The following is a 144,179-nucleotide window of genomic DNA, read 5'->3' as shown; positions in this document are numbered from 1 at the left end:
GAGGTTAACTATCGTCATAAGTCAAATTAATGCCCATTCCATAAGGGGTTTCTTGACTCGTAAAATGCTAATTAGTTTCCCAACAGGACTTGCAAGATGCATTTCAAAACAGCAGAAGAGGATAGAGTCATCTGTTTCAAAATGACTGATGTAAGAAGCAGTTTTCTACATTGTATAATTCCTACTGTGGCACTTTTTAAAGCACAATTTGAGATGCTTTTACTTCCAAGTTTCTGAATAAATGTAATTCCAAACAGATACAAGAAACAAAACAGTACAGTGAACTCAAATCTATTGATTCAAAGTCGACACAAGGCTGGCCCAGGTCCTAGATTGACTCACTGAAGCACTGAACTCAGAACAGCACATTCACTTCCCACCTTCCTTCTCGAAAGTCTTCTATTTGTCTTCTGAAACTCTCCTCCCACAGACTGATTTACCCTTTTTACTCATTGTGAAAAAACTTTAAAGAACAAATACAAAGGAACCAGACATAGTTTGTAACAAAACATACAGAATATTTGTGGTTGCCACCATTTGCAAACCAACACCAAGTCTGGCCTAGGCAAGAACCGCATTACTGGATCTGGGTCACACCACCCAGCATGATCGCTGGGTGGTGCATCAAATCGGTGATTAGTGGACGTCTATGCCGAGGTATGAAGATACTTAACCATCACCCAAATTCTGCCATTCTGCCATTCTTCATTCCCCTGCGTATGAGTGGCCTCCCTAGATCTCAGGCCGGTGCGCCAAAGTCCCTTCTAAACTGTGGCTCTCCTCCAGTGGCTGGTGACATATTAGAAAGATGGAGCCAATCCCAGAACACAATCTCTGAACTCTGCCTCCTGCCCAGTTGCAGGTGACAGAGTTCAGAGATTGGCACAGCTTGGTGATTGGTCTATTACACAGCCAGAAGAAAAGAAAAAGGACTTCTCTGACATTCTGGCAACGTAAAACAGCTGCTTATGCTATTTAAACTGAAAGCATGTGCTCCGAGGAACTACTTGCGTCAAACACAAACATCTAAACGTTCCTCAGAGAGCCACCAGTGCCTAGCAATAAGATTAGTTTTCCCTTTAAAGTAGCCTCAGTTGATCACGTACACATGGAGCAAAGCAAAGGTGGTCATGAGCATGTGCTTGTGATGGATCACATGTTCTGATCTAAATTAAATCTGGGAAGACTGCTGCAGAGAAGATCTTTGCGCACACACACACACATCCCATACTTGTTCACACTATTTTCAGAAAAGATGTGTCCTAATCAGGGCTGGAATTTGAAAACAGTCTCTTTAATAACTTATACACTGATAATTTCACACACCACCCACAATGCAACTGTGTGTAGAGAGTGTGCAATACATGCTTACAATTGCACTAGGCATGGTACAAACTAAATGAGACCCTGTTGGTACATGAAGCCTGAGCAACAGGAGACACATCAGCTGTTTGGATACAATGGCAGACAATGACCACTGAGCTTCTGCTAAAATGAACAAAATATGAAAAGACTTAAGCAATACAACCCTTCATCCATAACCTAGCATTACCCAGCCTTTAGTCAGGCCCATCAAAGAACAATAAAACACCTGTCACTAGCTTAAACACCATCCGCAGAGCAGAAAGAAGAGGCCCGAGAGGAACCTATCTCTCTGAGGTCAACTCGGACAACAACACCAAAGGAATTGTTTTCCTACTCTATGATGGTGTAGATGCTAAAAGAGTCCCCTGCTAAACCTGATAAATGGCTGACCTGAAGTAAACTGTTGTTATAAAGAGGGATTACTGAATGGGCCTGACGTGTCAGCTTCTAGTGTCAGGGCACCCCTGGCCTTCACCTACGAGATGTCACTCAAAGACTTGCATAAAAAGAGAAAAAGAAACATAAAACAACTACAAAGAGACCAAAACAATCACAAAAACACACAAAATGACTACAAATTAACACAAAACAACTACAAAGAGACACGTAAAGGCAACAATATTAATTTGCCAATTTCATCTTTGCCTGACAAAGAAACCTTTGTATATATCCCATCTTGCGACACGTGACCTGCAGATGGAGTTCTCAAAGATAGACTTCTTATCTGGCCTTGTTTAAATAAGTGGGGGAACAAAGAAAATGCCAGAGTAAGCTATGCAATCAGGCCTTCTTCACCAGTTACACAGACAAAAATATTCAATAATTTGATTATTGAGGTTGTGCAGGCAGGGGACCAAGTTCAACAGTTTGAGAAAAAGCAAACAAATCTAGGTTTTGATTCAGTTAAGATATACAGGTAACAACTTTGTATGACCGCAGACAGATTTCACTTAATATAATATATTGACACAGGGGTTTGGTCCAAGCTCTCATATCACACATGCAGCATCAATACAGACGAGCCTGGTGCTCTGAAACTTTGATTAATGATATCTTGAAAAGCAAGTATGTGGAACCTGCATGAAAGCTGAGAGGCACATTGTTCCTCCCCATGAAAAGATTATGTTTCTTCAACAAAAATCTGCAGATTTGTTTGACATAGAAACACCATGATGGAAAGTAATTGTGTTGTGGTTGGGGTGATGGATGGGTGTTTACATCTGCCTTAAACTCTGCTGACTTTGGGTCAATATCCAGCACTTCCAGGAAGAATTTTACTGAAAGAAGTTTTCATTTTGAGGAAAAGTTGGTTTTATTTAACCAAAATAAACGCTAATGTTGCTAAACCTCAAACTTATATTGTATTGCTTTAACCTTACCCTAACCTTAAGTTGTTTTAACTGGTTGCATTATTTCAACTGTATGTTAAGATAAAGTGACACATTCAATGTAATGTCCACAGCTCATAAACTGTGTTCCAGTTTCTGCTCATACCATGAAATATAATGGCATTATGTTGAACACACTTCACTGTATCAAACGTCAACATTGTTGTCGTAGTAGTAAAATGTTAACCAGCTATTCAAATGAAGAGGGAGAATACAAGCCAGTCACTTTCCTCTCACTACATAAGCCGTTAACACTGTGCTGAATATTGATTATTTTCCCATTTTAAAGAAGTGTCCTTTTTTTCCAACAACTCAAACAAGCTGAACAAAATGTTTGGATTCATCTGGCTGTCTTTATTTCTTGGCACTTGACCAAACCACGTTTCTGGACACGCTTTTACCCGCTGGACAAAACCGTTACACTGAAGGAAAATGATCAACGGCAGCAGTACTAAACTTATGCCTTGCCATGTCTCCAGAAAATGAGTTTGTTGAGTCATTGCACATGCTACTTATTTCTTTACCAAACACTGCAATAGAGGTACAAGTGCAGTAGCTGTATCACTTCTACAATGCTGCCCGGGGGCGTTTGACCCTTTTGACCCTTCATACAGTCAAACAGTAAAAGTTGAATAGGCGCCTCTCTATCTGTTTGCACGAATGTGTGAGTGTCTTGTTAAAATCCCGTAGCATGCTGTACTGATTTGGAGGCCTGATTTGCTGTCGTTTGCATCGTTTGAGCCTTAGTTTCCTGGAGAAAGTCCCAGGGGGAAGTTTGATCAGCTTCCCTGAACCCTATAAATAAACACTAAGAGTTGAAGTATAAAAACAACGTCCATTTTTAGAAGTCAGTGGGCACACACAGCGCTCACGCATGTAAGAGCTGTATCTGTAAAGAGGCGAGGGTTATTATGAGATAGATTCATCACACACATGTGTGCAGATAGGCAGACAGAAGGCAGGCAGACATTCAGGTAGACATTCACAGGAGGAGATAAATGCACTTACTGTCTAGAAGTGAGAGAATATTTACTGAATGAACGACTTAATCACCATCATTATCACATTTAAACTATTAGACGTGCCACTGAAATCACTGGCTTTGTTTTCACCGGCCTTACTACAACTAATTTAACACAGCCTTTTGGTAAATAGATTACTGTCTTTTTACATGGGTTTTTGTTGAGAAAAGCCAGCGACTCTACTTTTAAAACTAGAGTCTACTCCATAATTGTTTTGAGGGAAATTCATCTTGAATGCACAGTGAAGACACTGCCAAGATAAGACCCTATTCCAGTAACAAATCAAACATATCAGATCTTTTTCTCCTCCTTGACAACAAACAGTGTGGCAATGCTGTCTAATACTACCAACACACACAGACACCACTACATTTATCCTGGTAAGGAATGTAGAAATCTTTTAATGAAATTCTGATCTCGCTGAGATTACGAGCCCCTCGTAAAGTAACCTTTCAGGGTTTAAGGCACTATTTGGAGCGACCGGTTGCGCAAACGGCTTTATCTCACTCTCGATGACACGCTAGATTCGATAGGAAGCCGTAAGCCGCAAATTGTCGTGTGCAAGTAATTGGCAATATTAAATAATATGAGTCAGATGGGTGTTGAGAAAACCACCTCGAGAGTCCTCGCCGTTTCTCACGACTCCACCTTACAGCTTTGGATGTCACGCTGTTTTTATAGTATACCTCAGCCAGACCTGTGGTCGCACTTAAATATTAAAAATCCTTCCTGTTCTCCATGATTGACTTAAGCTTAAATTCCTCCTGTGTGTGTGTCTGAACTACACCTACAAGTTTGGAAATAACCTCTGCATAAGAACAAGTAAAAACTAAAGTTGAACACACATCCTATTGTGCTCAATTGTTTTATCCACTAATTTATCAATACTGGGATGTTGAGCAAATACAACCAAACTAAAGTAATGAGTATATCATTGTTTTCTATTACACGCTTGTCTACAAATACATGTATGTCTATTTATCATGTGTTTATTGAAGAGGCTCACTTTATTGCTCAATAACTACTGACTTAAGGAGTTTTGTAAGAAGATTAGTCACACAATCATATATCATATAGTATATATATATATAATTAGTGCATGTATCAATAGCACTGTAACCTGCTATACTTAGGTGGTAAAGGAAACATACAAGTATTTACATGTTTAAATGTTTTATAGGCCTGTAAACCTCTGTATGCATGACGGTGGACATGGTCTCACTTTTAGGATATTGCTAACCGCTGATGTTTACTTAGTATTTTGTAATCTAGTATACACTCCAGACAAAGCAGGCTGCCAGAGACACAGACAGATTTGGTGCTAATCATCTTGTCAGTTGTTGGATAAAGTGATTAAAGGAACACACTGTGTCTTTCTGCCCTGTCAGATTGTCTTGTGTGAGCATGTGCTGATCATCTTCAGGGCCCGTTACTAAAGCAACATAATATATACTTGAAGCACACATTTTGACAAAATATACATCATTAAATTTTGTCAAGTCTAATTTCTATTTAGCACATGGAATATCTATTTATGATAATGGTTCTTTTGGTTATTGGATTCTGCCAATTTGTCATTTTGGTCATTTTTTAAGTCTGTTAAACGCAGCCCACGCACAGTTTGATGGAATTAACAGAAAATAAGACGATAGAAAACCTTGAATGGTCCTTTCATGTCACTGTGGACAAGTTTGTCTTTTTGAGAATTCCCCTCGCTCCCTCGAACATGTTGTGAAAGTGGTTTGGTTGCAGTTTAGAAGCTTCCCGGTCTCCTACATTAGGGCCTTGGCAGCACGGCCTATTTGTCTCATGCTGAGTCTTTGGAGGGTGACCCAATGACTGATTTCAACATCAACGTCTGACACACAAACACAAACACATGCTAAACCACTTATCACATTCTAACTGCAAGGTGACCTCAGCTTACCTTTGAGTTTACATCTCGATTCTGCCTCGTCTTGTAAATAGCAGCAGTGGAAGAGTAATTGAGTACAATTTGTAGTTCCACCCTGTAAAAATACTCCATTAAGGTACTGACAGTTTTCCCTTCATACTTTTACTTAACCCTTGTGTGGTGTTCATATTTTAGTTATTAAGCCAGTGTCCGTGGGTCTGGTGGACCCGCTGCGTTTTAGTATAATCAATATATGAGTGATGCTCCTGGCCACATATTCTCCCATCCCTGTGTACTGTACTCACATGAGTACCACATGCCTGCCTTTCTTTGGCACATAGGATACACAAACTTGGAAGAGTTGACAGGCCTGTACTTTGTAGTCAGCAGTTGGGGTGGGAGCTCAGACTGTTTTTTCCGTATTGTTCCCACCTTGTTCAGCTTCCTCTTGATGAGCTCCTGTCTCAGCTTTTGTGGGGTAAACAAATTGTTGCATGTGATGTTGTGTCTGAGTCCCTGAGTCATGACCAGGAAAACTTCCTTGAGGGCCTTCCTGTGTAGACGTGTACGCTCCAAACATTTGAGGAAGTGGCATCACAGGCAGCCCAGATCTTTATGCAAGAAGAGCATTCAAAAGTTAAGACAATGTCTGTTTGATTATTATTAATGTATCACTGTGAAAGCAGCATTGCATATACTGTTGGGTAGTCTTATCCATAACATGGCCATCTTTTTTTCTAGGCCTCTATGTAAAATATGAATATGAATTTCAAAGGAGCAGATAACTAGAAGAAAGAACAGCACAGTCCTCTTTCCACCACCACTGGTGAATATTGTCTCTCTCTGTGTGTGTGTGTGTGTGTGTGTGTGTGTGTGTGTGTGTGTGTGTGTGTGTGTGTGTGTGTGTGTGTGTGTGTGTGTGGAGAATGTGAGAAAAAGTACACTACTGTATTGGATAAATGGCAGAGAAAATCAAGAACCAATTTTTCCTTTTAAGAGATTTTCTCCCAAAATTACAAGACTTTAAAATGACAAAACACTACACACACACACACACACACACACACACACACACACACACACACACACACACACACACACACACACACACACGCCTCTCGCTGTTAGTGACTTCGGCTGCTCTGCGATTTCTCAGAATAAGAAAAATACAACTTTAATATGAGGCTGCTAGACGTCCTTGAACTCAAACAGAGATCCTTATTTTTACGGCTTTTTCTTCACGGCATAAATCACTGACACAGAAAATGTAATTTGTGGTGGATGACTTATGGAATGACAACAGAAGGCTGCAGTGACTTTTGAAGGCTGAGGTTGGAGCCACTATTGTTGCTTTAGGCACAGCTAGTCTTGCATGTGCGTGTGTTAAAGTGTGTGTGGGTGTGTCTCAAACATGGATTTCATATTCTCTTTCCAGATTCAGAGCTACACACAGCAGCTATAATCATGCATTTCATGTATTCAGCATAATCAACACAAACAATGTTTACCTCTGTATCGACAGCTTCAGTTTTATTGTTGGAAAATGAACTACAGTATATGTACCGTGGCGGAGCATGCAGCAGTTTGTATTACCGTTTGCATCATGATGTGTGGGCTAGGATCATGGTGTGTGGCTTCAAACTGGGATGTGCGGTTTTAAGGTCTGCCTGAAATATGGGTCCACGACCGTGAAAGTTTCCGAAAAAGACCTACGATGCCCTTTGGTCTCACATTCATCCTGTCAATCTGACCAAAGGGTGAATTGTTCAACTGTGACAAGAGGAAGGGTGGAGAGGCACATTGTTGAGGTTGTATTGTTGTCGCATATTCATTCCTATTGAAATTTGTTAAAACGCTATTGAAGCAGTTACTGTCATGTTACTAACCCGACTGGTTTGAAAAAGTATAGGGACCAAATAAAGATGTTAACTCAGGGAAATTAAATCTGCTCGAGAGGACTGCAGGTTTGTTTTGTCACATAAAATAAAAAAAGTATTCACATAAACCAGGCTTTTCATTTTGATGATGTAATATGCTGCGGATCATTTGATTGGCACTTGACTGCGCTTGTCATTGTCTGTTTAAAATATTTTTTTTGATGCAAAATTTGAGTGCTGTAGTGTATTGCCAAAATAAAGAAGAAAGACTGCTTGATAGAAAAAGTGTTTCAGCGTACACATGCGTTGGTCCATGACCATGTTTTAAATGCTGCTTAAAAGGCATTTCACCGTGGAATTGAAGAAATATTAGTATTTGTCATAAACATTGGTGTAAATACTTAAAAAGTGTGTGTGTAAAGGGTTAATTTAAAATATAAATAACATTGGCAAGATCAACGAGAAGCCTGTGTGTATGTGACTGACAGATGTACATCCATCTGGACATATGTACAAGCCTATACATAATGGACTCAATGTCATTTTGAGAATAGTCACAACGCTTTATGAAAAAGGGGATTATGGAATCTCCTCATCAAATACATTTCTCTACAAGAGAGGGAATCTGTTTCCTTTTTGACTCACGGGTCAAAAAGGAACCACTTATTGTGTTTTCTTTTGGTTTGCAGGATTATCCTCGTTATGTTTGGGGCTCAGGGAATTTGGTTCTGCTCTGTGTCCGAGATTTGTTGCCTTCAAAATCATTTTTTAGGATCAGATAGCATTGATCTTCTTTTACTTCTGCCGCTGTTCCAAATACTATTTTTTTTCTTTGCCTAATATATCTTACTTTAAGTTTTTCCTTATATTCTGGTTGAGATGGGGAAACGTTCTCTTGAGTGCCGAGAGAAGAAATGGAATGAATCAACATTAAGTTGTCCCATGTGTAAAGTAAAATAAATCCAGCCTCATATGCAGACAATAATACATGTGTACATGAACACAGCTTTGCAAAAAAAAATGGTGGAATCCAAATGTATAAACTCTAGTTCAGGGAACTTGAAAGGGTACTTGAAATATGTTTTTCCCCAAAGAAAATGGCAGCACACAGCACTGGAGATGATTCACATGTATGAGGTCTACCATCTAAAATGTTTCCAAAAATGATTTAAATCTTAAATGTTTAAACATAGCTCGCTTTGAAGGAGAGTATGCACTTTAAGAACTTGACATAACCAATTAAAGGTAAGACAGTCTGCAGACATCATGAGATGAGCATCCATTAACTCAAGAGTTTTTCCCCTGTCTCTTTCCTTCTGTGTTTCCATGTTTCCATTCTGCACTTTATGTTTTCTATTGCTGCTCGACTTGAAATTTCCTGAGCCTAATAACAAAAAATTAAGGATTATGTGAAGCTGGCACAGCAAACTGCTGCAGTTTAACACTGAAATAGTGCCATGGAAAGTACAAGTGTCAGTGTGTGCATATAAAATCCCACTCTAATGGAAAATAAATGTTAGCTTTTTAGTTGAAGTGTTTGTCATTTAATCATGACCAAAACCTTCCTCTACCGCAAGGAACATTTTTTAATTTGATAAACACTTGCACATGAAAAGCAGGTAGACATTTCTAGTCAGTGACTGTTAATTTGCCAACTGAAAAGAAAACTCTGGCATATTGGATCCCTGTTCTTTCCTATTAAAGTTGCTCAGTGGAGCATGAGGCAAAACAAGTTCAACTTCTGAATGTAGAACCCTGTTTCGTTGATTTTCCGCATCCATCGGCCCAAAGAGCAAAGCACGCTAGCGTTTTCTTTAACTCCGCCTCCCGGCCCTCGGGTCAGCCTCATTCACATGTAAAGAGGGAGGGACCTAATGATTAAAAATAATGGCTATTCAAGTGTTCCTACGAGGGAGTGGCTTTACCTAAAAAAAATCCCGGTCTACGTCTATGAGGAAAAGTATGTTTGGGCCACATCAGGAGGTGACCTCGGCTACATACATAAGGCCACATTCTTTTAGCAGTGTGTACGACGCCTACTCAACTCATATGTGTGTCCAGAGGCGTCGCCTTACAAGACTTTTTCTCACTCTATAGCTAGCTAACTGCCTGTGCTCGGCATAAGTAAGTCAATTAAATCTTTTAAAACACACACTGGACACAACGACAACATTAGGCCTTTGCATACAGAAAGGATGTAAGTGTTAATATGCATATGGATCCCCATTGCTCACTCGAGACGCGTTCTAATACCAGGTGTGAACTGACGTACTGACAACTGTTCACTTGTGATCACCCGAGACGCATGTTGATGGCAGGTCTGAGCAGCGCCAGTGCTGCAGCTGCGGGTGTCGTCTTCAGTTCATTTCCCCTGGCTCAGGGTCGTAATGGTGAATCAACTTTTCTCCAGAGATTTGATGGGCTTGGTAGGTTAATCACAGACAGCTTGAGCCATTATCGTGACGTGCTCATCTCATCTGTGCTCTTTGATGTCCTCTTTCCCATCATCCTGCTGGCTCAGATTTCAGATTCCTCCTCCTGGACTAAGTTGTGCTCATCTTTGCCTTCAATGTTGTCAAACTGTGTGACTGCAGCGTCTTTCCAGAGCCCGCTGGCCCCGCCCACCGGCACCCTGAAGCCACCGGGAATCACGTGTAGAGCGTCTCCCTGTGCACACTGCATCTTCAGTGCAGGACTACGTACAAAAAGTGATGATTGAATTGTAAATTTGAGAAAAGCTCAGCTTTCCGTCCGTCTGTGCATATTTCAGCCTTTGCGCGTTTCCCACCGCACCTAAATAGAGGTGACATCTCTGACTACATTTCCATTAATTCTCGCTCTTTCTCTCTCCATCTTTCTGTCCTTCTTCTCCCTCCACCCAAACAGCGATGACAGCCAGTCACTTACAGATAAAAGCTTGCTCATATTCTGTGTCCCCGGGGCATTTGGTGGAACATATGATACGGCACATAGCAGGAAGGGAGGAGTAAGGCAGGAAAATGAAAAGCGGATTGGGATGGATGATTGATTTTATGGAACATTGCAGCCGTTGAATAAATGTTCAATTCATGCTGTCGGCTCTGGGTTTGTGATTATGCTGCTGTCTGTTCTGGACACTTTGCTCCTTTGGGATACCTTCTGTTCCTCTTAAAATAATCATTACAAGCAGCAGATTCCAGGTCACCAGCTTTGCCTTATTTGGGCAACATTTTTAGTGGAAATAAAGGGTAGAATCAGTAGCTGCTTCTGTAATGTGTTTTATTATGACTAATCAAACGAGTGTTTCTTAATGACTTAATGAAAACTATAAATACGTCTGCACAGGATAAAAAGTCCAACAGCTTTAGTTTTCAATAGATTTTTATATCCTCAAAAGGCGTGTGCTGTTTGACGCAGGGACATCTTGAGCTCACCACAACATGTGGAAATGTGTTTTTGCATATAAATCTTTGTCACACGCTGTGCTGAAAGTTCTCACCACCTGAAGAAAACAGGTCCAGTTTGAAAAGCTGAGCTGACTCTCTTTGAAAATGTCTTATTATTGATCTTTGAGCTTACATTTACATGATATCTTTCATATTGTTTCACACTGGACTTCTCTTTGTTCACTGGATGTCTTGGCTTTTGATAAGTATAAAGCTTTCTATGCAAATATACTCATTCACCCAAACTTACATTTTTAAAGCATCTAAAAACTTAATTTCAAAAGTATCTCTCTATAATACTAAACATGACTAAATCTAAGTTGAAGTTTGAAAAAAATACACCCTTAACTGTTGTTATTTACAAAAATGTAGCTCATATGCTTCATGTGTGTTGTGATTAAACACAATTTGATTGACAGTAGCAGCAGAAGCACACAACTCACCTGCTGTCAACATATATTGTTAAACTCTGATAGGTGCATGGAAAAACGGCACATATTCTTTTTCAACTTTGTCCACATGCAACCAGTGAGAAGAGCACAAACAAAAGCTGAAAATGCAGCGTTCTCTGATGTGAAATAGTCCAAACTGCTCTAGCTTTGGCAGAAAATAGGTTTTCTGAGCCACGTTTTACATATTTTCATCTCATACACTACCGTATTTTTTCTGTCATCCATTTCCAAGAAGAATTGTTTATCATCTTCATGTGTTTAGACTCTGACTGACATCCTCCCCGTGACGACATACACACATTACAGTTACAGAAGACTGTTGAGCTTCTCTGGAAGCTGACAAATTAGATCCACAGGAGCTACAACAACTTTCTTCCATTCATTCTTTCTTTCTCTATTGTTTATCTCATCTCCCCGCTTTCTTCCTGTAGCACTTATTTTCATTCCTCTTTCCAGTTGGTCTCTCCTTCTCTTCTTGTTCTGATGGGCTAAATCTGTCACCGTCCCGGTAGAGAAATAAACAGAGCGCCAAAGTAAAAGCAGGAGGACAGAGAGCGACTGTGTCCTCGTCTCACCGGTTCTGATGAGAGGAGCAGACAGTGGGCTGGCAACGCTACAGTGAGGTTTTCTGGGAGAAAGGGACCGTGAGGACGAAAACATTACGTCGTCAAAGCAGACTAGAGAGGTCACTTAGATGCTCGGGGACAAATACAACCGACAACAGGAGCGTTTGAAGGATGAAACCAGGAAACCAGTGATAGAAGTTATGCATCTGACACACTTTGAACTCAAAATATAAATTGTCCTCACTTTTTGAGTAGAGGAATATACACTTTAATGCTACGACTGCTTTTGTTTATGTTTTGTCTAAGCGTAACCTATTCAATTCATTTGACCTTTTTCCTTTTTTTTTTCAACAAGCAGAGTTGGTTTCATACAGTTTAACTCTGATTGGTAAAATGTTACCAAGGAACACCTTCCCAAATAAATTACAGTAAAAAAAAACAACACAAAATATGGCCAAAAAAAGGAGAAAAACAAACTGGGTTGTAAATATGTGCTATGTGATGATATAAAATAAGCACTACCTTCACCCATCACTGCCTGCCATTATGAATCATACTTTACTGTATTCAGGAACATATTTCCTCACCACACGCTTTGGAGCTTTTACTCGCGCAGGATTGTCTCCAACATCACTTTTTCACTTACAAGTAACTTTACACTTTGCGTCACTGCACTGACTAGACGTTACACCTCGTTTAGCGGTGTGTTATTCCAGCATCTGCAGAGTTATTTGCAGCTCTCACACATTCAGTGCAGTTCGTCCTGCATTTTTAGAAAGTAAAAACAACAGAATAACGTACAGAGTATAGGCTAGTGGTGCATGGGTCACTCCAGGGAGTACTCGTATCGCTAAATGACGGCTAGCAAAATCAGCCCACAATTGGCAAGTCAACTACGTGGGAATCATTGCAGAAAAATCCATAAAACTTGAATATTTGGACATGTCAAAACAGATATATGAAATACATATTTAGATATTTATAAATATGTTTTATTCAGTTTGGCTTGCTCCTGCAGCTGTCTGTGATGATCCTTTTTCTTGTTATGTATTGTACTTCAGTTCTGCTTTACCAAATCTTCTTTGTCCTTCTTCTCTGTCATCTGTTTGAAGATAGTAGTTCTTTAAAGGGAACAGATGTTCAGAGTAGGCAAAGTTGCAGCTCTGCAACACAAATAAATCTCTGACTTTTTCCAGTATTCAGAGAATAAAGTCATGTACAAAACCCCTTCAAATGTAAAGGGCAGGGTTCACCGACCTCTTTCATGTGTTGACTTACAGTAGATTTATGAACTCTGGCCACTGGAACCAATAAAGTCCTGCAGTGCGACAACTGAACCTGGTTCTGGTCATTAATGGCAGGATCAAAGCCCATCCTTGCACAAATTCATGGTCTTCATTTAGAACGAGGATCATCGCTTCGTGGCAGAAATCCCTGGAAATATTCAGCTCAAATACATCATTTTTTGGCGGGGGTTTGAGGGTTTCTGCAAGTCGTAGCTTGTTAATCTGGGTAGCCACAGTAGCTTGGAGCTCTATTGACATTTATCATGGGCGCGTGTCTGGATGCTGAGCAGACTGCCACTAGTCGGTGGGTGTGAGTCACCAAAATGGACCAGTGGTTGATGATGTTCTGGGTCAGAAATGATCCATGGCAAGACAGGAGTAGGGAAGTCTAGCAGGTGAAATAACAAGCTCTGGTGACTCACACACTTCACATGAGTGTGGATATTGTGATGGTGCGACATCCGTCCGATGGCATGTTGGGAGTGTGTTTGTTGGATCGTGTAGGTCGTGAGAGAAAGGGTCAGAATTTTGAGGGGCAAAATATTTTGCATTGATGAGAAAACAAGTGTGCAAATGTTACAGTTGACCACACACACACACACACACACACACACACACACACACACACACACACACACACACACACACACACTTACGCACACACACGGACACACAGTGACCCATTCATCGGGGTCTGCGGAGTCTGGAAACTCCCCTGTCACAGCCAAACACACAGAGAGACACACATTCAGTGTATTCTGAAAGACTGTGAGAAACACATAACCAGTTGGCCTGCTGGATCCATCTGTCACATTTCATACACTTAAAGAAATTTGCAACTTCAATAAATCTGTTGGATTTTTTCTTGTCTAACATGCAAAGCTTCATGTAATATTATGGTTCTTTTTTTCACGCCATCTAAATCACTGAGGCCTGGGATTGCTTTGGCTAATTGTCATGTTGTATGTTTTTGTATTTTTTGGCTGAATTTGATTTATTCGTGGGCGTGGTATGCTTTTGCAAAAACTATGTAAGGAAAAGTTTAGAGCTATTTAAAAAAGGCCTAATTCATAAACCAGAGTAGGACGATGTAAATCATCACGGTGTTGTTTTAGTTTTTTTTTTAATCATAAATTACTCCTGAAACACAGTGCTCAGAGGTGTTTGCTTGACCACACCTGAGTAAATGTTCATTTGTATGAGTGGAGGACTCATATTGCTAAAAACTGGAGTTGGCCTTAAGATATCCTGCTGCACTTTCAGTGTTGGGAAGTTGGACGGAAAACAGTAATGGCAGTGAGAACCTCCAGCCTCTGTGCATATTTCTATTTATAATAATAATGATAATAGCTAGGATTTATATAGCGCCTTTCATGAAACCCAAGGACGCTTAACAAAGACATAAATAAACATAACAAATGCAACATTATATATTTAGCCCTCATTAAGAAATAGTTTTTGACTTCTGACCATCTGTCTGTTCTGCTGTCCAAAGCAGTAAGAAAAATAAATAATCATTATCATTATCATCACCTTACACGGGAAATCAAGCTCTCAGATATTAGTTTTTCTCCCTTGTTTTCTTTCTTTCATTACAACCTCAAAGCAATTTTCTGACTAGAGGTGCTGTCCTACTCATGAAGGTTTTTTTGGGCCACGCACACACCTTTATATTACTGTATTACCGTCCATTACATTGAGGCCAGTCCTAGAGCAGTATGAACTTATATTTCCTCCAAAGTTCCCGAAACTTGAGAAGAAAAAAAAATATGTTGCTCTTTCAATTGACCCGATAAATCTGGGACCGGTAGTATGATTAGAGCTTTGATTTTTGGACGTCTAATTTGGCGGCTCCTTGATGTGATGATAGAAGAGGAGAGTCAGATGAGGAGAGGAGCGAAGAGGAGAGGAGGACTGGAAGTAAAGAGGACAAACTTGGAACACTGTGTGACCACAGAAAGGCCATAGATGGTTTTAATATGCCCCTCTAAAAAGAAGGGGAAAGCCAGAAAAACAAAAGGGGGTTTCGGCAGCGCCTCTTTCGCAAGCGTGCTGGCCAGCTGCTCAGGCCGGGCGCAGGGTGAGTGGGGTGTGTCACACGCATGGAGGCTGCAAGAATGTGCTTTCCTCCTCCCCATCCCACTTTCTCTTTTTTAGCTGTAAGGTGGCGGCAATACTGTGGACTGCCTAATGTGCCCAATTTGTCACACAGCTACTCTGGTCAACTTCCTACTACGACATTTTCTAAAAGAACAGGCATGAGTTTGACAAGTTAACTACCGTGACAGATCATGAAGCCACATCAACCATCTTTACTTCCGAGAATACACACACACTGAGGGAAATTAAGAAAATATTTCGGTCTTTCTTTTGCTATTTCAATGTTATTGCGCTGCCCGGAGGAATAAAGCTAATTACTAAAACAGAAACTTGGAAAGAAATTACCCAATGGCAGGAATCAGGGACATCTGAACCACATTTTTAGGAGGGAGAGGGATCTACTGCAAAGCACACTGCACAGCTAGACACATATACTGTACACACTCATGCATTTATAGAAACACACACGACGATCATAACATTTGCAGACAACCTAAAGGGAACAGGCATGGCACTCGGATGACACGAACACGGGAACTTATAGACACATGTGTGCACATGCAACCACCGGTATTGCATGTTCCAGGATGTGTGTGTGTCCTACATTTACCAGAAACTGTATTAACAATAAGAAATAGAACAAGATGATTATATGATTATTACTGTCTTGGCCCGAGTGGGAGTTCAAATCGATGAGAGGGCAGCTGCGGTAAGAAAGGAAAATGACAGGAAAGACTTGGGGAGGAGTTCTGGACATCCTTGAAGGGCTTTTACATTTTTCTTTAAATTTCAAGGATTTTCTGATCTTTAAAAACAGGAAAGACGGGCCTGACCCTTAACGAGACATGAAGACCATGCATCTTACGGTATTTACTGGTAATGTCCCCACAATAAAACCAAAATAAACTCAGGGGAGTACTTTAATACTGTGTATTCTTGGAGACCTTAGTTCAAAACCAGACCACAACTTCCAGCACACACAATAAACGCCTTTATCTTTCTTCCATTTTTTTCTGGAGAGCTGTCTACCAAAACAAGTGTTTTGCATCATAGGTGTGAAGGGACATTCTTGACATATCTTTCGTCAGGGAACAATCTCACACACTATTGCTCAACTCTTACACTTCTTTACCTCATTCCAACGTTTGCTCTCGCAGTCATTTCAGAAATTCCAATCATCAAACTGAATCCTGCAGAACAAACCGTCTGATAGATGACTTAAGATTGTCATTGACCAATTGAACCAACGTCCAAACGCAGACCAGGTTTCCAGATGTTCATTGATAAACTATGGACCCGATTTGGCCAATCCACTCATGCTGGACCACAATACTCAGCCATCTGAATGGGAGCATGACAGAGTGGCCTTCTCCCCAAACCTCACCGCTGCTTTGAACCTCTAGAAGGTTTAGAGAGAGACTTAGGAGCTCAGCTCATAATATGGTTATTGGTTAGCCACCAGCAACCACACTCTGCTCTCTGATGTTGCCTTCAGAGGCCCAATGCAGCTGGCTGATGGTTGAGGCTTGGCTGAGCAAAGCTCTTTGTAGTGTGGCAGGTTGCAAAGCAGGGAATGTCCCTTTCCTTGATTCCTGCCCCCCTGAAGTTCATTTCTTATCAAGAAATGGAAACAATTGAAACCTCAGACAAAGGTACTGTAACTCATTGATTTGCACTGCGTCTCAGGACAAGCGTGTTCTGCAATGTGAACTGCAGTTAACGCTCTGTTGGAGTGGGTGATGGGTTAAAGATTAATCACAACATCCATGATTTCACTATCATTGGCAATGGGTTCAGTTTGACGACAGTAATGGGGTCAACAGCGGGGTTGCCACACATAATAAATCCGAAGATAAGTCTTTTTTTTCCTCCATGTTCATGTTTTCAACTGTCTAAGGAAGCTGAATGTAACACTCTGAATTGCCTGTAAGTGATAATGTATTTCTCTTTTAATGCAGTGTTAGACTGGGGTTCTGGCCAGGGTGTTTTCCTGCCTTTCCCAAAACTATTGTGGGAAGGCTCCAGCAGTAATAAGTGAGTTTGTCCAAAATGGATTCAATTGATCTAGAGGCAAGCCTGGGATTCGGGGCGGGCCAGACTGGGCTGTGCCCTCTCATTTGAACTCCTTGGCAACTGATGCACCCTCAAATGTTAAAATGTTACAAACAATTATGTTTTAGAATTGAATATTTGTGTTTGACGGTTGAGATTTTAATTAAGTTGAGAGAAGGAGTTACGATAGAAATGTAATAGAGCTGTCTAGACTGCCATTTTTTACCAGTAAACCTAGATTACTTGATAGTCGTCGCCAACAACAAAAACAGGATATCAGAAAAACTATCCTCCCCAACTGGCACACAAGCATCATCGCTCTCTGTGCCACTATCGGCCTGTGAGCCCTCCTCCCTTAAACCTCCACCACCACCACCAGAGATGTTGGATTTTCTGGAAGGCCCGAGTCCAGAACTGAAATTCAAGCTAAGTTGCTGAGGAACTTTAACTGTCTATGAAACAGTCTCAATTTAATACTGATGACAATTTGTATCAGACACAGGTAAACAAGAAAATCACAGAGAAGACCAGAGTGCCACAAGGTCTACATCAAATCATTGTGTTGATTAGAGAGCTTCGCAGGTGCTGGTATAGGTGGGCGTCTGAACTTTTTCCTGCCAGGTCATCTGATTCTTCCTGCCTCTAGCTTTTATGTTGATCTAAGATAACCGTGTCTGTTTTAATCGGGAGAGACAAGTCAGATGAAGAAAAGATTATGCAATGATGAGTTGATGACGCTGATGAATCTGCGAAGCCTGAACGGAGATGGGGAGGCGGAGCGGCGCGTAACAGCAGCATGAAGGTACTGAAGGTAGAGAGACAATCACATATCATATACAGTGTATTCACATATAGCAGCAGAATGATAGGCTAACGATGTAATTGTGTCGTTGTGCTATTGGATAGAAGAGACCAGCTGATCAGACCATCTGATATCATGATTGACAGCCCTGGACAATGACAGCAAGGACATTATGAATGGGCATGCATGAGGAGTGATTGGCAGATGTATGAGAAATAAACACCAAGTAATAATCTTCCTGACTTAATCTAACTTTAGCATATTTGATGCATACACTGGACACTGGTATGAATCCCATATGATTTGGAAAGAAATAAAACCATGACATTTCCCAAAATGCCAAACAATTTCTTCAAATGGGATTGGTACACTTGAAATGCGCTGAAGATGTTTGGTGAAATCCAACATGAGTAGAAGAAAACTAAAAAGAACTGAATCAAGTTGAGCCCAGCTCAGTGGGTCTTGCTGCCAATCTGATTAGTTCGCACACGAAGGCATCTGGGAAATACTGCAGGAACAGGGATTGGTTAACATCCCAATGTGAAAATGCTCAGCCGCAGAAACCCATGATTCACACAATAAAAATGTGGTGTCTACGTCCAGTCATGCGCCAAGGATGTCCTGCTGGTAAGGTTCATCGACAGAATAGATAGTGCACTTTCACATCAGGGAGTTTGTTTTCGGGAATCATGCCATATGGTTCGCTTGTGCTTTCACGCCCTGAAAGAACCATGCCCTTACACACACACACACACACACACACACACACACACACGCACGTGCACACATACACACACACACACACACACACACAATACAGGCTGGTATTACTATGATGATTTTGGTTTCAGTAGGAAGACGTACCACTCCCTCTCACTTCATAACCTTCAGTAAATATTTCACGAGTGACTCGTGTGTTTGTCACAGCAGCCATGGTCTTGTTAAAGCTCGGCGAGACATAAATATACTTATTGGAGAGTTCACACGGTGATGTTGGCTACAGGGAAGTGAGAGTTGTCCCATTGGTTTTTATTATTGTTTGGGTAAGTCACATTTTGCAGGACACCAGTCGACCAGATCTCTCCTTACGACGAGTGATTTAGACTAAGAATAATTCAATATGTATGTTTTTTGCGGCTTAAGCCAGAGCTGTCTGATGTATCTTTTTTTTATCTTGTATTTTAACTCATTGAGCCAGACAGAACCTGTACTGGGTCCAACTCTGTGGCATAATACCAAAAAGTCCCAATGGAAGATGACCTATTTATGAAAGTTATATGCCTGTTTTGAAAACATTGTCTTCAGCTTTCAAAATCGGAGAAAAGACTGTATGATGTCCAAACCATGTCGTATTATTCCTTATTAATTGTGAACAGTAAATATAAGAGCATGTTGGGTTCAAAGGAGCCAAATATTTCACCAGAGCACATTTTCAGAAATGTGCTTGGTCAGCGCTCCTCTTTGTCTGATACGCAGCAAAGCACCCTTTGGTATGAGACGCGCCAGGGTTTCAACTAATTTGACTATAAACCCGCCTGCATCTTTATTAGATGGTCAGAGCGACCGATGTGGTATAAAGTACGAAAACGTCCGCGTAGGGCAGAGAGGAGTGGAGGTTGGATCGGTCAAACAAACACAGGACTTTCATCCTGGAGTCTACCAGTCCACGTCAAAGGTCACTTATTTTACCATAGTTTTGTGACGTAACTTACATAAACAGTAACAAACCTATTTCAACCCAAATCACAAACTTTTCCAAGTACCGTAAAAGTTGGGTTACAAGCCGCTACTACCTTCGGCCAATGTCCCCGTTAGCTCCTTCGCTGTAGCCAGCTAGCGCTCCTGCTAGTGCTCCGCTAGCTCCCCAACAACCACCGAAGGTAGCGGGACCAGCCCCGGCTTGACACCCGACTCAGGCAGAGGGGACGCGGCCAGTAGCAGCAGCAGCGGCCAGTAGCAACAGTAGCAGCAGTAGCAGCAGCGGGGAGCTAGCGCTGCTGCTAGCTTGCTACAGCAGGGACACCCACCGGAGGTAGGAGCGGCTTGTAACCCGACTTTTACGGTAGTTTTTTTTGCGTAAGTAAACCAGAAAACAAAGTAAGCGTTGTGAGTTTGTTTTGAAAAGAGACTGAAACTGACACATCCTAAACCGTCGGGCCACCGACCAAGTATTTGACGAGAAATAATTCCTCAGTTGAAATGCTGCTCTACAATAATGCTGCACCATTTTGGACCAGATGTGAGCTGTAGAGGAATGATGTGGGACAGCATCCCTCATCGACATAAATCTGAGTGAAAACAGCACCCTTGTCTGCTGGAATTAGCACCTTTTCTAGGAAAATACACTCGTCCATGTTTACGACAGATACCAGGGGAAATAGTGAGTGTTTTTCAAAGCCGAACCCTAAAAATATGTCGGTGATTATGACAAACATGACAGAAACTGTGCAATAGTGTGAAAAGAACTCCAGTGAGTCAGATTGAGGGTTCTAACGAGCAGGATTGTGTGAGGGAAAGGGGGCTGGGTAGGTGGTTGCTGGTTGGGCTTGACCTGGTATGTCAGAGGATCAGTTGAAGGTGTGCCCACATGAGAAGTATTGTAGCTCTGCCCAAGCAGGTTATTGCATGAGACTATGGTGTGATCACTCTCTGTTCAAGCACATTCTGTACACTGAATCATTGAGCCGAAATTTCCTAAAAGCCAGATATTACTCAAACATAAGTAAGACGGCAGACTGGATGTTCTAAAGGGAAGCTCTATATTGTGGGTTAACTAAAGTACAAACTGCAGCAGAATCCACCTTTTATAAGTATTAGAGACTGACTAAATCGGCAATTTTGGTTTTGAGGATAACATTGATATTTAAGGGTTGAAAATATGATTGCGATTTTTTATAAATAGAATTTTACAGGATTTTTTTATTACAAAATTGTGACAAAGAAAAGTACTAAGATGAACATTGTATAAGTGACTCCTGTCAGTGCTCTTTGATGGACACAATCTACTTACTTACAGCATTGTTTGGAGAATATGTATTTATGTTACATGAGCTCATTGTATATATCCTCAAAGTGCATGCATATGACAACAATATTTGAGTTTGTATCAATCAACTTCTCAAGTCCCCGGTCTCAAGCACAGATTGCATGAGAAAAGAAAGCCAAAACAAGTCAAGTCAAAACATTTAATAATTTGTAAGCTTGTCCCTTTTGATCAAATTCAGATATTCACTGCCTCTCCAAACGCTGCCAATATGAATTAAGAACAATATTTCATTCAGCCCTCTATTTAACCTTTGCTCAATATACACATTATTTCTCACCATTGAAATGCTTCACAATTCACATACAACTGTCGGTTCTTGCCGGAGGCTCAGGCGTCTAGGTCCAGAGCAGCTTGACACTTATTCTTCAGGGAAGCGAGACGCTTGTTAATTTAGCTTTCCCACCCAGATTTCTATCCTTGTACTGAGATTGGATCTTTAAGCGCTACAGTCACAAACCACCCTGTTAGCTATGCCAAACACCTAGCCCAACCTCAGTTTAACCAAACTCACAGAGCTCTGGAGAACATGCTGAGAAAAACAAAGCACAAGACTTTTGAAATCCTCAGCAGCCGTGAATTGACTGAGAGTCTTAGAAATCCTGCAATAGGAAACAACACTTCAGTAAGTCTCTTGTTGGGGTACAAACCAATGTCCTGTGGTGTAGTTTTATTGGTTTGTAGTATAACACACACAGCAGCCATTATGTGATCCAGGCCACACAGTGTTGCCAGCTTTTACAGTAGAAAGCCTTTGCTTCATCACCTATTAGCCTACACAAGCTAACTCTAGCACCATTATTGTAAGTTACGAGCTAACATGCCAGCCATTGCCAACTTTGGGCTTTATGGACCCACACTGAACTGCCTATTATTAAGGCTATAAGGCATTTTAAGCATTGTTTTGAGGCCGCATCAGCACCAGCAAGCAACTATTTTCATTTTAATAATTGTGTGCTATGTTTGTCTATTCAAACATGCCTGTCTTGCGACACTATGTTCTGCCAGGTATGTCTTTCGTGAGAAGGAAACATCTGTGGCTAAAAGGAGAAAGAGAGAAGAGACATTACAGGTGAGCCAAAGTGAAGTCCTATATAGCTTAGTTGAGATATTTCAGTTTGGACCAAAGACAGACTGACATGACATCACAAAAGCCCCACAGCTAGCATGACTAAAACATATTTGTCAACACAAAACAATACAAATGTATCTCAATTAAGCAAAGATTTTGGCTCATTTATTCTCGCCTGTCGTCCTTATAAAGACAGTGTTTTCAATATATTATCCTTTTAAAATCAGACATTTTCCATGCTGGCCTAACAAACACACTTTGCGACCAGAAAAGAATGAATAGCCACCTACTGTGTTTATTCCCTTGTAATTCTAGTTTACATGCGATGCATTGCAGCTAATAAGGTGATTCTAACTGCAAGAACCTTTGCCAACCATTACAGCAGCAGACCTCACCTCACTGTTTATTTACCCCTGACACATAAGTGCTCTCCACCACTCTACCACCCGTTGCTTAGCATTACCATTAGAGGCACTGGCTGGCTCACACACCAATTCATGACCAGTCTCTTCTCCTGGCTGGCCCAGTCGGCCTTCCCAGCACCGAGCAACTGTGTGATTCCACTGGGAAACATTGATTTATGTTTCCCATTGCCTTTGAATGTGGAAATAAATAGTTTCCGACCAGACGGGGATCGCTAAGCTGTTTTTAGAGGCATCACCAGAGCGTTGCTGATTATGGCTTCTAAGGCTGCATTTACACACAACACATCGGATTGTTAACTGTTCATAGCAAAGGATGTCTGAGTATGATGAATCCTTATAGAAGCTCACTTACTTGTTTCTTCATCGGTCCTGTTTTGACATCACTTCTGTGAACAAAGAGGAAAAAACAAACATAGTTTCAGTATAAATCCCCCCCTTAAAAACTCTAAGGCTAAGCTCAAACAGTAAATTGATGACAAATACCAGCATGAATTTCTATAACTAGCTCATATTACACTTACACATAATGTACACTATGTTTTTTCCCAGCACCATTCGTATTCTGAGTGCGGTTCCGGGAGATGACAGGATTGATGGTAAAATAATAATATTACGCAGATTTACCGCAATGGGAATGCATTGAATAACCTCAAGTTGTGCCTGGACTCCATTAAATGACATGTCCAACCTACTGTACGTTTAGAAAGGATATGTTGCGACCAGAGAGGCTAATTAAGGGAAATACCCCAAATAGCTGTCTGTAATTCAAGGCCTTCATATTAATCCACAGCCAGAGAGAGCAAAGAACAGCTGTTAGATTGGTGAAGATGCTATGTGAAAAATATTGCAAAAATATCCTTCATAGTCTTCCAAATGTATTTTTTTACAGGTGATATGCACGTTACAATATAGAGTTGATCTTAGATGTTTTCAAAAGACAATTGTGCCTATAACTACCAAAACTTGTTCTCTTCTTAATGTGGAGACACATGCAAGACATTTGTTAATAATTAGAGATAATCCAAACATACACGCCCTTTGAACACATGTAGTTAAAAACATAAAATCTGGATAAACTAAAGTGTCTGCGAACAAAATTTTTGTGACTGGAACAATTCGGAGCATGTTTTTTATTTAGTTTTTAACTTGTTAGTCTTTTGACAAAAAAGGTTGTATTTAAGTCACATTTTGGAAATGTTATTATGTCAGCTTAGTCTAGCTTCAGTCAACAAAACCTGAAGACATTTGACCTTTTCTGAATTCATTATTTCATGTGCTTTTATATTTTTTTATTTGTACAAAATATTCAATGTTTTTTTCTTTATTTTGCATGAAACAATGAGTTTTTTTTCACAGCAGATGTTTTGATGTGTCATAGCAGAAAAGCACAGGTGTTACTAATAACATTGAAGATGGCTTTGTTCTCGTCAAGTGTCCCAGTAAGCCATGTGACAGTGAGCCAAGCATGCACAAGGACCTTGACCCTGAAGAAGCCAAATGGAATTCAGCCATCATTAAATGCATTTTTCACACCTTCGTTGATCCTGTGACATGCCAAATTGTCTTCAGTGAAAAAGGCATCCACAATGTGCACAGGAAGGTTGAATAATTCTCCTGATGATGAGAAATTGAAATGAGATACAGTGCTGAAAAACAGCGCTTTCATTCAATTTCAGACATGCATTTCAGATTATTTCTCGCGCGTCTGGACATCTGGAAATAAACAAAGCTGAAAATGTTGCATTGACTAAATAAATCATTATGGCTATTACTGCTGTCCCATTGCTCCCTGTCCCAGTTCAAAACACAATTTAGCAAACTTTAGCTGTGTGCATCTGAAAGTAATGACTAAAGGTCATGTCCTGTCAAACTTTATTTTTGTAGCATATTGAAAAACAACCATATTAACCAAAGTGCTGATCAGGCACAAAGTACAAATGAGACCAAATAAAACCACATGATCAAAAGAGAACATAAAAGTAGCAAAATATGCAAAATTGCAGCAGAACAGAAGATAAAGTCAAGCTCAAATCAATCAAATGCCAACAAGAAGAGGCGGTTCTTCAGCAGGAATTTCAATAATTGTTGAAGTCTGAGGAATTTGAATTTGGAAAGGTAAGCTAGGTCTCGCATGAGGACGCCCTGGAGCATCTGATTGGTCGACCGCAGTGCTCTAACAGGAGTAGAGATACAAGAGTTCTGCTATATAAGGTGGCGCTAGCCCATTGAAAGCTTGAAGGGAGCTGGAACATGTTACAGCAAACAACTATTTGCCCTGTGAAGATATAGTGGAGTAATGTTTACCAGAGCATGAAGTCACTCTCCCTCGTTGTGTGTTGTAATTTGAGCTTCTCTCTGCTTTGTTGACACAGCCTAGCATGCTTTTAGAGCATTTTAGTGCACTTTAGCGTGCCCTACTGGTTAGCTCATGGCCTACGTTGCACTGCTCTCCTGTGGCGGTTACAGCTGACAACGTCTTCCCAACCAACAGCGTCGTTACGAAAGCGTAGCGTCCACCCTCTGGTTCTCCCTCAGGTAAACACTGCTAGCTATGTCAGCACCTTTGCTGTAGTTTGCACTATTAGCGCTGTTAGTACTCTTAGCTTTGAGCCACAGGCGCGCCATCGACATGTTGAGAGCCGTTGAGAGGCAATCAAAATACTCCCAATGTCGGATCTTGCACCTTTAAAAACAAGCAATAAATTCTTTAAATCAATCCTGAAACAGACAGGAAGTCAGTGGAGGGAGGCCATACTGGTGTTATGTGATCCTGTTTTCTTTTCCCAGTGAGAAGACCAGCAGCTGCATTTCGTACTAACTGCAGACGACGACAGTATCGGCGTCAGAGGTCGAGGCACTGACTCTGAGTATGACACCATATTAATGACACCGCCCACAACCTGCTCCAAGATCTCAAACGAAAAGGAATGTGAGGAATCTAACTTCATGCAATGAGAGCTGAGAGATATGAGACATGTGTCTTCTCCACCATGAATAAAAACAATACAGACATTTATTTAGGCTATCTTGATTAAATCTGAGGTAGTCTGCTTCTAGCTTCATTTAGTCGGACTGATGAGAGCGATTACAGGGATGTACACTGCCACAAGCCACGTGCATTTTTGATGCAAACAATGGGAATCTTATGGATTTAACAAGATGCACGATATAAAGAAAACGGGGGGTGGAGTGTTTCTCATGTTGGTCTCACTTGACCTGGACATACATTGAACCATACTCAAAGGCACAAGGTAGAAACAGTCAACCTCTTTTTGTTTAGTCCCCTGTTGTGTTCATGAAGGTCGGTGTAAGAAGTTCCATCCAAGAGATCCATTTGAAAACACGTAGAGTTCACATCTGCTGTTTAAAGCTGTTTAAAATTAAACCAATTAGCAACGGCAATCAAAGTAAATAACAGCAATCAGACAAACAACTGGCAACAAAGCAATTGAGACAATCGCGTTGCGTCCCCTTTCTGTCTCTGTGTGCACACGCAGTGGTGATAATATTCCCGGTAGGCAGCTGTTTTGGTGATGCTTCCCATCCCACCTCTTTCTTCAAGCGTAATAGGTCATTCGTCATTTTTTTGTACGAGGGTGTAAATGTTCCTTCCCTGCACACATGCTTTCCAGTCCTGCTCTTCTTTTCACAGAACAATATGGTATTCCCTCTTTCTCTTTATGTGGTCGTGATGACGTTTCCAAGAAAGTTGAGCGTCCCAGGAGTTTGGCCGCAGCGTGACCGTCAGCAGACCGCTGCTGTGGTCATAGAGGGAGACCTTGCTGAAAAGAACGCCTCCCATGGATGGATGGGGTGCAGCCTAACTAAATGCTCCTCCTGACAACCTCTGTTAAACAAACATAGCACACTGTGGTGAAGCTCCAAAGGAACACATTCATTTATATTTATTTATTCCCCAATCTCTTTTTCCATATTTGTCAATTCGGAGTTGAGATCTATATATCAGATTAACTTTTCTTATATTTCTTTTCATCCTTTGCTGTCTCTATGTTTTCCCCTCTTTCCCTCTTCTCTCATTTTTGTGGCATTTCCCCATTAGTGCACCTATCAATTTCTTTCTCCTGAAGGATTGAACGGTTTCCTCTGTGCCTTTTCCAGTCAGTCAGACCCCAGCTCAGACAAATATAGTTTTCAACGCCCTTTTACTGGTAATGAACCCATCAGTGGATTCAGCTCACACTCATTGCAGGCTGGCAATTTAACATGTCAATAAATATGAATGAAAGCATCTGTCTGTGCATTACCATCAAGCAGTGTACTCCATTCACACCGTAATGGATCGCCATCAAATAAGCCTGAGCATAAGTGTGCCTCATCAGAAAAGCAAACAAGTGTAATTGGTTGTAAATGAGGTAAAGAGTGACTGGAAGTCCTGCGCTGGCCCATGGGCCTCCTAAATATATATATATTGGGAAGTATAAGCAAATGAAATCAAGACGGGAACCATTATTTAAGGATTTTGTTTAACAACCTGGGTCTTGTTTTTCTAATGGCTGTGATAATGTTTTACTCATCATCTTAATTGCTGAAATTGAGGAAAGGTGACGACATCGCCGGAGAAAAGTACGAACAGCACGAGCAGTCAGAAAGCTGTCGACTTCACATATTCATAACATGTCAGGTTTGACATACATAATAAGCACATCTTTGAGCAGATGTTTTTTATGTTTAGGTTTAACATCTGTTGTTTAGTTTACAGCATATAAGTGCAGTCATGTATTTTGAATCAGCTGATTCCTATGAGGTCAGCAGGATAACTTGAAAGTCATTACATTTTCCACAGGTTTTTTTTACAAGGTGTGTTGACTCACTTAATGCACTGTTGTGCTTCTGTTGGAATCCCTGTTCCAACATCTGACAGCTCATTGTTCCATTAAACGTTTAATGTTGTTTGCTCAGAAAAGTCTGACTGCCTTATCAAGAGAAGTTTTTGAGTGCTGCGCTTGAAATTGCTCACATTTGTGTTTCTATAAAGCAAATTAAATACTTTGTTTGGCAGATGAAAACCCCAAAACAGTTTCCGAATATGCTGTGAGGGTCCAATGAGAGAGGGTGTCGTATGCTGGCAAATTGAGGATATTCATGTTATAATCATAATCAGTGATTATTGTAATATTAAGCCTCATTTTGCTCTTAACATGGCACACTGTTAATATGCTGTATACATGTAATGTTTATTTAGGCTTTGAAAGGGATGTTAGTATGCTGTAATGTAATTCATTGAGGAATGACCAAATATGGGCTTTCTTCATTCAGTGACCTAGACCTGCATGTCAATTTATTATTTGGCAAGAATTAAAGTGGGCAAGACAACAACAATAAGGATAAATTAAAAGTTAAAACATCAGTATGAACAATTACAGACAAAATGTTGCCTGTTCCCACTCCACACACACGATTACCTCAACACATTTACCTTCTCTGGTGACTGTCTGTATCACCCCTTACCCTCTGACTGCATGCAAAGCACACACGCCCACCCACACACTCCCCGACACACACTCGCCTGCAGACAGGCAGGCAATTCCTTTGAGCAGAGCTACAGTAAGTGCCCAGTGCTGGGAATGCCTCGTGGCCTGGATGCCAGTGGCATCCTGGTGAGAGAGCCGGAAAACATGGTGCTGTTTCAGAGGCTGCTGGCCTGTTTGTCATCTTTTCCAAGGTAACCATATCCTGCAGGAGATTATCCCAGTGGAAAATACTCACAGGTAATGACGGAAAAAGACAACAAAGGAAACATGTACGACGACTCAAGCGGAGACCCCATTGTCAAGTTCTGATTATGTCACTTTTGAATAAGCCTACTTCATAGCAGCAAACAGCTGTTTGCTATTGACAGTATAATATAATATATAAAATAGTGGAGTGATGTCTACCTGGGCAGAGGATGAAGTAACACTCCCTCTGTTTGTTGTTGACATGGCCTGCCACACATGCCAAGAGCGTCTTAAACCAGCTGATCGTTACGTTTGTGGCAACGATGTCAGCAAATAAATGAGAAGAATAAAGATAAATGAATGATTGTTATCAACTCTGCAATCCAGGATAGTTAGTACTGTAGGCAGCCTCCACTAAAGGCCTTTAATCTACTCTGGTGATTCTCCTTACAGACAGATACTGGTGTCATTTTAGTTTTAGCTAGTCTGCACAAAGTGATGATGACAAATGTATTGGTAAAAACACTTTGTGTAACAACTACAATATAGTGTGTTTTAAGCCACTGATTACAAGTGTATATACTGCTTATAAATGCTAATTTGGGGGACTCAAAGTAATATGTTACTACCGTAAACTGTATAGAGGTGACATCACCCAATGGTTTGTGGACTGACGTTTTGAAAACAAGATAAGATAATCCTTTATTAGTCCTGCAGTAGGGAAATTGACAAATTTCGAGTTCAAATTTCAGTTATTTTTATATTTTTATAACATATTTGGAATGCGGAGGAGTGACGTAGAAACACCATGTACGGCTCTGGTACCAGCAGTGACCTGCCAGTCACAGTAAGCCCGACCTAAAGCATACTTCATGGTCTATAATCTACAAAAAAAACATCATGCTGTATTGAAGAAGACGTGAAACTAGTGATTTATTAACCATATACTCAAGTTCACAATGTTAATTACTAAGGTTATAAATCTAAGATTATAAAGTAGGCTCAGCAGAACCAGAGGTTGCAGCCTGGTTACTGCTTTCAGCAGCGTGTAACCTTGTTAAAATGGGTGCTATATATATATATATATATATATATATATATATATATATATATATATATATATATATATATATATACTTAAAAGTAGTGAAAGTACTTACAGTTTACCATAGCACAAAGGGCTCCAAAAGGTATCTGATGATCTGGTTCGGCCTTGGGGAGTTTCAAATATTCCTTAATGAAAGAAATATTCCAAAAATATGTCTCGGATTAGAGGCCTGCAGCCAAAATCTACTTCCTCTTTCTTCATGGTTAGAGTTTTATTTTTACTCTGGTTATTTTATGGAGGTGTAACTGAGGTCGCCAGGGAATGAACACGGTAAGTACAGTAGTTGCACAGAAAGGCCAGCTTTACTTTGGGTCCATGCCACTGTAGATTGTGGCCGGTGAGTAAGAACTTCTTTGCCACACGCTAGTTTTGGACAGTAAACATCAGTCACAAACACACACATTCAGTTCTCCTCTCATGAAACGAATTAGACAAACAGGGAAGCCGGCTGCTGCCTCTTGTCTGTTGACTTTCCCTGACCGTTACTTTTCCCCTGATGGCGGCAAACTAATTCAAGCTGAAAATACGTCCTTGTAATTCAACTGTTTGTTTATCTGGCAGTGTCCCCCAGTAGAGAATTCTCTGTTAAACTTAAACAATGAATGCATTCTAATACTTCATCTTCTGTGAGCTGCAATGACGCATATTGCACCTGACTTTATGGACCTCATAAATATCACCGCTTTAAGCTTGAATCTAAATTCCTATTCGTGCATAGTTCACGGTCTAGTTCACAGCAACGTTTATAATGGCCAGGAGATTCAATATCACATTTCCCATTCAAAACAATACATGTGTTGTTTCAGCAACATCAATCTCAATCTCTTTTAATTACTCAATCTCTTTCTCTCTGTCTTTGACCTGATAAGCCGTGATTCTGAAACACTGTTGGCACACATTTTTCATATATTGCATTGCCAGAAATCCCTTATTAGCTTGTCAACCGGTGTCAAGAAAGTGAAATATATCTTATTTTGTGCGTTACAGTGCATGCCAGGGAATGCCAAGGTCAACTGGAAACAGGAGAAACACTGAACTGAAGTCCATTCATTTGAATGCAGCATTTAGTGGGAAGCCACTGCTAAAGAGGAGCTGTTTCTTTTTTTTTAACATGAGGAAAACAGTAAACACTAGTAAACAGTTTTAGTTGCCTCCTCATGTTTTCTCTATTGTGTGGGAGTTTTCCTGGTAGCAGTGATATGAGTGTGTTTCCCCGATTGATATAAATAGTCACAACGTTTCTGGTCACAAAGACAGATGTATTCTTCTCAAGTTGTAAATTTGCAAATCAAGCGATGCTTTCTATTTAACATTAAACATTAGCATTGGTTACTTTATTATTCAATTTAAGGTGATGTTTCCAATAAATAAATGGCCTTTCAATTGGTTTTAGGGGCTTATATATAAGTATAAGTATAAGTGTCATACTCTAGAGTCATACATGATTTGGATGTAGTAAATGTTTATGTCCTGCTCAGCTTTCCAGTTTATTTTATGTCTGTTAAACTTACAAGGTGATGATGAATGCATATATATTAAGGGGCAAAGGGGCTTAATGACACTTCCGGAGATCGTTCCTCTTACAATGATAATGGTAACATGCAAAGCAGGTACAGTATAATGTTTACAACAATGCTAACATTAGAAAATTAGCACTAAACACAAAGCAATAGATACAGCTGAGGCTGATAGCTGAAGGCCAATTTACTGTGACCGTTTTGCAGGTAATTAGTCATAAAATCAAAGTATTGAACAAATGAAATGTGTGCTGTATTGACGATGCACGGTACATTTTTTAAAGCATTGCCAAAAGGGACGTCTGAATGTAGCAAATATGCAATCCCTTTATAAGATGTTGAGATATTTCAGTATAGACCAAAGTGGTCGACCGACTGATATTGCTATAGCTGCTAGCATGGCTAAAAATGGTCAAAAGGAATGCTAGTTTCAAACCCCAAAGACTCTGTGTCTGCAAATACAACACAATACAGAAGATATATATATATATATATATATATATATATATATATATATATATATATATATATATATATATATATATATATATATATATACATTTTTTAAGGAATTCTCCTCTCTAAGAACTCAGCAGCCAACTCTACCTCAACATCTATCGGTACATGTGTTTCTCTATCCATATACGACATGCCCAAGTCATGTGCTGAGGCCTCACCTGGGTTAGTGCTTGGTGGACATAGAGACCTACATGATACTCCGAGTGCTCTGAGAATGACACCTCTCCATCAGACAGGCATGCAGACATCTCCCGAGAATAAGCCCTGTTGCATGCGTCACTCTCAACCCCACAGTTCATAAGCCCAGTCGAGTTTCCCCTAAATCCTTTTCAGAAACCTCACCAGAGAAAACAAGGCGACCACATCAGCTGCCGTGGAAATCCAGGGATCCCTGTGCTGTTATTTCTTCTCTCAAGGTCACATGTGACTCGATGCTTTGATTGGCAACACTTCCAACACTGGGCACAAGGTCTGCTGAAACCCTCTTCCTTTTTTCAGGCCCGTCTCTCTGTCTCTCCGCTTCCCATTCACACTCTCTCAATGTGGATCTCATGGGCCTCCATCAGATACACCACCACTTCATTTTCACTCTCCTTTCGTCTCCACTTCATCCTAATCTGCCTCTCGCCTCCGTGCGACCACAGTTTCTACGGGTATCTTTGCCACACTTTGATAATTTAAGTATCCGGTTGAGGCTTTTTCATCAGTTAGCAAAATAAAGACTTGTCCACTGTGATTTCCATCTGAGGGGCCCAGGCAGTGAGAGATATAAAATATCCTGAAACAAGAACTCTGAGGTGGACCGCAGGAAGGCGGAGAGGAGAATGAGAGAAGGTCAAGAACCTTTACCAGGCAACATGCTTCTTCTCTGTCTGTACAGCAACACACAATAAAGTGGTGTGGCTTGAGTTTCTTGAAAACCTTTTGCACAAAGGTCACCTTAGCCCGCTGACTTACAACAAGAACTAAACTGACCTTCATTCAAAAGAAATAGAAGAAACGAAAAATGCATTATTTTTAGTCGGATGACATCTGTTGCATTTCTACTGTCATGGAAACATACTTCCACCTTTAGAAACTTTCCTTTGTTAGCTTAGTATAATTGTAATATTATTTTATTACGCAGTTTTGTTTTTGTTGTAGTAGGTGTGTGTGAGTGAGTGTGTGCGTATAGAATTACAGATACAATGGTAATCGTCTATTTCAATCATTTCTTGGGATATTTTATGCATGAGATAGCACCAGCAGATGATGACGGACAAGACAGGAGAAATGATCCCACAACAACAGAGCGAGGATTCCACCTCCAGGGCGCACAGACAAACACTATTATGTAACTTTACGTTAATCAAACAATGCATATGATTAGTGATCAGTCAGTGATGTCGACCACGACACCAAAAATATTGTAATGTTTTTAGAATATCTCCAGAACGTCTTAGCCACTCACGTTAAATGACGTCCACCCTGTCACCATTGTAGCTTTCCAACGAGAGCTCCAGTGCGATACCGTCCCTTTCAGAAGAGCATTGAAAAAGAGAGTTTACTAAACTAATAACCCAACAATTAATGTCTTCTGAGGTTATTTCTCTTTTTTATCCGTGTTAAATGTAGTTGTTGTTGTCTTTATCCGTTACTTGGAACCTGCTGAGAGCAAGATGTATCTCTTATTTAGATTCATCTCTAAATGGTGGGTTACCACTTGTACTTGAGTTGATATCTATCATAATACAACCAACCTTAAGCAGTTTTTATAATTGTAATAACTGCTATTGTCCTGCTGTTAATTCCAGGTTATTTGTGGGCCTGTCAAGTGGATGCTTGGATCTTCTTCTATCTTTTTCTCTCTCAGGTAAACTCAACACAACAACAGTTATCAGTTCCCTTTTCCACTCATTTGTTTATGGAAATGAGTGGGACTCCAATGCATGAGATACGCGGTAACACACACACACACACGCACACAAACATACAACACACACACACACGCACACACACACAAATTGTGGCTACCACGCGTTACCATGGATCTGAACAACAATAGACTATGAGCTCTGATATCTGCCTGCTGTATGCAAACCAGATTGCAAAAGTTCGACATAGAGCTAATCTCAACATCTTTGCAGTTGATCAGTTGTATGCTTGATAGACAGATAGAGACATTACTCATGCCTCAGGGCATCAATACATACATCTACACACACGCTATGGCTGAAGAGACAACACGTATCCTTCAATACATTTTGACTAGCTATTCAAAGTAAATCAAAATGTAGTATCATGTTGACAGTATTAGCTTTCTTTGTATTTAAATGTGTGTGTGTGTGGTTCACCTCGTAACTCCCACGTTTTCCCTGCTCGTACGCTGCACACCTCACCGCCAACTCACACGTCACGAGGGCTCGTCGTGAGTGTGTGTTAACGCGTAGCTGTTACACGTGTGTGTGTGTGTGTGTTAGAGAGGGTGGACTTCCAGCTTCCGTTTCACCATTGTTGCGGTGTATCCCAACCTCGATGCCGAAAGATGTGTGTATTTTTCAGTTTTCGCATTTATGTGTGTGTGTGTGTGTGTGAAGTCATCCTGTGGTGAGCTGTGACCTCACCACTAAGAATTCCCTCACATGCCTCGCAGACTCGTAGGTGGATGAGCGTGTGTTTTCTCTGATTACGTTGAGACCTTGTGCTTCTACGTCAGGGGGCATTTGACATTGCATGTGACATTTTGTGAGGCCTCAGAATGGGAGGAAGACAGAGAGCGGCTCGAAGAATGGAAAAGCAGATTGGTTTTTAGGACCTTTGACATTAGAGGAGTAAGTATCAGCATCAGATGATGGAAGCACAGTGTGGGAGTGCCCTTTTGTTCCTATGTGAGTTGTCCAGTACACATCATCATTTTAACCTCAGTGTGGGAGTTTTCTCTCCGGTCGAAAAGTTGTATCGTATATTTACTCCAAAAAAAAACTATATTTAAGATATTGAACAGACCTGAAATGTTACTGGCAAATGTCACTGGATTGGCCCTTTGAACTTCAGAATGTATAAATGAGTGTGTGTGTGTGTGTGTGTGTGTGTGTGTGTGTGTGTGTGTGTGTGTGTGTGTGTGTGTGTGTGTGTGTGTGTGTGTGTGTGTGTGTGTGCGTGTGTTATTTCGTAGTCTCAGACTGCAAAAATGTGTGTCGCTTTGGAACACTGGTATCTGAGAAACAATGGCACTTATTAACTTTTCCAGCCGATAAAGGTTGCTCTGTTGTCTTCAGGTGACCTGTAGTATTGCACTTCAACCATGCGATTTACTTTCTTATTGTATTTCAATGTTTATGACCCAGGAAAACTAGGTCATATCCTTAAATAAATCGTGATAACAGGTGTTGTATTATACAGCATGCACAGTATATATTTATACACATTATATAACTGTGAAGCTACAAGTGGATCTTTAGGTAAGTTTAATGTTTTTGTGTTTTAATTACAAGAACCTTTCTTCTCTCTCTTCACTGAAAGCAGTTCAAACGAATTGTGTATTATTTCTAAATCTGAAGAACAAATATAAGTTTTCCAAAACAGTATATTTAGCAGAGGTGTCAAAAGTATTCACATTCATTACTCAAGTAGAAGTATAGATACTAGGGTTTAAAAATACTTCTGTAAAAGTTGAAGTATCAACTCAAGCTTTTTACTTAAGTAAAAGTATAAAAGTACTGGTTTAAAAACTACTTAAAAGTATAAAAGTAAAAGTAATGTAAGGGGAATGTCTTTTTCCATTAAGGACAAACTCTTAAGCCGCGTCTCAGGGGCCTATAGTGCACTACCCCACCTCCCCCAAAACAATCATTTTTATAAAGGCCATAATGACTATAATGTTTTAAAATGTTATGCTGAAAAATGTGGGATGCACTAGGCTACCTGTTTCAGCTGCATATATGCCCATTTAAAATGATCACATTTTATTACAATGCAAATACATTAAAGTACCATATGTGTACTACTGAGCATTAACATGCGTTTCATAAGTATTGTAATAGTGCAAAATAGGCGGCGACTCCGACACAAACACTTAAAGCTGTGGTTCTCAAACTTTTTCTGTAAATAACATAATTGTGTGACTCATCTGTGCTTTTATAAATAACAGAATAAAGAAAATTTAAATCACTTTCAAGTAAATCAGATTGCCTCATCAGACAATGTTTTGTGTAAGTTCTATCTGTGCAAAAAATTACTCATATTTAGTTACTACTAAATAGCTCATTGTGGAAAACAATAAGCTTTTAATTTTTTTTTTTGCCAAACAAAACAGAATGAGCGCAGATATGTGAGCCATCAGGTTGTATCAGTATTAGTGGCTGCAGTGAGCTGCTTTCCTCGACACATATGTTATAAACGGGGTTGTAGATTTGATACGGCCTCTCTCAATTCATGCTCAATATTGAGCTTAGATCTGTTTTTTTATTTTGAGAAACGCAACAGCAAGAAAAGACGAGCTCACGGAGCTCACGGCGTCGCGTCAAATCGCGCATGCGCAAGCGTAACCTGTTAACGGCGTACCGTAACCATTTACCCGAAAGTACAGGCATTTGTCCATGTATTTATTAATGACTTAGTTTTATATTCGTGTACTTTGTACTTTTGTAATATGTGAAGCCAGCAGCTCATTGTTGGTAGAAGACACGAGCACCGTGGCTCGTTTCACCTGGAGCAGGAGAGCTGCTCCCGGTTCAGAGAGCTGCTCCCGGTTCAGAGAGCTGCTCCGGGTTCAGAGAGCCGCTCCGGGTTCAGAGAGCCGCTCCGGGTTCAGAGAGCCGCTCCCGGTTCAGAGAGCCGCTCCGGGTTCAGAGAGCCGCTCCGGGTTCAGAGAGCCGCTCCGGTGCGAGGAGAACTCCGGTTGCTCCTCACAGGAGAGCTGCTGTTGCATCTTCACCCCGGGAGCGTTTAAAACGCAGATATAGCGGTCTACCTTTCACGCGACATATTTTTCGACGCTCTCTGTCCGCTGGTGTGTGTGCTCAGTGCTCACCTGTGTGCGCGCGCACGTGTCTGTGGACAACGGGGCTGAGAGGTTTTTTTTGTGTGTGTTTTTGAACGATGACGAGCCGAGTGAAAACAAACCAAAATGAAATAGTAACGAGGCTATTGGGGAAATACTCCAGTAAAGTATAGATACCCAAAATGTCTACTTAAGTAAGGTAACGAAGTATTTGTACTTCGTTACTTGACACCTCTGATATTTAGCCATGCACACATTATATTAAACATAATGTATTAGGTATACAATGCTGCGTTCAAATGGCACAATACAGCCGAATACAGTCAATTATGTCATCAGATTTGGTTTAGTACTTAATACAAATATTCACAGGAAGACAGTGTTCAGTATCAAATCCTCTCATGAAAGTGAATTTCACGACACAGTCCATGTTCAGCAGGTGAGAGACTGAGAGGTTGTTGGTTTGACCCTCGAGCAGACAGGATAAGGGGCAGCGTTCAGGGGTGAATGTGTGTAACTGTGAGTGTGATCAGGGTGTTCCTGCAAACAAATAAACTAAATAAAACACTGGGACTCTGAGTGAAACTTCCCTGTATAAATAAAGGATTAAGAACACTGGAATTAGTTGTGGGACATGACATACAGTAGATTTCTTTGTGAAATACTGCACAAACAAATATATAATTTTGAGTCTACACCTTATAGAATATGATCCAACATTTTGCAGCACAATCCTATTTGACTAAATAAACTCAGTGTAGCAGTTTTAAGAAAGACAGTATTTAGATCTTTGATTCTTGTGGCTCAAGTTTCTTGAACAGCCATTCTCAGCCTCACTGAGATAACATGTCCAAGTTCCACCAGTGGATGTTCAAACAAGCATAATCCGTCTCCCTAAATGGGTTTGGCTGGTCCAAATAAACAGCTGTCAATCCCCGTATGTACATGCTGTCAAACCAGAAGTCAGAGCATTCATCCTGGGAAATGTTACTAAATTCACACTGATTACAACTACATTAACGTCTCACTGTAGAATATGATTTAAAATGCATATGGAAACAGTTGCTTTGGAGTTTTACCTCATTGCTGTATTATTTTACACATAATTTTTCAGTAGTCGGGGGAAAAAGTAAAGCACATGAGTTATTGGTTTTCTTTCTCTCGAAATAAGAAATACTAGCATCCCCACCAATGAAAAGCACTTTTGTCTTTTTATACTGAGCTCATGCTTGTGTTTTATTGCCATCCCTGGGCATAATGTTTCATATTTTTGCTCCTGTGCCAAATGTGTTCGGGATTGTTTTTAGGGAATATATGTATTTTTTTGTTTTGTTAAATCGACTCATCTGATTCTGAATTCACGAATGAATCCACTGCGCATTTCAGACCCAGCTCCGTCGCCTCCATTGATTTCTCCGCGTAATCGTAACGCAGCTCGTGAGGATGAAACATTTTATTTTTAGAAGCGACGGGAGAGAGAGAGAAAGAGAGAGAGAGAGAGAGAACGAGAAACACAAAGGCAGACAGGGAGAGAGAGAGAGAGAGAGAGAGAAAGAGAGAGAGAGAGAGAGAGAGAGAGAGAGAGAGAGAGAGAGAGAGAGGGCTGTACACTGGATAACGAGGTGGGTGGGCACATACTCTCCCACCCTCTCTCTCTCTCTCTCTCTCTCTCTCTCTCTCTCTCTCTCTCTCTCTCTCTCTCTGGAGCCTACTGTATAAGTACAGATCTGTGATGGAGACCCCATCACACCGCATTTCACTTTCACGCAGTGAAGATGAGCGCTCGGATAGCGAAATCCAACCCGGCCATGAAACTGATAGTGGTGAGTAGACCAGACTTTCTGCAGCTCTTTTTCTTCCGGGACGCTCCTTACGGAGGGAATTGCTCTGTTTTTTTGTTTTTTTTGCGAGACATGGATTATTATTGCGCTCCACGCGGGCTCAGATACATGTAAATCAGTTGGGTATGAGCACTTTATTACCCCAATATAGTCGCTGATCACGTGTCATGTGATGTCCCCTCCTCGCAGCATGCGTTCGTGGAGGTAATGTGATGATGGTCAACTTATCACTGGGGGCCAACAACTCATCACTTCAGTGACGGATGGTGTCCCCTGAGATCAGTCACTTTTTATATTTGAGATTTGACATTTGGGTGTCAGCTGATCATGATCGGTCTTGTTTACTGTATCACTGCTTTTGAGATCTAGCCATGTGAGAGTTATTATAGTATTCATGCCATCTTATGCAGTACCTGTTTTGCTTGTAGTCAGCATATGTGTGTGATGCGTTGCTGTTGATTCAGTAAAGCAAACATATTCATGATGTACAGGTAACACCTGGCAATACAATGCAGCCCCATGTAGCCACCCTGCAGTATTAGCTTGTAGGTAATATTCAGTTTTCTTGAGTGCATGCATAAGTTGTCGATACTACTTTTTGGTTACTTCTGAGGCTGTCATTGGTTGGTTTTATCGTGGCCAATATCATATTGTAAGCTGTTTGTGTAATGTGTTCAGCTCCAGCAGCAGTAGACATTGCATATGTCTGTATATGAGATATTTTAAAGATGAATAGACGTAAATTATTCCAGTTCTGAAAATAATATTGAACTGTGTTCAAACTGGGGGTTGTTTGCTTTTGATGATTAAAGGAGCTCATATTTCCCACATCTTTTTATTCCCTGCTGTGAGTACTCCCAGCTCACAAATAGACGAGACAAACTTGACTTTAGCTCTTATTTCATTGCTTTTTCTATGGCACGTTTGAAATGAATGAAAAGTAACCCTATCATACTTGTGTTGCCCGCAGATGGTGTTTACTGTGTTTTACATTACACTCATTTGTTCTACGATGCTTTCAGGGGGTTTTAAATGTCGGTCTGCAGGGTAGGAGCAGTTATTTTCTCTTCTGCGTTTTGCATTTGGTGCTGTGTCGGGGCTTTGCAGGTTTTGCATATGTGCAGATACGTATCTGGGCAGAAACAGGTTGTGGACTGTGACTACAAAACACTGGACCCACTATCTCTCCTCGCAATCTGCATGTGTCTGTTTGTGTTTGTCTTTGTGTGCGTGAGAAAGAGGGAGAGATGTGGTGACGCGTAAGCACAGTCGATCATTTTGTTTGTAAGAGGTGCCGCTTCTTTGTGTGTAAATAAGGCAGTGAAGTATAAATGAATGTGTGTGTGTGTGTGTGTCGCCTACTTTCTGCTACTATTTCATGTGAGATCATCCAGTATTGCTCTCTAACACATGCACATTCTGCGCTCCTCAATTTACCCCAAAACAGGCACTTATTTTCTTCTCACAATTCCTGACGTGGGGTTGTTGTGTTTATCCATTGTTCAGTTATTCATGCAGTCAGTCATTTGGCCAGCCATGCGAGCATCTATCCAACTAATGAGTCAGATAGTCCAACTGCCAGTCTCAACTGTCAGCATCCAGCCAATTAATCAATCTGCACCCCTCTGGATCCCCTGTCCTCCCTTGAGCTAGCCACTCACTTAGCTTGCAACTAATTCTATGTTAAAGGGACACTCTGCAATTGTGGGTTCAAAATATAGTTTTGGCTGAGAAGCCCAGCAGTAAATGCGCCTCCTTCACCTGTTCCCCTCTGACTCATGTGGCTGCATTCTTTCTGTCTGCTGGAAACACACACTTTGTGTTTGGGTCTTTGCCCGGAATGATGTCAGTGGAACAGACCTGGAAATTGGATACGATGCTGTATGTTATGTTGTCGGCCTTTTTGTTTTTGTGGAGACACATGTTGCAAACAATGCAACTGAGGACACCTGCCTGTCCTTCCAGCCAATCAGATGGCGAGCTAGCCTGCATGTCAACCATCCATCCGTCCTTGTAATCCAGCCACTAATCCCTATTATCTCCCTCGATGATGATCTATCATCTGTGCTCTCTTTATCGCTCCGCCTCCTCTCTTTCAAATCTCTGTTGGGACCGTTGGCACTCGCTGCAACAACTTCCCTAAACCTAGCTGCAGGTTCACACGCAGACGGGAGAAGCTGCAGAGAGGTCACTTGGCCAAACAGACTCAAACACTGGAAAGGGTGAGGAAGTGAGCGTGACAGGGGGGTGGGGGGGACATACAGAGGGTGTGTAAACATACAGGATCAACACGTTTTAAACAATCAAGCACAAACGTTTATTCAGAAAGCAACGATTACCTCTGGAAGTTGCTTCTGCACACCTAACTTCCCCTTTTCCATCAACAGTAGTACTGATAGCAGAAGTAAGTGTGTGTGGTGTGTGTGTGTGTGTGTGTGTGTGTGTGTGTGTGTGTGTGGGACTAAGTGCATATCAGATACAAAGAGCAGAAAGAGAGATACACCTGTTTGTGTCACGGTCACACACTGGAATCCATTTTTTTTAAATTTTTCTACATCTGGATGAGTAATATTAAAAACAACGAGACTGATCTGATGCAAATTTCTGTAGTTAAAGTTTGTCAGATATGTTTGAACATGAGGAGAGTTTGATTTATTTTAAATAATATACTCCATTCCAAGTAAAAAGTCATTGTTTAAAAGCTTACTTAGTAAAAGGACAGAAAATATGAATACAAATAAAGTACTTGTTAGGCTGCAAAATTACAATATATTAGTACATATGGAAATATAAGGTTGTTTATACTGATACGTTAATGGATAAGTATCATTTTATCTTTGTAGCTTGTTGAGTTGGAGCTTTTTACACAGTAGTTGTAGGAGGTTTAGTCCAGGGACTCCCCCTCCTAGAGGTCACAATATACATTCATGAGTTCATGAGTTCATGAAATTATAAATGTATCTTCTTCCACACAAATTTCAATTAATTTGTTGGACTTTCATTTAAATGAAACCATGCAAGTTAGAAGTTAGGTAGAAGTTAAAAGTGAAAATATCTCTTTGGTGGAACTAACCACTCATAGACATCTGAAGTGTGACCAGGAGCTCCAACCAGACAAACTTAAATTTGTTTGTAAAAATTCACGAGCCCAAAATGTTGCGAATCACTGATTTAATCTTTTAATTATAAAATATTCATATGTAAAGTAACTGGTAAATATAACATGTATTGTAGTATAAAGTACAACATTTTATTCAAAGTATAATATAAAGGAGCAGAAACTATTAATCTTTCTGCCTTCAGCGATGTGATTGACATGTAATTAACGGTAATTTTCATTATTGATTAAACTGCAGATTATTTTCTCAATTAATCAATCAATAGTTGGGGTCATTAAAAGTAAATATATATATATATATATATATATATATATATATATATATATTAAATGCCCTTCACAACCAGCAAATATCATATCTGAGAACAGCAGACTGACTTAATTAATTAGCCAAACAATATTAAAGTTTGGGCAAAATTGCACATGTCACATTTTTATCACAATATTTAAAGCAGCAGATGAAAAACCTTTTTGCTGGAGATGCTGGGCTGAGTAAGTGAACGAGGATCGAGTCCATATTCACAGGACCAAACACACGCGCGCACACACACACACACACACACACACACACACACACACACACACACACACACACACTCACACACACACTCATCCCAGAGCTGGAATCCCCCCTCAGACCACCTGCGTTCTACAGTTAACTGAAGCCATGTGCCTGGTGGATAAGCTGGTGTAGTGTGGTTTGGTCCCTTTGTGCCATGGCTCTTCTCCTCCTGCCATGAATTTAAAACTGACCTCTGGCTACTCAAACTCTGAGTCTCCCCTCGCTTTGCATCTCAGTGGGCTCCATTCATTGTAACCCGAAGCCGGAACCCTATCCGATAGTTAAATACTGCGGCAAATTTGTTCTGGAAGCCTTTGAATATTTCCACTAACAACAAAAGGGAGGACATGTTCTCTGTTTCAAAATGTAATTGGGATTCACTACATTTGGTTAAAAAAAAAAAGGGGTCTTCTTTTATTTTTTTATACCTATCAAAACAAATAAAAATGAATCTCCCTCTAACATATTTTTATTGGACATAATCAATCTGTCTGTCTTTGGTTTGCACAGCATTTACTGTATCTTCAGTGTAATGCCTCTGATGAAGAGTATTTTTGCTCCAATTAATAGTTTAAATAAATAGTTGTTTACCCATGTGTGTAATATTAATAAGCCGTTCACTGCCCAGTATCTAGATGTTGCTCTCTTTATAAGCTCATATGGAAAGCATGTGTCCTCATTTTAAAGGCTATTTCTGTCAGGTGTCTGCACTCTAGTTATGTTGCTACAGCCCATCTGTCATGCGGCGCAGTTAAGCTTGTTTCCCCAGAGCACTCTGTCATCATCACACTTACGTCTATAGCTATAATTTAGACAACAGACAGGTCATAGAGAAACACAAATCATCAGAAGTCTTATGAACCCTGTACAGCCAAAAAAAATAACATTATTTTAGCAACTATGTCAGAGGTATTACATGTGAGCCCATAGTGATAGACCAACACACTGTGAATGACTGTAACTTCACTCACATATCCCACCACATCACACTGGATTTGTCTTGCATAGCCTGTTATTTCCTCCTTGAGAAGGGCCTGTATGTATAGCCCCACTTTGTACTGACTGGAATACACTTGTGCCGTTGTTTGTTTCATTCCAGAGGTTAACATCTGCCTAAAAAGCACATGTTCTCTGTTAAAGAATTGGTAAAGATCATCGTTGCGCTGTATAAACATAAGGTTTTCTCTCAACTCACTTCAAATGGGATTTACTGGCATAGATTACATAAGCAAACTGCATCAGATGAAGCCTGATCTAACCAGTAAATATATAGAGTTTTTTTTTATCTCAACCATTAAGATCAAGAGAAAGGCAACTTGGCAAGCAGCTTCAAACACAGCTCTCATCAGTGACAATCATTTGCATAGCAGCTGCCCTGCCTTGCTCAAGGGCATCTTTCATAGGCAGAGCAATAGCATCACCTTTATACCTTCATCCATCCGCTGGTTGTGCTCCACGTAGGATGTGACTCTCGCTGAGCTTCGCTCTGATGATGTGAACGGTATAATTATGGCTGTCAGTGGCCCCTGACTGCTGTGTAATTTGGGTTTCCAGCCGTCCTCCGTGATGTCATCAGATGGCCGCTTCTAAGGCGACAAGGAGGTGAAAAGTTCAATATCTGGTTTAGCTCCTGATAGACTGATTCACACACACCGCATGACATCTTCCCAACCAGTTCATTCTTAAACAATTGACAGATTTATTTTCCGCAGTAGCAGAAAGCTACTGCATACTGGCTGGTTTTGGAAAAGTGTGGTTCTCTGCCTTAAGCGTGTCATTACTAGAACACAGAATCATTTAAACTTAAGACGTTAAACATTGCCCAGGTGCTTTGCTTTCTTGAATGGGTTTGAATTGGAGAGGAAAGGTATTACGGTGGACATATGATGGACAATGTGTGAGGGTGCATTGACCTACTATGTGTTTTTTAATTGTTTCAAAGGGCTTGTATCCCATCATGAAGACGTGATATCATAAAGCAACATCTCTGAGTATGCATGCGCTGTCATTTTATTTCCACTGTTGAACATTACTCTTACAGTTTATTGCAGTCGGGGTCTAGCGAACCTCCTGTGCTGTATGAGGGGAAGGAAAAACAATACAAACCTGAGCACTTCCACATGTGCTCAGGCTCATCGGCTCTCATGACTGAAGATTGACCGAAGTCAAGTCCTGCCAGTAAACGCATCCCGACTCGAACCTAAGATTAAAGCGGCAAGTGTAACCGTACCTAGATTTGCTAAAAACCCAGGTGACCCTCTGTCAATCCCTCGGAGTCCTCCACCCTGCTGATGTTTCTGAATTGATTGGATGCGGTCTCACGGCTTAATAGTGTGTATGTTCACTTCTTAATTTGAACGGCCAGACTATGATTATGGGTTAGATTCCCACCGGGGCCACCCATGCTACAAACAAACAGATGCAGCCATGGTACTGCTCAGCGAGTCGCTGCGGATGAAAGCCTTCCACCCAACGTTGTGCTCAGAGGTCAGGCTGCCAGGCTGTTTGAAGTTTAGCTTTCTATTATGGTGTCTAAAACCCATTCATCTATTTTTACTATCTTTTTCAATGACCTCAATTGGAAACACAAATAGACGGACTTGCAATTTTGTTTATTTTTTTTGTGTAATGCATCATTTCAGGTTGATAACTCTTTCAAAATGAGAAATGGTAAAAACAGATATATTTGCACATATACATGTAGGTCAAAACCGTATATTTAGCAACACATGACGCATGTCTGTGCTGCACACGGCCTCTTCTACACACACACACACACACACACACATGAACACATGGAGATTTCTGATGAAAAGATTTCTCTAGCCAAATATTTTGTAATATAATAGTGAATGAGAGATGCACATGTGCACACAAACACAAACACAAACAAACACACACACACACACATAGTATATTGCGTTTTGTGGTTGCATGTTTGAAGGTAAATGGGATGAATGCACACACGCAGGATGGAGATCAATGGTGTGTGGCGAGTAAACTGTATAAAAGAGTGGGTTAGTGTTTTGTACTCTGGTGGTGAAATGGGAAAGCCCAGTAACCTCCAACAGTTCTTTTTATGAACAGCAGCCAGGAGAGGACACCGCAGAGCACATAGACCAACACTGAGGAAGACAATAATTGAACAAGAACACCAAAAAAATGCACACACACACACACACACACATATTCCCCTCCACTCTTGCATGCACATGCGTGAAGGTTTTGTCGTTGTTTGTTGTCTGAATTCATACATTTTTGAAGCGGCACACACAAACATGATGGGAAGCAGAAAACCCCAATGAAAGCAAACACACACGCACACACACACAATGCAAGTATGGCCTATTGTCAGTTTGTCCAAGCACTGAGGATGTATCCCGGCCAACGGGAAAGTCCACAGAGCCAATAGCTGAGGGACTTCAGTGTGGAAGGGACCAGATGTGTGACATCTGGTCTGCATGTGGCTTCGACCAGCTGCATGGCTGCATGTCAAACATGCTTAGCAACTGATATCTTGGATTTTAGGCCAAAGCTTTTTAGTTCCTGCTTAAGCGATGATATATGGGCTTGTTTTTGAGGCCTCGCTAACAGCCACCCGCCTTACAGTGTGTCCATATGGCTGGATTAGGGAGGAATATGTATGGGTGTGGTGTCGTCTTGCTCCAGGGCGGTATTACACTGCTGTAGATCAGCGTTGAACCACGTCAGATACTTTTCAGCTCGAACGCAACCCATCTTAAAGAGCTGCTGACAGGGGTAGGAGACTGCTGGTGAGGTCAGAGAACACAGGGCTGTACGAGTATCGCAACGTAGAGTTGATCCAGGACGGAAACATCTGTATTAACTTGAAAGCTTTGGAAAATCGTTAAAGGATTTTGAGAAACAATAACAAAAGTGCAACAAAAAATGAATGTGAAATTATGCTCACGCCATTTATTCCCGTGATTTGAGGGCAGCACAAAAGAGACAATATTGCCGTCTGCGAAAAACACAAAGCTAGTGTTGTTTAACATGTTGCTCTCGTGCTCCTGTGCAGTAACCCGTATCCATGGAACTAAAGCTGGAAGTTCTAAGTCCCTGAACGGCTCTCCATAAAGCAGAGGAAATCACTTTAGGACTGCGTGTCCACCAGGGGCTTCGACTTTACAGCTCCGACCTTTCTTTCAACTCCATCTTTACTGGAAGCTCGAGGTTGGCAAGTGCTCCAAAACGCACAAATATTTGAAACTTTCGCCAAAGAGGAGCCGTGTGCGCGAGATGGGTTTCATTGGAGACGTTGTCACTGCTGTTGACTCTAAACTTCGACTAAACCGTTTGTCTTTCTCCTGCAGCTCTTCACGGCCTCTCTTTCCTGGGCCTTCCAGCAGCAGGCCGTACCGCCAAAGTACCAGTGCCGCGACCCTGTGACATCTGACCTCCTGCTGTGTGACCAGTGCCCTCCCGGCACGGCCGTGAAACGACACTGCACCGCTGACTCGCCCACAGAGTGCCAGGCCTGTCCTGAGAGGCATTTTGCTGAGAACTGGCACTGGGGGGACACGTGCCAATACTGCACCTCGGTGAGTACGAAGCCAAAAAGGTTTCTTTTGAGTTTACCTCTGAATACCCAAGTTGCCTTTTTCTTGCTGCGTGCATTTTTCTCTTATTTGTGCATTGAGCATTCTTTGTAAATGTGTGCTCATACTTACAGGAAGTAAATTAAACCAAATTTGAACCCAAATCACATTCAGGAAATCCACTAAAGTTGAATATTGCTTACATGTTTTTATCTCCTCCTCTGGTGATGCTTGACTACATGGTTTGTTTGCATTTTGGCAAAGCATCTGTGATTCTTTGAAACCAGTGTTTAGTGGTAGTTAGTAAAGATGAAAGTTTGAATGAGCTCATTGTGGGAGAGGGATCTTAGATGTCTTCCTCTTCGCCATCCTCAATAAATTACGTAATATGTATTGTTACCATGTCTCCCTTGAGATGTTTTGATATCCCTGTTCTAGTATTTAATTTCTATCATGTTTCCAAGAGACTGCATGTGAAGCAGAAGCATAACACTGTTCAAATACTATATGTAAATCATCATTCATGTGAATGTTGCTCTGTACATGCAGCAGCCCTGTTTCAATGTGTGTGTGTGTGTGTGTGTGTGTGTGTGTGTGTGTGTGTGTGTGTGTGTGTGTGTGTGTGTGTGTGTGTGTGGCCCTGGTTTGTTGTGTGCAGGTGTGCAAAGAGAGACAGCTTGTGAAGCAGCAGTGCAACAGCACGAATGACAGGCTGTGTGAGTGTGCGCCAGGCTTCCACCTAGTGGTGGAGTTTTGCATCACACACAGTACCTGTCCACCTGGCTACGGAGTGACAGCTTTAGGTAAGACTACCATTACCATTATCAATATTATTATTTAGTTCTGCTGGCAGATTGCCTTTGTTTTACAGAAGATTACTTCATCTGTAGGTTTCCTGTCGGAGATCACTGATTAAAAGTAGGTATTTAAAAATAAAACCAGAGAAAATTGGGGCTGAGCTCAATAAATAAAAGTCATATTGTCTCAATGGGATCACTTACCTGAAGAGTGTGTGTGTGTATTCATGCGATGTGCATGTGTGTGAGTGGGTGTTTGTTACTATGTGTGCACACTGCTATACACTGCAGAAGGTCTGTTTTTCCAGTACCGCTGTGTATTCTATATTTCCACTGTCTTCCACTGTCACACTTTATGTCAGATCAGTTCAACTCCAGATATTTTTTCCCGAGCATGCCAGGAAGGAACCCTCATGCTGCCAAAGCAGAGGCACACATCAGTTACAGATCAACATTTTCACATTAAGATGTCCTCTCCCTTATATCAGTGGAAGCTCTTCGCTCTGTCTCTTCGTCTTCTTCTGATTCTGTGAATCAGAATCCGTTCCAGATGCAGACGTCTCTGAACAGAGCCATCTTTTTTCTTTGTATACTGACTTTCGCACACAGACACATTGTGTATGTGTCTGTGTGCGAAAGTCAGTTTGGTTTGAATCTGCACAGATTTGAACAGAACTGTGTCATCTCCAGTGGTCTTGTTTTTAATCTGATCTGTCTGTGAGCTCCTCCATATTCCTGATTATTTCTAACAGACAAGTGGTTGTTCTAATGCAGTGTGAATGGTGGTTGTGTGTGATCATGAAACACACATGTATGCACGTCTTTCTTGCACTTTCACACCTGGCCTGGTCTGAGTTGGGGCAGTGTTGCCTGAAAGTTGCAGCACTGATAAATGTCTGTCCTTTAAAATGACAATGTAACAAGCGGTTCCACACTATTAATTCAATAAATTATGATGGTTGGATTGATTTAGGAAAATCATTAACTCTGAGGTAAACTCTGTAATGAATGGACCATGGAAATATATAGTTCTGAATATTTCTGAAGGAAACAGTCATCCTCAAGTTATTAAAGTGTGGGATAGGACCACTACCTATTTTACATGAACTATATTGCTGGCAAATACAGCATTTTGAAACATAACTCTGTATGAATGAGGTTTATCTGTGAGTTTAGTTTGAATTGAATCAATAGGGTTTTATCTGGCCAATTTATATTTGTTTTTATGGGATCTTTAATTACATATTAGTCATGTGCCATTGATATTTTTGAGTTCTCTTCTTTAGGGTGCAGGGTCTTAATCATACATTGTGGGTTCCCTGAGAGACAATACTAAATTGTTCAACAAATCAATCCTAATAGATACATCTTTTGGGAAAGCATTGCTCATCTTTAAAAGTCTGGTTCCTGTCTGCAGGAGTATCAGACAGCTGTTTTCATATAATAGGTGTTTGGTCAGTTAAGGAATGCCAATGGAACGACTATCCGCCCAATCATCTCTGAGTGTTCGGCAATATAAAAATAGCAATGTCAATATTTCCTGCAAAGTGCGTAATCACTTGTTCCTCTTCATGCATGATTATGCATATTTTACCGCGTAATTAAAGAGGAAATGGAGCGACAGTTTTTAAATGAAATAGCATAACCTTTCCCCTGTGGTCCTGAAGCTCTACTTCCTCTTCAAATATACAGCAGCGTGTTCAGCACAGACTTGAATACATTGTCTACCATGAAGATGTCTTTGTTTGGGCGATTTACGTATCTCTCATGGATTAAAACTCTTGCAAGAATGGAAAAGCAATTTGCGGGAATATCTATTTTGTTGTATGCTCAGACTGCTGCTGTTTGAGTCAAATCTCTGCACATAGCCAACTGTATGAAATGCATACCTCTCTTAAGAGAGAAGTGTTACTATAAATGAGCTACCCCTGTTTCTCCAGAGACAAAGATTGGCTCTAAAACTAACAGAAACTATTTGGCTAATGTTTGGTCGTATGTTGCATGTTAGTCTGGAATCACTGGCTCTCTGCTTTCAACATCAACATCCCTTTAGAGCAGGGGTCTCAAACTCGCGGCCCGCGGGCCAATTGCGGCCCGCGAGCCGATATTTTGTGGCCCCCTACTTGACATCAAAGTTTAGTGTTAGTGCGGCCCGCGCGTTTTTCTGAGGTCCGCGCGCGCTGCCCCGTAAGATAACTTTTACTGGACGTTTCTATTAATAACTCCGAAAAAACGGAGTAGAAAAAAGATTCAGATGCTGCTGGATGCGCCAAAGTCTGGAGGTTCCGCCCCACTCCTCTGTGTGATCATACGTGCCTCTCATAGGAGCACACAGCCAAAGGCGTCTGTGTCGAGCTCCACCTTTCACCTGATTTGTTGATTCAGGTGTCAGTCGACATTTTGTGTGAAACTACCCAATGAACACTCAGGAAATCCCTAAGGACCTACCCACCCACATACGCTGCAAAGATACACTGGTTTGTATTCAGACAGACAACACACTACCACCTGAGAAAAAAAAACTTGCAGTGTACTAAAAGATCAACACTGTCCAGAGAGACGGCAGCTCTGCTCCGCTCAGCTGTTCAGTTTTACTTTGTGTACGCTAGACACACGACCATGCGCTGGTTAAGAGTACACAGTACACACATACACACATACACACATACAGAGTACATAGTACACACATACCTACAGATTACATATGTTGTTCTTGTTCTGAAAACTGAAAAAACGAAACTGAAACATGCATATTGTGTAAACATTGTAAATAGTTTGTTTTTCTATAGAACATATTTTGACTCAAATATATAGTAAATATTTTGTTTGAAAACAAAAACTGTTGTAATATTAATGTTTCATGTGCACACAGCCCATGAAGCTTGATCTGTAGTATGAAGTCATTTCTCAGTCCCGAGTCTGTTGCAAATGGATCTTATTGACTTGCAGTGCAACAGAGATCTAAAAGCTAAATTCAGAGGCACAAGCTAAACCAGACATGATGGACCATTTCTGAGAGAATTGCCTCCATCCTTCCCTGAGCTGACAAAAGTGATCAGTCGGGTCATGTACCTTTTTGGAAGCACACATGTGAGAAACCTTTCTCCACTATGAACTTTAATAAATGCAAGTACAGGTCCAGGCTTAGTGATGCCCATCTTGGAGCTGTACTCAGGGTTTCACTGTGACCTGGATCAGGGTTTCACTGTGACCTGGATCAGGGTTTCTATACTGTGACCTGGTTTAGGGTCAATGTGACCTGGATCAGTGTCTAGAAGCGCTGCCAGGTGTCTGGCAAGAAATAGAATAAAGTACAAATGTATTCAGGTTTTGCATTTGTTGGTTCGGTGCAGTTTCAATAAGTTATTTAAAAAAATTAAATATATTTGCACTGTTAAAAACTATTATAAAAATGTATAGAAACTGCTGGTTGCCTTTTTTTAATGACGAAAATATGTTATGAATGTAAAAAAAAAAAAGCGCTTTCTGTGTGGCCCTCCGGTGAGATCACAATACCAACGGTGGCCCCAAGCCAAATTGAGTTTGAGACCCCTGCTTTAGAGGCTAATGCTGTTCCTCACGGTACAGCACCAAACGCAGTCTTGGCTAATCATCAAGCCAGATGCAGTCAAGGATGTCATTATCACGGTGGATATCTGACCTGATAATCCTCGCAGATTCTCTCCTTGGTGCGTCAGCAGCGATTGTGGGCAACTTAAAGAGAGGTTGATGCTGAATATTAACATTCCAGGGAACAGAATCTGATATTTCTACTGGAGCCGCAGTACAAACTGGCACCGTGCTCCTCATGACTTCATCTTAAACCTGAGAGCAGAATTCAACCGCTAAATAGATGAAACAAAATCTTCCAATGGATTCTGGTTATGTAGGTAAGACGACTTTTTCTGTGAATTCCTCTGGCATGGATGCACGATCCGACCTGAGAGACTAATGATGCTCTGCAGACATGAGAGAGCATTTCAGGGGATTCCCCTCTGAAGCTGAAGGACAGACTAACATGTATTACGTAGTTGTGGTTTTAAACCACAGGATGTTAGAGACCTGATGGCTCAGTCCTCTTTTTATGACTCCTTTCCTTTCCCCTTGATATCTTGATTCGTCTGTTTCGAGTTGGTCCATTCTTAAGTATTTCTAGCTGGTTTCTTTATGTTTTGGGGAATTGATTTTAATTGTGTGGACTAGAAAAAAAACGAGATACAAGAAAAAACGATGAATGAATGAAACAAAAAAAGATTGCAACTGAGGATTACTTTCATTATAACTTAATTTGGCAATTATTTTCTTGATGATATATTGTTGATATTTCCAAGATGATAAAAACAAAAGAAAGACAGACTAAAAAAAGAAGGCGATACAATCATAAAGCTAAGAGTAGCCTCAGAAGTGTGTGTATACCAATCCATTTTAGAATAATATTGTATTTTTCCAGAACTTATTATTAAGTTTACTATATCAGAATACAAAGAAAAGCGACAAAATATCACAATGAGAGGCTGAAAAAAGTAAGAGATTCTTAACCTATGGATTCTATACTATTTAGTTAATGAATCTATGTAGACAGTAGAGCTACACTAGCACCTCTATCACGATACATCTCATGATAGTAAAGTGCAAAACATGCTGTTTCTGCATCAACGGAGGAAATTCTGAGAAAAATGATGCATACGTATGAAACCAAATTACAGCTAGACGTGCACATTCTCATGCTGTACATGCTTTGTCACCAGTGCTGCAGAAAACATGAGCACTTTTCTGTATGCATATCACATGAGCGGTTTTATGTTTTTAAACTGCCACGGAAGAGGGAAACTAATCAAAGGTCAAATCTAATCAAAGCACAGCTCGTCCTCCTCCCACAGTTTTTCACTTCTAGGCACTGGCGATAAAAACACAATGAGGATGTGATTACAACACTAGCTTTCACTACATAGACATCATCATATTGTCACGCGCGCTGCCGTCATGTACCAGAAGTTCTTGTGGTTTACTGTAATGTCTTCATGGTATGGTGACAAGTTGTTGAAATATCGTCAAATGTCATCGTAAATGGGTGAAACATATTTAAAATGTGATCTTTAGCTGAGTGAGAAAAAGATAGATCGATACTTAATTAATCCCGCAAGGAGGACATTTTATGTCCTATTACAATATTAAATATAAAAATGCACAATATACACAGAACATAGAATAGACTACTATTAAATGAATAAAACAATGTCACCACACAACAGTGTAACGGTGTTATGGTTGAGTGATTGATTTGGCCAAAGGGGATTTATTGTAAAGTGTTATTGAATGAATGAATGTATACTTTATTAATCCTCAAGGGGAAATTTAGTGTCGAGTAGCAGCCATTTATACAGAAAATAAGATAAGATATAAAAACAACAGGGATGAAAGATATATAAGATATTTAAATAAAAATTGCTGGATGAAAGAAAAAAGAACAGAGCATTAATTTAGGAATTGATTATTATTAAAGTGGGGAGGAATGATCTCCTTGAATTATGGGGGGGATATTTTTAAGTGATGAAATGATATATAGGCATCTTTCTCTGATACTATTAGTTAAAAACACTACATGCATTATGAAGTCATAGTCAGATGTTTCGACACGTATGTCAGTCAATCTGAAAAATCAGGCGGCTTTTTTGCGGGTACAAATTTCCCATTCAAAAACGAGACATAGAAACTAAGAAGGCGCCGTAGTGAGTAAGCGGTGTGAGTCATTCCCGTAGTCGCACAGTCATCTGTCCTCCTGACGCCTTGTCACATGCCGTTGCGGTCATGGTTCTTGGAATCACATCCTCTTGATGTCTTTGATCAGCTATGGTATGTGCAGCAAGTCATGTTCACACACTTGCGATGTGTAAAGTGAAGCTGATGAGAAAAATCTGTAAGGCCGGTTGATTTCTCATGAAATATGACACTTGAACTGTATAATTTCTGTCACCGCCATGTCTTTGTTCATAAAATAAACATGTGATCCTGTGTGCATCTCCTCCAGGTACACCGGTGAGTGACACCGCGTGCGAACGTTGTCCCGCTGGTCATTTCTCCAGCAGCGACTCTGCCACCGAGGCGTGTCAGCGCCAAAAGAATTGCTCAGATGTGGGCTTGAAGACATTGAGATGGGGCACATCCTCTTCAAACAGCCTCTGTGGCACTCGGGACAAGACGGCAACCCTGGAGTGCTCTCAGCATCACACGTTGTGCCACACTGGTAAGACACACACTCAGCTGCCTGTAGCAATCCCTACAGGAAGGTTTGAGGACTAAGACAGGGTGCAATCAGGGTAGAGACAGTGTATACACTGTGCACACACACACACACACACACACACACACGCAGAATTATGTTTTTTAGCAAACCTCAATTGTCAACAATTTAAAATCAGCCAGAGCTGAATTATTTCAGACATGTGGTCTCTTTTATTCCAGAAATTGGGGGATTTCCTCGGTCAGGTTCTTTGTCCAGATTCCATTCTTTTCTAAATTCTTTCGTGTCTGAAAAAAAAAAACAACACAAGAGAGAAAAACCAAAGCGAAGGGTTGAATGGGATGTTTATGCCACTGCTGTCATATGAGCCATGATGGATCAATTACTCCGTTCACTGTCACATCCTCAAACTACAACAACAGAGGAAGCTTATAGCCCAGCACAGAGAGACTGAAGTTGAGGCTGGTAAGTCTTTGTTACTCAGACTTAAACGATGACAGACGCGCACAATTAATTTGAAGAAACCACAGTCACTGAAGAACACACACATGCAGATGCACAGACCCTGGCACGCTCGTGCATTGAGTACAACACACTGAGGAGGAAACACACCAAGCTGTTGCCCCTCAGGGAGGGTGATGCTCTCCTCAAACATTCATTCACAAATTGTCTTCCTGCGGAGTACACAACCACAGATTGTCTGTAGCAGATCCTAGAACAGTTTAGCAGGGGTTTGGGTTTTTTTTATAACAAAGAAATGGGAAATTGAATACATTTGGGTTGCTACGTGATTTGGAAAAACCACCAGTACGTCTTTGTCAATATAGAGAAAGCCACACTTAACTTCTCCAGACATCAGAGAAACAAGTCTAATATCCTCTTCACATTAAACCCAACCATACTAAACCTACTTTGGTTTTATTAAACTTTTGATTTGTATTTCCTGGTGTCCTTCATGTTCTGCATGGCAGACAGAAAACACATCCACACTTGAATACATAAATGCTGCACAACTGTATGAAAATGTGCAGACAAGTTTCACATCGTCAGCTTCGTCTGTTCTTCGTAATATGAAAACCCTGCTCTTTGCAAAAGAAATGTATTCGCCTCATGAGAAAGGCCCAGAAATGCACAGGTAGGCATGTAGTGGCAAAACGTGTAGGTGTTAGGTGTTTGTGACTCAGCATTAAAGCGCATTAAGGTGTCGGCGCAGCTCACCTCTACTCGCTTCAGTTCAGCATGCAGCTCCGGTTGCTTTGGTGCAGAGCAACACAGATGGGCTCAGTTTGTCGGGCTGATCAGTGGTGGTTCAATGTGTCAACAGAAAGAGGTCACATTTCAAGCCAGCAGTCTGAACACACACACACATAAACAAGTATAAACAAATCCAGATGTGTAAAAGGCCCATGGGTCCAAACTAGTTAATCATATTCTATTCTAAACATCACCGGTGTACCACGATTGAAACCTCTGTGACGAATACATTTTGATTGACTTGGTCACTGCTATGAATGTTTTTTATTGTGTTTGTTTATCTATTAATAAAAATGTGTCCCACCTTCCCTGTCTGTCTTTCTCTTACAATGTATTACAGATGTGACCCTGTGCGAGGAGGCGGTCTTCCAGTCTCTCTCCTCCCTGCGACTGTCCTCGGTGCCCCTGGAGCGCCTGTTGGAGAGTCTTCCCGGGCAGAGGGTGGACCGCAAGAGCCTGGAGAAGCTGAAGAAGACCTGCTCCCCCCAGCAGCAGGTCCTCCATCTGCTGCGACTGTGGAGGGAGCAGAACAAAGACCAGGACAAGATGTACGCCATCATACAAGGTACAGAAAAAAAGGCCTTTTTTTTGTTTGTTTTTGCCACTATATTCGTTAAAGTCCTGGATTTGTGTATTAATGGCCGCACCCTGTCCCTTCAGGTATGAACCACTGTGAGAGGAAAGTTTCCCGCTGCAACGGCCTAAAGAATCTGACCCTGGATGACCTCCTGAAGGTCACCAACAGCCTGCCGGGCATCAAAGTGCAGCAGGAGGAGGTGCGGGCCGTGGCCTCTACTTGCCTGCCCAGGCAGTACATCCTGCAGCTTCTTCACCTCTGGAAGACAGCGAACTACGAGCTGGATGTAGCCAAAGGTCTGTCTCACAGTCTGAGGGTGCTGCGCAGCCAGGGGGCGCCACGCTATCTGCTGAAAGGCCTGAAGAAGATCAGTCGCATCATAGGAACCACCTCCGCGCACAAGATGTATGAGAAGATGTTTGTTAGTATGCTTCACGATGAGTCGTGTTTTAAGGCTCATAAGCCATTAAATGAATAGAAATATGCGGCGTCCATAGCATGAACTTAAACTAATGTATCGTCAGATAAAGAACACACAAACACACACGTAGTGAGCAGGTATGTGAAAAAGTAACAAACATGGGTTACACGATAATGTCAAGGTATCATCAAATGATATCAAGCTATGCATATAGTGCCTAACTGTAACACAAGGGCAAGACAGGAGTGTAGATTATTCTTTGCCTCTCAGATTTTCTGCTAAAATATGGAAGTTTTGTCCTTATTATATGAGGTAGCATGGGATGCTAATAACTTCACCCTCAGTCTACAGTATCTTTCTGCAGTGATTAAACTAATAAGCCTTAAAAGAAAGAAAGAAAAACTAGCACACATCTCACCTGTGTACTCCAGGTAGGCCGACACTAAAACAAACAAAAGAAAGGTTGCCTGGGAACTTTTTGACCGGAGTCTGTGAAAAATGAAAAATTATTTAAGATGTAAATAGCACACTATTTTATGGAAGATAGGCTGGCAGATGTTGTGTTTTTATTATTGTTGCTTTCTCGCTGATTGAGAGGAAGAATTTGGTTTCATAATGAAATAGATGTATTTTCTACAGTTTTCCTTTGTTTGTTGGTTTGTTCTGGACTTCTGGCAAGTAAAGCTCATCTGAATTATTTTTTTTAGTTGTCAGCTTTTTGAATGTACAAAGGAGTGCAATTGTTTTCTATTTAAAAAAAAATCATTTTACTTTCTGAATATGTAAAGGCTTGTTTTTTATTACTTTATCAGAAATACTGGATTCCAAATGCTGCAAGTTGATGAAGTGATATTTGTTTTATATTTTGTTGTATCACTTTCATATTATTAAATGTATGATCTGTGTTGTATATATGCCTGACTGTTCCTCTCTAAGCTTGTGTAACTTGTGGACACTAATGTCAATTGATCTGATTAAAATCAGTTTGTAAAAATGTGTTGTTTCTTCATAGATAAGCGACTGGATTTGAACTTTTAACTGGTTTCTCAATTGAATTTGATACCTCTATAGGACCTACATAAGTTAATGAAAGTTAATGAAACCATCAACGAGAAGAATCGCTATTTCTATAAAGTTATTCTTAATGCTCGTCATCTAGAACTCCTCTGGCCAGGAGAAAAGCTGTGCCTTGTTGCAACAAAAAAAAGAGGAAACACTACCACTTTTGTCCAAAGGGGCCGCCAAAATCAACACCAAATGAAAGCGCGTTTAAGTGTTTAAAAATGTTCCATCCACATGGCTCATGTCCAGTATAATTGTATCAAGTGGATGAGGAATGAAAGAGCTCAAAAGCCAAGTTTATGTCATGGATATGGATAGAAGTGCTGGCAAACGTTGCAGTCCTGATTTACTCTGAATCCTCCTTGGATCATCAACATTGTCTTCTGGCTCTGAAACATCTTCTTCCACAGCACATATTTTCCCACAAGAGTGTCAGCCTGGAGTGTTTCGATGGGAATTTGACCTGAGTTCGACTCACCACACATGCTACACTCATCAGTACACTCTTCCCGTGTCGGAGTGGCTTTTCTCCGGCTTCCTCTCAGCCCAGAGACATGCAGGTTAGGTTAATTGAGGATTGATTCTAGATAAATACACATTTCAAGTAGCTTTTCATTCATAAAAGCTTGATGAAATGACTGTATGTATTAGTGATAAGATATGATAGGGTAACCTTTTAATTGTTTTTACCTTAAAATCATACCAAAATCATAACATAGCATTTGTGGAAATGTCTTTTCTCATCTAATATCCTGAACTTCAAGTATTTATTTTACATTTTGTGAGATTTCAATGAGATGGATCTTCTAAGAAAACACATGACCTTACACCATGGAGAAGATTTCAAGTCTCACAGGACAGTAACTATAAGGGGAAGACATGTGTTGTAATCACATAGATGACTATTAGAAGCGTCGGCCAGCAGGAAATTTGGCTGTCAAATTTGATGACCTCTGAATAAATTCCAGTGTATGAGAAGCCGGTTATGTAGAACGTTGAGATCAGTTTCTCCGAACAGACAAGAGAGAACCAGAAACAGCCTGTGTTGGATTTCAGGTCAACTTAAAACCTTACGTTTAATACTTCCTACATAATTAATCTGCTTCGTTTAGCTAGCGTGTTCAAAATTCTAAAAAGGTCACACTACGTGGAAGTAGTGTGACCTTTTTACATCACAATTTTACAAATCAATATCCGCAAAAAACCCACAAACGCCCACGTTCAAACGCCCACGTTCCTTATGAACACTATATAAATGACACTTATTCTTCTTTAAAATCCTCTTCAACAGAAGTGGTGACATGCACATCATCAGCATGGTGAGTATTCTGTTTAACGCAACAAGTTTAAGATGATTATTAACTACAAAGACAGAGATATGGTTATGCTTTAGATTATGTTTCATGAAAATAACACTATTCTTTCAGGTTATATGTAAATTCTCAAACTATAAGTTGTCATTGGATAAATACCTTTCTATCTGTCCTGATCTAAATGAGTGACCAGAGAAATGTTTGTGGCTTTTTATTTTTTATTTGATTGGTAATTGTTTTCTTAATGTAATGGATACTGGAGTGAAATGTTATCACTCTAATCAGGTAGTTGTAGCTGATGTCATAGTGTATATTTTTCTTATGAATTATGCCAGCAACTTCAATCTCATATCACATCTGATTGAAAACCATCTGGCAGACTTATTGCATGTTATAAAGACTTGTCTGGCAAATACTGCTGCTGTCAAATGTTGTTTTGTGCACACATCTATAGACATTTTTCCAATTTGTTTTGTCCTTATTTACCATACATTGCTATAATGCATACACAGAAGATGGAGAAAAAAAACTAATTGAAATGTATCAATGCACAATCGAAATATATGTATCAGATTACAACTGATGAGGCTATAAGGAACTCATCTGATGTGATCTAATGTGTAAGATAATACTATAACTTCATGCTGTGCCTCCAATATCACTGCGATAATCCTGTTTTTTTATCATTGTGTTTTTAATGTGTCCTTCTAGGAAAAATGAATTGGAGTGATAGTAGTGATAGGCCCAATAAAAGGCAGTAACAGTTGTATTCCAACACAGACTATTCATGTCCCTCTCCTCAGCTCCTCTTACCGTTGCTGCTCCTGCTCTCTGGTGTGGAATCCACTCCCACCTTTACGCACCAGGACTCTCTCACCGGGGAGGCCCTCATCTGTGACAAGTGTCCACCCGGAACGTACATGACTATGTACTGCAGCGCCAGCACGCGCACCGTGTGCGCGCCGTGCAAAAGCCACCACTTCACCAAGTTGTGGAACTACCTGCCCAAGTGCCTATACTGCAGCAACTTGTGCATGGAGAACCAGGACGTGGAGACGGAGTGCACAGCGACCAGCGACCGCGTCTGTCGGTGCAAAGACGGCTTCTACATGAGCGGCGACTCCTGCGTGAGACACTCAGCGTGCGGGCCCGGAAACGGCGTTCAAACCATAGGTATGGTATAGGGAAAAGATTTGTCATCGATTTGTGAAGGTTTAGAAATAACGAAAAAAACTGTAATTCAATAACGATGCATCAGTCAATCAATGTTGTACAGGAGTAGTTCAAGTATATAAACTCTGCTGAAATGCATTTTAAAACATTGTAATGACACTAAATGCATTGTCGTTTTCTTTAGGTACGTCACAAACGAACACTGTCTGTGAAACTTGTTCCGATGGCTACTTCTCTACCTCATCGTCTGCGCTAGAATCGTGCGTAAAACACCAGGAATGCGCAAGCGGACAGATTGCGCTTCTCCCCGGCTCATTCAAACAGGATGCAATGTGTGGCTCCTGCGAGGATCTTTCAAATAGCAGTGGGTACTTGCATTCTGTACAGTTATAATAACGTAAATAACAGCATATTTTTTGGTAACTTATATGTGGTATAACTTTCTTTTACAGGTGAGACTCTCAGAACTTTCTTCTCAGGATTCTTCAGTATGCACAGGATACGTGTCATAAAAATGAAGAGATTTGTTGCCAGGTGAGTCTATAGCTTCCCTCTGTAAACCCTCGTTTTACCTCTGCACAGCTAATCCCTTCACCTCTGAGTTCCCTGAATACAAAGACGCTGATAAGCCATTTCCCTCCAACAGGTACATTCATAAACCAGAGGATGGGGCTCTCCCCAGAAAGAGGGGTCCACTATTGGATCAGATCACAGTGTGGCTGGCCCAGGCTCCCGAGGAGCAGCTGAAAACACTGCCAAAGATGCTGAAGGCTTCACAGCTCTGCTACTTGACAGACAAACTAGAGACCATGTTCGATGAGATTAAGCAGCAGAGCCCAAACTGTACCTTGCCCCTCTTAGGTGTTTAGATTACAGAGTCCATGCATGGTGCATATGGCGTTACCAATATACCTCTCTCTCTTATTGACATTTGTGTGCATTCGATAACATATTTTTTATTTGCATGTTAATTGGGAGTCCATGCATTGCCTATACTGTATGGTTGCCTCACAGTTTCACCTATTAATCCCTCATATGTCAGTGTTGCTATCTGACAGGTGGTGACACATGAGAGAAACATTGGACAGCTTTACAGACAATGATGATGACCAATTTTCCTTGAGCTGTTTTACTTAAATTACCAAAAATAGGCAACAGTATGGATACTAAATGAAGGCTGCCATGAACAAGATGTTGAAAAATATTGTGTAATATAAGTGTTGTTTGTGTATTATAAACTCAGGTCAGACAAGGTCATATGGAGTAAAAAGTAATTACACATCGGAAACTTGAGACAAACTCTTCAAGTAAAATATGTTCAATATCAAATGTTACATTGTAGTTAGTACATCATAGGAACTTGTACTGACATAGCTATAACTGAAAGAAATGTTGTCATAAAAATGTAGGAAGTTCTGTAAAATTGCGCAATATCAAACTGTACACGTTTACATGTCACTCTCAGCAGCTAAATAAAGTATAACGGTATCATGCAATCGGTGTGTCTGTAATTTAGCCAATTTACCACAAGGTGTCACCATCTGCCATATCTTTGATCATAAATACTGACATTTTTACTAACCGTATGCAATGCAGTGAAGTTAGACATTTAAGTATGTGTTCATTCATTTATATACCCATTTACTTTTCCATAACTCACAATGCAGACATTTTGAAATTTGGCTTGTGTGGACTATTGGGCTATTTTCTCATTAAGAGCATTTTTGAAATAGTGGAAAAGATATTAAAATGCTCTAAAATGTGTGTTTACTTTGAATTTGTGGTTGTTAGTTATGGTAAATAGGCTAAAGTCATGATTACACTTGTGTAAACTGTATACTCAGTGGTAGCAGTTATTTAAAACAAAACGACATTCACAACTGAACAGTTGATGTCATTATTATTTTAATATCAAAAGAGCTTTTTTTTTGCGGACAATTACATATAAAACATTCCCAAAATAGTCCCACCGCTTTAGAGTGTATTTAAACTCGTATTCGTGATGTCATCGTGACGTTATTATAGGCTAGTTATAGGAGGTCTGTATTTATCTTCAATTATATGTCTATATTAAGACTTATCCATTGGGAGTAGCCTTTGTAATGCTCATTCATGCACAGCGGCATCCTTTGCTGCAGCACATGGGACACGGACCACCATCAGCGCCGTCAAGGACCGCCAGAGGTCCCTGGTTCCCAGCTTGGGAACCTCTATCTATTGTAGCCTGCTCATTAATACCGGGCTGACACCACCACCGCCACCACCCTCCTCCTCCCCGTGCCACGCCACGCCGCCCCGGCATCGCATCGGCTCCCTGACTGTCGCATCACCGAACGGGGAGGGGCCCCGGTTTCCACCATTGGCTGGCAGGCCACTGTACCACCGACAAGCCTTCCGGTCGGGCCACGGCGGCGAGGGCGTGCGTGTGAGCGGTGGTCTTTTTCATCTCGCCGACGCGCACTAACCGTCTGCCTTTCGCCATGATTTTGAGGAGACTTTAGCGGGCGTTTTTTTTCCTGACTCTTTCTTCGGCGTACAACCTGCACACAAACAAACAAACACACGCGGATACACATTAACCGGACACCGCGAGAGGAGCACGGGAGCATGTAACCGGGAGAAAGGCAGCGGCGGCGGCGGCGGCGGCGGCACCACCTGACACCTCTCTCTCTCTCTCTCTCTCCCTCTCGCTCCCGGTGTTTTCTCATTTTCTGGGGCTTTTTCGGTGTGCTGGCTGAAGTCGTTTCGTCGTTTTGGATATTATCTTCAGCAAAATGAGCGAAGAAGTGTCAGAGGTCCCCAAAGAGCTCCTGGGTAAGAACGGATCATTTGTAGCCATGTGTCCTCCAGGCTGGAACAATTACTGCTACTGCCTCGGTCGTGCTCCTGGCTCACAGTGTGCACGTGCTCTTTCGTGACTTTTGCAGTGTCCTTATTGAACTGATACAATAACATAAATATGCCATTCATACAATACCACATACATATTGGTGGCTGAGCGAGAGAGAGAGCGTGGTAATGCTATTATCTCCCACAGTGTTAATGGTATCCTACCTCTTTCCCCACTGGGCCAGTTTGGTTGTGCAATTCTTATTGTGATGATTATTATATATTTCTTTTTAAAAACAGTGTAAATACATACTCTTCCCTAAGAGATAAAATAGTTCCATTCAGACTTTCCACAGTATTAACAGGCGGTTCATGAGGCTGTGAAGCTGCAGTAGCCTGGAGCTGTGTGTACATGGAGCCCTGCTGTTGTTGTGATGTGGACTACAGCATATATTTGGAAGAGAAGCTAGATAGTTCAGATGGCATCCCACATAACGTGCAGGGTAGTTTATCCAGCTGTAACCCTTGGTCCACTCTCACACATCTGGCCTGGAGTTTTAACGCATCCTCACTCGTGTCTGTCTTCTTGGCTCAAGCCTGCCATGTTTCTTTCACTTTATTTGCACTGAGTGTGGACGTACCCAAGAGTCCTGCAGCCTGTTTGGCCCAAGCTCTTGAGTTTCTTTGTTTGGCAAAGTAGCTCAGTTTTTAACACCTCAGTGCAATATTGAACATGCACAAGCAATCTCTCTCTCACACACACACATGCCTACGATGCTCTTTTGGCTGCATGTATTTCTTAAGGAGACATAGGAATCGCAGAATTTAGATGAGGCTTAGTGGAAAATGCTTGGTCACGTAGTCACTGGGTCAGGCGTGCATTGGTCCACTGAGTCACAGCATGTTTCAGCCAGTCAGACGATTATTCTGCTCTATCCTCTGTGTCTGTGCTATCGTTTATAACCCTGTGCCCTCACACAACTATCATACATTTGATTCTGTGTTATCTGGCCTGTTGTTTGAGCGCTTGCAATATAAGAAGGAGCAGACACTAAAAGACAAGTGTGCTCCTTTTTTTTTATTTTTTATTAGATGGATGTGAGAATTGAATCCCTTACTGTTACAGAGCATAGTATCTCTTATTCTCTTAACCTGGTATCATACAGTTAACACCTTTTAGTTCCCCCTGAAGTAACCGTAAGGTTGTTAAAATCATCGCTGCTGTATGTTCAGGTTCATCTATTTATACATATTCTCTGAGGAAAAAAATCTGTGGCAGATATTTGTTATCATGTGTTGGTACCATCCAGGTCATCACGAGGTCCACCTCATTAACGATGCTTCCAGAGTCTTTAATTTACAGTCAGCAGGTTCTCTATCTTCACCCGCTCTCTTAGAGAATCTTCCTGATTCTGTCCGCACAACCTTTTCCCAACGCGGCACACTTACCGTATAAGGAATTTGGTTTGTCGTGACGCTATTGTCATGGGGTGCTGACTGGAGGAGTACATAACCAGCCTTTGTTTGCTGGTGATTTAGCATCATACATCGTCACTCTTGGCATCCAGCACGTACAAGGACTTTCAGCACGATGCTGCAGATGGAAACAGCGCAGACCGAGTTAAAGAACTAACAAGGAGAAGTGAGATGTGTGTGTGCTTAATAAGAAGACATGCTACTGACTCAAACACTTCATGGAAGGAGAAGGCAAAGGAGAAAAAACAGACTCGCATGTTTGTTTTTTTTAATGAAAAATATTTGTTTTTCTTTAAGGCAAATACATGACTCGTGTTACTACCTACAGGCAGTCGAAGCTGTTACCTCAGAGCAGCTAGCGGCGGCATGCTGTGTCGAAACAGAGGCCGTGTGTTGCGCTGTCTGAACATTGACGAGTTCTCTCGCTATGCTGAGGATGCTTCCCTGCCCTTCACCTGAGGCTCTGCATGTGTTTGTTACTGCTTGTAAACTGAAACTAGGGAACAGTTTGGTCTTGACGGTGCTCGCCGTCCAAATTGGTCAGAACAACAAAACAACAAGCAGATAGTAGCTGGCGTTAAATGAAATAACCTCAACTGTTTTTTTCTTCTGTAACAACTCCTGCTTACATTGTTTCTATGATCTTCAAGTGAACACTTACAAAGTGTTTTCCATTAGCAACTCTCTGGAGTGAAAAATATAAACCACAGATCTCATCTGTGACATAATCAACACACAAATCGAGATGGTCCTCGGATCAATAAATGGGCGACCGACTTAATGGGCTTGTGAATTGTTTGTTGGAGCTCTTTACGAGGCCATAAGCCCACCATTTCTCCACCTTCCACACCAGCGTGACCAAGTGCACGTGCCTGAACCGGCTAATTTGAACCACGGCGCAACTGGTTAGTAAAACATCCACCCCTGTCACAGTTTTAATGAATGAGCAGAAAAATTGAATTCGTAGAAAAATGATATATGAGAGTCTGTCGGGGGGCCAAAACCTGCCCAGTCTCATTAAAACAAAGAAGATCTAATTTTGTGTGCAGGAATCTCTGGATGCTGGGTGTCTGCTCCTATAGTTTTACAAAGGCTGCAGTTGGAAAACGGTGCACATTTTCCTTGGAGTACATTTCAAAAAGCTGGCAGATGAACCTAATTATTAGTTTCACTTTGATCTGATGATGGTTTGTGGAAGCCTGTAGGCGAAGAGGATGCACGCATGCCAGCACAGATGTACACACTCACACACACACACACACATCTCCGTCTTAGACACATGTGCATAGACTATATCAGCGGCTGTGTGGCGGGTGGGTGACCCAGATCTGCTCCCTGACAGAGGAGGCTTCCACTGGGTGTGAACAATCAAACCGAGCAGCAGAACACACACTCAGCACATTTCTCTCTGTGTGTGTGTGTGTGTGTGTGTGTGTGTGTGTGTGTGTGTGTGTGTGTGTGTGTGTTGGGGTCGATATGTTCACAGATGATCCAAATATGATTTTGGTCCAATTACTCAGTTTATTACCAAATACCTGCAAAACTAATGCCATTCCCATCAGCCTCTGTTGCACTTTCTTTGTGTTTTGTGCTAATTGACAAATGTTAGCATGCTAGCATTTAGCTAGAAACTTAAGAATGCAGTCATATTAGTACAAATCTACTACGTGAATGAGAGCTCCGTCCTACGTTGTCTCAAACTTCGGAGATCCCGAATATTTGGATACCATTGTTCAATCTGAACAAATGCAAGAAGGCGGGTCAATGTGAAGATGAATGGAAAGCCGATGCGCCATTAGTCTTGTTGCTTGATAAATATCCAGAATGATTAGTTTAATATTAAAACTGTTGTTCAATTCATTTTCTGTTTGTCTTGCTCATCTTTTTCAGTACTATTATCATAATGGTGTGTGTGTGAGAGGTCATGCACACAGTTGTTCAGCTCACTAGATTTATACGTGTGTATTTTATGTCGGAATTACTGGTGGCTGTTTCACATCGCATCACAGATGTGATGACATCTGACACAAAGAAGAGGGGTTCGTGCCGCGCAAATTCAATGAAAACTAGAAGAAAGATCATTCCTCTGGTGGTGTGTTCAAATTGGACTCGATACATTTTTTCATGGACATACTTTTCTAATCAGTGGATATGGAGAATTATCCCCTGTGGCAGGAATACACGGCTCTGTGCTCAGCTGTAGAGGTCAAAATGTTGAAATTCTGACTCAACTTCAGATTGAGTCTGTGTTAAGACTCTGAGGAAGGAGTCTACAAAGCAACAGGATTGTAATGCATCGTGAACCACTTGGCAGCTTTTCTCTTCTAATTCAATGCAAAAACTTTTCACGCGTTGAGACTGAATCTCACCTGCTTTTTTTTTACCCCCTCTCTCATTTTGTGTGTGTAGAGAGCGTGAGGGATGCAGTGGGGAGGAAGGTGAAGCTGTCACTGAGGAGGAGAGTCAAGCTGGAGATCAAAGGAGACAAGACGGAGAACAGAGTCCTGGTGAGTCAACTCCTTCTGCTTTCAAGCTACTTCTTCATTAAGGAGCAGTTCAATCTTTGCCCTGTCTTCTTCTCTCACGTATCTCTGCTCTTAAATTGTACAGATTTCATTTAGGAACATCAAAACCGCTCTGGTTTTCATCTTTCTCTCTTCAGCACTTGGCAGACATTCATTATTTTACCCGTAGCAGTGAGCACCACTTCACTGCTTTGCCACTCCGTCTTTTCAGGTTCAGTTCTACTTTGATTTTTTGAGGTAATTTCCTGCACATCAAAGGTGGAAACGATGCCGACGTCAGCCCTGAACGTCTTGTTTAGTTTGAGGACTGGTCATCGTAGTAATGTTGTCACGGAAGAATTACAAGACAGTTTAAAAAAAAAAGGATTAAATATCTCTTGGTCCCGCTGGTCACATTCACTGCAAGTGGAACCAGCATCATTAGATGCAGAGAGGTTTCTTCCAACACAGAAGGTTTTGTTACTGATTGCCAGAACGCTTCCAAGTATCTGGGTCGTGGGTTTTCCTCTGTGGATTATATGCGTGCCAAAGTTTATGAATCCTTGGCAAATTGAACAAGAAAGTGTTGCACGAGACCGGAATAACTGATGATTTATCGCAGTTTGACGAATCAGACTCAAATGTGGAAGTCAGTAAGTTAAACTAGGCAACATTGAAAGTATGCACAATAAGCGAGCCGTTCTCCTATGCATTGGTGTGCAGACAAAAGTGGCGTTTCTTCCCTGCCCGACATCAGAGATAGAGATATCCTGACTGGCCCTCCGTGTGTCTTTTGGCCAGGTGGAAATAGCAGCTCCGGCCATTAGCCGCTCGCTACGGAGCCGTTTATACACTGAATGCTGAATAATTAATACCTGGTAGATCATTAAAAAAATACTCATTGGGCTTGAAGCAGATTAAAAGCTGGAGACAGTTGAGATGGAAAAGTTTCCTCCAGTAAATCAGTATCTGAGCAGGGTCCACGAAGGTTAAAAAAAATCAGAAAGCGTTCCTTTGCCGTGAATGAATCTGCACAACGTTTAATATGTGTGGCTCGGGGTGGACATGGCAGGAGCCTTTTAGTTCTACAACTCTCAGTGGAATGAGAAGCTTTTAGTCATCCAGCTCTGGGTGGAACCGACAAAGAAATGAGGCTGGAGAGACACTTTGTAAAGCGCTGTGAGCCGGCCAGCACACCCAGGTTTTTTTTTAAACCGTATGACACTAAACCATCAGTCAGACCTACGTCATTAAGGGACATTAGCAGAGACACCGAAATGATGAGCGCTCACCTTCACATCTCTTGTACTCGCTAAATGATCTGCGAGCGAGCCGAGGTGGGAAGCAGCAGGAGAGAGCGAGTTCCTACACAAGAACACTGCGCCTGTCGGTTCAGGTCAGCTAATCATTAACTGGAGACGCATTATTAATGCTGGAATCTGGAGGCAGCAGAGCGATGGCAGCGCATTTTGGCAGTGAAATATCAACTTCCCCATATTCTAATTTACATTACCAGTAACGTTTTTCATGACTTATTCTTAATGTCTCACCTCTGTTTAAGACATCGGGGAAATGCGGACAAACAACAGTAGAAGCAGCATGAAAGCTAAAGCTTTCTAAATAAAGTTGAATTTCACACACAACTTTTCAAACTCTTGTTTTCAAAATCAAATCTAACGTCAACAGAAAGTGGAACCTCCGGATTAGCTATTGTAGCAAATTGCATAGGGCTGTACCTCTGGGCCACTTGTCAGTATTCACGTATGTGCCGTGTGCAATACCATTGCTAGAACGACCAGTTATGCAAATTAGTTACGTTTCCCTTTAAGGACTCTGAGAGTTGCTCATACTGATTTGTGGTGTTCTTGATCATAAACTAATGACACAAATGTATGCTCTATTTTTTTACTATTAAGCATGTGTTCCTGGTTCCCCAGTCGTCAAGACAACACAAAGCTATGCATATTTGTTATAATCTAGTCCAGTCAGGTGGCTTGTGGCTAACTCTCTTGACGTAGTTATGACAACAATGTCATCATGTGGGAGCTGGAAACAGAGGCTATAGTGGTGCACACACACATACACATACACACACACACAAACAATGCAAAGAAGTGGGAGTCAGTACTGAGAAGTGAGGAATTCCAGTGGCGTGGTTCTGGTATTTCATCCAGACGCAGAGCCTGAGAATGACTGAGAGTTTGTATCAACGCACTGCTGGAGCGGACTGAACAAATACACCAGTGTTTGTTGGTCTGCAGAAAAACACAGTTTGAGAGGCCGGATTGTACAGGAAGTGGCGCAGAGTGAAAAACAAACATGTGATAGACTTTTAGCCTGCGAGTGTTATCGTATCTAATGTTTGACATGATCAAGAAGGAACAATGTGTTTACTGATTCATTTGGGATCAGACGCTGTAATGTTGGCTGTAAAGTGAAACACAGTCTCAAGTGTTCACAAGAAGTGTACAAGAATGATGCGGCAACATTTGACTGATTTTGAGGCCACTACTCGTCACATGGGTTGCTACTCAGCCTGTGAAAACTGTATCATCTCGTCTCTCACAAGTCCATCAACTTTATGGGAGTGCAAATCTGAAACGCAGGAGTATTCCTTTAAGAGTTTAGATTTATTTTCTAACATGATAACGTCAGCTTCAGTTTATATTGCGCTATTTTTTTTTTTACAGTGATCACAGATATAATAAAATCAGAGAAATTATAAATAAGTAACACTATCTCAGATAGTTGTCTTTTGGTTTATTTAGAAGTGACGGTGCCCATTAATTAACATTAATGTAAATATACCAGATGCTGCTTTTTTTTTCAATCTGAAGTCACTGAACGGATGTTACTGATAGCACCACTTTCTATTAAAGCGTAATCAAGTCATCTGTGTGACTATAAAGGAAAAAAAAGTGACTAATTCCATTGACTGACTAATTCTACTGCCTACTTCCTGTGGCTGAGAGTGGAACACACCCCTGCAGTTTAATCTGTTAACCGTAGATAATATTTCTGTATTAACACAACAGAGTTGTCTGTTTAAACCACTTTGACATGATGTTAAACGTTGTATTGTATAAATAAAACGAATACGATAAGACAATCCTTTATTAGTCCCACAGCGGGGACATTTGCAGAATTACAGCAGCAAAGTGCAAAAGAGCAAATGAGATATAAGTAGAAAAAAAAAGATCAAAACACGTATGTAATCACACAGTGAATATTGAGCGTCTAGCTGCCTGATACTTAAGTTGTACTGTAAGGCATTTCCAACAAATGCACAACCGATTTCTCTCCCATTGTGATTTACAGTCCGGATTTTATGTTTTCCGTTGACATTTATTGAACTTCCTTTGTCGCATGTAGTAGAGAGTTGTATTTCCTTCAGACAATGCCGGACATCTATCTCCAGTGTACACTACAGCCATAATGAAGCGAGGAATATGGTTATTTCCTCAAATGCACACAAGGCTCTCAGACTGGGAGTGGAGCGCTACAGTGCCCGAGGCGTCTCTTAAGCACACTAAAGCTTGATAGATACAGTCATCTCCCTCCTTTGAAGACGGAGGGATGAAGGAGGTATACAGATAATATCATCAGTCCATCAAACACACCCGGGGGGGAGAGGAGGGAGGGAGGATGAGAGACGGAGGGAGAGGAACATGGGCAATGAGACATTCTGTACAGGGCAGAGGGGATGCAGGGGCAACGACGACATCATACAGCTGTGTGCTGTGAGACTCCTGCAGCGGGACAGACAGACGTCATCAGCAGAGGGTGAAGCTGGAAGAAATAGAGACGACTGACTCAGCAAACATCATGTCCTAGAAAAGATTTGAACACAGTGTCACAATACAGTTCAAGTTCATACAGGAATGCTGATGCGTTGCTATCTAAAGTCATTCAGTATGAACATACTGTATATTCTGAAAGGAGAACAGCTTCAATAATGTTGTCAGACTTAGAGATCATAATGCTTTCTGTTGTCCTGCCATTACTCATGTAGCAGTGTTACTCATTCACAGGTCCCTGCCTCCCACTTAAAGCTACAACACTGGAGGGTTGGTGTGGTGTCAAAACTTCCTCTTGATCTCCTGGTGTGAATAAAGGAAAGTGTGTGTGTGTGTGTGTGTGTGTGTGTGTGTGTGTGTGTGTGTGTGTGTGTGTGTGTGTGTGTGTGTGCGTGTGTGCGTGTGTGCGCGTGTGTGCGCGTGTGTGTGTGTGTGTCCTAGCCAGAGACTGTCACCAATAGTTAACTGCTTTATTGCATCCCATTGTTTGCTTTGTATGGGAGTGGCAGTAACACAGCACAAATCTGCTACACATCAGCACGATTAGATCGCGAGTCGCTCCGATTTTAATCTTATTTTTTACTTTACTTTGAAGATGACGAAGAGCGGGTAGAGCCGATACCTGAATCCAGGAAGTCTGAGATATTAGCTTTGTTTCAGAATGGGTCCCACCGCCTAAACAAATGTCCTTACATCACAGCTTTTTTCTGTTATATTAGATTCTTACATTACACTGCAGAGAATAATGATAAAACATGGTTCCAGTTCTCATCCCGTTAAATCCCCCGTTTAACACAAAAACTGGATGTAGCTATATCTAACCAGAGAAATGGTGCATCACATAATCATATAACTCTATATGTATGTGTATTTGTGCTGAAGTGTGCTTTCCACTTTTAAACCACAGGAAGTTAGTTCAGCTGTACTTTCCTCTGGACTTAATTTTGACCTTGATTGTTTTGACGACCAAGTATTTGTAGAGGCTGAAACTTCTACGGTTGCTGGATATTTATGTCATTGCAAATGAATTGCAGCCTTTGTACAAATGTTAAGGACATGTATGTCTGAGACTAATCTGTCTATGTAATGTAGTCTGAAGGTGGGACACGTTTAAGGAGCCATGCTTCCAACTGAGAACATCCTATCCAACGTGTCTTTCCGGCCGCCCCTCGGTCCTTGTCATTAACCTGGAGGTCTATCATTAGGGGCAGTGACCCAGTTCTGCTCCCTGAGGATCACCTGTGACGTCCTCTCACGGGAGCCTGCACTGGTTTCTTTTTGTTGTGGTGCTAAAACCCCTTCCTTAAAGGCTGCAGAGCGAGTAGACTCCACATTTTAAATTCCCTTTGATGACAGACTACGGTGTTCAGTCTTTGCTCTCGGCTGTTGAAGAGATATATATATATATATATATATATATAGTGTAGCTACTTTCTTTACTGAAAAGATTTAGCCGTGAATGTGTTGCAGCTTTGCACTTTAAGTATTGTTCGCTGTGGTTGGTTGGTCGCTCTATATCATTTACTGTGATCACAGAATGATGATGTAAGAGCATAAGAATTATTAAAGAGGGAGATATCTTTTGTATTTATACGATGGTTAATGATGGAACATTTAGTCATATCTACGTTGTATAAAAATGAACGTGTCTTCATGCGTAATCTTTCTTTCCCTCTTTTTTTTCTTTCTTCAGTGGGATTTTTGTATTTTGGGATTTGTGGTTAGAGCAGAGTGACAAAAACCACATACACATGTTGCATTTAAACCTTTGCTTGGCTGAGTTGACACACAAGTACTTTATTTGTCCTTTAATCAAGTTCAAACAGTCATAATGTTGTTTGGCACATAATCATTGCTTCTATTAAATAGTTAACTGTTTCTGACCATATGCTGTGGTGACTATTAACATAATTGGGGGACATTCAGAGCTAACCAGGCAGAAAACAAGTGTCAAGCAGGTCACCATTTCCATATACTGTACTCAGTGACCATATAGTTGGCTATAGTGTGGACTTTAATGATTTGTGATTTGTTAAATGGACCATATTCGACTCCTGCAATCACATTTACAATTGCAATTTTAATGTGATGTTTTATTGAAAAATGCTGAAGAGAATTAAGTTTCAATAGAATTTTTTTTAAATGTGTGAATTGTTTTTACTCTTGAATGTAACAATTCAAGTTTGCACAATACTGTTATTTATGCTAAATAACAGAAGATCAAATATACAAAAAATAAGGATACATGTGACAGTGATGTGACATCATGACAAAATTATTCATCTGTTTTCTCTTCACATCTAAATGATAAAAAAAGGTGTTTGTATGTTTTAGTTTTTTCAGAAAACTATATTATGATAGAAAACAGAGAATAACCACACATCTTTTAGAATCTGGAATCAGGGAACGTTTGAGAAATGCATATTTAAACATTTAGTGTAATAATGTCACTAGGTGCACGTCTTTAACCAAACAGAGCATTGTATCATGTGACTGCATTCAAATAGGATGAAAGATCCTAAAAAACACCTCACAGTGATTTCTCTCAACTTGAGGCTCATTTGCTGTCATACTGTGACCAATTCAACTCGAGCAGACTAGTTTGACTGCAGATGCTAGTTTAGGTTTGTCAAGGAGTTTAATGTTAGCGCTCTGAGAATCCACAACATGCTATCAGGCAGTTATTTTCAGCTTCCTTCTGAGTAGTTTGGTTTCTGAAAATCTTTGATGATTAAGCCGGTGAAGGACGACAGTTCCCAGGACCGTCTTCTAGCTAGTGCTGGGCGAAAAGGAATTAGTTTTTCTGTTGGTTTTTAAGACTATTTTGCAAGTTACTGAATAGTAAAACTGCATTAATTTCCTTATTTAAAGAAATGAATAAATACAGCCCTAACAAAACACCACACCAAATACATTTATTTGTGTATTTACGCTTTAAAGTTTGTTTGAATATTTATCTGTTACTTTTCCAAATATTTATCAGCTACTTTTTTAAATCCACATGAACCACTCTTCATATCAGTATAAATTAGATCCACGGCACTTTTTGATATAATACTCATCATTTCTTTCATCCAAAACAGAGTTTTATTTGAAATGAAAATATAACTGGTGTGTTACCTGCCTTTCACATGAATCACAGCCTCCTACATCATCATATGATTGGTTGCTGACAAACAGAATTAGAATTTAGAAGGCTATTTTAAACAGAGCTCACCACGCTCATCACTTCACGGAGAACAAGGTGGGCAAAAGAGCATCGTTCATCTGCTTTAACGTATATATTCTCTGGTCTAGCGCAGATTAAAAAGCACAACAACACTGAATCATCAGCACGTTAGCACGCCGTTCCCTGTTGAGTTTGTATCCGATACCAACATCGTCATCCTCGCTTCACCTCAGTGTGTGGAGAGCCTACACGGTGGAAATGTCTCGGAGTGTTCGATCTGTAATCCTGGCTCGTCCCTAAAGTAGGCTGCTTAATACGGCCGGATTGCACAGCAGCTGACGTGGCAGCAGCATGACCTCACTGCAGTTGTAGAGGAACAAACCGTTTGCAGGGTCAATGCTCTCTGTGCCTTCCTGGAGAAAGTCAAGAGCGAAGAGAGAGCGCAGTCATGCATGAAAAGCTCCTCATCTGACAACATGGTCTCTGCAGTGCACCCCATCGTCACTAGTTTACATGGTCTGCTTGTCACACACATGCCTCAAATAAACCTCTCTTTATAATTAGATCTATGCATGAAATTAATCCATCTCTGTTCCATATTGACTTTGAATGACCAGAGCTTCCAGCGGCGCGTATGCATCATGTATGTAACTTATTACATAATGTGTGAGGGAGAGAGAACACTCACGAGGTTGAACATGCTCATTACGTCCTATAGTCTGCTCGCTCACTGTCACATTTTAGAGGCTGAGCATCTATCAGTCTTGCTCTGCGTTGCATTCCTCTCCCCAAGCTGAATGGGGATTTTTTTTTTTTTTTTAATAGCAAGGCTTAGCATGTTTCCAGTCCACAACGCCCCACAAAAGCCTCCCTGGAGAGCTATGAACCAGCCACACAGCCTGGCTCCATGCAAGCACCGCCCCCAGTCATTCATCTTCATTACCTCATAGGTCAGGGCCATTGTCACTCAGACTGTCTTAAAAATATAATTGACCCTGCTTCAGGTCGTTGGCTTGATAGGTTTGGTTTTTAGTGCTGCCTTCCAATATGTTTGGATTCAACTGCTGGATCAAATGTGTACAATAAGGTCTTGTTACTTCATGGAGCTCTTTTTCAACCTCATGGCAACTATGAATGTCTTAGCTTGAGGTTTGTTCTAAATTTGCACATTTTCTACACGTGAATATGCTGATTGGTCTGACTGGTTCTGTACCGTGTGGTCATACTGTGGGAAGGGTTTCTGCTGGGCACAGTGTCGGTCTGCTCTCGTTGGATGTAATTGAATGAGGTTTGTAGGTCACAGACAACAGATTGATTGGACAATAATGACATTTGTGTGTAAACAGCTGCAAGAACAATCAGGCCTAATCAATGTGATGTTTTATGTCAAAACACTCAAGACATTGATAAAAATAAGAATAAATCATCTCCTCCAGAGCGGCTTGCCTGTCATTTTGGTCGCCTGTATGAGTCTTTAAACCCATGTTTTCAATCTTGATCTTGAGTTTCAAACCCGATCAATACAAATCAGAGGATTGTGGAATTATGTGTATTATAATGCACAGTTTGTCTCTGCTTTCTAGGACTCTGTTGCCGGCACACGTGCAGCTATTTCTCACCAGAACGGCACTGACCTCTCAACCGGCGCTCTCATGTTGTTGTATTTTTGTCATCATTATAGTATGCAGAGCATATAGTGGGTTCAGATCCCGTATAGCAGAGTGCATTGTAAAGGAAATGCCCTCCCTGTTCATTGTGTTCTGGGTCTTTGTGCTCATCGTGAGTCTAGATTTTGACAGATCAGCAAATGTTGAACTGGCTACTGATGTTTTATGACTGTGGCGCCATGAAATATACCACATTTCCTCAACACTGCTTTGCTGAAATTGGTGAAGACAGTGCCTTCCTCTTCAATGCATAGCGTCCTTTTTGAGTTCTTCCAGGAAACACACTGTTAGTTTTACATAATATGTCTCCTTTTGGTCATTTTCACTTTGACTATACAAATCTAATCACGAGAGGACAATTGCTTCCCTCATGGGGGAGATTATCATTCATGATCTAAACTGCACTAATTGTGTTTTTATCATTAAAATCAATGTTCAGCTCTGTGTGTGTGTGTGTGTGTGTGTGTGTGCGCGCGTTATTAGTGCTGACTGATGTTATCTATCCGCTCCAGAGGGAAGCCATGGTAATGCCAATACAAGCCCAGAACGATATCCCCCTCCCTCCTCCTTCTCCTCTCTCCCTGCTCTGCCTTTGTCTCAGTCATTCCTTTCTTCGTCCTCTCTCTCTCTCTCTCTCTGTCTCTCTCTCTCTCTCCCTCTCTCTGTCATACCTGTGTACGTCTCTCTCTACTTGACAAAGCACTGTGCTTCACGTTCCACTTTTTCCAGGTTTTCTTTGTTTTTGGACTTAAAAAAATAAATAATATGTCCACCACTGCTCTCTGTTCCTTCTCTCTTTTTGTTTAGTTTTTTGGTCCCACTTCTTCATCCCTGTGGTCTACAGCGATATCCTATTTACCCAGAAATCCTGGCTCCCTACTACATAGCTGCACACCCACACACCCCCATTGTGTCTGACTGGCATGCCGATGAATGAAGGAACCCTTGTGATTATTCCTTATCTCTGTAACCTAAACACACACACATGGTTCTTGGAGGACGCCCTGCAGGCTGACACTGTTAAAAGAGGCACCCCGCCCTATCACTCCCACCAGAGTCCAGTTTCTAAAAAAAACCCTGATAGCTCTCCAGTGTTGCAGGGCGTCCGGCCAACCTGGACTATAATCCTAATCTGAACGCACAATCGTTTAATCCCTCTGCCCGGCCCTTTGAACACTTGGTCCGCCTCAGTTGTGTTGTGTGAGACACATTTTGGAGGTTGACTGAAGCTTGTTAGTGAGACACTGATTCACAGGCAGCATGCAGAGATTATGCATGGACGGTAAAATGTATCGAATTACTGTTATTGATTGGACCCAATTCAGTTAAAAATTATTTTATTTTCACTCGGAAGACAAATTATCAGCAGCTGAAGGCGAATTTTAAAGCATCCAAAGTGTTTTCCATATATTTTAATCATTAAACGCCCATTATATATGTCTCATTCATTATTCAGACGGCGTGCATATCCGCTGACACTTTGTGTTCTGACTGATAACAAAACAAGCAGGAGTAGCAATAAAAAAAAGAATGGAAGTAAAGCTTGAAATTTAACATAATCAGACACCACATTTATTCACGCCTCGGCTCGCTGCAGCTGTGGTCTGATGAGACCAGCCAATCAAATCGGTTCAGGAAGTACCGCTGTCAGCCGCCTTTGTTCCCCGCCACGCTCATCCCATGAGCAGTAAAACACATAACGATGAGCAGGGGCAGTGATAAAAGGAGATTGATGCCTCACTTAATTCTCTCCATGGCTGCTGCTGCACTGTGGGGAGGATTTGTTACTACTGAAAAATGGTTTGCTCCAAAATGGGATCTTCATAATTTGAATTAGAAAGAAAAGGGTTGAACGCATCCTGACAAAATGATTAGCAGCTTGTCTGGCGGCTCTTCTCTAGAAAACTGTTACATTATTAAGCAGTGAGTGCTATTTGATTTCTTGTTCCTGTTTGGTAATGATTCTACTTTATACTTTCTGTATAAGGATGCTGCAAAAAGACCACCACGCTGTCTCGTTTGGGTATTACTGTTAGTGTTTTGTACAAGTGTCCAGACAACCGTACCCTAGTTTTTGTCTTGTCTGAGACCGCGGAAAGAAGACCAGACTGTACACCATGCTAGCTGTTCTATCCCTGAACCGTGCTGTACTATGAAAAAGTACATATTCACATTGTGCTGTGGTTTCGCAGGACTAGACCTCAGCTGCACTGTCAGCGGCTTGTCTCGGCTGGGGGAATAAATGTATTGTAAAAATGAATTCTCTGCCTGAGTTTGGAGAGGTTAGGAGGCTTTTTAAGTTCACGTTGGCCTCAGAGCGGTTCCCACCGTGCTGATCTCTCCTGTGTCAGCCCGATTGAGGTTCCTGCTCAGCTTTCCCCTGCTCACCTCTCAGACAAGTGGTTATTTTTGGCTTCGGAGCCAATTCCCACTGCAGGCGCATGGCAGGGAAACAGAAGAGTGGGCTCCCTCTGCAGCTGAGGGGGATTAGCAGTTTAAAGTATGCTCAGGGTCGTTCTCGGGACGCTTTGACAGACTTGATGGTCATCTGTTCGCTCCACATCAACTCTGATAGCTAAATAAATGGCATCTCAAGAACTGTCCCTAGTGTTATCCTTGCCTTGCAGTAGAGGCCTTCATTAAGACTCAGAAGCCTAGCGAGCATAAATACATTTTCAAAAAGGAGAGAAAGCTGATCCGAAGGAGACGTGAGGGTAATCGGGCCTGATCCAAAATGTGGCAAACTCGAAAAAAGAGCTTAAAGCTACTGTGGCAAAAGAAAAGAAAATACAGTTTGAAAACATGTCTGATAACTACATGGACTTGCGGATGATGCTGCTGTATGTTGGAGCAGCAGCATTGAGAGTCTCTCTTCTGTTACACTGAGTTACACCATGCATGATTATTCAAAGATAAAAGAGGCTGTGTGTGTGTGTGTGTGTGTGTGTGTGTGTGTGTGTGTGTGTGTGTGTGTGTGTGTGTGTGTGTGTGTGTGTGTGTGTCTTCTGCTCCATTGTTGCAAGATATACACAAGCCTCATCTTTTGAATAGATGCACCCACACACCACGCAGTATGCCATACAGTATGTATTCTATATACCTCAAGAGAACAGGAAGACGGTTCGGGAGGAAACGGGTGCAAGAAAGACCTTTTTAGAAAACAATATTTGAGGTTACACTTTATAAGCTGTTAATATGTTGTGTACAGAATGCATTGCTTCATGGTGAAGTCCACCGGGCATCCAATTTGAGATAAGGAAGATGGAGGAAGCAGGAATGCAGACGAAGAAAAAACAACCACTGAGCATTTTTCTTCTTTCCCAGAATGGATTTGCCTGTGCACTGATGTTTCCATTATCCAATATTGGTCATACAATCCACAACATACGGTCTCATATAGACATTTAAATAGATCAGCATGGCCCTTGTTTTGCATTTGTGACCTTCTGTAATCACGTAGTGTAAGTATGCTTTTAGGCAATTGTTAAAAAAGCAGCATTAGAGCACAGGGCAAGAAGGATGAGGACATTAAGAGATTAAGGACAGAGTGGGAGGGGAAAGCAAGGATGTGCAGGGAAGAGGAGGAGAGAAATGCTCTGCATTGGATCTACGGTGAGCTGATTGATTTCAGTGTATTAAAAGCTAAGATGGGGTCATCCATAGCGGCATTGGTTTTAACGGAGATGAAACGGCTTTTAAACACTTCCCTTCATTAAATATCTTCCCCTCTGATTTGATTTAAGTCTTGGCTTCTTATCAACAAAACAGCACTTAGAATTTATTAAGTCATTTCACTTTGCCCTTCAGCCGCCGCTCCGTCTCTCTGGTGTCCACTCGTCTCCGTGGCTGAGCTGTCTCTTTTCTACATATCCCTAAAAATACTCTCACACTGCAGTGCTGCGTTGACATTTTTAGTTAGCAACCAGCATATCATGAGTCATTAATGTTACACACACACACACTCAAGCAGGACATGCTGGCATTAGTTATGCAATAAAAAGTATGTGTCAGCAGCGGTGTGGGGATGAATGTAATTGTGTCTGGGTTGTTTTTTCCACTGTTCTATTTGTGTTCATGATTCAACTGATGATTAACTTCCTAAACAATACATTTCTGCTTTTTTTTGTGCTTTTACATTTTGGGTTTTGCAATGTCAACCAACATGGGAGCAGGCGGAAAATACCTTGCTCTGCTCAAAGGTATCGTCTGGAATATAACGCTCCATAAAAGTGCAATTGATGCAGTTTAATTTCTGAACTGGTTAAACAGATGATGTGTTAATGGTGAGCTTTAGAGGCGCTCGTGGGTGGTTTTAGACCTGTGGACAGAGCCAGGGAAGCTCTTCCTCTCCGTTTCCATTCGTTATAGTAAGCTGCTGGATGCTGCTTCATATTTGACTGACAGATACGAGGGTGGTATTAATCTTCCTGTCCATGAATCTGTTTGATGTCAATATAATAAATGCCAAACCAACCACAAAGGTACACAAGAAGAATGGAGGAGGGTACCTGATTCATCTGGCAGATACATTATTTATTCATTGTTACATTTCCAACAAGATGAAACAAGCACACCTCAGGGTGGTCAAACATTTGAATCATTTGTATTATATTGTATTACAGCATTTCTGATGTTGTTTGTTGGACTTTTTAAAGACATTGCTTGCTCCTACCCAAACAAATATATGTGAAACAATGTGATGAATAGACATAATGAAGTGTGAATGCACCCCAAGACATGATGGATGAATTCAAGCATCTTTGGTGGGGGTAGGCTTCTGTGGCTAAGTGCTCACACAGCTGGATGACTGCAGATGAAACACTTCTCTGTTGCTTCGGTTCCGACTGAGATTCAGCATAATAACTGTAGGCCAGCGTGAATGTTGTTTAGGGCAGAAAACTCATTGACATTCTTAAGCAAGGCTCGGCACTGTAGTGTGTGTGTGTGTGTGTGTGTGTGTGTGTGTGTGTGTGTGTGTGTGTGTGTGTGTGTGTGTGTGGTATGGGCCAAGCTGTTGCCATAGTAACTCAATATGTGAGTGTGCACATGAGAGTTGGGTCAATTGGTGGAGGGTAGGCGGGGTTGACAGTTTGACAGGAAAAAAGATAATCTGAGAATTGTACTATATAAATACCATGAATAGACTACACTGTGTGTGTAAAGGATAGTACATTAGTGTGTGTTGTATATTCTGTTAAATAGATATTGTGTGTCTGTCACAGAGAGTAGTAGCAGATGCTCGCTCTGGTCTTGTCGACATGCTCCAATGCTGCTGCCATCTGGTTGGCTGAAGCGGGTTGGTGGTCGCTGGGAGATCATTGGCTAATGGGAAGGCTCGCGGCTTTAAGTTCACTTAAGACACACAGAGAGAGAGAGAGAGAGAGGAAAAGATAGGGGGGGGGGGAGGGGTCCATGACCCTGGGGGGTGTTATGGCTTTGTCCACTCGCAGAGGGCAGAGGGGCAGTCATGCATTGACAGCAGGAGGATGAACAACTGCTTGAAAAAGTTATGAAGTGCAACAAATTAATGTTGCCAGTGATACAAGTGTCCTTTAATGCATTGGTTGATTATCTAAGTATGAGATGATTCACTTCCCTCTCTGGACCGTATGGAAACGATGAAACCCAGTCGCTACCCCCCCCCAGCGTCAGCAAGTTTGCACTGCAGCTGAAGCTGTTCAATTACTGGAGACCAACTGATGTGGTGTTTTTCACTTGTATTGTTAAGAACTATAACCATGACTTTATGCTGTCAGACACAGATTGGTCCTTTTGTGGCAAATAAAAAGGAGACTTGTTTCCATGGCCACACAGCCGGAGACCTTTTTATGTCACCCACATTGAAAGTTCTGCAGCCAAACTCTTATTCCCATAACTTCTGAGGTCATTCAAACTGCATAAGTCCATCCTACATACGTACTGACCACTGCTCTGGATACAATACGGCTGAATAAAATATGAATGCTGCATGATTCTTGTTTATTAAACCTTTGAACTTACTTTCACAGGTTTGACAATAGTTTCTGTCTAATATGATAACATTGTTTTCGACAAAGTTATTGTTGCAAAAAAAGAGGTCTGACAAAGTAATGGGGTCAGACTATAATACTGCTTTAAAGGGCCACTCCAGTGATTTATTATTGCATCTACATAAAGACAATTCAAAGATAGATAGATAGATAGATAGATAGATGTATACTTTATTCATCCTCAAGGGGAAATGTGTTTGTCACAGTAGCAAGCAACTTACATAGAAGACACAACACATATCGGATTGAAAAATACTCAATATATATATACAACAAAACAGCGGAGCGTATTCATTTAAACAATAAAGAAAGTGCAAAAATGCAAAGTACGTGCAGTGTATATTGGAACCAAAAGATATCGGAATGGAAAGGGTCAAAATCTGTGCATCAGAGGTCCAGATATCCGGACTTTAAGTCTCTAGTATAGGTCCAAAATAACTGACGGCCAAACCTATCAAACCCATGTAGTCATCTTTGAAACTAGGCGATTCCATGAGCAGCGTATCTGCACGCACATAGCGCGTAAACGAGAGCTGCTGTGCAGGAAAGGGAGAGTTGATCGTAGCCGTGGTGACCGGTGCTCTTTAGGAGAGGTTATCTTTGGTCACACCGTCCTGCCTGTCCGCCTCCATCACATCAAACCACACAGACCCTGCCTGTGGGGCCGAGCCACACAGGGCCGGGACACAGTCATCCTTTTTCATTTTCCACGTCTTTCAAAAAAGATTGTGACAGATTAAAGCCTTTCCTTAATCTTGTTTTCTCTCTTCACCTCTTTTTCTTCTTTCTTTCACTCCCCGCCGTCACGCCCGTCATTGTTTATCAGAGACTTGTTTGTAACTCCGTTCTCCCCTTTGCACTATGTGTATGCTCTCTTCTGCTTTCAAACCTTCTCTCCAGTTTTCTCTCACCTCTGATCAAGATGTCTGCTCACATCTCTCTGCCGTCAGTTTCTCATTTCCTCTCTTGCCCTTTCAAGCTTCTTTTTGCATTGTTTCATCTCACCAGCTTTTTTTCTTTCTCCATTATATTCTTATGTTCCCTGTTTCATCCCCTGGCTCTGTATCTTCCTTTGAGGCCGTTACCCTTATTTGTGACGTTGCAGCATTGAAAAGCCAAAAGGCCTAAGTTGCTTATCTTCAGAGCTGTGAGGTGAACAGTTTTTGATATTGCAATTTTCATCCAGCATGCATGTCAGTGCAGAGTTAAAAGAGAAGCGAAGGAGATGTCTCGCTTCGAGAGCCAAGAGGTTTCAACTATGATGATGAAGGGACATAGCATTTGATTACCATCATGATACCACTTCCAGAAATATGATATTTTAATCATATCTTTGTTTTCGCAAGTGTTTAATCAACTGAAATTAAGAGTTATGTTTTCTGAATCTTAAATTACGTTGAACCCCAATGTTTCTACAGTAGCCCAGAATGGACAAAACTATCGCAGACATTTGTGTTTTTACTTTACCTGAAGGCCACCGTAGTTGTACTTGTGAAACTGCGGTAATGGGAGCAGGGTTAGTGCCAAACCGTGGTACCGGAAGTCAGTCGCCGTCTGACTTCTATGGCTCCCACCAGTGTTATTATGGTCAGAATAGCCTCTGAGAAAGATGCTAGATGCTGCCAAATCCTACACACTGTGCCTTTTTTAAAAATTTAAACTTGTATAAAATGATGGCTTAACCTTTGTTCTACTGTTGGATTATTTCCACTTTTGTAATCCACAGAATTCAATAGTGTTATGATAACGTACAAGCATGAATTAAAGTGACTACAACAGACCCACGGTGTGGGTTGCTCAATGTATGCAGCACTGGAGTCATTTTTTTAAATGGTATCTTTGTCCCTGTTCACACATTCTCAGTCACATGAGTTGTGCAAATCCTCCCTATAACAGTATCACGTCTCAATACACCAGAATAATGAGACCGCTCCTTTTGGAGAGGAATGTCAAGTTCATGCATTCCAGTTATGCCTCTTTCAAACCTTGACTTTTCCCTTCACAGAGCAGCAACATGTGCTCTGATGAACAGTAGCAGTTGGTGTCCAGGCGGCTCAGCAGGCAGAAACGACACAAATACAAAAACACACCCTGACCTACAATGTGCTCGCTCAGCAGACTGGCGGTGTATTCTGCAAATGTCAATGTCTGTTTATGTGTTTGTGGACTCCTTCTCCTCATTATCAGGTTTTTTTTCTTTCTTTCCACACTGACTGAGATGTTTAAGAGTCACGAGCCTTTTCCTGTGAATGAGTCAACAGGCTCTTTGTCATTTCCTTGTTGGTGTTGGTCAGGGTGTATATTTACAGCTGCATACTCATTATTCCCTCTCTGTTCTTTCAGGCCCTGGCGTCTCACCGCGTTTACCTCTTGACGGCACGCATTCCCACCAAGGTAAGAGCAGCAACTACATGGACATCTTTTTTTTTTTTTTCTTCCCAGGAACCACCAGGGAAACCGGCGTACCACACCAGGATAATTGTAGATTGTATTGCAAATATTGTAATATATACAAATTACAACGTCAGAAAATCTTTGATTGATGCCACAGTTATTTTGAAGACGTGTCATCTCCTTATTCTGTCAGTCTCAATTAAACAGCTTCAGCGATTGACACAATACAGGCTTAGTTTAGAGGTTAAATTCTCCTCTGAAGTCGTCTTTTACCTTACTTCTTTAAAACCCTATTACATTGACCCGATAAGGTGTAGTTGTCACACTAACAACATGGCAGAATGTGTTGTATCTTCTTATTGTTTAGGACATTTTGGACATTTCCCCAACTCAGCACTTTTGCTACCCCCAGTTAGTGTGTGTGTGTATGTGCTGTAGAGTGGGTTAAGTGTATTGGTTGTATTGCAGTTATACTGCTGCTTGACACGCCTGTGTGTTTTTTTAATTTTTTTTACAACTGTGCCATAATGCATCGCAGATGGCAATTGTTAGCACCATCATCAGCAGTGAAACATCTGTCATCATCTTTACCAGCATCATTGTCGCCTCCGCCACATGAAAACCAGCAGTGCAGTAATACAATGCAGATGTTCACTAAAGCTCCCAGCAGCACCGGCTCAACAACTTTAACTATCTCAACTGTCAATATTAAACATCACACCAGACCTGCTAGCTTTGTAAACAAGCCTATGGTGCTGGGATTTGCTCCAGCACCCTGCATCCCTGAGCTTGGATAAGTGGATTTAGAAATGGGCTTGTCATGCCAAGTTGTTACGGTAATGCAGATGTTCAAATCAAATAGAATTTTAAGCGCTTGAAAGTTGAGTTTTAAAGTCAATTCTTGATCTTGGAAACCAAAGTAGGCGAACCTACGTAAACCAGAAGGAATCCCCGTAGTGTGCATGGTCTCCAAACTATCTTATGTCATGATTTCTTTTGTTCATACAATCCGCAGAAGCCCGTTTCCACATATCTGTACTATTCAGAGCCGGTTTCCTCGAGGTCCAACACACATTTTGGGTTGCAAATGTAACCCAGCCAATGCAGGTCTGCCTCTGATCTGGGGATTTTGACTCCACTGTTTGTGGGAGCAAATTCAGGGCTAACGTTGTCAATGAGTTAACCGCTAATGAATTGTGTTTTCAGTAGTGTCACAAAACAATTCATCGTCAGACTACTCGTACAAAACGAAAAGCACAGATTCACAAAACCAAACAGAGCTGTGATTGTACGTGGAAGCAGACTGTATATATCTGGACTGGTGGGACAGAGTAGCACTCCACAGATCAGTCACCAGATAGCATAACATCATCTCTTGTGCCAGGCCCAGGAAACACTTAACAGTTGCCTTTCAAAAAGCTTCCCAGTCAACAAGATGCCTCTGGGGACAGTTTAGGTGATTGATTGGTTGCTTGAGAACTGATTCATTGGTTTACTTGGAGTAGAAGAGCCCATAAAGAACACTCAAGCTGACCCGGCTTCACATGATGTCATATGTTTCCAGTGCCATGAGCTGCAGGTTCAAGATCTGCTGTCCATCTGTTTTCTATTGGTTCTCTCTTCGGATCTGGAAGGATTTCTTTAGCACCTGCTTTCTTGTTCTCCTTTTTTTAAAACCTCTTTACATCGCTCTATTGTACTTTGTTTCCCTACTTTTGATTTTACTCTTGTTGTTCAACTTCACTCGTTTTAATGAAGACACGACATCTAGATGGAACTTTCTGAAGGTGCATCTTGTGAACATGATTTTGTGGAAGCAAGAGGCTCTTTTAGTTTTTAATTTTAAACATTAGGTGATGCAGCATGAACACACATGAATTAGAATCCCTCCTCTGGCGGCTCTCAGAGAAACCTCGATCCCCTTCTCCGTTGGCTCAGCTCAGTCAGAGTACAGCCACAGATCTCCTCTCCTCTCTTTTTCTCCCTTCCAGCCATTGGTTCAGCTTTCTCACTCTCATCGTCTTTCTTTTCCGACAATCCAGATTACCTCCTTCTCTCTTCATCCCTGTCTCGCTGCGTGGCTTTCCCATCTGGTTTTCTTCCCCCACTCACCACTGTGCCAAAGGTCAGCAGGGATAACCTACAATGTCTTAAATATAATTGAATCTAATAGATTTAATATGTAAAGTACTCAATGTTTGGTTTTTAAGGAAACCTCTGCAACTAAGGATAATGAGCAATTCATATTTTAGTATTTTTAGTAAACAAAAGGTTCCCATCACAAAAGTGATTATTTACATAGCATGTTTTCAGAATCCGAAAATCCCTAAACTTAAAGATATATTGTTTACAAAGGTATATTAAATAACTAAATCCTCTCATAAAAGAATCTGGAACCAGTTTGATATTCTTTCCTTGATTCATGTTTTAATGGGTTAATCGGTTGCTACAAATGTTGTCAATCATTTTGCCAGTAAATTTCTCACTTTTTTTTTTTTAATCATGCAAAATAATTGCTGATTAATCAAATCCAAGTTTAATATTGTCTTTCCCACATTTTCAAAAATGTGTGACAACCCAACATATTGAAAACGCATGACTTGACAATCTCATTTAGTTTGTGGTTCAGTTCAGAGTCCGGTTTGTTCTTACTGCACAATGTCTTTTTTGAAAGATGAAGCATGCCAACATCTATGAAAAGCTGACTCTCCTTGTATTGATTTTTTTTAAATGTGAAATCTATATTACAGTAGAGGTGAGATTAGCCTCTGCTCACTGTTCCAGCACATGAGCTATTGACTGTATAGGTTGTCCGTAGATTCGGTTTTCTAGTTTACTGTTTTTGTTGGAATCAAAGCTGAGACGGTGCTGGGTGTTGATTTGTGCTGCTGGCCATCTGAACATATTGTAGACGTTTGATCTATCATATGTCGGATGCATCTCCGTCTGAAATCCCAAAGATGCATGGAAAACACACAAGAGAACAATCAGTAGGAGGAGCTTTCCGCAGCGATGCTCTTCTGAGCCCACGGCTTTACTATTTAGTAAATATATTGCAGTAGCAGTAAACCCTCAGTTAAACACATTACTGTGGAGCTCTCGTCTCTCAGTAGTGGTTGAAATCCCCTGTAGCCTTCTCATGCACTTCTCAGTGGGGTTTTTGTGTCTGTGCCTCCGATTGGCTCCTTTTGAGGAGCTGCAGGGCCTTACAGTCTGTCAGTGTCTCATCCCAAATATGCACACATGCTCTCTCACACACTTTTATTCATTGCTCCTTCCCTTTTGCCTCTTTTCTTTATCCGTAGCCTCGTGTTGCTGTTTATTTTCCATACCTGTACATTCTGTGTTTATCTCTCTTTACTTTCTGCTTAATGTCACAGTTATGGGAGTGTATGTTAACAAACGATAACAGTGAGCATTAACAGCACCTCACTTACAGACACGTGTTTATCAATCCCAACCTCTGCAGTTGACTCTTGTTGCTCAATGGAACAGCACCCTAATGTTTACCATCTCTAATCTTAAAACCATTCTCAGCATAAACACATTAAAAGTTACATTTTCCATAGAAATGCAACAAAAAGAGAAGTGGAGGAGAGGGGTTAAAGTGACAGATGGACACTGAACAATTGAGTGAACGGCATTTGGTTCCTGCCTACACCTCCCAGCATGAGGTCTTGCCTTTGGCTAAAAGTCATATTTATCCATGTGCTCACTTTTCATTGGCTGGCTCTCAGTTTAGTTTGCTATTATGCCCTTCACTGGATTAATACAATGAACGCTGCATATTGAAACATCCGACAAATAGTTTGCAATACACAAATCAAAACAATATATACTGCTGTACTACTTCTACTGTAGTACTGTACCAGTATGTATGCTAGACCTGTGTTTGCATATTACATAAATGTACATATAGTGTGTGACCTCCTATATTCTCCAAATGACAAATTGTTATGCAATGCCAATTTCTAATTCTACTGATTCTATCTTATTGAGATAGAGGTGTTATGGTAAAGGTGCTCAGGGCTGAAGGTCATAAACAGCCTTTGTATCTTTTGGGATAAAGGTGAATGCTAACATGTAGTGAGACAGCAGCACAGCTTTAGAACAGTCAAGTCAGCAGCATTATTTAGTAATGTCAGTTATACAGTTGCATCGACCTAACATTTGCTTACATTAGCCACCGGACTGGAAGCTAATGGTCAAACCAGTTAAAGTAAGGCTGTGACAGCTAATGCCTTTTGAACCATCAGCCCACACAATGTAATTATGGGATGGGAATGATGGTGTATGTGTGTGTGTGTGTGTGTGTATATATATTATCCAAACAATTGTGGTACTTGTGGAATTCTTTCAGCTGGTAGACAGAATGTGAGTGCTTAACCACAAGAAATAAACACACACACACACACACACACACACACACACACACACACACACACACACACACACACACACACACACACACACACACACACACACACACACACTGCATACTGTAGTCAGACAGTAGACGGTCTGTCAGAAGACAGACAGTCTGCTTATCCTCTCCGTCCTCTCATCTCTGAGCCAAGCCTCAGGAACACCGAGCCCACCTGGAATAGTCTGGCCTCGCTCCCTGGCCTGCCTTCAGGCATTGTGCGATAGGTCTGTGTTTGACAAAAAGAAGGAGAGCTGGAGTGGGAGTGCAGGAAAACTGTGAGCTCTGTGTACAGTCGTAGGCATTTGTATTCACAGGTTCCACCCTCTCGCATTAAAGAGGATCTTTCCCTGTCCTTTTTAGGTATGGAAAGGCAGGCTGCTGCTTTTCTCTGTCTTGAAGTGTCTCGAAAAAGTTTTAAAAAAAATTCAGATGGCTGTCTTAAGCCTGTCTTGAAAAGTATTTTTGGAGGTGAATAAAAAAATAAATAAAAAATAATATTTAATAAAAATAAATATCTTTTTCTTACTCTCAATTCAGACAATTCAGGAAGCAAACTGTTAACACTGTATATAGAAAAAAAAATCTATGGTGTCTTATCTGTGCAAAACTACCAGTAATTCTGAACAAATAAGCAAGGAAATAGTGGTTGTGTTATAAAAGAATTCAGCTGGCAGAGATAAATAAATATATATATACACACACACACACACACACACACACACACACACACACACACACACACACACACACACACTAAACATAAGAGCTGATTTAGTTCATTGGTGGATCTCATCCACCAATCTTAGTTTTCGTTTGAACCTCCAAATGTGTCTTATGTAAGAAAGAAGAAAAAAGTAATGACTGCATCCCTCCCTATTCATTATGGAGCGGACATATTTGTACACAACATTCCTTAGACAGAGAGTCACTTCACTAGACTGTTGTTGTTATTATTAAGCGTAATTTCTCTCACAGATACAGTATACATTGGCATCCCCTCGCACAAGCACACATACACTGTTTATCAGAAGTGGGCGTAGTCACCGTGACGTCAGTCATTGGCTTGTGGCCGTTATGAAGCCTCAAGTTTGGCATTTTGGCCGTCGGCATCTTTCTTTTATGCAACCAGAAGTAACACGAGAGGGTGAAGCTGAGTACAACCGAATGCTGAATAAGACATTTTTAGGCTACCAAAAAGGTAACAATTAACTTTCATTAACTAAAAACATACGGACAACGCTGGGGTAATGATCTGTCAATCACATGGTAGCCCCGCCTAAAGCATACCCTGCTTTATGGTCTATATTACTCTAAATGTGCCATTATTTACAAAATGAACATCATGCTGTATTGAAGAAGACTTGAAACTAGCATTTGCCACCATTAACTCATGTTTACAATGTTTACGAGGTAATAAATCTTTTTAGGGTCAGGGTCATTTTCTCATAGATTTTTATACAATCTGACGATGGCCATTCAACAGAATGCAAGTTTAAGGCACTTCCGCATTGGCTTCCCTTATCAGAACCCAGGTTTGCTGGCTGCATGCTCATGAACACCACATGCATTCATTCATTCAAATAATTGCAGTTGAAACCCCAGCTTTATATTATCTTATAATCAAGTTAAAAAATGTTAGGTAGACTGTCATGCATGATTTTATTAAAAAGGACTTTTAGTGATATCACCTGCTGATTTGATAGTGCACCTTTTTCCCCCGAGCACCGTCAGAAGAAGTATATTGTAAAGCAGTGTAGAAAGAGTATTATAGATACGCCTCGACTATCTCCTTCCTTGTCCCCCGTCTGTCCTTTAGGATGTTAAGAGGCCATACCTATGCCTTACACTGTATAAGTATTTTAATGGTGATTTCTGTGCTCTGTTTTAGGTGGAACATTCCTTTAATTATCTGGAGATCCAGGGGATTGCTTGTAACAAGCCGACACAGGTAAAAACAAATACACTCACTTGCTTTCTTGGCGAGCGTTTGATGATGAGATTGATACCACTTATGTGTCTCTGTGTTAAGTATGGAGCTCGAGCCAGGAGGAAACTTAGCTTAGCATAAAGACTGGAAGCAGAGGGAAATTACTAGCCTTGCATCCTCTAAAGTCCCTCTCTCTCTACAGCATGCAACTCTGCTTTCAACCACAAATTGCTAACTTTAAATTAATGCACATTTTATGTATCCCTCCTCTTTGGGGAGGTCAAAGGTCAGAGTCTTCTACAGTGAAGGGATCCTGGAGATGCTTAGACTTAAATGTCTTGCTCAGGGGCACTTGAGCAGGATGGCTGTTTGCTGATATGGGTACTTGAACCCAATTTATCCAGTTTAAGGACAGCGTATGTAACCACAACATATATATGTAAAGACACTGAGTGGATGGAAAGAAAAATATGCTAGTATAATCTTTAAAACATGATTAGTGTATGAGACACCAAAAAAACAGATCTGGGTCCAGAAATGATGTTTCCCCATGGAAGAGATTCCATTGAGCTTTTTTGACCAGTGCTGGCCAACTGCCAGTCAGCAGGATCTACTGAGAAAATATAATAATCCGTCACTAGCCACACCATTACTGCAGCTGAGCCTCCCTCCCACTCATCTCAAGAGATGTCAGTTCTCTTAATATCTTGACTGATGGTCTCCCAGGTTTTAGAAGTATCAGCAAGGATTATGTTAATGTTGGCCTATAGAGGAAGCGCGTATCGCCTCACATCACATTTGCATAATTGCAGTGAGCGCTGAAGTGGTCAGCCAGTCTTAAATTAATGTCATTAAATCTTTACTTTTACTGAAGCCAAAGATGTGGGATGTAGATGTGGTTGAGAGGATAGATGGATGTGTTGGTTTTATTCTCGTAAATTATATCAGTGCTGGGTATTCAGTGGAGTAGACAGTGGAACATGATATTAGATAAAAACATACACATAATGCATTCATGTTGAGTCCTTTCTCTGCCAACAAACTGTTCTTCTGTGGTAGATTTTATTTAGACTCATGGATGATTAACTAATCTAAGTAGAACTGTGGTCGAAGCAGGTTTAGGTGAAACCATGCATGCTGGGGTGCGTTACTTATTAATGGTGTATCCTTCTTAGCTGTTCATCGAGTACGAGCGCGGCTCCTTCTCTCTGAAGCTGCTCTCTACGGAGGAGGTCAACGAGGTGGTCGCTCACATAGGAAACTGTATGCTCAGGATATGTCCCGATCTACAACCTAGGTGAGTTACACTGGCATGCGTGTTTGATTGTGTGGAACATGTTTCAGTCAAATTTTAATCATTGCAAATAAAGATTTCCATCATAAATCTCTGCGTGGGTGCTCAGTCAGATCTCTGGAAGGAGCTTTGGTTGAGTCACAGCTACCATAAACTGCATTTTATGTCCCAGAAAACATCTAACATCTCATAATGAGGATGTGAATTTAATGTTTTGTTGAGGAAGCATGAATAAAAATGCAGAAATGATCGCTGATGTAAAACCATGAGCTTGTATAACAGTAAGGACAACGTTTTTGACTTGACAGAGAGGCGCATGTTTTTATTCTTGAGCTGCAGATTTGTTTTTTTGCATTTGAAATTAAATGTGTGAATGTAGTTCATATTGGAGCTCTCAGCAACTTCACTGCTTTCAAAATGACCACTGACAAGTAAGGCAGTAGGAACGTAGCCTGGAGCTGCTTGTTTTAGAAGCTTTTAAAAAGATTATAGGCTTTTGAACATTTCACCAGCGACAATATTTGGGAGATGAAGAAATGGGATGACTAAAGTATGTTTTAATCTGTCTTCTCTTCTCAGTAAAGTGATGAAGAAGCTCTGCATGGAGCCTCCAGACAGGCTGATCTCTCTGCAGACTCTGTGGGAGAACAACAAGCCCGCTGAGCCTGGACCTTGTGGTAAGAATGTGTGACGACAGTAAATAATCTGTGCTACCTCATCCAATTGCTAAAATGATCCACATCTCACAGCTCTATAGTAAGACGCAAAAGCCACAGTTGTATGTGTTTTTGATGTGTTCTCTCTCTTTCTGCACAGGTGGGTTTTCTCAGATGTACAGATGTGTCTGTGACTGGTTGGGGCTGCCCTATAAAGAAGAGGTGCAATGGGTCAGTATTGTTTGCATTCCTTTGTGTAGAGATTAAACTGTGCGTCAGTACTGTTGGCTGGCTGACATGAAACTGAATAAAGCCCTTTGATGAATCGGATAGCCACAACAGTGTGAATGCAGTACCAGTCTCCTTCGTATCTTTGGATATCTCAAGATCTATTTGATGGTCTTGCTCCTCCTTTTCCAAACTGAAGTGCCTCTTTCTGTACTGTTTATGTTTCATCTGCTGTGTGCACGTGCTTGTTTTCTATATGTCTCATCAAGGAATTACTAGCGGAGGTTTTTATGCTAACAGCCTTGTCTGTTAACACTCGCTTTGGTTAATGAATTGTTTCCCTTGCAGGATGTGGACACCATCTATTTGACACAAGACACCAGAGAACTCAACCTGCAGGACTTCAGCCATCTGGAGAACAGGTGAGTGTTGGCACAGATAAATATAAAAGCATATATATCAAATATAAGCATAGCACATCATATGAAAAGCAATGCACACAGATGAGGAAGATGGAAGAGAAACACTAAACTAAAGGTTAAGAGAGCTATTGCAGGTGTGACAGGATTTATTTTCAAGTAAAAAATGTGCTGAAGTCAACACTAAATTAAGGTGGCACTGATGAAGAACAATATATAGTGGAAGCTGTGACCTTTTCTTTCCTCCTCAGGGATCTGGTGGCAATAATAGCAGTGCTGGAGTTTAACCAGTGGTTCACCAAGCTCTCCACCAAGGACTACAAACTGGTTAGTGACCACTTTTCTAATAAATCCTCCTCGCCTGTTCAGTAATCATGTCTGCTCAGTTTTTACATAATGCTGGACAAGCATTATCACAGTGTTAATCTGCTGCCACAATACGGTAAAAATAATCCAGACATAATCCCATCTCAGAGTTAAATAGTAAGGAGTATGACTACTTAAGATAAACGGATAGATGTGTCTCTCCCTGCTTGTCTGTTTGTTCTCTCTTCCTCTCACGTCTGTAAAGGTCCTACGTCTCACTTCCTTACTGCACTTATTTTTACCATACAGCAAAATAAATAGTGTGAGAACTGAGGATGAACCTGCGTCTCTCCGTCCGGCTGTAAAATACTGTGATATGGTATTTGACAGATGGACAGACGCTGATGAACTGGACATCAGCTGATTTGAGCTAAATGTGGAGAATCACTGTGTAAATAAGACAAAGAGTCCTTGAGGCTGTGAGGCTGCACTTAGACACAACGCTGGTTTGAGCTAAAGGCTAACGTCATCACGTTAACACGCTCATGATGATGAAGCTAAATGCTATTGCTTTAGCAGGTATTGTATACTGCTCAGTGCCATGTCTGCCATCTTAGTTTGGCACAAATTAGCATTAAACATAAAGTAGAGCTGAGGCTGTTTGGTTATAAAATACCAGTAAAAGTAATGATAAGCCCAAGTACTGAACAAATTAAAGTTTTGAGCTAAAGTGGTGGACTGACAGAGCAAAAGATAAGATCAGATAATCCTGCATTAGTCCCGCACTGGGGAAATTTACAGGCTCACATTGGCAAAATAATTGTTGCGATAGTCCAATGAGAGGATTACTCTTTAACACAATAATTGGCATACTATATTCCTAATTCTGATGAAAAGCAGAAGTTTTAAGTCAGCACTTCAAAATGAAGTACTACATTCCACGTCTCTGACTCTCCCTATTTACCTGTCTGTATCTCCCTGCACAGAACGTTTCCCCTTTGTTTCCTACATCTTCCCCTCCTGTCTGTTGACTGACTGAGGATCAGTCCAATGTTCCCGTGTGATAAGACTCTTAATCCCAACCAGACAAAGGGGCTCAATGTCTCAGGCTGCTGCCCCCCTGCAGCACTCCACTGCTCACTCCCCGTCTCAAGGCTTCGCTCAGTCTTACCAATTACCACACGCAGCTTCCTCAGTCCAAACAATTATCTCACGCCTTCGTCACAGACTATTCCTTTTGTATTGCATTTTAAAATCGTGCCCCCTTGCAGTGCCATGTGCATATTTAGGCTCAAATACTCACACAGGCACATGTGCACCAACGTGTGTCCTTTCTGTCCCAGATTAGTGTCTTATAATGGACCCTCAGGCCTCGGTGCTGGGAAGGTTTCGGTACATGTTTATTCAAATGATTCAGAGTGGGTTTCTTTGGTGGTGTTAGCCAGAGATGCCCCTTGTGTTTGTGCAAAGAGGCGGATTTTGTGTGCATATTTGGTTGCTGTTTAATGCAACAGAAACTCCTTTGGGTGTTTTTAAGGAAACTTCAGTCTTATTTTCCTGTTCTTTTATGTGTGTGCATGTGCATATGGTGATAATAGAAGATCCAGGGTTGCATGGATGTGCTCTGGGGCGTGATTTTGAGTTGTTTTGATCCGGTGCCAATGGAAACAGTAACTTGGAAAGAAGAATAAGAAGGAAACAGAGAGTGAAAGAGAGTAAGTGCCGAGAGCAAACAGTGCAGTGAGACAGAAACATAAGGCCAGCGGAGAGGTCAGTGGACAGAATGAATGGGTGAGATGCCAGATGAATAAGGAAATGAGTCAATGGTATCAGGAAAGAGAGATCAGATCTAAAAAATGAAGAGGAACCAGACATTTCCAGGTGGGGAAGCTAGTTTCCAAATCCGTTGGCATGTAAAAGTTCAACTCAAGGGCAACACTAAGCCTTAACAAGAGTATCTATGCAACTGTGTACAGTTGCACAGAGAAACATGTCAAATAAAAATGTCACAAAGCAGCAAGAAAAAGAAAAGAAGAAGTGAGGGCGATGTGAAATAATACATGCACAATTCTCAGGCTTAAATTGCAGTCAAACAGATAAGGAATCTCTCTGAATAATATAACACACACACACACGCACGTCCGCACAAACACTCTCTCACGCAGCCGGCTATCTCAGCGAGAGATTACGCTGCTCATCCTCAGTTCAATCAGGCTGTTTGTCTTGTGGTCTAATCAAGATGCTGAGCCGAAAATGAGAAGGGCGGAGAGAGAGAGAGAGAGGACAGCAGGGATGAGAGGACTTGGTCCTGATTACTTCCCGATCGCACAGTATGTGTTGTATTCCAGCGGGCGGAGGGTCAGAACAGCACAGCATGACGAGGCTCTTGTTTAATGGCTGGTAAATGGTGCGGTGCACATGCTATGTGCTGTCCCCAATATTTGTATTGTGATAATACGAGCCTCCTTTGTATGTTCCCTCTCTATCTGCTACTCCACGACGGACTCCTGTCACCTTTTCTTTTTCTCCATTTCATCCCTCACTACCCTCACAGCTCCTTTTTCTGTATTATGTGTCATCCCTCGCTGCCCTCCATCATTCTTATTCCTCTTCTGTAATACTCACAGTTTCAGAGAGTAAACATGTGAACAACAGTCCCTTTCTTCTCTCTCTCCCTCTCTCGTCTCTCCATTACCCCTCTCTCCTGTTCTCCTTTCTCTCCCCCTCACTGTAGATAACAGTGTGGGACAATGTCGGCAGTGTTTTTTGGCCACACTGAGGCTGCTGGCTGGGAGAAACGGGCCCTTTTTTTAGCATTACTGCCAATTACTAAGAATAAAAACCAAACAATGGTCTAGTAAAGTGTTCATAACAAAAACATGTTTGTGTTATGAATCGGGGCATAACATTAGCGTAGAATAATCAGAATTACTGCAGCTTGTCTACATGTCTGAGTGTGACGCAGCACACAGTGAACTGGGTCAGTGAACATCTAGGTAGGGCACGGAAGTCCAACTGTTGAATTTTTTATTTTGTCTAAATATAAGTGGCTTTGCTCCTCCGGCTCTCTATCCTGCAGTGTTGAGACCACAGAAGTGAGACTCCCTCTAAAGAGTCTGATCGTCTCTCCTTGTAACGCATGAATGGCTTTTAACGAAAGAGACATTACTCACTTGCATGCTGGGGGTTTTCTAACGTTCTGCAGTGCAGCTTTAATTAGCATGCATGAACAACTTCCAAGAGTTTTTCACAAGAACACTTGAGGGAATCATGTTCCCCAAAAGTACAGTTCTTTGTTATTTCTATGACCTTGACTGTTTCAATCCAAGCTTTGCTGTTCTAGATAAAAGTGCATTTCAGGCCTTGAAGCTAGTTCAGTTAATTAGTGTTTTTTTGTGATTAAAAGTTGAGATATACTGCGCTGCTGTGAGCGTGAGACTCTTAATATGTAACGTTGTAGCTCCATCTTTGCACATCACCCTTACTGTCCACTGTTTGGTCAAGCATTACACAAAAGCTAAAGTAAATCTAGAGTTTTCTTTGTCTTAAATTATACGAGCTGCAAAATGATGTATAATTGTATAATTGTGTCAATGTACGTGTGTGTCTTCAGTCTGCAGATGTGTGTGAGCAGATCTTTCGGGTAGTGTCTCGCTCCAGTCGACTGGAAGAGTTGGTTCTCGACAACGCAGGACTCAAAACGTGAGATAACGGTTAAAAGGGCAGCCCTCCAATGTTCTAAGTTACATGTCAAGGTCAATGAACTCATAATGAAGAGTACTGCTGGCTGAGCTTTGTCAAGGGTGAGACAATGACTCCAGTGCAATCACTTGGAGACGACACACTTTTAGCAGAACTGCTGGTGCGGAGAAATGTCAAAAACACTGCCTTGTATTATGGGAAAAGTACGATCCATAGAAAAGGAGTTGAAGGGGCTTTCCCATTCAAATCAACGTAGCAGCATGGTAGGAGCGGCAGCCATTTTTAAGTACCGGTACCATTGCAATTGCGACCTACCCATACATGACGTTATAGCATTACATATAGAAAATACAAATTCTGACTTTGTGAATGTAAAAATTGATTGACTTATCATTATATGTTTAAACACAGGTATTACCAATATCCTATTTAAGTCTCCACCAGGACACTCTAGCAGACAAATGCAGCCACTATTAATTGTATTATTTACAACTGTGACATGTCAAAATGTGTCCTGTGAAAAAGGCCTATTCGCTTCTATTCTGCTCTCCTCTTCTGCTATGGCCAGAAAATGATATTTACGTTGCCAAACCTATTTGATGCGTGCACACGTACACTACATTGATCATTCACGCATAATGGCTACACTCTTTTATACAACAGAGATTTTGCCCAGAAGCTAGCTGCTGCCCTGGCCCACAACCCCAGCTCAGCACTCACCACCATTAATCTTGCCAATAACCCACTGGAGGACCGAGGTAAGTTGATTTAATTTTACATTCACTGGTTATAGATCAGAGCAACAAGTTTAATATTTCATCTCCTATATCCTAATGAATTAAAGACACATTCCACCAAATGTACAATAGATGTCTGGAGTTTACAATCTCTGGTTTATTTGTTTTTTTCCCATGTACAATTTTAAATGAACGTCATGTAATTTTGCTTTGATAGACATTGAAAGGTTTCTGTTTCTGTGAATATAATGGATCTTTTGTCTGTTCGTGACTATAAGGAGAACCATTGTCCTGTTCTGTTTCCCCTCTGCAGGTATCTCCTCCCTGGGTGCTCAGTTTGCCAAACTTCGTAAGGGGCTCAAGCATTTAAACTTCTCTAAAACCTCACTATCACCCAAAGGTATGTGCTGTACTTTATATGCAGTTTATAATACAGGTGGATGACAAATGAAAACATGTGCAATTTTGAAATGACTAATATTGTGTTTGAGTTTTCATTTACGTGCACTCATTTCATCAGGTTCAATCCACAGCTTCCACTAATCTAATCACACCTTCCATCGGGATGCTAATGGCACTTAATTATTGCATTATTAACACGGAGTGAGAGAAATAAAATGTGTTAGTCGTGTTTGTAATGTGTGAGCGTGCAGAAGAGACAATCTGTAAACGGTATTCATGTTTTTTATTTGCATAAATATCGGTTAGTAGACCACTTTCAATCAGAGGAGCCGTAACTTCTTGGCATGATGGAAAAAAAAAACCTTCTCCACTAATGGCCTTTTGTGGAATTATATGAAGGGGCTGATTGCTTTTCTGCACACACAAAAAGCAGTGGATTTATTGTCATTCTTGTTATAATTTGTAGATTAAATGTAGACGCTTTCAACAACCACTTCCAGACACAATTTCTTCTTGGTTCTCACCCAAAGTAAATGCATCGGGCACCGTCTTTAGGGACCCTCTGTAAACATGCTCTGCTCTCAGGCAATCAATAAAGAGATATCATATTTCACAGTGTAGGGTTAGTGAGAGGGCTGCTCTGCTTAAACTGAGCCCTGCTCGTCTAGCTAAAGGCCCAATCTATAATCCAAACTCCAAAAAAAAACAACAATGCTTAGAGCAAAAGTAAAGGATTGGGGACATTTTCACCTTTTTTTTTTTTTAGCACTGATTTTGATGAAGCTGAAGTAGATCCATCATTTCATTTTTTTAATTTTTATTCCAGTTTGCATCATTGCAGAAATCTTAAATATTACAAATCTTATCATTCATATTTCTGTGTATTTTTCAGTTTTTTCATCTGTCCATGCAATCAAAATCCATGCATGCCAAGACATCCATACAATGTCTGTCTCTCACGCCGTAAACATTTGAATGACAGCAGCACTTCATGAGGTCGTTCAGCGCTTGATGTTGGAGTCGTGCTTTAATTTATTTATTTCGATATATCTTCTTGTGACATAAATAATACGAAAGCCTCCTCCTTAACATAGACTCACACTGACCAAGGCGTAGCATTACATGAACACCACCGTGAGCAGGCATGCTCTTTTCCCTTTCCATGCAGTCGCTCTATTCTGATCCCGCTCTTTCCTGTCTTCGCCCACTGATATTTCCTTCATGTGCTGTCAAAACAGGAGGCTGGAGGATTGTGATAATGCTGACATTGCGTGTGTGTGTGTGTGTGTGTGTGTGTGTTGCAGGGGTGAACAGCCTTTGTCAGTCACTGAGTGCCAACCCGTCCATCCCCAGCAGCCTGGTCCATCTGGACCTCTCAGGGAATGTCCTCCGAGGAGACGACATGCAGGTACAAACGCGCTGGTTCTAATCCACGTTAGCGCTAGTAGCGATAGCAATGAAACTCAGTGCTGCAGATGTGTGGTGGCATTTTCAGAACATTATAAATCAGTGAGCAAGTCACCCTGTAGCAGAGCATCAACTTGGGAAATTCAATCTGTCAAAATCTGTCCAGAGCACATATACAAGGATGCCACCCTCTATTGTGGGGTTACAAATCAGAATCTAGTCTGACTGACGCACCTCGCACCAGGGACATACTGCATTTATAGCTGTACAATAAATCATGATACATACAGACACAGAGGTGAGTATAATCTGCCTAAAATACTGCACTGACTGACTGAAGCTAAGATTGTTTTGCAGGAATAGTTGACATTTTGGGAAAATCCCTTAATCCCTTTTTCGCCAAAGAGTTTCATGAGAAGACCGATTCCACACTCATGTCTGTACATTAGCTGCATTAGCAGCATGTTAGCTTAGCTTAGCACACGGACTGGAAACTGCTCGCTCTTAAGTAATACAAATCAACAAGAGTCCAGGAAGTGTATGCGCCTGGGCAAGAAATCAACCAACACATAACAAGATTTTAAATTATTTTTCAATGAGAGCAGGAAAGGGATATAGCAGAATAACAGAGAACATGAAAGAAAAAAGAACACATCAATCTAGCTAATATACTGCATTACACACTGCTGTGTTGACGAGGCATCGTCTCCTTTGTAACGATGTCTGTCGTGTTTTGCTTTACATTCAGCATTTCCACCACTTCCTGGGTCAACCCAACAGCCTGGCAACCCTCGACCTCTCCAACACTGACTGCTTATTGGACCAGGTGAGTTACGAGGCACACTCAAATGATATCATGCCTATTTAAAAGAGAATCGGGGAAAAATATATATACGATAATGGATAACGCAATTGTATCAAAACAAGCCCGGCAGAATGAGATAATTACTTTTTGAACAAACAGCGTTTAGTTACGGTTGTCCCTCATTATGCTGTATTGTAAAATGAAGTACCAGCCATTAAAATCGATGTTGCAGGGAATGTAATCTAATTGTATACACACACCCGCTCAAACTGTGTTGCCATCCACTGCCTGTGAAGTGATATAATACCGTATGTGATGTATTGATGTATTGATGTGGGTCAGAGAGCCAAATACCGCTTATTGATCAGTCTGAGATGTAGCCAGCTGTCAGCCTGTCACTGAACATATTGACTTGCTCCTAAATCATATTCTGTCTCTCACAAACACAAGCAGCCAGATATATATTTACACATAAAACGGGCGAATGCTTTCTTCGCTTTTTTTTTAATCAATAAAACACAACACATCCAACAACACATGGGACATGTTTATACTGCTCATATGTTATGGTAATACCTTCGGTGCGTTTCCCAGGTTTGCTCCGCTCTGCTGCGAGGCTCCATCGAACACCTCTCTGTTCTTAATGTGTCGAAGAGCGTCTTCCCTCACAGGTAAGAACCCATCCGCGTTGGACTGAATTAATTTGATGCTGTAGCTTGAATCTTAAAACATCAAAGTGACTTTTTGAGTCATTAGTGAGGCTAATTTGACTTTAAATTACAGACTTGTTACAGCACTTCCTTTTAGCTGAAGCTTTCGTGTGTGTGACACCTGCTGGTGACAAAGTGCCATTGCAGACTAGATGAAACTGTTTTGTTAGGTGTGTGTGTGTGTGTGTGTGTGTGTGTGTGTGTACAGATCTTGTGTGTAGCAGATGGGTGGTGGGTGGAGTTTTCTTCCAATTATTATCTCTCTTTCCAGTGTGCCTCTAGGGAGTTGAGGACTTCATCAAGGGGAGGGAGGGACAAAGGGGAGGGGGGAGCATGGGTAGAGGAATAGAGAAGAGGAAGAAGAAGAAGAAGAAGAGGAATTGAGTATGCAGACACAGTGGCAGAAGTGTGGACAGGTTTGACATGTGGCTTGAGCGATTCTCCTTTGTGAAAATCCTCTGAGGACTTGGTTTAGTTGAGATCAAAACATTTCTTAAATTGCAGATAAAAAATAAAATGGCTTTTCGGACACGGTGAGAATAATACAAATGTATTGTTTGCCTGAATCTCAGGTCATTGTTGAGACTTTTCTGGTGTTGGATCAAAAGGGCTTAAAATTGTCTGAAACGTGGTTGACACGTTGTTGTTTAGGTCATTGGTGTTTCTTTCTGGCATTATCTTATTTCCTGCTTTTTGTTACAGGAAAGGCAAAGAGGTGCCTCCATCATTTAAGCACTTCTTCAGCAGCGCCATGTCTCTGAGCTCCATCAACGTGTCAGGAACCAAGCTGCCACCAGAGGCCCTCAAGTGAGAGACGGATTCATTCACATTGCATGTGTCAGAGGAGCTTCTGCCCCACATTCTCAGCGCCTGTACATTTTGTTCCTCATACCCGTTCATCACCTGTATCCTCATTTAAAGATGTGCATTTTTAGACTAAAAATACACTTGTCTAGTCAGCCTATAGCACAGTGAGGAGCTGCATGTGAGGACAGCAGCTACAGCTTTATCACAACTAACTGGGACAACTATTTTTTTAAGTAAAGTTTGGATATTGACAGTATGCTCACAAATGGAAACAACTTGAACTTAATGGAACAAAATATAACCCACTTAGAGAAACCTGAATTCACAAACATTTAGCAGTCTACTAACGTTTAGTAACATGATGAATAGTTTTCAAAAGTCAAATTTCTGTCTCTTAATACCTTTAAAATTATTTTTATTACGTTGATATTGTTGTAGAGCTCTCCTGCTTGGCCTGGCCAGTAACGTCAATCTGAAGGAAGTGTCTCTCGATCTCAGCTGCTGTGAGGTAAGACCGACATCATAAATCATTTCATTTGAAGTCGAGATGTCATTTAGATCTTCCTGTGCACTTGTACTTGGCTCGTGAGTGATCATTCCCTCGTGGCTGCGCTTAAATCAAATCTCAATGTGACGGCTGTAGAGCTGAATCCACTAACGTTCAGTAGACACAATGTTTTAAATGTATCACCAAATGCAGTGACAACAGCGATCTTTCCAGAGCAGTTGCAGCGAAGAGCAGACTGGATCCCTCAGCTGTAGTTGCTTTAAATCCACAGCACAGTGATGCTGATGATGATGCATCAGGTAGCACAGCTAAAGCACAATGCTGTAAAATGCAGTTACAGTAATCAAAAGACTGCAACCAGTGGATCTTCCTGTTGCACTGCTGCGTCTAGTATTAGCAGTATTTATGTAAGTGCCTTTGTCAGCTAAAGTTTGAAGGGTGTGGTTTTTAATAGTTTGGAGGTAACACTCATCCAGTGCAATCAGCCTTTTAGGATCCACTCTAAAACCATCCGACGGGCCAGTGACACTGTTAAGAGGCTGTATAATGGAATACTTGGCAGACAGCAGGCAGGGGATGGAGGGGGGAAGATGAGCAGAAGGGTGGGGGTGAGCGGGGGCTTAGTTTCCATCCCTAATTGTTTCATCACATCTCTCACCCACACACACACACACACACACACACACACCAGCATCTCCTCCCCTGCTCCAACAGAAAAAGACAGCTTGCTGCAGATTCAATGGGATTGCTAAAGATAACACATGAATACAAATTACACAGGAAATCCAATTCCAGATTCCCATAGAAATCTTCCCAAACTGAAGCTGCGGGGGAAACGATGCGTTCGGCCCTTTTTTTTTTTTTTTTCATCCCGAGGTCTTAATAAACCCTTTGGTGGAGGCGGCCCAAAACTGTGCTTTGAGTGGGCTGACAGCATGCGATATAAGGAGTGTGTATGCGACTCCTGTTGAGTGTGTTTGTGCAAATGTGGGCATCACTCGTGAGAACACTGGTATGATCATTAAGCATCTGTGTTTTTTGTTGCTGGTAATTGTTGGCATGGCTCTGACACGCTGTTCTCTCCCCTTAATGCTTCTGTAAGCTTGGCCATTGTGTAAGTACAAATGTGCTCACTCTTAATAATTAACATCTCCTTCCTCCTCATTTTCATTTGCATGTCTGTTTTGGCAGATACTTTATTTTTCGCTCATTCCATGATCTGTGTTTTATATTAAAACCACTAGTTTAACCTGCATGTGTCCATTATTAGTTGTCCGTTTCACCTAAAGCTCGTACACAGATGTTGTATGAAACCACTTGCTTTGTTGCCTTCACAGCGGTTCGCAGGTTTATACAGTACTTATATCTCATACTGTTGAATCTGTGCAAACTTCTGCACAGTCATGGTGCAGGATTCTCTAAAAGCTGTCTCGTTGTAGTAGTCGTGCTGCAGGCAATTAGGGAGTCGCATATTCAAAGCTGGCTGTTCTGTTATTAGATGAACAGGCCATACTCTTGTGTGTGTGTGTGTGTGTGTGTGTGTGTGTGTGTGTGTGTGTGTGTGTGTGTGTGTGTGTGAGTGTGTGGCGTTGTGTGTTTAATATTCGCTCCCCTGTCTTCCCAGTTGCGGTCAGGAGGCTCTCAGATCCTTGAAGGTTGTATTGCAGAGATCCCGAACATCTCCAGCCTGGACATCTCTGACAACGGTGAGGTGGCAGCTTCCACGCATGTTGTGCCACATATTTACTTAACATTTTAACCTCACGCTAATAATAAGTCCTCAGCTAGCAGCTACCAAAATCAAGTAAGACCAGTCAACCTTATCATCTGTAACCTGTTCCTCTGCCTCCAGGCCTGGATGCAGACCTATCCAATCTGCTAGTGTGGTTGGCCAAGAACCGATCCATCAGACACTTGTCTCTGGGGAAGAACTTCAACAACATCAAGTCCAAGTAAGAGCAGCTGACGTGTACAGTACGGGGCGGTGAGAGAAACCTCAGTGGTTAGGCCTGGGTTGGGTTTGGTTGTGGCTTCCTGGGTCTGTGGTGGATGACCAAAGACTGCTCTGGCAGATGCCGTCTCTACAAGCCAACATCAAATAGTCAGCAGGGTTTGATCTTACAAATGCCACATGGCCAGGAAGTCTATCTTTCTCCCTGAGGACTGTACACACTCAGCATGTGTACTGTACATAGTGAGGGGGTCAAGATGACCCAGAGATCCACAAAGTAGGTCTAGCCATTGTTGATTTAACTGACAGCTTTGTATAAACGGAAAGCACCTCTTTAAATCGTAGAAGTAAGCCATTCAGCATGGTAAAACCATAAAAAACTTTTTTTTGCCTCATTTTTTCCCCTGTCTTTCTTCTTCCTGACATAGAAACCTTGGTCCAGTGTTGGACAGCCTGGTCCACATGATTCAGGAAGAGGAGTCGGTGAGTTTTTAATTTCCTTCTCTATCCGCCGTTTGTGAGGGACAGTAGATAAATGGTGACAGAGAATGTCCTCCAAACAGATGCCTCAGTTTCAAGTCCTGTATCAGCCAGCAGCCAGCTGAAGCAAGTCACTGAATCTCCTCCAGCTGCTAGACAAATGACCTCTGACCTCTCCATCGGAGGGTGGTGTGAATATAATCACCCTTGTGATAAATTAAGTATCACATTAAACTGAAACCATGTGGTGTAGGAGAGCTGTACTCAAATATTCATGCTTTTTCAAGTATCAGGTGCATACAGTTATGAACATAACAACACTACAAAGGGTAACCACCAAAATGCAGAACATAAAAAAAGGGATCTTCTCCAGCTTCTAGCTATCTCCCTTTCTATTCTGTCCCTCAGTCCATCTCACTAGTGTTATCTCTACCAGCATCATGGGACCTGTAACACATTCTGCCCTGATGCCTGGCCTTTTTTGTCTCCCACTGAGGCAGATGTACTAGATTGATGGTCCGTGTGTGTGTGTGTGTGTGTGTGTGTGTGTGTGTGTGTGTGTGTGTGTGTGTGTGTGTGTGTGTGTGTGTGTGTGTGTGTGTGTGTGTGTCTGTGTGTGTGTGTCTGTGTGTGTGTGACAAGATAGCGTTTGTGAAGGAGCTGGTTATCTGGCTGTGCAGGAAGGATACACAGAGAGGACAGGAGGGAACAACCTAATGGACTGGAATTGAAAATGTGATATGCAGAGGTTAAAGGTGGAGGGTCAGTGTTCATTAGGTGGAATAGGACAGCTGATTAGGCTCAATGACGGAATAGACCTCCAACAATAAGAGGGTAACCACTGCCAACACATTAAAAAAAAGAGAACATTAAAAACATACTCAAATAGAGATTTTAAAAAAATCACAAAAAATGGTTCCCACCCCTGCCACACTTGCATACATACATACATACATACATACATACATACATACATACATTCTCACAGAAACAGACCCCCTGCACAGTCGCTATTAATAATAACACACACACACTTGCGTGACATGGCTCCGGGCAGCACATTTACCCAATATACACAAACTAAAGATGAAAAAAAAAAAAAAATACTTAAATCTAAAATTTGATATATATATATATATATATATATATATATATAAAATATGAATGAAATAATAACTTTTGATTTGAAAGGTTGCGTGTTATTCTTTGTTGTTGAGTTCTGGTCTTCGTGACTTTAAGTATTCCCAAATCCCGACTGCCGCTAATTTCTTTTAGACTCGGGAGCTAGATTTAGCGGTTAGTGCTTTGTAATTTATTCATGAGATCAAACAGTACAACTAGGACGGACACAGCCCTTATCTTTAGGAGTTCCTTCTAACTCGGCCATTTCGGACCTACTGATTTGCATTTGGTGTGAATGCCGCCTAGCCTCTGCGGGTTTTGTGAAGATGGCCCCCAGGAATCTCCAGCTGTTAAATGACATGCATCGTAGAGCAGCTCAGAGCTGCTGAACAGACGGGCGCTGCTGGACATTTGTAAGCCCTCATATCACTCTCGCGTCACAAAGGAATCCACTTGATCCAGTGCTGAATTTTTCATTTTGCCCTGTGGAGTGCACTGTTTTGAAAGATAATACCTCTGACATTTTGGAAAAGTCTCTTGATCCTCTGATAAATGTTTAATTAGGGTTTGCCCTCCTGAGTCACCAGCCTGGGCAGCAACAGAGAGCTTTGTGATCGTTAGAGCCGTATGCTTTTAAATCTTATCATTGTTTTTAAAAAGCTTCAGACACTTTTGCATTGATGACAAAGTTGCTGTGAGATCTGCACGACTGCATGCTCACACTTCCTCACAGGAAGTGAGAGAATGAAATGAAAAGAAGACGCAGGGAAATCAAGCGCCCACGGACAATGAATACATTTAAGGACAATGTGGCAGGAACACACGCTGGCACTGCTTACAGGAATAATAATGCTCTCATGAATTACAATAAAGTTGGCAGTGATGTACAACAAGGGCCAAGAAAGCTCTTTTTAAATGTTCCCCTGATGCGAAAGCTAAATAAGAACTGTCCTGTTTTCTTTTAACAGCCACAAACACACCAGATAGTATTAGCATCCCTTGCTCTCATAATATTAACCCTCTCTTAAAACCTTTCCTTCTCCTCCCACCCCACACACACACACTTCCTTCTCCCTTATGTCTTCCCTCCCCAGCCCCTCACCTCTCTGTCTCTAGCAGACTCCAGACTGAAGAGCGACCTGACCATCGTTCTGAACGCCCTCGGCAGCAACTCCTCGCTCACCCGGTTAGACATCAGCGGGAACGCCATGGGGGACATGGGAGCCAAGATGTTGGCCAAAGCGCTACAAATCAACTCCAAACTCAGGTGAGTACACATTCAGGGCTCAAAGGCCATGTCACATGACTGTCAGTCATAAATAACAATAAGCAACTAGAGATCATGTTGTGATGGATCACACCAGCCGCTACATCTGGCCGATGGCTCCTTCCCTAATTCTTACGGTTCTTCTCCGCCTCCCTTGCTCAGACCCCACCCACCTTAGAATTCAGCCTTCTTTTTGATCTCAACTACAGACCTAGAAAGTTTTGTGACTGCATCTTGCACAGTTGCGCCACTATCATGGTGGCATAATCTTTCCACACACAGATGGAAATACAAACAACTGGCAGAGAACTCAAGACCGCTTCTGTGGTAGTTCCTGCCGCAGTAGATGTGAAAACAAGCAGCAAAAAACAACAATAACATTGCACCACTACTTTCTACCAGCTCCTCTGCAGCCCTGGATTCTGAATACAGTGCTGTATGTATGAATACAATTCATAGTGATAAACCATTTCTTAAATAATCTATATATTGTCTATAAATGCAAAATAAGGCACGCTAAAGTAAAGTGTTGACTGATAAAATTACATTAAATACAAATAAGCATAAGTCCCCTATACTTGACCCTATATGCACTCAAACACATGCATGAAATAAATATGATTTCAATCACCTTAAAAGGGAATATTGGAAGAAAAATAAAAACATGGTTGGTTCTTGTAAAAAAAAAGATTTAAAAGTAGATATTACGTGCCAGTTGATGGCGACTGAGATGTTGTCGATCCTCTCCCCGTGTTTATCTGTGCAGGACTGTGATCTGGGACAGGAACAACGTCAGCCCTCAGGGTCTTCAGGATGTAGCAGCCGCTCTGGAGAAGTAAGTAGCTCAGTCTGTATCTGTGGATGCTGAGTCCATGTATGTTATACCACTTTTACACCTTTAATTCTAACAGTTTACATACAGTGGTGCCCGGCAGTACATTACATTTGTGCTGAGCAGGGAGACACCGTGAGATGAGTTCAGACAGGAAGAGCAGGAGAGAGGATGAGAGGAAGGAAACCGGAAAGTGAATAACAACAAAGAAGCAATGACTGATTAAATCAGATGTTTGTCTCCGCTCTGAATGTTCAATATTCTCTGTGTGGGAAATGACTTGCACATCTCACAGAATTTGCTTCTGGGATGCATCTGTATATCCATCTCTCTCGCTCCGTTTATCATATTCTCCCAGCGGCACATCCACCTATCTGTAATATCTGTATTGCATTGTTAAAATAACAATTTCCGTTTCTTCCTTCTCCGTTTCTTGTTCTCTGTTCTGCTTAGCAGTGCAGTGGTTTGCGTATGTGTGCATTTTTGCAACCTCAAGTTAATTTCCTCACATCTCTTGTTCTTTTTTTTGTCTGATTTTCTTGCACAATGCTCAACGTTACATTCTTTTGCGGCTTCCCCAGACTTTCAATACTGCTTAATAAGATGTGCGTATTTTGTGGGTATTTTGAAGTGAACAGAGAACGCATGTAAAGTTTTCCATATTCACCGGTATTAAAAGTTACCTCATGAATACTGTTCAACCATTACATACATTTTTCCCGTGGTTGTAACATTAGAGGAATGCTATATAAGGGTGGCGATGGAGTATGTAGGCCATGTGCATAATCAGAACAGATCTGAGTTCGAGAGATGAGGGAAGAGAGCAGACAGGTTCATACAGAAGTCAAATCTTTATTAGTTTTGGGACCAAGTTGTCTCGCGCGGTGCTTCGCTGTGTGTGTGTGTTTATTATGAAGCAGTTCAAATCTGAGTAAAGATTAATCTGTTCACCTTTTGAAGTTGAAAACCATCAACATCTGACTCAGCCTCTTGCCTTTTCATATACCTCCAAACACCCTCTTTTTAAATCTCTGTGCCTTCTGCTCTCCATTCTACCGTCTCTTCATTTCTTCCTCCTGTCATTCATTCATCGCCATCATAATATGAATATTAATGCTGTGTGGTGACCTCTATTTCAAGGTCAGTAACCTCTCTAATGGTGCCACCGCATTGCCTGGTAATAGATCAATGTGAGAGGAGCCGAGGGGCCGTGCCACATGTGATGCTGTCTGCATCATACACACACTCAATATGCTGATTTTACCATAATTATCATAAAGTCATGGTTCAATAAACTGTAGGTTATCCTAAATGAAATTGTGCATATATTGGCATCTGAAAGTATAAATAATTGTATTTAGAAATACCACATGTGGATGCATTTCTCTCTATGTCTACTTTTGCACTACAGTGAGTAAAATAACAAATCCTGAGCTGTGCATCATATTGCAATATACTATATGTGTGAATTGAAATGCATTACTTTCCTTCATGTTAATTAAAATACCATAAACCTTCTGTCTGAACGTCCCAAGCCTCTTCCCCTTGATCTTCAATGTGAACCAGCTGTGGAATAATCATGTCCTCTGGCTGTGTGTCCATCAGGAACTTCACCATCCGTTTCATGCCCATCCCCATCATCGATGCCTCCCAGGCTCTGAAGGCCAGCCCTGAGAAAACTGAGGATGCTTTGCTAAAGGTATGTTGGGAATTCTCCCTGGTTCCCTCAGCTGTCCTGTAATAGTGGGACAGGATTGTTATAATGTAGAAAACACTATAACAAAATCTAGCTGAATTATGACTTTGGTTTATTATCATGACAGTGGCACTGTGTTTTCCCCCCAGATTGAGAGTTATCTGTACAGGAACCATGAAACAAGGAAATACCTTCAGGAACAGGCGTACCGGCTGCAGCAGGGCATCGTAACCACAACCACACAACAGGTGTGTAACAGAAGCGCACACACTCAGTAATTAATGAATTCATACGCGCTATAATCTCTATGTTTTTGACTAAACTTGATCTATAATTGTTGTTAAAGTAGATATGACTGTACCAAATACAATAAATAGGACATTTAATACAGAATTGTAGCTTAACTTTGCACTTTCTATTAAAATGTCAAAGGTGTTTTTTTCTAGTCTTGATAAAAGTCATACATTTATTCACTGAGGAAAGAGATTTAGTTTTTTCGTGTCTAAGCATTTTGTCCTGATTGCACTTCTTCCTCTTAGCATATCACATGTATATCCTGTGAAGACAAAGCTGTGTTTCATTGACCGGTGTGTCTAGTTTTTACTGTTCAGGGTAATCAACATCACACACATAGAGGTAATACAATTTCCATCACCAAAACCGAGTTACCACCTGATTAAAGTTAGGTTTTCACAAACGATATGAATAATTTCCAAAATTCCATTTTTCAGCTTTAGTGTCATATTGTAACGTTTTTCTCTTTACACTTTTGCCTTATGACAATGCTGCCTCATTATATAGAGAGCTGAGATTGTTCTGCAATGTGTGATGTAAAACATGGGTATGTATCTTATATACAGGTGCCTTTAAAAAGGTGAATTTAAGAAATTATGTCAAATCGAGAAAATCAATTCCAACACAAGCCTTCATGTCTCGTTTTTGTGTTCCAGATGATTGACAGGATTTGCGTGAAGGTGCAGGACCACCTGAACTCTCTGAGGAACTCTGAGACAGACGCCATCTTGGAGGATGTCAGGTCAGCAGAGAACCTCATCAAAGATGCCAGAAACTCTAAAACGGTGAGGAGACGGACATTATACACACGGGCCTCACTGGTGTGTGTGAATTAAAAGATTTGATCTGGAAGCTCATTGGAGATCCGTTTCCTGCATCCTTTCTTTGATTCCTATATTCATCCCATGTCCTCCTCTCTGTCTCCCCAGCTGCTCCCGAACCTCTACCACCTCGGGTCGGCTGCCAGAGAGGAGGTGAACAGCTCGGCAGTCGGACCCATCCAGGAGAAACTGGAGTCGATGGCTGGAGAGGTGACGAGCGTCATGGACCAACAGCTACAGGTGGGGGGATAACCTTTACTCCAGCAAGGATAGAACATTGTTAGTTTAAAACTATGCATTATAGCCACCAGAACAAAGTACACTTTAAAATTAAAATAATTGTTAAGTGATGTTTTATTTTTGGCCGAAAACCTTAAATCGAATTCTGGCAAGGGTTCAAATAATATTGTGTCCAGTATTTGTGGTTTACAGGGTCTGAATACAGTGAAAACTAGAAAATAGACGCCACCTACAGGCAGAAAACAGAAAACATTATATCAAAGGATATTATTTCATTTGATTTATTATAATTTTATTTATAGAGCATAAGTAGCAAAGCGCTTCACTCAAGGCACATGAATATAAAATATTTGACAATTAAACTGGTTATACCAATTTCAGATCAAATCAAAAATTTAAAAATACTTTTTTAAACTTTCCTGAAAGAGGGCATTAATGCTCAGGATTCGTTCCAAACTGAACCAAAAGGAAACACAGTAATTAAAAATCATGTTTATGTTGTTTATATTTTTAAAATTATAATTTTTTGGTCAATATTGTGCATCCCTACCATCACGACCTGCTATGAAGTTATCAGTTCAACTCCCCCCTCCCAAAAAAACGTCCCAATAACAAATCAAGTACGTATCAAACAAAAGTTTCTGTCAGCCAGGAGTTGCTTTAATCAAATCCCTCATCATGAACACACACACACACACGTTTATATCAATCCCTCTGTTATCGTCACTCCTTCCAGACTCTGTTGGAGTCGATGGTGGACGCAGCAGAGTCTCTGTGTCCCCATGTGATGAAGAGGAGTAGTCTTCGTCCAGAGCTAATGAAGGCCAGCTCCGCCAAGATGGTCGTACCCAAAAGCTTCGTCACCAAAACCCTGCTGGAGCAGTCGGGGGTGGATATCATCAACAAGATCAGGTGAGTGTGTGTTGAACGGCATCATGTATCTGTAACATGTAACTCTGGTATCATGTATATGTAACATGTAACTCTGGTATCATGTATATGTAACATGTAACTCTGGTATCATGTATCTGTAACATGTAACTCTGGTATCATGTATATGTGACATGTAACTCTGGTATCATGTATATGTAACATGTAACTCTGGTATCATGTATATGTAACATGTAACTCTGGTATCATGTATATGTAACATGTAACTCTGGTATCATGTATATGTAACATGTAACTCTGGTATCATGTATCTGTAACATGTAACTCTGGTATCATGTATATGTAACATGTAACTCTGGTATCATGTATCTGTAACATGTAACTCTGGTATCATGTATCTGTAACATGTAACTCTGGTATCATGTATATGTAACATGTAACTCTGGTATCATGTATCTGTAACATGTAACTCTGGCATCATGTATCTGTAACATGTAGCTCTGGTATCATGTATCTGTAACATGTAACTCTGGTATCATGTATATGTGACATGTAACTCTGGCATCATGTATATGTGACATGTAACTCTGGCATCATGTATCTGTAACATGTAACTCTGGTATCATGTATCTGTAACATGTAACTCTGGAATCATGTATATGTAACATGTAACTCTGGAATCATGTATCTGTAACATGTAACTCTGGAATCATGTATCTGTAACATGTAACTCTGGTATCATGTATCTGTAACATGTAACTCTGGTATCATGTATCTGTAACATGTAACTCTGGTATCATGTATCTGTAACATGTAACTCTGGTATCATGTATATGTAACATGTAACTCTGGTATCATGTATATGTGACATGTAACTCTGGCATCATGTATATGTAACATGTAACTCTGGTATCATGTATATGTAACATGTAACTCTGGTATCATGTATATGTGACATGTAACTCTGGTATCATGTATATGTAACATGTAACTCTGGTATCATGTATATGTGACATGTAACTCTGGTATCATGTATATGTAACATGTAACTCTGGTATCATGTATATGTAACATGTAACTCTGGTATCATGTATATGTGACATGTAACTCTGGCATCATGTATATGTAACATGTAACTCTGGCATCATGTATATGTGACATGTAACTCTGGTATCATGTATATGTGACATGTAACTCTGGTATCATGTATATGTGACATGTAACTCTGGTATCATGTATATGTGACATGTAACTCTGGTATCATGTATATGTAACTCTGGTATCATGTATCTGTAACTCTGGTATCATGTATCTGTAACATGTAACTCTGGTATCATGTATATGTGACATGTAACTCTGGTATCATGTATATGTGACATGTAACTCTGGTATCATGTATCTGTAACTCTGGTATCATGTATCTGTAACATGTAACTCTGGCATCATGTATCTGTAACATGTAGCTCTGGTATCATGTATATGTGACATGTAACTCTGGTATCATGTATCTGTAACTCTGGTATCATGTATCTGTAACATGTAACTCTGGCATCATGTATCTGTAACATGTAGCTCTGGTATCATGTATATGTGACATGTAACTCTGGTATCATGTATATGTGACATGTAACTCTGGAACTCTGTTTCTGTTGCTTTTCCACCTGACCGTCTCTGTCTTTCTCAGTGAGGTGAAGCTGAGTCTGGCGTCTTTCCTGTCCGATCGCATTGTTGACGAGATTCTGGAGGCTCTTTCCACTTCACAACTCACCCTGGTAAGATTAAAACAACAAGCCGCTCAACTGGCTGTTAATTTATCCTCCATTTCTGTCAATTCCCCACATTCCATCTTATCTCTCCTTTTCTCTCCGGTACCATTCTTCTCTATTTATATCCCCATCTTTTCTTCTCTCCCTCCCTTTTTAACTCCTCCGCTCCCGGGTTCCTCTCCTCCTCCAGGCCGACCACCTGGTGCGGCGAGGTCGCCCCTTGGTGCAGCAGGGGTCTGTGGATCTGGACGTCCCAGAGGAAAAGATTCCTAAAAGAGCATCGACCGAGATTCTGGAGGCTGAGAGGCTGGAGGATCTAGAGACATGCATGGTAGGTTTGGGTGGATCTATTGCATGCATCATAATCTAAGCACCTTGTGTTTTTCATGCTATTTAAATAAAGTTACAGTTTGCACTGTAATATATATTTATTAATTAAAATGCAACCTGTAGCATTTCGTTATATAACACAAATACAAGCATCTGCAACTTGCTTAATACTACCCTCTACTGGATTTACTACCCTCTACATTTACCAAAGACATTTGAGGATTGAATTTGGTACAAATGGATGAAACTGTTTTGCTTTTATAGCTTTTTAGCTTGGCTCATTTGTACTGTATGAGGGAAGATGTTGTTGCCTCATCACCTACCACTGTTTCAAATGTATTTAACCTTTGGAACGATTGCTTTTTACCAAGTTTTTCTGTCTATCTTTCAGTAGAAAAAGAGTGTTGATGTTGCATGTTCTTCGGTCTCTGGTCCTGTCTGTTTCTCTGGTGTCTCACCCTTCTTTTCATCCTGTATCCCTCTCTGTTCTAACGACCTCTACTTCCACATGAACACCAGCTATCTTTCTCACGAGGCTTTACTGTGTGTTGCCTTTCTTCCTCTTCACTCTTCTTTTCCTCTGTTCTTCCTCCTCCTTTACCTTTGCTCCATGGAGATTTTGTGCTGCACCAGTGTAAGTAATTCTTGACTGTCCCTCCATACTCTCCTTTCAATTCACTTTCTTTTCGTACGGCTCTTTTCCTCCTTCCTCTCGTCGCTGCCGCCTGCTTCACAGTTCTCAGTGCTGAAGCACAAAGAGCTTCACGTATTTCAATATTTCATCTTGATGATTTATTTTAAAGATGGTGTAGAAAAACTACACTGAGCATCGTAGGACGCATTTATCTAACACTTCCTCACTCACTCTCTGAATTATTTAACATAGTTGAATACTGGTAATTGGATTTTTTTATTTTTTATGCATCCAGCCACATTGCACTGCTTCTCTCCACTCAATGCATTTAAAGTGTGTGTCATCAGCACCTTGTAAATGTGGATCACAGCACAATAAAATATGCAACCTGTGTTTCAACATAATAAGTACATGTTTATATGTAGATCGAGACCTTTTGTCTTTCAATCGCTTTCACTGTCTTCATGGCACACATTTTAACCACCAAAGGAAAAATAGTATGAGACGTATATCAATCAATACAGATTACTACCTTGGGTTAATAATTGTATTAAGACAGTTTTGATTCAATAGGATGATGCCTGGTCTTCGTGCAAACTATGAAATCTAGTTTATTTAAAATAAGATGTTGACAAAATCTAAAAGCCACAACTCACCCAGCACCATTTATTTTTGAGGAGCACGGCTTATCGAACTGAAAGCTCTACCGGTCTTAAGTGATAGAAGTGACAGTTTTGATACTTTGTAACAATTGGCACAAATTGTATTTGATCATGTGCGCCTCTTTCAGATGACTCCTAAATCCAAGAGGAAAAGTATCCACAGCAGAATGCTCCGGCCAGTGTCTCGTGCCTTTGGTAAGCATTTTATTTTATATTTGTTGTATATACTTTTGTATAATCTTTCTGCTCGACAGTTTAAAAATCAGATGAAATAGGGGTAGTTAGCCTGGTTTGAATCAATCTGTATTTGGTCTTTGAAATAATTCCTCAGTCTTGATGCTACCTGATGACGGGTGGAAATACTCTTGAATATTCAATGTATATCTACAGCGAACCTTCTAATGAGCGTCCAACCCACAGAGATGGAGTTTGACCTGGACAAAGCCCTGGAAGACGTCCCTGTCCATATGGAAGACGCTTCGACTTCATCTCAAACTCCACCTACTCCGTCTCAGGTCCTGCCGAAACTGGAGCACCGAACGCCAGGAGGGATAGTGGAGCTGCCGTCGGAGGAGGAGAAAAAGCTGCAGCACTTCACCAAACTGCGACCGCGAAGGAACAAGAAAAGGCATTCCAGCAAAATACCTGTGAGTAAAGCTGAGCAGCTTTGTATGGCTTATTCAAGTTACTTTCCAGACATGGTACCAGATCCTTCTACTTCCTCTTTCAGCAAATCAACAGTGCGCCACCTCAGGATGGGGAGCAGAACGGCCTCATGGGAAGGGTGGACGAGGGTGTGGACGAGTTCTTCTCTACTAAGGTCACCAGGATGGACTCCAAGTGAGGATGATGCTTCATTTAGATTTTTCTCATAAAGGACTGTCTAACTGTACTGTACTGTCATTTATTTAATAACTTTTTGTCTCTCGTTCGGTCTCCTCTCAGACGTTCCAAGAGTTCAGATATTCACGAAGGAGAGAAGAAGAAGAGTAAAGGAGGATTCCTTAACCTCATCAAGCGTTCCTCCAAATCCGAAAAAGCCGATAAATCGGACAAATCGGATAAGTCGGAAAAAAATCAGGCGACCCCTCTAGTTTCGGGTAAGTCTGAGAAAAACCAGGCGACCAATCCATCTTCAGGTACATCCTCAGCCACCGTAGCCTCGACGCCGACTTCCATCCCTGAGGAGCCCTCTTCTCCAAAAGCGGCAGTAAAGAGCCCAGCCACTGAGCCAAAGTCCAGGTGCTGATGAATATTTCCCTTTTGAATAGAATAACAGATTTCACACAACCTCTCAATGTACCTGTCGGCCCATGATTCCCTAATAATTCCTGTACCATCCTGCAGAGACGCCTCCAGCCGCTCCCAGCCAACAGACTACAGCAGCAGCTCGGACCGCTCAGAGGAGCTGAGGACGCCCGACTCCATGGACGAGCCCTGGGAGTGTTCGGACGGCCGGGGCAGCCCTCAGGGAGGCAGGCGGTACCCAGGGATGCAAATTATGGGCAGCGGCCTCCTAGCGGAGATGAAGGCCAAGCAGGAGAGGAGAGCATACAAGGTGAGGGGGTATGATTTCAAAAAAGCAAACGATTTCAAGAAATATGGAAAAGTTAGGTACACCATGTGGCAAAAGTCTTGTGCCTGTTTTAGTTTCATAAGATGAATGCGCCCCCCATAATTAGACCTCAACTCCAGGTCGAATTACCTGCTCTATTTTAATTGTTTTACCTTATCACATGATGCTTTAACTTTCAGGTCAACATGGATGAGGTGCTGGTGACGCTCAGAATCATGTTAGGTTTTAACATCTAAAATTCCAAAGTAATTAAGCAAACTCAATCTGCAGAAGTGGACCATGGGATTTGGTTGGAAGTCTCAGAACAAGCCGAGGACCTTGAGTTTAGATTTAGACAAAAATACTTTTCCTTTCACTTTTGCAAGCCATCGCAAAAACAAACGCGACTTAAAAGAAAGTCAACAAGAAATGGATTAACGATAATAAACTACAATACAATCTTTGAACTCAAGTTTAGATTTCCACCTGACTGTAAAGAAAGGCTGTTTTAGTACAACTCCATCATTCAAGCTGCATTTAAGTCATTTATTTATTTAATAATATGTAAAAAAATAAATAAAAAAAAAACAGGATATGTTAAGCCAGTTCTGTAAAATTGATGGCTTTAACAAACTTCAAAAGTTCATAAAGTTGTTGATGGTTTTATAAAGAGATGCTTCTTCAAATAAGGACAACATTGTATTTTTGTTTTGGGGAAAGTGCTGGAGGTGTTCAGTCCTCACTTGTCAATGCTGTTTTCTTTCAACACCAACTGTGGAGGCCAGCTGGGAAAACACAAAATAAGAAACACGCACACATGCTGCGACTGTATTTGTGTGTATGCATATTTCTTCAGGCTAGTCATTGCGCCTGTCAACATACTGACATAAAAACATAAACAATCCTGATTCTGCCAGAAGACGGGCTGAATGGAGGATGAGAGATGGGAGTGCAGAGTGGGAAAGATGGAGGCATGAACAGCAAATGGACAGAATGAAGACAAGCTAAAAGCAAATCATCTGTCATGACTCACAGCAGGACATGAATGTCAAGAGAATATTGTAATATTTCACCTTCCCACATTCACTAAGACGCCACTAAGTGCTGTCTTTTCTTCAGTCACTAAAAAGCATGAAAAATCTTCTTTTTTTTTAATCATTTGAAATAAATACCAGTGTGATCGAAGGGGAGCAGAATGACAAATATGATTTGTGTGTGTGTGTGTGTGTGTGTGTGTGTGTGTGTGTCTTTGAAATAAGAGCGCCTGTAAGTGTGTTCACTAGATGCATAATCGATTCCTATTATTATAATCACGTCTGCACTGAATAAAGACAAGACCACCAGACGTTCCGCTCTGAGCTGTCTGCGGCTGTGAGGGCCGTACATACAGGGCCACACAGCAACTACTGATAATTTAGAAATAGAAAAATAAAAACTCTATGACCACCAGCCGGATCGACCTTAAATGGATCGGCTTAAATGGGTTGTCCTAATGGTCTGCCCCCGCTAGATGTCATGACTAATTGGTTCAAAATGAAGAATATGTCTATGTTCACCGTTCTACACTCATGGACAGTATATAGTAATAAAATGTGTTGTCCATGTGTCTCCTCTAGTCTTCCAGCCCTGACAGACCTGAGAGCAATTCAACAGGTGAGAGTTTTTTCTGTTGAGATAAACATCGGAAAACATGTTTGGTTTCATACTCATATGGTACATGAAAATCATAGTGTGCATGATTTAAAATGTGTGTTTTTGAATGTTTTTTTGTTTTTCTGCATGTGCCAGCAGCCAAGCCCCAGCCCATCATTCCAGAAAGCCGGTCTCCCAGTGGCTCAATCAATAAATCAGACCCTCCGACTGGCTCTCCAGAGAAAAGCCCTCCTCGTGGCGAGACGAAGCCGGACCCGGTCCCTCGCCTCAGGGCTACGTCCTCCTCGAGTTCCCCTGGGGGGCCAGGAAGTCCCAAACCACCGGTGCCACAGGGAGCAAAGCCTGCGCTGGCGGCCCGACCCACCATCCTACAGAAGCCGAGGACCAGCAGCACCAGCAAGAGCACAGGTATCTGATTACCACGCGGAGAGGACTGCTGCTGCAGTCATTCTGTTTTTAATCTTCCTGTGAGATCGTTTGACAGATGGGAGCATATTTTATATAAGCTGATCATGTTGTTTTTCCCCTCACAGATGAGAGCTCAGATTCCCCAAACAGTGGTGGCGTGTCTCCTAAGGTCACAGGTCTTCCTCTAACGCTGAAGAGGACGGTGTCAGAGAAAGACAAGGAGGGACAGACCGGTCTGCAGTCAGGAGGCTCTACCAACAAAACCACTCAGGATGGTAGGTCACAAAATCTGTCCGTCAAAGTCTTTGAGCATCTCCACGTAGCGCTCCTAGAAACCCATTGGCTGTTGTCTTTATCTAGGGCCTAGATTTACTGATAGATGTTTGATGTCACTGTCAGGATGTGACAGCAGTGTTATGCAGCCACTTTGAACTGTCTACGCTTCTTTCCCTCTGATGTTGTTATCCATTATGTCCTCTCCTTTGGTCCTCCCTTCCTTCTCTCTGCTCTTCCTCCCTTCCTTTTTTTACTGAGTGTTATCAGTGACAGCCTCTGGGGTCTGTGAGAGACACACACATCCGGTTCATGTTCCTCCTCTTAAGTAAAGGAGAACTTCAATAGACATTTAATAAAGTCAGTGTTTTTCCCATATGCACATTGAATGATTCCAGAGACATAAAAGAGGATGTAGTTTCTCAATGTCAAAACCTCTGAGCCATCAGATGGATTCTTGGACATTAACGAGAAGAAAACCATTCCTCCTACTTATTTAAGATTTAAAGATGCTGAAACAATAATTTTAGGACATTAGTGCATGCAGGGCTTTTAAGTTTAAAAGAAGAAAGACTTGCACAATGTCCTCCATTGTCTGAAAGCACAGTGTACATGTATGAGCATATGTGTCAGGTGCAGATTAACGTTTACCTCATTAGTCAATGCAGAGCCACTAGGTGGCGGTATACACAAGGGAATGTTCAGTTGCCTTTTGTATGTCGAAGAAGACGATCAAGAATAGTAAAGTGGCAGTGTGGAGCGGAATCCCTTTTAAGTACTCTATCCCAGCATGCATTGGGCAGAGAGTAGGGAAATATTATGAAGAGAACACCAGTCAAACACATGGAGAACAATCTGCATATCCTCAAAATTCACAACTTTTTGCTTAATATCTGAGAATCCATTGTTTCTATACATTTGTGTTTCTGCTACAGTTTTGATCGTTCATATTCCTCATTGCACTTTTGCTGAGACGTTTTTGGCAGCCAATTGTTCACAAAGATATGGGTGAATTGTCGTGATTTATTTCAGTTCTTGGTTTAGTTTATGCATTTCAACGGGCTGTAAAGCCTCGGTTAGACTCCAAAACGGACACTTATAGCTGCGGAGACGCAGTAGTTCTGTTTGTCCGCTAGATCCATGCGCTCTACACATGCACAGAGGAATGCTACGCTAGCACTTGGCGGTACGCGTCCACACAGAGCCTATGCGATCACCCCTCTTCCTCACCTTTCTTTTCTCTCCCCCTATGTTCCCCTTAGTCTACGCATTGTCAACGCTAGTCACACCTTTTCATTCTCTCCCTCTTGCCTTTAGTGAGGGCGGGGTTTGGGTCGGACTCTGTTCAGCGACCCAGCCGCCTGCGGACCAACTCTGAGGATCATGGCTCCTTCAAGACCAAGGACCAATCCCCAAATAAGGACAAGGACAAGGCAGCGGGCAAAAAGTCCTCAGACTCTGGGGAGGAGGCCGACAAAGACTTTATTTTAATATGAGGAAGACAAATTCACAGTCTCACATGCTTTCCTTTTTAGAAAAGCAACTAAAGGGAGACTATAATCATTAATTGATATTTTTTCATTTATAATAGCGGTTGTACCTGTAGGTTCTGTCTGACCGCAAAGTACAAATCATCTTTGGTTTGCAGGACCTGCTGTAGTGTCATGCAATACACCGTTTCAGATTCAAGTGTGGTTGATGATATTAACACTCTGGGTAATATCCTCAGTAATGTTTTTAGTCACCTAGTAAACCAAACTGTTAAGTCTCCTCAGAGCTTCCTTCTCACAGACCGCCTTTTCTCCTTTTTTCATTCCGACTCTCTGCCGTCAGGTGAACATCTCACGTCTCTCAGAGAATAACCTTTTCAGGATTTGAGGAAACGGTTCCTGGGGTAATCAAGCATCTTCAGCCAATGAATACTGAATCGTGAATTCAGTTAGTAAAACACACAACAACAAATAAGATGCTTTCAGGAACCAGTAGACTTTTTGTGCAAAAGACACAGAGAGAGAGAGAGAGAGAGAGACTGTGAAACTATGAGTGTACATCAAAAAAAAATCTCTTTCTTTGACTAATAGCTCGTCTCCCAGGGACCAAACACATGTAACAATAGCATCAGGACCACTGTACTGTACTTGCAACCAGACCAGGACCCAATGGCATTTGTTTCCTTCAATATATTTGTATAGATTTTTCTATATATGCAAGTTACTTTTCTCCGGACTTCAGAGGTGACTGAATCCATTATGCAATTTATCTTCTTTTTTTTTCAGGAAAATACAGGTTCAGCTGAGAATCTCAGCCCACCATAAATCATAAACACACACTTGATGGAGCTCGCTTAGAGGAGACTACGTCCAACATCCTGAATGCTTGTTTGTCTCTGTGTGGGAGAGTTGGAGTCACCATATGAAGTGTTGCTTTGAGAGGACTGTGGTACACTGTAACTACCACTGATAACCAATCAATAAGGCTTCAGCACTGTTAACTAACACTGTTCTCTGTGTTTAGACACTGTGAAAAACCATGTACTGTATCTATGATACCTTTAAACTGCGGAAGTCTTTTTCTGCTGGTTACGGAGGAAAGGAGTATGTGTCTGTCATTAAAGAGCAGTACAGAATCCCATCATGAACCCCAAAAATATATAGCAGCTTTATGTCTAGCTGGAACTTGTCAAAACAAATGAGAATATTGATCAGTACCAAACTCTGAATTGCTTTTAAAACAGACTATTCCTCATTCATATTTACCTGGTGTGCCGATGGTCCATTGAAAGCAAAGAACTTACTCAAAAAGAGGGATGTTGTAATGTTTAGATAATCTGCTTAAAGGTATAACATGGAAACCACTGACATTTGCTATTTTGATCCAGATTTCGAACCTCTTCCTTCTCTTCTTTGTGTGGAAGCGGGACACTGAGGGAACTCCAGTCTTCAAACACTTCAGACTTGACCTTCAGGGATTTCAAATTCAGTTCACGTTCAATGTATTCTGTGCAAAAGACGAGTTCTGAACTTCAAACTATAAGGAGTTGGCATTTGTTAGGAAATGATTGAGAAAACAGTGCCTGAAGTGAAAGTACACAGAGGGACCTCGAGGCTATTCTGTGTGTAGCGTTACACAACAACAACGACACACTTTGGTCTCACTGGTCTTTTAACTGCATAAGATGTGCCCTTTTCACACTGCTACACAGTCAGCATCAAGATGCTTTAAATCACGTTTAAAATCCTTCATCATCATTAATTGGTTACAGTAAACTGATACCTCTATCTACAGATTCCACTCTCAGCGTTGGATTGTTTTCTTTGAATTATAATCATGCAGTTGTACTAATATTAGATAATGAGGTTGGGACAGACATTTAGCCTTTGCATTAAGTTATGCTGCATTCATCTCATATTGGGGTTACTGTAATTACCAGTTAACTTATAAATACCATCAACATCCAAGTTGTAATTATGACTGAGAACATTTTCCTGAAGGTTGTTCTTAAAAACAAACAAACATGGACGCCTCACGTCAATGCATCATTCAAGGAAAATAACCACAATTGGATGGATAGATTGCACATTGTTTAAACCCTTAACCAATCAACTTAGCAGTCATACAGAGTGATGACAGAAATGCTTATTCTATGTCCTAAACATTAAACCCCATAAATACCTGAACGTGACATCCAACTAATGCGCTGTTATACAAATTACATGTATCATTAAATTTAGTTGTGTGCCAAACTGTGCTCCAACATTAGTATGACAGTAATGCATTCCTGAACACCAGACCTCACTCTGTATGCCCAGTGTGAAAAGGGCACAACTTGTATTGTGTTACTGTTGCACCTTCTCCTATGACGTCTATGGATGTCTTTTTGTAGGATTCTGATGAGATTTCTTTGTCACTAATCATGGCTCGGAAATAACACTGTTCCTTCTGTATGTACTTAATCTAACGTCGGATGTCAACAACCGCTTCGATTTACTAAGTCCCAAAACTGAAAAATCACTTCTAGTTTGAACGGCGTTCCAGGACACTGAACAAAAATACCACTTTGCAATACGTTTAAAGCAAACACATGTGGCCGTGTGCTGGATTCACTTTGGATTTATTTTGGCCGTATCCTGATAAATCATATATGGACACCCTCTTCTCTCCGTTTTTTGTTTTCTGTTTGGGATTTCAGAAGCAGCTGGCTGTGTTTCTGTCGAGTTGTGCGAAAGACTGATGACACATTAGATTTCAATTCTGTTGGTGCACGGAGTGGAGAAAGTGAAAATAACCAGTAGCATTGAGTCTCGACTCCTTAGTCTCCATGTGTGTGACTGCATGATGTGGCTGTGAGTTGTACTGTATGTATATATGTGCTTTCATACATGTAGGAGTGTGCGTGTGTAGATATGAATGTGTAATATACGCACATGTAATATACACACTGTGACACATCCACACGCCTATGTGAACACAGCAAAACCCATATTGTTTTGGTACTAAGTACACTACTATATACTAGGGGTTTGTTTGTAACTTATTTGGAATAAAAAACAGTGGCCGGTGATGTCTTTTGATCCTTTGTTGTTTTTCCTCTTGTACATTGTGTTCATAAATGTAGAAATTAATTATTTGTATGTATTAATTTGTTATTACATGTAATCAATGTTACTTTCATCATGATTAAAAAAAAAAGGAAATGATGCAGAACAATGAACATTTTCCCTGAGCTGGAAAAATCAAATGGCATGTTTGCTCATTATCAGTCTTGATAGGTTATTGGTTCCATTTTGTCATGGATCAATACGATCCACTAAGTCATTCTGCTGGTGTTGGACATTTCTTCGTGCAAATATTAATATTGATTAAAATAATTTTACAGGCTTTAAAATCTCTGCATTGTCTTTCTTTGTAACTTTTGAATATCTGATTTGCAGTGTCACAATACAGCCACCAGATGGCAAATACAATGCAAAGGTAGAGACTCTGTCCCTTTCGCTCACACACACACAGACACACACAGACACACACACAGGAGGAGTGGTTTTGACTAAGTCAGAAAGAGCATATGTCAACCAAGCGGGCAACTGCACAGTGCAACATCACCTCAGTCCTTGTTTCTACGTTTTAAAGTTGACGGCTTTCTTTGCCTTCCTTCATTAAAATGGACAGTGCTTTTAATAACCTGGATGCAGCTGGTTTCCTGGAAATATGGCAACACTTCGATGCAGATGGTGAGGACAGATTCTATTTTTTCTCCAATCTACCTTAAGCAGAAAAAGTGCACCCTTATAAAATGTATCTTCTGTCGATACTAGACATTAGAGAGAAAAATACTTTATCTGTTATGACAAATTCTTTAATCCTGGTTGAAGGAAGTCATTGTGTCATTGTATGTGTGACATTTTTTATTTGACAGATAATGGCTACATTGAGGGCAAAGAGCTTGATGACTTTTTCCGTCACATGATGAAGAGACTGGGTCCACAGGTGAGTCAACTTTGTTTGGATTAATTCTTCCATAACTTGTGATGACAGCTGTTTAATATAGTTTATGTCAAGGACATCTGAGCAAGAACAAAGACACAAACTGCCACTACAATGTGTCAATCAACACTCACCTGCCACTATATTAGGTACATCTCCTTAACTGTAATGCAAATATGTAATAAGCCAATCACATGGCAGCGACTCTATGCATTTAGGCACGTAGACATGGTCAAGACAACCCGCCTCAAAGGTAGTTTAAGAGACTTTGAACATGGCATAGTTGGGCTGGTTTAAGTATTTCAGAAACTGCTGATCTAAGAATCATCCAAAAAAAAAGGAGAAATCATCCATTGATCAGCCTTTCTAAGGGCAAAAATGCCACATTGATAGCAGAGGTCAGAGGAAAATGGCCAATGCTGGTTTTAGCTGATAGAAATGCAACAGTAGTTCAACAATAACCAACTGAGAGATGCTATGAACAAACCGACGAGCGCATATGCACACAGTATATGCCAATGCTACTAATAATGAGTGTAAAGTAAATAATGTACATTAACATTTTCAAGATGAGATTGAAAGAAAGAGCAATGGCAAGGCAAGTTTATTTGTATAGCACATTTCAACAACAAGGCCATTCAAAGTGCTTCACATAAAACCATTAAAACATAATGCAGAGAAAACAGGATTTAAAACAGTTAAGAAAACATTAAAACAGTCAAAAAGCTCAATAAAAATGGAATAAAATTCATACAATTGTAAGACATTTTCTCCTGTTTCGGTGAATTATTAAATGGCAGACACCATATGTCGACATTGGATCTTGAATCGGCTTCTAGACAATACATTTGGTTTTGGACCCAGCACTTGTGATGTCTGCCGTGTGGGCAGCTGCACCTCTGCAGTTATCTGGATGGGCGGGGTGACTGTAACCATGTTAAACACAACACGATTAGGAGAGCTCTGGTCACTGTCAGAGCAAAGGTTCCTCCCCAAATTCAATGGAAAACCGAATGGACATACAACTATGAGCACATGTTCCAGTGTGTGTTTGCTTGTGTGACTGGACTCCCTCGGACACTAATGGGGTTGCACTAAAACAAACAGACCACAGACCACACGCCACTTTGTCTGTCCGATGTTTGCTTTCCAGCCTAAATGCCCCCAGGATAAGTGCTGCTGTCCATCTCTCATGGCACAGTCATTCTATTATATTCTAGTCAGCCATTGGTGACGATAACCACATGATGCCTTTCTATCTTTGAGTCTTTATTTCCTCTGGGGAAACATATCCAGCAATTAGGAATGTGTGTGTGATGCAGTGTACGTTCAGTATCAGTATCAGTAACAGCCTTAATGCATAGGTTTGTTATGCAGTGTGCATAGTGGCATTAGTGTACATTAAGTCAAATATTAATGTGTGCTTTAAGAACTTCTGCTTAGCAACAAGAGGTTACTGCCGCTCAACATGAAAATAGGAAGCTGATGCTGAAGAGCTTTCTTTAATGAGCGAGGATCCGGCACCTGCTAGTCTGCAGTCAGCGAGCTCTGCACTGCATGACATGATGATTCAGACTTCAGAATCACAGATCAACAGGTTTCTGTAGTTACAGTACAGCGATGGGGGTGTTTGCAAAGAAAAGCAGCATGATTGGCTTAGGAAACTTCAACGGCCAAAAACATTCTTGCCTTCAGTTCTGTTTGAGAAAGATTTGGTTTGCACAGGAAAAGGAAATGTGGTTCTTAACTTAGATAAGCATAAACATAACTCATCCAATTTAACCCGCTATAATCTTCTCATGTTCTTACTTCACATCCTGAAGTAAATGTAGTTTCATGAGTGACTGCTCGTTATCTATAGCACCGTGTTGATAAGGACGTTTATATAGATTGCATATATTTTATCGAGGTATTTGCAGGAAACACACACACACACACACACACAACACTGTATTATAAATGTCTCATCTTGGATGACGAGTCATAGAGGCAAAGCTTTGTGGTATGAAGAACCACACACATAGTTCTGTATCAGAACAATCGGGTAGATCAAGGGCGACATAAACGCTTCACAAACTACCAGCCGGAGTTTGAGAAAACGAACCTTGAGAAAGAAAATGGGCCATCAAAGAAGTATCCATGGTGACATTGCTTAAAATAACTGTGACTCAGAAAGTCCTTCATTTTCATGCTGTTCAGTGGTCAATGTAAAATGTCATGTTATCATCATCATTCCATTCATTTCTTTCTTAACAATGTCCTGTAGATACCGTCACATTTGACCCTTCATATGCTGCATCATTATGTCATGTGTCCAGTTTATTGATGGTTTTGGGGCAAGAAAATGAATTGCATGTCAACCTGTTGTGTCTCTTCAGGAAACCGCGACTGAGGAGAGAGTCCAGAAGCTGAAGCAAAGGTTTATGTCCGCCTATGATGTCACTGCTGATGGGAAACTACAGATTCAGGAAGTAATGTATACCATTTCTATATCTAAATTACTCTCTCATTCACTTGACAATTAGTTCATTCATACTTAAGCTTGGGTACTTTATAGTAAGTAAAGGTGAATCCGATCTATACAATTCTCCTTCATATTTATGGTCCATACAGAGTGACATATGAAATGAAGCACTTCAGTAATATCAAGCATCGCACTACACAAGTAAACTCCTTCATAACGCCCCCGTACTTTCTTTCTCTCGGTCACCATCTACACACACTGAGCGCCTTCTTACTCTAACTTCCTCTTTATTCTATTTTTCTAAATCGTCTTCCTCTTTACCGCCCCCCCCCCCCCCCCCCCTCTCTCTCTCACAGACTTATTGATTCTACTCATTGTGTTCTCCACTCTTACTTAAGGTGGCTTCTCAAAGGAATCTTTCATTTAATCAAACTCGACTGATAAGTCAAGAGGCTGCGGCTGTTTCCGAGAAATGTAAAGCCATCGCTTTCTCAGTCTCCACTCTGAGTAATTGATGCGGCTCTTGGCACAGCATCAGTACTTCATCATAGCAAAGAAGGGCTTTTTTTGCAATTGTGAAAAAGAAACATAAGCCAATCACTTAATGCTTTGCACCAAAAGACCTCAGATGTTTTTGGCTTTTACTCATAAAGCTGAAAATAAAATCGATACATGGCTTCCACTTGTCCTGATTTATGGTGGCAGGAGCAGTGTGGTCAAACCTCTTTGTAGCAACACACCCTGCCGACCAGACCTTTTCTTTCCCGATTGGATACCCGTGCTCTCTTTTTTTCCAAATTTAAAATCTGTGTATTTTGGAACTCATTGGGTCATTTGCATAATGTTATGGACAATTATGTGATTTAATGAATGTAGCTGATAGCAGAAACACAAATTGACAAAGAAACTGTACATTCATATATTGTACAGTGTTGTATTTTTGTGGGTTAGTTATATCTGGTCAGTACCCAAGCCAGTTAATTAGATCAGCATCAGACCAGGTACTGATCCAGCAGATCTTCTAAATCATCTGTAATGATATTTCCCCTTCTACTGTTGGCTCTGCTCTACGATTCTATAGCATTGATAAGGAAGTACGCGATAGTATCCTGTGTGATGGCTGCAGGAAATGCAGTTACTCCCCTAGTTCAGTATCATGTGATCCGTTAAGACACGGTGTTAACTTACGATCAGACAAGAACAATATGACGATATCTATTTGAATCTATAAACAGTAACCGACTCACTTCCCACTATTACTGCAGGGAAAGCTACTGTTCAACATACCGTGCATTTATATATACTTCATTGTGTTGATCCCATATTTAGAAGCCTTTTTTTTTTTACAACACAGTTGTTGTGAATCTGGCAGGGACTGTTATTTAATAAATTACACTTCAGTGGAAGGACGCTTGATGAAATGAGGCTTTCAACCTGTCCAGCATTTGACTGCCATCCATAGATTTATAGTCTGCACAGTAACATTCTACTGGCATGCAGTCTTCTTTCATTAGCAAGTACTGCAGTACTGTACAGCAGCTACTATGTATCGGCTACTTTGTACACCGTTCTGTTTACAAAGTACACTTGCACTTGTTGTATTTGTATATTGTTAAATAGATTTATTCAACAATATACTGACTTATTATTTATGCCAGCAACTGCCAACTGTTCTTTATTCATGCCAACTTCAATTTAAATCTCAACAGATAATGAATTAGCCTTATTCATATCATTGCTTTAGCTGAGACATGTCTGAAAACATCCAATAATGGTGCAACTTTTTTTGTGTCAATGTGCATTTCTTGTGCTCTTCTGGAGTTGGCGTCGCTATTGGTGCACTGCGGCTGTCTGTTGTACGACTTAGTGGACCGAATGGCCGCAGATTCATCTTGTACTGTAATTAGATTGATGATGGGGGCCAGTTTAATCTGCTAATGGAGGGCTGATACCATTAAAGAAGTTCTTACAAGAGAGGAGCAACATGAACTGGAGAGGAGCCAGGAGAAGCTCGTGTAGACAATAAAACATGCTGACACTCTCGTGTCCTTCGTTGCACGTACCCATGCGGATATGTTCACATATCTGCGGCTGAGACATCTGCTGCCACGGTATTACAAGTAAAGTGAAGGCACATTTATACATACAGTGTCCCGGTTTATCAGGATAATCCACAAACCTCACGGTCAATAGTTTTATTGGAGTAATTTCTGTAGAAAATGTATCTAATAAAAACTGTCCCCTGATCTGAACACAATTACAGACCAGATTAGACTGAATAGTTTGTATGTATGACTGCTGTAAACTTTCTGCTAGCAGTTACTCTCTCCTAGAATGAAATGGACACAACTTAATAAGATGAAATACCTCACACGGTGACATTAACCAATCACTGCTCTTTGCTCTGACCTCTGACCTGTTTTCCAGTTGGCCAATATGATCCTCCCCGAAGATGAGAACTTCCTGTTAATTTTCCGCAGAGAAGCTCCTCTGGACAACAGTGTTGACTTCATGAAGGTAAGGTCCCGACGTATACCAAACATTAAGAGATTTGACAAGACGAGACAAATACCAAAATAATGTTTCAAGTCACAAAAACTGGAAAGGTATCCTGATGAGTCAGTGGACTAACACATCCATGAAGTCAATCAATGTCAACACGTTTTCATGTATAAGGAGTAAAACCAGATTCTCCTGTTATTAAGCGTAGAGGCAACTATCTTGACTTGCAGCTCATGCAAAGTATGAGGAAGTCTTCCAACAACTTCAGGAGCATGAATTCTACCCGGACTGGAACCAGTGCAGAGTTTGACTATCAATGTGGTGGTGATAACACTCACTGCTGTGCTTGTTAACGTAGTAATAACATAGTAATTACAAGATGCTTTAAACCATTTGGATTATATCTTCTAATTCTGAACTTCGGTGTGATATTTCAAAAGTGAATTATAGTTCTCAGTGTGAATGTTGCATTATAAAAAACACAACCGAATATCACCACTATGATGACACTTTATATGGTATTGCATTATTTCCAACTAGTTCAAATTCACCCGTACACTTGCATGTAAACGTTTTGCCAATTTGCCCATTCCTCACCCTTTGCAGATATGGAAGAAGTACGATGTCGACTGCAGCGGCTACATATCAGCTCGGGAGCTCAAGGTAAGATCGTCAGCGTGAACACACAACAGAAGACCAGTTACACGTCTCTCTTTCTGCGCAAGAAAAACCTTCAACCTGATAGTCACATATCCATGCATTTGATTCTTTATTTGTCTGATTATGTATCAACTTTTGTTCTTAGGCTTTCCTGAAAGACTTGTTCCAAAAGCAAAAGCCTCACAAGGAAGTGTCGTCTGATAAGCTGGACGAGTACACAGACACAATGGTAGTAATACATCCGCTCCCACACACACAAACTGGCGTTCCAGGTCGATTCATTGGTCACTCTATGGTGCATTTACTGTATTGGCTGAGCATCTGTGGAAAGAGCAAGGATTTAATAATCAAATTCTGCAATTTTCATTGAAATGGAAAAAATCATGAAACACCTGTCCTCAAAATGTGTTTATTTTCACAAATAAAAGTTGTATAAATGTTATAAACATTTTGCACTCAGGTTTTCTGCTTAATTAAAATATTGCTCAGAGGATATTATCTCATCTATAATATCTAGCTTCAGATATCAAAATACGGTCCTGTCTCCCTGAGTTCGCTGTGTAGAAACCCAGAGTCTCAGAAAGCCTAGTCCTGCTATCCTATACGTTTAAATTTGGAAGAGATTGGCTCACGCTCAGCGTCAGACGGAATGATGAGTCGGCTCTAAAGAGTCACAGGTGATGTGAAGCAATAACCAGCCGCTCTTTTTCTGTTCCTCAGTCCATCTTCTTTTTTTGCAGATGAAAATCTTTGACAAAAACAAGGATGGCTGTTTGGACTTGAACGACTTGGCCAGGTACTTTTCAAAGAGCAGGAAGATTATATATTCGTAAAAGTCCCTGCAATGCTAAACTGTTATATAGTTATAAACGGTAGGCATAAAGGAGATATTTGATCACATTTTGCCAAATGCTAACATCTCCAAAAATGTAACATGTATAAGACATTTTAATGCTAGAATGCTTGATGGGTTATGTTTGAGCGTGCAGTGTGTAATGGGGGTTGAGAGACATGGCACCATGCATCTGGATAGCTAGCCAGGTCAAAAAAATATAAAAAATTGCACAAATATCGGGGATATCTTTTAAGAACATTACTCTCTTTGATAACTCGACTGCTCGTAAAATACATATTCTTTACTGGATTAGGATCTTGGCTTTGGAGGAGAATTTCCTGCTCCAGTTCCAAATGGATGTAAGTGTAATCTTTATTTCGCTCTTTCATATTTGACAGATGAAAACACAACACACAGTTATTTGTAATCTACTTCCTCTCCATCCGTATTGTCTTGGTTTATAAGAACTACTCTCTTTTTCCTCCTCAAGTCCTGCAGTAAAGAGGAGAGAAATAAAGACTTTGAGAAGATCTTTGACCATTACGATGTTGTAAGTACAAGAACTCGCTGTGTGGGACACAGGTGATGACTTCTATTGCATACTAGCATGTGCTGAAGGAAACTAATAATCGCATGGGCAAAGCAGCCCGATAACAGGTATCACTCTCTTATTAAAGGACAGTCCTCCTGCAGAGCACAAGGGAAGTCAATTGGTATTCTTGATGGCAGCTTTCCAGCCGAGGCCGGGATCACCTCCACTAAACAGTTCACTCTGAAATTTGCATGTGTGTGGCCGTTCAGAAGAGGACAGCAACAGTGAATACAACCAGCTCCATTACTTCTAAAATGAAACATAATGAAATAAAGCACCCATCAGCTTGTCAAGTCACTCGCTGGAATGATGAGTTAACTCTCTCAGGCTCATACACACTAGGAGTCACTGATAAGCTTCCCCTATTCTGTAGAAATCATTGTTATGCCCTTGCCTGGGTTGTCTTTGTCAAGAAGTGCATGTACTAGGCCTAATGGCTTGTGTGAAAGCTTTTTATTCAACGTGTAGTTGCGTTAATGTTCAGAGAAGCTGTGTGAGAAGAAACCGCGATCAAGATAAAATGTGTGTATAACTGCAGCGAGGAAGAGGTTCAGAGGAATTAGTACAAATACATTCAATGTGAGCGGCTACATGACTCAGGGTGCTTACTATAGCTGCTGTGCATGAAAGAGAACCAAAGGTATACGCCCAGAACAGATCGACTACTGGATGACTGAATAATGTGAGTGGGATGTGAATGAGATGAAGGAATCTGCACTCCTCTTTTCTGTCTCTTTCTTTCCGGGTCAGAGTAAGACGGGAGCGCTGGAGGGTCCTGAGGTGGACGGCTTTGTCAAAGACATGATGGGGCTGGTCAGGGTAAGACATGATGCTGCTGTTTTCTGTGAATATATATGTATATATAGATGAATCAAGAAAATGATCAGCAAAATAACCAATAATGGAAGTAAGTCTTAGATGCAGCCCTACAATTTTCTCTATAACTACATTAAATCCAAATATTTGTAACTGAAACTTTATGAACTTGATAGAAAAATGTACTCGACACCTTGAGGTAAAATCATTAATCAGGACATTTATTCTTTGCAAAGAGGAGCAGAGTCAGAAACACAACATGATATGTCAATTATCCAGCGAATCCTGGACTGCTCAAAAGAATAAGCGAAGGGCTACCTTTTTAAATATCAATAGACAGAAGGACACATGGTGTCTTCATATCTCCATCATGAGTCATTGCATGTCTTTCGCTAGATTGGCTTGTCAGGGCCAAAGTCACAAGACATAGCTTTCTTAAACTAGAGACATACTGATATTTCAGTCTCCTGTCTCTATCAGCATGGTCAGCCAAGGATGTGTAAGCATGGAAATGGATGTGAGAGTTCAATCAGAAGTCACTGGCTTTATACTAATACAACTAACTAATGAAACCGTACTGGTGATTCTGAAGGTAACATGAAATACAGTATTAATCAATAGTAAAAACATGGCGTTGATCACTAGATATGAGTGTGATGTCTCTCCACTCTCCCTCTCTCCGCGGTCGCCTGCAGCCCAACCTCACGAGCCCTGAGCTGGACAAGCTGAGAGGCATTCTGCTGCGGCACTGTGACGTCAACAAGGACGGAAAGATCCAGAGGAACGAGCTGTCTCTGTGTTTGGGACTCAAACCCAAGCACAGTTAGGAGAGCGGTATTATTATGGGATGGCATCGTGAAAAACAACATTATAGAACATTGTGTTTTACTCCAGGTCAGTCTAATTACTGCCTGATTTAAGGTTGATATTCATAAAGAAAAAAAACACAATTTGATACTGTGGAATGACAATTCAATTATAGATTATGGACTTACAACAATTATTGTGCATGTTGTAGAATTTTTTTTTTAAAGAATGAGATGTGAATGTCTTTTTGGTTCAAATGACTGCGCTGTAAGATTTGTGGTATATGAATCAATTTGTTAGTAAGTAAACAGGTTTTTGCAAACGTGTAACGTTTTTCATTGTAATATTATTATTTGTTTGGCTATTACTGACTTTGAGTCATCTGCATGTTTCTGAATGAAGTACAGTATGTTGTTGTAATTTTATTATAATGCATTGCAGAGGAAATAAAGAGATGAGCATATTGATTCAGATGTTTTCTTCATTTTTGCTATATTCTGACAGCACATACAAATGAAACGTACATTAATTAGATGTATAATGTAGCATATAATCACAGAGTTGAATAGATTGGCCCCATTGTCGCCGATACTCGATCCAGCAGTATCGGTCGATATCCGATATCGGTGAATCACAAAATATGATAGAAATATACATAAAACAGAAGATAGTGTTGGTCTTATTTCTAAAATCCTCATTTTACATAAAGAAATCTGTTAAATAAGCCTTGTTTAAGTGTGTTGACAAGCTGTTGTATTATCAAAAGGCAGAAATGCTGTAACAGAATAATTATGGAAATGAATCTCTTCATGCAATGATTCATTAATTAACACATTCATGCTGAAAATACCACAAAACATTGATGAGTCACCAGCAGTGCAAGAGTATTCTTTGTGTAAGGGACCGTATAATACAATTAAATACAATACATGTTCGGACTTTGCTGACTGGAAATGACAAATTATGAATCCAAAGAACTTAACTTCAACATCTCATGAAGAAACACAAGTTTCAGGTCATGCAGCCTTGATGTTCTCATGTAAACATCTGTGGAGATGCAGAGGTTAACCTCACAGTTTCATCCCCACCAGGTAACTGTCAGTCAGGTCATGCAACACTTCTCCTGTGGGATGCAGCAAGCTGACGGGGCGAGTCTGTGTTTGTTAAGTCGAAGCCAGAGATCGAACACCGGCTTGGTTAAATAGATGGAAACCTTTCCGGCCGCTAAAAGGACGCTAATGATGCGGACCTAAAAGCTTTACTCCGTCCTCACCGAGCTGCAGTGTACGGTTTGATGTCTGTCTCTGTCTGTGTGTGTGTTCTCGTTAAACAAAGACACAACTGCAAACAAGAGGAGACTTTAGATAGTGTGTTTATGAACAGTAGATAGGTACACTTGTGTAAGTGTTTGCGTGTGTGTATTGTACTTTATAGTGAAGGGCTGATGATTGTGTGTATTTGTGTGGGCAGAGCAGCTGCTACACAGCTGCTGCAAAACAAACAGTTTCCCATTTCGGCTGAAAGCCTATCTCCCCAGTCCTCGTTACCACTGGAAGTGTAGCGGTTATTGTGGTGCAGTTTCAATTGGACAATATCGGATCAATTATCAAAGTAGAGCACTCTAATGAGGGCGTAATCAATAATGTGGTTCCTTTCAATTGAAAAAATGATACTTATTTATATTGTCAAAAAGTGGAAGCAAGATGGGATGAGCTGGTTTATTTTATATTTTCTGTTGAATTAAGCTCCAACTTGCATTTCCTTGTGTCCGTTGTTATTGTTTCCTGATTGTCAGCCTACCAAGATGATATCTTAAACCACAGGAAGTGGATTTTTTATCCCTGTTCAAGTAATGTCCGGTCTACAAAATTGTTTCCATTCATTCAGGAGTGATGTGGCCCTTATTGAACTGTGGCATCACAGTCAACCAGCCCTAAACCTGCATTGCTCCGAGCTCCTAAACAGGTTATCAGGCAATTAGGTGGGACTAAATCCTGAAGTAATGATTTAATAAGTGGTGTTTTATTTCCATCACAATAACACGTGCTTCACCTGGGGCTTTACAGCCAACAGGAAGGTGGAAGCTGCAGTCACACTAAAGGTCAGACTGTACAACCTTTTGTTAAGGACTCAATGTGCATCAGTTTAACCTCTAATCTACTTCGTGCTCTCCAATCTGTTTGCACTGTGGCCTGATTTAAAGTCATAAGCTTGAAAAACATATGCAGCATAAAGAGATAAATTGTGCTTCCTGTTATGATGAATTTGAGCAAAACCCCTTCCTTACAGAGCGTCATTGAAGGGTAATATTGCGTTATGCTGCCATCTAGTGGTCAGACTGAGGCATTGCACTCATTGAACCATTCGTATGGAAAGATTACAAACTATCTAAAGCATGTTTTCTTGCAGTAGTTAAAATAAAGAATCAACGGTGGTGCTCTGAAATGAACAGGAAGTTGAAGATGTTAACTTGACCTGTAATTAAAATATGTCTGTCTTCACCTCAGAGTGGATCGGTTCACTTGCATCCCCACAAGATGGTGCTGTTCCTCATAATAATGAGTTGCCCTGACAACCCACCACTAAATGATTCATGATTCTAAGAAGAACCACTTTTCTCCTCATCTTAAAACAGAACATCTGTGACCACATCTCATCTGTAATGACCAGGCTCAGCCTTTATGTAAACGGCTTACAGACATTATGAAAAGATAGCTGGCAGCATGAAGCTGGTATGTGTATGTCTCAACAATAAGTTGTTAAAATGTATAAAGGCCAAGGCAAACCACTGACCCCGGGTCTTTTCTTCAGCTTCTTTTCTTCTCTGGCTCCACAGCATTCTCACTAAGTAAACAACAAATAAGAAAGGTGTTGTAAATTGTAACCCTTAAGTCTCCCTCTGCCCTTCTTTAAGGTTGCATTTCTGTCCGACTCCTAGGTGAAACCTAACATTCCCATTCCCAAAATGCCAGCGCTAAATGCAGTTCACGGGACCTGTAAGCTAAATTGTAAACAAAATCCACAATGTATGGATCTGCCAGGTCACTGGTTTCCACGGTTTCAGCCGAGCACCTAAACGACCTTTACAACTGAAGGTCAGTCAGAGCAAAAATATATATTTTGGCGAAAGAACTCATTAAGATTTGTGCAAGAAATTCTCAATTATCTTTTATCCTGAATCAAGTGAAAATGACAGACCGGATGTAGACAGAAAGGTTTTGAGTGGGTCCACAGAAAATCTTCCAAAAACTGACACTGAATTTTTAAGATCTTTTATTATTTTCTTTTTTTTAATTGCCTCAAATTCACTTTTCTCATTGTGGATTGTAAAATGATTGAGGCAGTCGTCAGTGGATAACTGATAAATTAGGAGACATTATGAGAAACATATACTGCATGTTTCAAATAGTATGTAGCAGCAAATAATTAATACAAAAATACAATACTCACTTTTAAACTAAAAGTAACTGAGAAGCCAAATCTTGCACAATGAAAAATTGTACAGTCTGCTCCAAGCAAGGAGCAACATCTGGAGCGAGTGAGGTCTCAGGCTGCTAATTCCTTTGTCCCAGTATATTTCCCAGTATGTCACAGCCCTTCAACACTTTACAGTGTGTAAACTGAGTAAAAGGGACCTATATTTAGATTGGTGTAAATAACGTCTCTTCACTTGCGTCACTTTCTATACAAATTGGCCTCTGCAGTGGCAAACACTGCAGATTAACAGCCATTTGCCCAAAACAGAGCTCGTGAAAATGTGACATTATGAAAGCTGGGTTAAGTTATTTAAAATAAGTTGTGTTTACTTAAATTAAGCATTAGCGACACATTTTAAATATGTATTTCAGGCCAAGTCAAACTCAGTGATCATTGCTAATCTTAATATAAACATTATCTTAACGTCCAAAAGTCCAACACTCAAGCTGAGATGTGATCCTTCTTCCAGGATGAAATATTGGTAATTCATCGTTCCAGTCAGACCTCCCTGGGTTCGCTCTGTTTTCGGAGCTCTCTGTGCACCGCTAAAAATAATACCCTGTGAAAATGGGGCCATGAATTTCAATATGTGTGTTTTGTTTTTGTAAGAGATCTCCCCACCAAGTGGCAGCCATGAGCTCAGTTTGTTCAACCAAGAAGAAGTTCAAACAAACATCGCTGTCCCTCAATGGCTGCAAACTGTGACAAACACTGTGAGCGCTCAGCAGGGAGTCCTGTCAGAGAGGCTGAGAGACAGGCAGAGAGTCGGCCCTCCATCTGACTTATATGTCTCCCCACACAGCACAATGTCATGAGCTTTGATGATGACAATTCTGGGAGACCAAGCTACAAAGCACATAGCTGGCCAAGTAGAATGCCATTATTAAAAAAACCTCAGGACACCCCTTTCCACTTGCATGGATATCCATACAGTATATCTGCAATTAGATTAGATTTCAGGATTACAGCACCACAAACTACAGTGTTCCTCTATGCAGAGTCCTGTGATTCCCTGTGCTTGTCCTTCCACACACAAGGTTTCCCGGTATCAGACATGTCTGCTCTGACAGAACACAAAGCCTTTGACATCCTGAGATGTTTTACATTCGGAGCTTCCACTGGTGAAACACATGTTGCATCCATCCACAGCCGCCCAGCGCAAGACACATCTGCCTCCGTCCCGGAGTCTCAGCTCATGTATGGTGGCGTGCAGCAAATAAACCTTGAGTGAGAGATTTGCGGTGGCCTCCCAAGCTGCTGAACCCGCTGCCTGAGTGCCACTTGGCGAGCAAATTGAAAAACATGGAGAGCACTCAAAGTCATCCACTAATGTGTGGGGGAAAGTGATGTAAACTCATGATGTGCATGAGAGAAAGTAAGGTAACAAGGTGAGTTAAAGGGAGGAATAAAAAAGGAAAAGACCAGAACTTGTCAACTCTCTCTGAACCCAACCAGAGCCTCACATGACCTCCCAGCCAAACGCAAACTCTCCAATGCATCCCTGCAGCAACATCTGCAATGCTTTAGCTCACTGCTTGTATATCCCATTAAACTGACATTTCCATTTTTATGTCTAGTAACACGGATGGAACAACGGCAATTAAAATTCCTTTCAGTAGATCTCATATGGACTGTAAGCCGGTAATGGTACACTGTGGAGTTGCGTGTCTAAAGGCTGGACGCCAATGTCAAATGATCCGATAAAGAAAACAATATTTTGACAAAAGGAAATGCTGTTTGAGCCGTGTGGAAATATTCACGCTATTTGTCTGGGTTTCCTTTGGAAGAGCCATCTTTAAATACACTCCCGCTCCCTGTTGCGTTCACTTTTTGATTTAGTTTACATGTGACTCATTCTGCAGAGGATGAAGGCGCTCTAAAAACACACATCACACGTAAAATAGTGCAATAGTTTGCGTACTCCATAAAAAAAACATAACACAAAAGTTCACAAACTCAACTCTGTGTGTTCAGTTTTATCATTTTTAGACACTGAAGGAAAACATGATGTCATGCAAGGAGAAAATGCAGCTTCTCAGCCATGGCGTGAATGCAATGGTCAGACAGATTATTACAAACAATCTGTGTCTGTAATTACATCATTGAAGGAATTTTGCCAAATTTAAATTAACTTCATAACTGTTTGGTTCCGAATGTATGACATATCAGACTGACGTGAGGAAATTGTTCATTTCCTATGACACCTGTTCTTCCCTTTCATGCTGCTTTTGATCATATTTCTGTTTTAATTCGTAATAAAATGGGAGTCATCCAATTTTCATGAGATCTCGGAAGGGGGAAGCCTGGCTGTGGAGAGAAAGGAAAGGATAACTTAATAATCTGTAATATGATTATGTATCTGTGTTGTGTGAATATTCAGCTTCCTCTGAATTCATCTGTTCCTGAACTGATACTGTGGCTGGCTGCAAGCATGCATTCATGAATGAATATTCCAGGAGCTCTTCACAGAAAACGACTTTCATCCAAAAATAATGAATATTAATGCAACTGGATTGGATTCAACAGGAAAGGGCCGATAATGAATGTGGCGTCCCAAAACTATAAAGAACGCAGAACACTAACCCTGATTAACTCAAAACACAAAAGACGCTTTTAGCATCGTGATCTGCTCGTGAATGTCAACAGAGTAGAATAAAGCATTCACCCTGTGATGTTTCCTCAAAAAAAGAAGGTCCTCCGCCTACTGCGCCACACAGACTGTTGCCCACATACTGTATGATTTGTTGCAAGAACATTAAATAATGTTGGACCGTCAGTGTAAACTCTGAGTGAGTCATGGTGACCTCTCAGTGGTGGCCTGACCGCTTGGCAAAAGGTTTGATCCCCTCCAGCAGAGTCCAACAACAGCTCGCTGGCCGACGTCTGCAAGCAAGACTTTTACTGTGCGATCTGACTTTGTTTAGAAACCTCAGTTTAAAGTGGTGCTTAAACATGTCCTCCCACTGGAGGATGAGGGGTATTTAGGGGGTGAACAAAAGATAAGTGTGAAAATGACTCAAAGTGTAAAATGTAACACGGGTCCTACCACAGACCCCCTCTGGACAAAGGAAACAGGCCAGCATGGAAAGCTACGTAGCATCGGCTAGTCAGGTCGTCCATTCTTCCTTCTCCGCCTCCTCCATCTTTCTCCATTTGAGGCCAGCGGCCTGATTTCCTCTCGTTCCTCCATCTCTGTCTGTTTTCTTCCATAATGTTCCTCTCTAGAGTGGAAATATTTCACAGATACCATGAATGTGCGTATGCAGGCTTCCCACCTCATTCTTGGGAGATATCACACTTTGCCACTGTGGTCACACAGTAAAAAGGTGCAAACAATGGGGAAAATAAAATAGACGTTTTGATTCCAGTCAGTGACCTTGTCTTTCCGAGAGAAGGAGGAACATTGAAATTATGAGATAAAAGTCATAATTATGAGATAGAAAGTCGAAATTATGAGATAAAAAGCATGCATGTGAGCTGGGGTTTTTTTCCCACCAGAGAACAAAAACAAAACAAAAAGCCAGCACATTGAAGCGCATGCTTTTTATCTCATAATTTCGACTTTCTATCTCATAATTATGACTTTTTATCTCATTGTTGTTTTATTTTACTGGCGTCAATGGGCTTCCAAATGCTCAAAAGAGAAAGAAGGAAATTATGTGTTTGAGGGATTACAAACAATTGAATCAAACTGATTTTTAAATGAAAACTGTATGGCAGGGAAAAACTGAATTGACGGATCCATAATCCTTAGTTTATTGTGGGTATCGCAGCTGTAAAGGTTGTCTGTGGTACGGCACCATCTCCTCATGTATGTCCCTCTTCAGCAGCCAAATAGAGGCAGAATTGTAAAAGACTAAAGCAGAAGCAAGAAAGGAGCAGAAATCCACACACAGACACAACCAACGCTGCGAAATTGACATTCTTCAACTTTTTGGGGCAAACAGCAGCACTGAATCAAGATTTTGGAAAAGCAAACCACTGCTGGCTGGAATCACAAGGCCTTTAGAAAGAAGATCTGAACCTCAATTTCTATCTTATTTTACTAACTGGTTCAAAAGATGGACAGGAAAGTCCAGATCAAGTATCCTTTATTGGTGAATTTGGGAGGAGCCTGCATATGAGTCAAATATCTAAAATGTGACCACGAAACTAACAACTACCAAATGTTTCTTGGTCACATATTTTCGATATTTGACTTTGCTGAGAACAAGATAATATTATGGCAACAGACAACAAATAGTGCAATAAATGAAATGGTATTGGGTGTAACCGAATGGTGCATGTCAAGTATAAAGAACACTGAACTTCTGCAACACATTAGTTACATGTATCCTCTCAAAAATAATTCCATGCTTTAATAATTTGATTTACAGACACACCTTGAATACCTTGAAATATTAATATTCATGCAGCGTATGCTAACAGTTAAAGCCTTGTCTCTGCCTCAGTCGGTCTGTTCTTTTTCCAACTCCTCCACACTATCATGCAGCCTTGTTATTGGATTTTTCAAAAGCATTTTCTTTCTCCTTTCTGTCGCCCATGTGATACTTTGATGTTGTCCCTCTTGTAAATATCTGCCCCGTGGAAATAAAAGCATCAGCATGTGTAACTCTTACCTCAAGCCAATGCTTGTATTGTTTTGTGTTTGTGGCCTCTGTATGATTCTGACAGTATGACTTCTATTTGTAAAAAAATAAACAAAAAAATAAACAATACTGATGAATATTATCACACTCGTGTAGTTTCTGTTTATTTTTCAAACTACCATCGGAGGGCGCCAAATTGAGACATGCACAAACTCTAAACATATGGCTTTTAGTAGGCTTTGCCAGTAACATTTCATGAAGTTTTGCTTACAATCTCATGCCAAATAAAGGAAGAAATTACACAATGCCTTATATATATAATGTTGTGCAACAACATATCTTGATGTGCAACAAACATGAAACATGGATACACTCCCCTACACCCCAACCCAACTTACACACATGCACATTTAGTTAATGCCCCCCTTCTGTTCAGGAATCCAGTCAGCTTCACCCCCAAATCCATCCGAGTAGTGCCTGGAAGAAAGCAAAACACATCTCTGACCAGATGTGTCGACCACAGTGTCAGTCCTCCCACTCATCCAAGCTGCCGATGAACCGAAGTTTCCACTGTGTGTCTATTCTAGGAAGCAGTAACAATCCTACAAGGAATAAGAGGGTTTTCCACTGTGACCTCCCAGGTTGGGTTCGGCGAGAGAGGTCAAGGGGTCACCCCCCACTGTCAGTGGGACCGCAGTAAGGGAACCCCATGCCATATATGATAACAGGAACATGGAGTTATAAATTAAATACAATGTATACATACAATGGTTTCCTCTTTGACAGGATCTCCCAATAAAAGGTGACTCTCATCTTCCTCCAACACTCTGGGCGAGCTCGCCGACATTCCTTCCTGTTTGTCGTCATGGTGCCAGCGGGACGGCTCCGCTATATAAGGTGCTCCTCTACCGAGCCCTGAGCCAGAACGACAAAGAGATCACAACCTTCTGCAACACCACGGCCAGAGAGGAGGGACGATTCAAGACTCCAATAAAGACAACTAAACCCTTTTTTAGATATTTTGGATTCTGCTTTATTTAACAGGAAGATGACCAGTCTGTCAGAGAGAGCTCTTTTTGTCTTCTTTGCAGCACAGGTAGGCATTACATTTAGATCATGTTTTAACTTGTGACACCAGATACTCTTGGTATGAAGGGGTTTAAGATAATGACAATATTATATTTTACAAATAAAAACATGTTTCACTTTGGAAACGATTGGATGCTTTTTTTCACATTCTTAATTTACCTAAACTGATGATTTTGTGAGCCACTTTTCACCAACAGTATAAATGAGTTGTTTCTAAAGCTTACTTAAGTCATTGTTTGCTATTCTGTGAATGCCCCCTTTTTGTTGCATCCTATAAAAATTTGGAAGAGGAAGTTTTACTTTTGTTTAAAACATATTTTTGTACGAACTAGGCTTGTGATTTTGGTTGGATTATAGAGCAAGACCTTCAACAGTATGTAAACCACCAATGCATTTTGTCTCCCACCCAGGTGTTTACAATAGTCTGCTCCCAGGTGTGCCCTCGGAGATGCCAGTGCCCTAAGGAGCCCCCCATGTGTCTCCCAGGGGTGCCTTTGATCCTGGATGACTGCGTCTGCTGCCTGGTGTGTGCCCGTCAGAAAGGGCAGGTCTGCTCCGAAATGAACCCCTGTGACACACGGAAAGGGCTGCAGTGTGAATACACCGTCGATGTCCACAGGAGGACCGGTGTCTGTGCCGGTGAGTGGACATCCCCAAACATTGTGTGCGCAGGATGTCCAATATACCAGAGATGCTCTGTTCGCTCTGTTCGTCCCGTTGTCAGACTCCATATTTTGTATCTTTCCTCCAGCTCATGAAGGAGATGTGTGTGTTCTGGACGGGTCTGTCTATCAGAATGGCCAGACCTTCTTCCCCAGCTGTAAGTACCAGTGTATGTGCCGCGACGGGCAGATCGCCTGTGTGCCGCGCTGCAACGAGGACGTGATGCTGCCCGGACCGGACTGCCCCATGCCACGCAGGGTCCAGGTGCCTGGAGAGTGCTGCAAGAAGTGGGTGTGTGAGCCCCAGGCTGAGGCCAGTGCACTGGGCGGCTTTGCCATGGCGGGTGAGTAGACTGGAAGTAGGGTGACACGGGGCGAGATGGGCCGTGAATATACAGATAGACACATGCAATCAACCATTCCTCTTTGACGTCAGTGTCACCGCAGTGTGAGACAGAGTTTAAAGGTTATGTACACATCTCTGACCTGATCAGGGTCAGGGAGCAGCAACCGAGGAAGGAAGGAAGGAAGGAAGGGAAAAGGAAAATAGAGTGAGAGCTGAGAAAGGAGGAGGAAGCACAGAGGAAAGAAACCGTGTTATGACTTCAGTGTTGAATGGGAAACAGCAATGTGATACATCACTGCAGCTAGTTGAAGCACCATGTTGTCTATATGTTTTATACATTATTGGATTCTAGTATTCAAGTAGTCTACTTTTTATACCAGATGACATGGGATGTCTTTCTCTGACTCACTGCCCGCCTGTGTGCTCCCTCAGCCTATCGTCAGGAGGAAACGGTTAGCTTCGACGGTTGGGACCCCAGCCTCAACTGCATCGAGCAGACCACAGAGTGGGGCGCCTGCTCTCAAACCTGCGGCATGGGAGTGTCCACCAGGGTCAGCAATAAGAACCGGCGGTGCGAGATGGTGAAGCAGAGCCGACTGTGTATGATCAGGCCCTGTGACGTCCAGCGGGAACAGACGCAGCTCACACAACTGGCTGAGAAGGTACTTTTTGGATGCCATGTTCTTTAAATAGGAGCATGAGAGTGGATGACATTATTTTCGAGGGGGATACAGCTCCCGTGCATTCGGTGAAAGTCTCTTTTTCTCCCTGCAGAGAGGCGGTAAGTGTCAGAGGATGGTGAGGAGCGATGCAGCCGTCCACCTCTCCTATAAGAACTGCACCAGCGTCCAGGCCTACAAGCCTCGCTACTGTGGCTCCTGCACAAACGGCCGCTGCTGTACCCCGCACAGGACCAAGACCGCCCTGGTGGAGTTCCAGTGTGCCAAAGGTAAAACCACCCGGAGGCCGGTGATGGTGATCCTGACCTGTGTCTGTCACAGCCACTGTCCCCGAGACAACGCTGTGTGGCAGCCATCGGAGATGGGATACAGCGGTTATAGGTCATATAATCACTCTTAAAAGGGAGAATAGCTTTCTATTCATTTTAAAACATGAGTTGCATTAACTCTAAGTGTTAGATTAAAACAAGTCTGTGATATATCAACAGTGACAATAAGATTAGATTTGGTTATTATGGTCAGAATCATACTTTTATTCATAAAATCCTGTGGACAAATAAGTGTCATCTTCTACTGTTTAGTAGAATCGAAGCACTTAAGCCTAGCGACATATCA

The 144,179-nt window shown here is 41.1% G+C and overlaps 5 protein-coding genes across 5 annotated transcripts; all 5 read left to right on the top strand.

The window, feature by feature from the left end:
- Positions 1-38,347: 38,347 nt before the first annotated feature.
- Positions 38,348-56,926, top strand: LOC306744968 (tumor necrosis factor receptor superfamily member 11B-like; the record flags this gene model as incomplete). Its single annotated transcript, XM_079227679.1, has 6 exons — positions 38,348-38,395; positions 46,428-46,655; positions 47,311-47,455; positions 53,478-53,693; positions 55,285-55,509; positions 55,605-56,926. The coding sequence occupies 6 exons, from the start codon at positions 38,348-38,350 to the stop codon at positions 55,997-55,999; spliced, it is 1,257 nt and encodes a 418-aa protein (XP_079083805.1). The 3' UTR covers positions 56,000-56,926.
- Positions 56,927-58,305: 1,379 nt separating this feature from the next.
- Positions 58,306-60,943, top strand: LOC306744975 (tumor necrosis factor receptor superfamily member 5-like; the record flags this gene model as incomplete). Its single annotated transcript, XM_079227688.1, has 5 exons — positions 58,306-58,323; positions 59,121-59,490; positions 59,675-59,854; positions 59,943-60,024; positions 60,137-60,943. 5 exons carry the CDS (start codon positions 58,306-58,308, stop codon positions 60,357-60,359), a joined length of 873 nt encoding a protein of 290 aa, XP_079083814.1. The 3' UTR covers positions 60,360-60,943.
- Positions 60,944-62,264: 1,321 nt separating this feature from the next.
- Positions 62,265-120,060, top strand: LOC306744459 (F-actin-uncapping protein LRRC16A-like; the record flags this gene model as incomplete). Its single annotated transcript, XM_079227106.1, has 40 exons — positions 62,265-62,304; positions 66,205-66,302; positions 83,305-83,355; positions 89,670-89,729; positions 90,884-91,005; positions 91,582-91,679; positions 91,819-91,889; positions 92,235-92,308; positions 92,557-92,632; positions 96,225-96,313; positions 96,977-97,071; positions 97,364-97,450; positions 98,757-98,860; positions 99,608-99,685; positions 100,259-100,335; positions 101,077-101,181; positions 101,620-101,689; positions 102,792-102,803; positions 103,314-103,395; positions 103,542-103,641; positions 104,069-104,123; positions 106,337-106,509; positions 107,276-107,344; positions 108,947-109,040; positions 109,187-109,285; positions 109,988-110,116; positions 110,261-110,392; positions 111,129-111,304; positions 112,968-113,055; positions 113,240-113,380; positions 113,996-114,013; positions 114,804-114,870; positions 115,096-115,322; positions 115,406-115,515; positions 115,621-115,917; positions 116,023-116,233; positions 117,847-117,883; positions 118,019-118,291; positions 118,417-118,566; positions 119,882-120,060. The coding sequence occupies 40 exons, from the start codon at positions 62,265-62,267 to the stop codon at positions 120,058-120,060; spliced, it is 4,314 nt and encodes a 1,437-aa protein (XP_079083232.1).
- A 3,611-nt stretch (positions 120,061-123,671) lies between these two features.
- On the top strand, positions 123,672-133,182 carry LOC306745387 (secretagogin-like). Its single transcript, XM_079228169.1, has 11 exons — positions 123,672-123,792; positions 123,978-124,048; positions 126,424-126,516; positions 128,937-129,026; positions 129,618-129,674; positions 129,817-129,900; positions 130,412-130,467; positions 130,820-130,865; positions 130,997-131,056; positions 131,849-131,917; positions 132,610-133,182. Exons 1-11 carry the CDS (start codon positions 123,723-123,725, stop codon positions 132,739-132,741), a joined length of 828 nt encoding a protein of 275 aa, XP_079084295.1. The 5' UTR covers positions 123,672-123,722; the 3' UTR covers positions 132,742-133,182.
- An 8,653-nt stretch (positions 133,183-141,835) lies between these two features.
- On the top strand, positions 141,836-143,964 carry LOC306744682 (CCN family member 3-like; the record flags this gene model as incomplete). Its single annotated transcript, XM_079227364.1, has 5 exons — positions 141,836-141,883; positions 142,287-142,515; positions 142,628-142,882; positions 143,317-143,546; positions 143,659-143,964. 5 exons carry the CDS (start codon positions 141,836-141,838, stop codon positions 143,962-143,964), a joined length of 1,068 nt encoding a protein of 355 aa, XP_079083490.1.
- Between the last annotated feature and the right edge of the window lie 215 nt (positions 143,965-144,179).

Source organism: Taurulus bubalis (genome assembly GCF_910589615.1).
Source record: "Taurulus bubalis genome assembly, chromosome: 12".
Lineage (NCBI taxonomy): Eukaryota > Metazoa > Chordata > Actinopteri > Perciformes > Cottidae > Taurulus > Taurulus bubalis.
This window is presented reverse-complemented; position numbering and strand designations above follow the sequence as displayed.

Coding starts and splice junctions, on each gene's coding strand:
- LOC306745387 (XM_079228169.1), top strand. CDS start 123,723: ATGGACAGTGCTTTTAATAACCTGGATGCAGCTGGTTTCCTGGAAATA. Junction 124,049..126,423: donor TGAAGAGACTGGGTCCACAG/GTGAGTCAACTT, acceptor GTGTCTCTTCAG/GAAACCGCGACTGAGGAGAG. Junction 126,517..128,936: donor GGAAACTACAGATTCAGGAA/GTAATGTATACC, acceptor CCTGTTTTCCAG/TTGGCCAATATGATCCTCCC.